The 140,983-nt window shown below is 46.5% G+C and overlaps 18 protein-coding genes across 18 annotated transcripts; 10 read left to right on the plus strand and 8 right to left on the minus strand.

Annotated features, from left to right (window-relative positions):
* Window positions 1-2,915: 2,915 nt before the first annotated feature.
* Window positions 2,916-3,696, plus strand: PtA15_3A508 (uncharacterized protein; the record flags this gene model as incomplete). Its single annotated transcript, XM_053167484.1, has 2 exons — window positions 2,916-3,187; window positions 3,387-3,696. The coding sequence occupies 2 exons, from the start codon at window positions 2,916-2,918 to the stop codon at window positions 3,694-3,696; spliced, it is 582 nt and encodes a 193-aa protein (XP_053018696.1).
* Window positions 3,697-7,675: 3,979 nt separating this feature from the next.
* PtA15_3A509 (uncharacterized protein) lies at window positions 7,676-11,584 on the minus strand (the record flags this gene model as incomplete). The annotated part of the gene is made up of 7 exons (XM_053167485.1): window positions 7,676-7,809; window positions 7,926-8,036; window positions 8,112-8,201; window positions 8,315-8,410; window positions 8,494-8,586; window positions 8,662-9,612; window positions 9,697-11,584. The coding sequence occupies 7 exons, from the start codon at window positions 11,582-11,584 to the stop codon at window positions 7,676-7,678; spliced, it is 3,363 nt and encodes a 1,120-aa protein (XP_053018697.1).
* A 15,392-nt stretch (window positions 11,585-26,976) lies between these two features.
* On the plus strand, window positions 26,977-29,497 carry PtA15_3A510 (uncharacterized protein; the record flags this gene model as incomplete). The annotated part of the gene is made up of 11 exons (XM_053167487.1): window positions 26,977-27,279; window positions 27,369-27,437; window positions 27,520-27,634; window positions 27,706-27,733; window positions 27,818-28,322; window positions 28,404-28,637; window positions 28,705-28,728; window positions 28,795-28,871; window positions 28,966-29,124; window positions 29,258-29,328; window positions 29,424-29,497. The coding sequence occupies 11 exons, from the start codon at window positions 26,977-26,979 to the stop codon at window positions 29,495-29,497; spliced, it is 1,659 nt and encodes a 552-aa protein (XP_053018698.1).
* Window positions 29,498-33,915: 4,418 nt separating this feature from the next.
* PtA15_3A511 (uncharacterized protein) lies at window positions 33,916-37,240 on the plus strand (the record flags this gene model as incomplete). The annotated part of the gene is made up of 14 exons (XM_053167488.1): window positions 33,916-33,940; window positions 34,023-34,165; window positions 34,279-34,416; window positions 34,488-34,660; window positions 34,743-34,836; window positions 34,934-35,068; window positions 35,137-35,338; window positions 35,408-35,655; window positions 35,728-36,082; window positions 36,168-36,282; window positions 36,384-36,540; window positions 36,638-36,779; window positions 36,841-37,114; window positions 37,234-37,240. 14 exons carry the CDS (start codon window positions 33,916-33,918, stop codon window positions 37,238-37,240), a joined length of 2,208 nt encoding a protein of 735 aa, XP_053018699.1.
* A 1,038-nt stretch (window positions 37,241-38,278) lies between these two features.
* On the plus strand, window positions 38,279-40,035 carry PtA15_3A512 (uncharacterized protein; the record flags this gene model as incomplete). The annotated part of the gene is made up of 3 exons (XM_053167489.1): window positions 38,279-38,420; window positions 38,482-38,523; window positions 38,624-40,035. The coding sequence occupies 3 exons, from the start codon at window positions 38,279-38,281 to the stop codon at window positions 40,033-40,035; spliced, it is 1,596 nt and encodes a 531-aa protein (XP_053018700.1).
* A 1,837-nt stretch (window positions 40,036-41,872) lies between these two features.
* PtA15_3A513 (uncharacterized protein) lies at window positions 41,873-43,384 on the plus strand (the record flags this gene model as incomplete). Its single annotated transcript, XM_053167490.1, has 6 exons — window positions 41,873-41,941; window positions 42,020-42,121; window positions 42,212-42,236; window positions 42,348-42,632; window positions 42,728-43,196; window positions 43,297-43,384. The coding sequence occupies 6 exons, from the start codon at window positions 41,873-41,875 to the stop codon at window positions 43,382-43,384; spliced, it is 1,038 nt and encodes a 345-aa protein (XP_053018701.1).
* A 6,861-nt stretch (window positions 43,385-50,245) lies between these two features.
* On the minus strand, window positions 50,246-50,677 carry PtA15_3A514 (uncharacterized protein; the record flags this gene model as incomplete). Its single annotated transcript, XM_053167491.1, has 1 exon — window positions 50,246-50,677. One exon carries the CDS (start codon window positions 50,675-50,677, stop codon window positions 50,246-50,248), a length of 432 nt encoding a protein of 143 aa, XP_053018702.1.
* Window positions 50,678-55,817: 5,140 nt separating this feature from the next.
* PtA15_3A515 (uncharacterized protein) lies at window positions 55,818-56,773 on the plus strand (the record flags this gene model as incomplete). The annotated part of the gene is made up of 4 exons (XM_053167492.1): window positions 55,818-55,875; window positions 55,952-55,970; window positions 56,053-56,642; window positions 56,733-56,773. 4 exons carry the CDS (start codon window positions 55,818-55,820, stop codon window positions 56,771-56,773), a joined length of 708 nt encoding a protein of 235 aa, XP_053018703.1.
* A 6,673-nt stretch (window positions 56,774-63,446) lies between these two features.
* Window positions 63,447-63,957, minus strand: PtA15_3A516 (uncharacterized protein; the record flags this gene model as incomplete). The annotated part of the gene is made up of 3 exons (XM_053167493.1): window positions 63,447-63,524; window positions 63,607-63,722; window positions 63,813-63,957. The coding sequence occupies 3 exons, from the start codon at window positions 63,955-63,957 to the stop codon at window positions 63,447-63,449; spliced, it is 339 nt and encodes a 112-aa protein (XP_053018704.1).
* A 2,694-nt stretch (window positions 63,958-66,651) lies between these two features.
* Window positions 66,652-67,674, minus strand: PtA15_3A517 (uncharacterized protein; the record flags this gene model as incomplete). Its single annotated transcript, XM_053167494.1, has 2 exons — window positions 66,652-67,521; window positions 67,612-67,674. 2 exons carry the CDS (start codon window positions 67,672-67,674, stop codon window positions 66,652-66,654), a joined length of 933 nt encoding a protein of 310 aa, XP_053018705.1.
* Window positions 67,675-67,942: 268 nt separating this feature from the next.
* Window positions 67,943-68,738, plus strand: PtA15_3A518 (uncharacterized protein; the record flags this gene model as incomplete). Its single annotated transcript, XM_053167495.1, has 2 exons — window positions 67,943-68,227; window positions 68,316-68,738. 2 exons carry the CDS (start codon window positions 67,943-67,945, stop codon window positions 68,736-68,738), a joined length of 708 nt encoding a protein of 235 aa, XP_053018706.1.
* Window positions 68,739-68,908: 170 nt separating this feature from the next.
* On the minus strand, window positions 68,909-70,537 carry PtA15_3A519 (uncharacterized protein; the record flags this gene model as incomplete). The annotated part of the gene is made up of 5 exons (XM_053167496.1): window positions 68,909-69,637; window positions 69,711-69,847; window positions 70,000-70,070; window positions 70,140-70,288; window positions 70,376-70,537. The coding sequence occupies 5 exons, from the start codon at window positions 70,535-70,537 to the stop codon at window positions 68,909-68,911; spliced, it is 1,248 nt and encodes a 415-aa protein (XP_053018707.1).
* Window positions 70,538-77,559: 7,022 nt separating this feature from the next.
* On the minus strand, window positions 77,560-79,311 carry PtA15_3A520 (uncharacterized protein; the record flags this gene model as incomplete). The annotated part of the gene is made up of 7 exons (XM_053167498.1): window positions 77,560-77,608; window positions 77,685-77,694; window positions 77,883-78,420; window positions 78,504-78,677; window positions 78,805-78,865; window positions 78,921-79,069; window positions 79,150-79,311. The coding sequence occupies 7 exons, from the start codon at window positions 79,309-79,311 to the stop codon at window positions 77,560-77,562; spliced, it is 1,143 nt and encodes a 380-aa protein (XP_053018708.1).
* A 3,141-nt stretch (window positions 79,312-82,452) lies between these two features.
* On the plus strand, window positions 82,453-89,103 carry PtA15_3A521 (uncharacterized protein; the record flags this gene model as incomplete). The annotated part of the gene is made up of 8 exons (XM_053167499.1): window positions 82,453-82,572; window positions 82,759-82,977; window positions 83,095-87,556; window positions 87,640-87,757; window positions 87,826-87,899; window positions 88,054-88,606; window positions 88,688-88,948; window positions 89,031-89,103. The coding sequence occupies 8 exons, from the start codon at window positions 82,453-82,455 to the stop codon at window positions 89,101-89,103; spliced, it is 5,880 nt and encodes a 1,959-aa protein (XP_053018709.1).
* Window positions 89,104-89,892: 789 nt separating this feature from the next.
* On the minus strand, window positions 89,893-92,073 carry PtA15_3A522 (uncharacterized protein; the record flags this gene model as incomplete). Its single annotated transcript, XM_053167500.1, has 1 exon — window positions 89,893-92,073. One exon carries the CDS (start codon window positions 92,071-92,073, stop codon window positions 89,893-89,895), a length of 2,181 nt encoding a protein of 726 aa, XP_053018710.1.
* Window positions 92,074-93,161: 1,088 nt separating this feature from the next.
* On the plus strand, window positions 93,162-95,990 carry PtA15_3A523 (uncharacterized protein; the record flags this gene model as incomplete). Its single annotated transcript, XM_053167501.1, has 1 exon — window positions 93,162-95,990. The coding sequence occupies one exon, from the start codon at window positions 93,162-93,164 to the stop codon at window positions 95,988-95,990; it is 2,829 nt and encodes a 942-aa protein (XP_053018711.1).
* Window positions 95,991-135,207: 39,217 nt separating this feature from the next.
* PtA15_3A524 (uncharacterized protein) lies at window positions 135,208-136,768 on the minus strand (the record flags this gene model as incomplete). Its single annotated transcript, XM_053167502.1, has 7 exons — window positions 135,208-135,252; window positions 135,345-135,562; window positions 135,657-135,927; window positions 136,033-136,143; window positions 136,214-136,428; window positions 136,494-136,623; window positions 136,724-136,768. 7 exons carry the CDS (start codon window positions 136,766-136,768, stop codon window positions 135,208-135,210), a joined length of 1,035 nt encoding a protein of 344 aa, XP_053018712.1.
* A 62-nt stretch (window positions 136,769-136,830) lies between these two features.
* Window positions 136,831-139,196, plus strand: PtA15_3A525 (uncharacterized protein; the record flags this gene model as incomplete). Its single annotated transcript, XM_053167503.1, has 4 exons — window positions 136,831-137,102; window positions 137,174-138,786; window positions 138,864-139,063; window positions 139,149-139,196. The coding sequence occupies 4 exons, from the start codon at window positions 136,831-136,833 to the stop codon at window positions 139,194-139,196; spliced, it is 2,133 nt and encodes a 710-aa protein (XP_053018713.1).
* Window positions 139,197-140,983: the final 1,787 nt, after the last annotated feature.

Consider the following 140,983-nt stretch of genomic DNA (forward strand, 5'->3'; position numbering starts at 1 on the left):
GTTTTGGATTGCCGACAGAGAGGGAAGCGGATAGAATACCTCATTGGATGGAAGGGTTACGGACCGGAGGCCAACTCGTGGGAACCAGCCACAAACCTTCAAAATTGTCAAGAATTACTCGGCGATTTCAACAAAAAATTCCCCGACGCGGCGCGAAGGCACAAGAGGTTGAGGAGGATGTGATGAGGGTTGGCTTTTTCCCCAAGGGGTTTTTTAATGCCGCCCGGGGACGAGGACGCAGAGCCGGGGGCTTGGGCGTTAAGGGCGGGGTAGTGTTATGAGCTGCGTTCACGCGCCGTGCGCCGCCCTGGGAGGACATGTCATTCACTTGTACTTACATGTCACGCGCCTCTACCGCTTAGAGGCGCCGAGGGGAGAGACTTAGAGTTTCCCCATCTAGCAATTTACAATCTAGCTAGGAGGACCCGCGCACCAGAACCAGAACCCCCTCCCCTCTCACAGGACGACTCTAACAAGGCTTCAAATTGTATGCTGAGAGAAATGAGTAGTAAACACAAAAATCACACGTTGTAAGACTCAAAAGGTGTCGTTAGACCCTTTTGCTGAATGGCGAAAGGTATGGGTGAGGTGCAAGCTCTGCCTTTCTGTATATCAGAAAACAAGACCACCAAGGTAAGCTTGGCAATTTATTTTGTGATAGGATATGTTCGAAGATGAGATATATAAGAGGATTGTTGTCGATGTCCGAGGTTGATGGGGTTACTGATGTATGTGATAGGTGACGGCGACTTGATGTCTCGAGTGGGGCTTGAACCTAGGTCCTTGGCCTGGGGGTATATAAGTTCAGAAAGGGAGGAGTGATGAGGGTGAGAGGGAGCTAAGCTCAACCAGGAGTGGAACCGGGGACTGGTTACTGGTGAAAGGTGTGTGACTGAGCGGTGATATGAATTTCAAATAAAGTGTGAAAGGTATGTGAAACTGAGTGGTGATGTGAGCTGATAACTGTGATATGGATAGATAATATGAGTGATAAGTGAGTAGAGAATATAGACCGCTGGATGGCATGAGGATCTGAGGGGTAATGTCCCCTGATGGGATGAGGAGAAAACAACTGGCAGGCAGAGGCCTCCTTATATAGACAATTATGATGAGGGAATTTAGCTCCAGGGGAACAGCTTTGAGGGAATTTGGCTGGTGAGAAAGTACAACTGAGGGAATTTAGCTAGACTATTTACAATGCGTCCCTTTGATATGCAAACAGGATCATATATATTCATACAAGGATTTTCCAAGATCAAAGATATGCAAATGGGAAACAAACATATGCAAGGGGAAATAGGAGGTGAGGCCTGATAAAAGGAAGGAAGAAAAGTAATTCATGTGCCGTATGCATTATGCCAAGTATGGTAGCCAAGAGTTGAGTCTGTGTGTGAACCCACTCGGACTGGTGCGTGAAAGGGGTGATTTGCGTATCTTCTGATCCGGTAGAGATATGAGGGTGGTTTCAGTGGGTGACTAGGGGCTATTTTGGTCCTAGATTCCATTTCTGCTTTCCAGTTGGCTGTATCTTGAGGCGTTTTGTGAGTACACATAAAAGTTTGAATTTTCCTCCTACAAACACAGGAATAATGACCACAACGTTTCTGTGGAAATGTCTCTCAGCCTCAGGCAAAGATTGGCACTTTAGTCCTAACAATCTCCTTTGGAGACGCTTTGCGCCTCCTTGAAGAGGCTTAGTTAAGTTTGACCTGTACTTGACACTGCCTGGCAGGTGTTTGGCGGGTGTGGGGGGTACCCACCAAATGGGTGCCAGGTACCTGCAGCAAGTACCCGGTTGTTTTTTGCCCTCCAGCGGTGCAGCTGCCTTGGCCTCTAGTTACCATAACAATTTACACATTGTCTTGTGTAGGAGACCATCTTTAAATGTCCCAACAACCACTGGGATGTTGAGATAGTGTATTAGCATTTCCCTATGTAGTATGCTTCTAACCTATACACCCACAACTTAGCCTATATTATACATGTATATAGTCTAGTTGTTCTTCTTACTGTTATCCTTCCTCACTGAATGATGATTTTACTTTGACTTACTGTGCTCGGACTTTGTCCTCGACACCTTGTCAAATCTCTCTTAGTCTTGTGTCACCTCAGTTACCCTCAACATGGGAATTACAGCCCACATTGATTTGATCAGAAAACTCAATGAGCTCAAAATTCAGATTTTAAACAGGGAGTTTTTATGAAAAATGGTTTATAGCACTAAGTTCTGAGGTCCTTCAAAGTGTAGGAAATAAATTTAAAAATTTGAAAAAGACTTGCAGACACACCCAGACAAATCATCTGAAAACCCTCTGTAAATGTGGAAAACCATGTGTTTTCTGGAGCAGTTTTGACATTGCGGGGTTGTCAACCCACCTTATTTTGCAGAAAACTCACATTTTTTTAGTTAGGCCCATAAATCCAAGTATATTAAAGTCAGTGAAACATAGAATGAAAGATCAAGGGTTCCCCCTAAAAATACACAAAATCACAAAAAAAAATCAAGGTTTTCCCCTTTACAACAGCTGAAATCCACAAACAAAATCTGCAAAAATTACAAAAAACTCTGACAAAAGAATAAACCACACTCAGCCCGCTAGCATCAGCAAGCTGATGCACCCGGGCCCACCTTCCATCCCTGTCTAGCAGGGTTAAAAAAAGGTGGGTGGATGGCCCCCAGCGCGCCGCATTGAAGGCATTATGCAAAGGGGGGCCAACAAATATTGCCCCTCAGACTGCGCAAGTGCAACAGCGGAGGGTGTTGAGACTGACCACCGGCTGGAATTACAGCGCGGGGGACAGCCTGGGGATTAAAAGCATGAAGAGTGCCTCCATTTTATAGGCAACCTGTGAATACACCGACTCCCCCCCCCCCCCCCCCCTTCAGACCCTCTTCGCCCTCGCCAACCTGCAGCATGCCAATGTCAACTCGGCCAGGTCACCCATCGTCCAGACACCCACTCAGCCAGCTCGACCAACCGGTGCCGCCCAGTTTGGGCACAGAAACCAACTTGAGCTCGTTGCTAGATAGGGCAAGTTGGGAAAGCAACACGCCCACCCTCGAGACCTCACCCACCGTGTCCTACTCCACCACGCCCTCCCTGGGCCGCCAGCAGTATTTGGGCCTACCGTTCCAGCAGCCACAAAAGAGTCTGGCTGCCAACCCGCGACCGCAAAAGTCACAACAGTAACTTGATATTGAGCGTTCCCTACAAGCGCAAAGAAAAAATACTACCGCGGTTTTACTCAAGCCTATTTAACCTGAAGCAGGGTAAGCAATGGTGAACACCACCAAGCCGGTAATTCTGTTGGAAAAATCTTAATAATTGGAATTCTCCTTGCCTGGTTTCGTATTCCAGGGTTTTTGTTCACCTCACAAATTTTAGGGCTTTATTACACATCATTCGATTGATATTAGATGAAGTACAAACTGGACTTGGTCAAAAAGGAAAGCTGCAAGTTCCGTTAATGATGATGATTCAGGAACGGGCAATTGGAAAATACTTTTGCTCGTTCTCATCAGCGCAGCTCTCGAAAGCGTCTGAGGTTTTTGGATGGCCAATGAATGAACTCAAGCAGCGTCTTGTTCTCTCCATTTGTTCAGGTCATCTTCCCGCTAAACTCGAACTCGACAATGCCATCCTACGCGCTCATCAGCCCACTCCCCGCTCCTGTCTCCTTGCTAATATCACCTGATCCGCTATAAATATTCAGGATGGCTCATTGACCGCTCCCTCTTAAGCTTCTTAGCGCTGACGTCCTCGTCTGTGATGTCAATGTACATAACATCCCCTCTCTCCCCTTACTCACAACCTGTTGATCGCGCATGAAAATAACATCCACTCGGATTGACATCAAGATTCAGACAGGTCATGATTTTCTCTCCAGCTTTCTGGATTGTATCCAATAGGTAAATCTGTGGTACTCAAAATTTATCTTGATTCTTTTGACTTCCAGATATTATCAGGTTGTGAACAGAACACAGAACACTTCTTCAACTGTAAGTGACCTTCTTAAGCGGACTCGCGCTGTTGTTGGATGATGAAACCAGCTCTGTTCCGAAACTAACCTCGTGTATGAAAACAAACCCTTTTACCGCAGCTTTGGCAGGCGATGTCTCAGCCTTCAACCCTGACAGTCAGGTGCAGCGCAAATACTCCCTGAACCCTGAACGCCTCAGTGAGAAAGGAATCCCAATTCGTCGGGCTCTCGAGCTCTCTAACCAGTCCGCACAGCGACTTGTGTCTATAAAAGAAAGCCTTCGCTACTCAAGGAGCTGTCTAACTCAGCTTTGTTTGCTCACTTGATCTCAAGTCCTCCAGTTCACAATCTCTTGTCCAGTTCTCTCAATTCACAAACTTTCTTGCATAATCTCACCGCCGCTCTTGGCCACTGCCTGTCATAATCTTATCCTTTAGTTCATAATTATCCTAGCATTTTCCTACGTGCTCTAACACTCGGCCGTTCTCCAAACCTCCAACTTGGCTCTCTTTTCACCTTCTTTCATTCTGAAACCTATCAATCTCGACTGCCCTACTGTTGTCTTGATCTTTTGCTATATTTCCATTTCCATTACAGCTACCCTTGCTCTTTTGGAGCCTTAGGTAAGAGAAACAGACTGTCTTTCATTTCATCTAAAGCTCATCGACTTATGTTCGCGTTCTAAGATGAAATAAACCTCTGGGTTCTCCTGATTCCCACAGATATTACCAATTTGATTTCCAGATATATTACTGCCTCCCATTGAAATTAACCAACAAATTTTTCTTTATTCTTTAGTTTGAAAGTCATATAGTCCGCAAGGTTTGAGTGCAGTGAGCTTCTTACAGAAGGCCGGAAAATTGATTGGTCCTGTTTTTTTGTTAAAAAAGTTGTTGGCTCAGATATATATCTATGTTTTCATCAATATACATGTGAAAAATAATCAATGTCAGATCCACCGTGAAATTCAAATATAGCTGGGTTGACACACTTGCATGATGCATTCAAGTTTAGCTGAATGAATCAAAGGTCTACATATCAGACCGTCTGCTATGCCTACCTTAAATGTCTTGTTGGTCCACCCATAGACAGTCCCAAATTTAAGGGCTGTCTGGTCACTGACAGTAAATCCAGCTGCTGACTGTTATCTCATCGACCTATGATGACTCAATGGAGGACCTTTGAAACCTTCCCAGATGGATGGTCATGAGCTGTATCAACAATGAGCATTTACTGAGTGACTTCCTGTGAAGACCTGAGGGCCTCCCAGTAGTTATCTGGAGCCCCAAAAGCTAGATTTCCCCAAAAATATTGGGTCTATATCCACAACTGCAAGTGTCTCAGATGTGAAGGGAATTCATACACTTTACCTTTATTGTTAAAGTAAAGATATTGTAGATTTTTTTGGGTAAATACTATGACCAATAGTTCCAGGATCAGTAAAGAACAGGGGGTATCAAATATGAGAAATCCACAATTAGAAACCAGTCAATCAGCCAAAAATGAAATTGTTCACCAGTGGATCCCAAAATGGGGTAGAAGAAGGACCAAATGGTGTGTTTTCTCAAACCAGTCAATTACATAATGGTGGATTTGGTCATATTTTAGACCCCCTAATATTTCTCTACTATAAAACACTCCCCCAATTTTTTGTGTTTTTCACGGGTACAGTATCAAGTAAAGTAATTTATGTTTTACTATTGGGGAGAGCTTGCCAAAGACTGTTTATCACCACAGTCAGCCATTTACACTCTGTTTTAACCCTTTTTATCTTGATCACCATGTGTTAAAGGAAACTTCTACTCGTTTTTATGCCTGTTTATTGAAATGAATGGATTCAAAACATGTCAAATAGGGCTCTTTACTATGCAGGCCCATTGCTAAGGTCTCTTTACTGTAACCATTCAATGAAAGTATGGTATTAAAACAGGTTTAATTTACTGGAATGGCCATTGTTGGCTGTATAGTTCAGGTCTCATCTGGTGGATGAAGTCAATGGGCAAGTGAGACAATCTGCTGGGAGGATTTATTGATTAGAGTTGAAGAATTAAGTTGTGAATATTCCTTCCTTTCTGACAAAACTCTAAACAAAGATTAAGAATATTTGTGGTTTTGGTAATAAAGAGTGACAGGGAGATTAAAAAATGGCCTCACAGAAAAAGATGTAAAAAGGAGGAATATAACTGAGTGGGGATACATCATGCAGGGAGGGAAAGCATTGGTGGGGCATCACAAATAAATCCCATAAAGAAGAATAGATGGAGAGCTGGAGTCTTGGCCACTGTTCATTGGAGATTGGTGTATGTTGTCACCCATTGACAAGAGGAGAGCTGGCCTCCAGCCTTGATTCCTTGGGGTAAAGACCACCCATCTTGCAGAGTAAGGTAAGCAGCTGCAGGTGGAAAGGTCCTGTCTGATGCTCCCATCAGGACCTCCTGATGGCACCAGAAAGTTTTCCATTGTTTTCTTTGCCCACACATCACTAGGCAAAGCTTTCTAGACTTTCTCCTGTTTCAAAAATCCTCAGTTATTTACAAATAAATTTCCCTCTTGAGCACAAGAATGCTGATGCTGGGCGCTCAGCTGGAGGGTTCCTTTATAATTTCCAGGAGGGTTTTCAAGTTTGGGTCTTATCTGAAAGAGCAGGCTGAAGGATGTGGCAAAACTTCACTGGAGCTTAAGCTGAAGGTTTGCAGCGGCGAAGCCGCCTTGGCCTCTAGTTTATAACAAAAAATAGCTCTCAGAACACCAAAACCTGGGGATCCTCAAATCACATCTACAAATTGATGGGAAAGATCAATGGCTTCATTAGTCCCTCCACCCCTTCAGCCTTCTTTTATTGCTTGATTGGACTTGACTGCACCATTTTCAATTCATTTCTCTCAATATGTATTTTGTCTTTTTTCTGATCAATAGCTTGCCACAGAAGGCTTGTTCCTTTACCAAATGGTCCTGAAACTCATGCATATTCTGCTGAGATGATCTGCATGTTAGATCTCATATGCTAGTATTTAGCAATGCTTATATCTAGTATTATCATTTCTATGACTTTACCAGCCATCTCTCTTCTCTCTTTCCTTATATGAAACTAGAAATATTTTCTCCCGTCAAACCCCTGCTTGTGTCACTTGGTAGCCCTCTTAACTTCAGTCCCTGGTGCTCCTCAACATAGTGGTCTGTCAGAGCAAAGACGGGGGGGGGGGCTGACAGGTTGAGACTGATAGTCACAGATAACAAACTTATGATAGTTGAGAGTTGAGTACAAATGAAATGGCTTTGATTCAGTCAGGAAGCAACGGAGTGAGACTAGGTACAAGATTTGTTACATACCGTGTGTAACCATCTGGACAAAGTTTGACTGTATATACCAAGTTTACTATAACATGTACAACGATAGACAAAAATAAAAATCCTCAGCATATAGCATAATACATATGTCCGGGTAACATCAACGATAAAATAGCAAAGGGGTTTCGAAAAAAAATATTACAAGGTTATATGGAGTGACTGGTGCTATCTGATTAATATTTTGAAACGAGCTGGTACCAACTTACTTAAAGTAATTGATTGGACGAAGGAAACAGGCAAATGAATGACGAGATAAAAAATGATTGAGACCCTAGAGTTGTGTATAAAAAAACGGCCTTTCTAATCCACATAATCTGAGTCTTGAATAATTTGGATGTCAGCGATTTCAGTTTTCGCCTTCCTGGTTTAGTAATCCAATTAACTGTGATTTCATTCGGGACAGCATGTCTTGGTGGGTCTGGATAAGTGCAATCGATTCTTTGAGCATCCTTTCCGCTCGGTCCCTATCCTCAGTGTGACCTGAATTCAAATTCAGGGAATCAGTATCCGTCATACCATCCAAAACCGCCCCCCCCCCCCCCCTCCCCCCCCCCCCAAAAAAAAAAAAAAAAAAAGAAGAAAAGTTTTCGACTGACAATCGCACAGTTTTTCCCTTGACATGGTTTCTCGGAGCTGAAGGCCTTGAATGATCAAGTTATCGACTTCAGCCGTATCAAGGCTTTTCAGAGTTGGACAACCGGAGACGGCTATACCGATCATGAGGTCAGTATCTAGAGTTGTAATTTGGGAGGAGGGGGCTATCGAACAAACGCAGGACTCACCTGACTGGCCTTTCACCGCACGGATATCTGGCTTATATTCGGGCACTGTCAAGCTGTCAGCTATCGGCTTCGTCATTCCTGAAGTGGGTTCTGCGTGAGATTCGAAAGACGGGTTTGATAAGTTCCTCGGCAGAATCGGGTTAAATCATTGCAGTTACAGCTAGGTCAAGCTGGTGGGTTACGCATTCTGTAAAGCTACTGACCAAATGGTTCATTGAGCACTAGTATCTGTGTTCGCGTCGACTTCGACCCTGGTTTGTCTTCTCCTTCGATTAAACTTTGGCGACTGAAGGTTTCGCCTATACATATCAAAGAAATCAAACAGATGAACAACTACACTATGCTTTTGTTATTGGGAAATGGGCTAATTGAGAATACTGACCAACAATGTCCGGGGTAGGTTGTTCGGGATGTGGATGATCATCGCCGCTACTAAAGGTCACCTGCGTCTCAGTAGTGACTTCGGCGATATTGGCTTGTGGGCACAGTTCATGATTGTTAGCACGTCTTTGTCTCCCAACAGCTCAGTCCAGACAAAGTATTCACTCACGCAACACCTCGAATTCGATGATAGGACTATGTGAGACAACTTCTTGCGGGCGTTTGCTAACAGTAATCTCATCCAGTGAGTCCAAAGTCTCTTGTTTGAGATGTCTAACCTGGTCGTCTGTCATAGGGAAATTCTTCTCATGAGCTTCGTAGCGATCAACTATGTGTTGGGCAGAGCTGTTGGATTTCCTGAGCTGAGAATGGGAGCGCCATTCGAGAAGTCTTCTCGAATTAGCAGATGTCGGCTCGAGAGCATCGTCTGTTGCCAGCTCTTCCGGGGATTGGAGTTCAGGGGGGGTGACATCTTGACCGGCCATGGGGGTTCCTATCGGGGATGGGTAGGAGGGCTCTGGAGAGCTGGGTTCTGAGACGCAAGTGGTTTGGGTCGAAGCTGCCATTGGAGGTGGCGATTCAGAGAAGTTCACAGTGAAATGCTCGTTTAACAAGCCGTCAGTAAGCATATTCCAGTTTTCCAACACCCATTTTAAAGCCTGGATCGGCCGTTCATCCGAGGCCGGGTTCCTTTGGGTCCTGCTTGCAAAGAGCGCCGGGCCGAAAATCTTCGCTATCCCGGTAGAGCTGAATTTGCATTGCGGGAACAGAGGGATTTGCGATAGGAAGGCGACAACGTAGATGAGGAGGCTAAACGACCGGGGAGGCATCAGTCGCATGATACATTGTGCAGCCGCTATCGTGCTCTTGAGGTGTCCCGGGTTTGTTGACTTGCGTTGCCTTACACAAAATGACCAAAGAATGTGAAAGAGCTCTCTAGACATGAGGGGTTCAGGCAAGGCCCTCAAATAACGCTTGAACAAGCTGCAAAGAACGTGAATATCCTCCGAGGCAAGGTCTACCCCGTCTCTATTCAATGGCGCATGTTCGAACGCATCAGCAAGGGCGTCAATTTTCTCTGCCTTCCCGGCAATCCGCATAAAACCAGGTGTTTCCATCCCTACATACGTCGATTGAATAATTATCAGAAGAGTCAGCTTTTCTTTTGTCGCGCAGCTCGAGCGCGTAAGGAAAAGGGACCTACCACGAGCATAGATCTCCTCAACCAGCGAGAATATTACAATTGGTATGAGATGCTTGTGACCTCCAATGACCGTCACGCAGCTGAAAGTATCACCGTCTTCCAAGGAAGACCCAAATACGCCGCCCTTGACAGGGCGCGTCGGGGCGCCGGCCCATAAACCGAACGTAGCTCTCCTATCTTCAGCGAGGTATTCGGCTCGCGGATTCGATTTACTTCGGGATAGAGGCTCCGGAGTGGATGTCCCTTTCTTGTTTTTCCATCCCAGACGTCCCAATATTCCGTTACCAATCGACCTCCGGTTCGGATGAGTACTATCTTGAGGCACTTGCTTGGTTGATTCACTTTCGAGAAAAGTATACATGCACTGGTGGAGTAGTTTGTCAACATGCGTGAGCAACCGAAGTTCATCATATCCTATCAGCCGCTCGAGGTATTGGATCAATTCCTCAGGGGACTCCTGGCGTATGGGGATTTGGGGTTGTTGGCTTGCGTGCGTGTGTTCATCAATCATCGTTGGATTGAATTTGAAGCCCGCTGGTGCCTCAGTCGGAAAGTTGCTCGGGTTTATAAGAGACTCTGGTCGCACTCGAACCTCTTGAGATGCAATCGGAGTGGTTGATTGGCGGCGAGATGGATGAGGACGTTCCGGGGACGATGCCTTCTGCTTGATATGTCTTCTACCTGTTGGGACTGCCAAGGAAGTAGTCGCGACACGGGTCAAGGAATGGGCTGCTCTTCCAGGATTTGGTCGAGCGTCGGTAGGAGCCAACGGAGCTTGGTGACTGCCAATGTGGGTATCAACTATCGACCAACGCTTCTGGGGCTGTGATTGGGCGGAACCAAAGGATGAAAGCTCTGAGGGCAGCGGTCCTGATGCAGAGAACAGATCACTACCGCGAGGTCGAGAGTTAGGAGTTGATCGAGATGTGTGAGCGGATTCCGGGAGACTGGTGGTAAAGGAGTGGCTGGTAATCTTCAGAGGGGTGGGAACAGGGCGCGGAATAGAGCTATGACGCCGCTCGTTCCGAGGGCCTCTTTCAGCCGAAGGTGGTGGCCGGCTGTCGTGATTCTGGGATGTACTCCGGCCGGGAAGATGAGCCTTTCGGGGGACATCTTGATAGTTTGAAGCCGATGTTGGCCTTGAAAGCAGGTGCTCTTCCAGCTGCTGCTGGCCAGAGTTGTCAGTAGATATTTGATCTGTGTGTGCTCGGCGATGTCGTTGTTGTTGCTGCTGCTGCTGCTGCTGCTGCTGCCGTTGCCGCTGCTCATGCTGCCGATGAAGCTGAACTTCTAGCTGCTGTGGCTGTTGGGCCGATCGCTCTCGTCGCATGGAAAAAGAGGCATTGGAGAGAGTCCGGAATCGGCGTCGCGCAGGAGGGGGTGTGGAACGGCCTTTGGATAGTAGACCCGAGGAGTCTTTGGAATGATTGGATTGCGAAAAGGGGGATATTAATACCCGCGTGCCTGACTTGGGTAGATAGCTGATGGATGAGCTCTGACTAGCCATGGAGTCTGGTCGAGTGTTGGCTGGGATGCCAAAGCCCGGCTGGAAGACGCCTGGGGAAGTTGCGGAGTTGGTGTTGGTGGTGTGAGTCGAGCTGGTGAGGATCGAGTTGATGGTCTGAGCCGAGTTGGCACGTAACCGGCCCGAGTAACGGGCTGTTGATGGTTCCTCCGCGTTGTGCTGACGCAAAGTTTCGAGCTCACTGTTGAAATGGCTTTCGGCGTGGCGAGCCTTATGACGAGCCTCGCCATCTATCGAAGCAAAGGAGGAATCGCTTGTCAGCTGGTCTCCTGATCGAGCGCCATAGGGTGCACTGTGGGAGCTCAGACTGGTAGCCTTGGAGAGTTTCGGAGATTTGGCGAGGGCGGTGATGTGAGAAAACATGATGAAGCCGACAGCACAGGTTGGCGAGTGGGCCAGACACTGACAACCCAGACGAGTAGTAGATCAAGAAGATGGTAGCAAAGATATCAAACCTGGAGGGGAGAGCAATAATGAAACTGGTGTACGGCAACGCGAGGACAAAGGCTTCGAGATACAATCGGAAGAGGGATAAGACCAAGGAAACTTGAGATTAGGAGCAATGACTCGCGGGGCATGAGCGGCAGCAAGGAGTCTCGCGCATTCACCCGACACACAAAATTTCCCATCAGGCATGGGAACAAAACTGCAAGCAAACAGATCACGGATTAGGCCTAGGTCATCCGGAACAAAAGGGTTCAAAGGGGTCCTGGTTATCGTACGGTTTAGAATGACTTGTCGTGTAAGCTTGCTGATGACAGCCTGGCAACTGGAGGGTGAGTAAGTCCGAGTGAGTGCTTCCTGGCGCTTCCGTGATCCAATTCCAAGCTCAAACCCGTGGGGAAGCAGGTGGACTACTGCAACACACATGTATTTATCCTTATTTATCAGCTGAAGTAGAGAATCCTACCACCCAAGCGAAGGGAATGGGCAGAAATACAGATTAAACAGATATTCAAATGTGTATACATCAGTTGGGCAATTGTCGCTCAAAATGCGATCCGTTGCATCATATAACACCTTTTTTCCATCCGCCGCTGCAATTGGTTGATTGGTTGAACGCAATCATGCCCTCGTCCCCAGAGGATCACGGTGTATGTACATTCACACATTAGTGGTCACGTCACGCACCTCGCGAAAAGTCATTGATGCAATACATTTCACTTGTTTTGCCCATGTCGCCAAAACGTCCTGTTGTCAAGGGCGTATGCTGGCAGCTGACCCAGGCATCGGAAGAGACCTGATGAGGATAGTGCACCTTGTCCTTACCCTAGCAGTAGCACATATCGCACCAGGTGAGGTGTATGATTGGGCTTTCTCAGCAACACGCGCATTTCCATAGAAAAACATCCTCTATCATTGCACAAAGCCAGCGAAGCTTCAACAAGCGGCAGCCCAATGCTCCTATGTCTGTTGAGCAAAAAAAGAGACAAGGACGTCCCATGGACAACAAGCAGTTCTTTGACACACCAATTAGAGCCGGAGGCAGGGTGGTTCTGACTCCTTGAGTTAGGTTGCTGGGTTGCTGTAGACATGTTTGCCTTGGTAGACCTCAAGGAAGCAGGACCCAGGAAACCAAAAATGTTTGACTGACCACTTTTCCCCTGATGAAGGTGCATACTCACCTAGGATACATGAATATTTGCTGATAGTTTGTGGTCCAGCAATGGAGGAATTCCCATTGCAATCTGGAGGGCTCTGAGAGTCCCAAAGCCTAGATTTCCCTGCGAAATTTGGCTTGGATCTAGGTCTGGAAGGGGTTCCCAGATTGACAAGAAGTCCTCCAATGGCTGATGTGATCAAGGGTGTTGTTTTTGGCGCCCTGCTTACTGCTATAACCAAGAAAAGCCTGCTGAAACATAACTAGTTGAATGTTGGAACTTGCTTTAGTTTTCTCTGAGTTGAGAATCATTGGTAAGGCATCATCCTGTAGCTAGGAACATGAATGAAAACATACAACATCAGATTTTGATGAAAATATCATTCTTGGAGTCAAAGCATCTCCTGTGTTTGTAACTTTTTGCCACAAACCTGGCTCCAGATTTCTGGTTAAAGAACCTAAATTTCAATTGCTATGAAACTAAGACCAGATCTAAATAGACAAAGTTTAATGGTAACAAAACAAGATATTGTCAAAATGACAAGGTTTTAAGAAATATAGGCATACCCAAAGAGAGTTTGAGACAGGAAAAGAGAAACACAGGACTGAAGGTAAAATAACAAAGAATTAGTTTGATAAAAACAAATGGTGGAAAGACTGCCAAAGAAGAGATAATTGATGGGTTCACTTCTCACCAAGTGGAGAACAGGACCAAACACCCATTCTAGATATTAATTCAATCAAAAAGAGGATAAAAAATTAGGCAATATCTTGATCAATACAAGTTCACAGATTGAACTGGGTTGTTTGATGAGGTGAGTCAGAAGATAGGAACTTAGGAAGAAAAGGAAGGGGAAGGTTGTTTATTAGTGGATCAGAGGATAATGATGACTGAGGAGCAGATGCACAGACCTCCTGATTGAAATTCAGAATCTAGGAAAAACTAGGTTATGATTACACAGGCACTGTGAGTCTGAGTCTCTTGTGTGACAACAGGACACAAGGAAAAGGAGGGGGAATCGTCTGGATTGCTTGGGATAAAGAAATACAAACAATGAGATAGAGAGAAAGAGAGAGAAAGATAGAAGATCAGGCCTAGACTTTAAGTCTTTTAAATATGGACTTGGAAAAACAACTCCCAACTTTTGGGAAAAGAACTCCCATATGTTGGTGCGACCATTTCTTGACTAGCACTTGACATTGACCTAGACCCTTTTTTTGGGTACGGGTTTTTTGGGAGTCGTCGACCTAAATTATTTTGAATTTGTGAGTTGTCCCAACTAATTTTTATTATTATTTTTATTATTTATGAAAAACCATAACTTCTTCCTCCCATCTACCGCATGCATAAAAATTTGAGAGGACAGAGAAATACACATAAAAAGACAATACTGAAGGTTTTAGCAGTATTGTCCCATCAGGAAATGAGATATAAGGGATGTGTCCCAAAAGTAGTAGGAAAATAACTGCTGACTGTGTAACTTTTGCGTCACACACCCAAAATGTCCAAAAATATCAGGGATATCTTAAGACTGCATAAACTCTGTGATATAATGACTGCTAACTGTGTAACTTTTGTGTTACACACCCAAACAGTCAAAAGTTTTCAGGGATATTTCAAGACTGCATCTCCTCTGCGCTATAAAGTTTGTGGCATTAGTGTGCCATCAGAACATGAGATATGAGGGGTGCAGGTCCACAATAGACATTCTCCCTACCAGCGCACAATTTGTACCTCATGGGCACAATTTGTACCTCATGGGCACAATTTGTACCTCATGGGCACAATATGTACCTCATGTTTGATGACACAAAATCTCAGAGCTGTCAGAAATAATAAGGACAAGAAAATAAAAACAGTCTTTATTCAAAAAATACTAGAGAGAAATAAACACAATATTTATTCAAAAAAGACTAGAACAATCACCAATACATGAAAACTACAAAAGGAAATATTAGTAATATTTGCCACTCTTATCAGGAAAGAGGAGCTTTCTTCCACCTGTTTGGGCAAAACAATGGGAGTATCTTGCCTCCCAACCAAGTGCCTCTGGGTTGGCATTTAACTTCCAGCTCTTTTGTAGGGAAGGAGCAGGGAAGACTTCAGGGGAGGATAGTTTTAAGGCCACAAAGTGATCAAGTTGCCAGCTGAAATTCAAGAAGATTGGGGGGTTTTTGTTAGGAGGGCAGAAGGAGGGAAGGAAAGTTTGAGACCACTCTTCAGTGAAATGAAAAACTGGCCTTTGGAAAGTTTTGGCCATTGCTTTGCCAGAAGAGGGCATTGCCATCCAATGAGCCATGCACTGCAAAAAAAACTTGGTCAACTGCTTTCAGTTGACATGCAGGATACTCAAGCCAAGCTGCCATTGTAACTCCACCTGAATGCACAAGTGTCTTTTTTGGCACAGTCACTGTGCAAGGTGCACAGTGACTGTGCATTAAAGCTTGGGTTGAGTCAAACCTTGAGTAAGGCTGGTGTAACACCACAAGCTTCCTCAGAGTTACCACATGTCAACTGCTCACAGTTGACACAGTTTTTTTTGCAGTGATGCCGCAACCTTTGGTACTGGAAAAGTTTATTCTGGCCAGAGTTGATTCAATTTTGTGGAAATGTCACATCTTCACGTACCACTTGCTTTGGTTGTTGATTTTGTTGGATAGAGCGTCTTGGGCTGCACCCCAAGCACCCTTACCATTCCCCAAGCACCATGCCACCGTGCGGAATCCACAATGGACATCAGAATCAACGTCAAGTATCCGCTTGACCAAGGTTCTGATGATGAATGGGAGTTGATTGAGCCAATTGGGTTGGTTGACTGGTTCCTTGGATGGTGGTGAGGGGACTGTAGCTGTTGGCAGTGGAGGGACTGGAGCTGTTGGCGGTGAAGGGACTCGGGTGGCTCGCAAGGCTTGCGGAGGGGGTACCTGGCTGGATTTTGGCGGAGGGGCGGGGGCAGATGACGTTGATTGAGCAGGAGGGGAAGGGGAAGTTGGAGCTTGCTTCTTCCCAGCAGCGCGGGACAGACGTTGTTGTGGAGGGGCGGCGGCAGACAAGGCTGATTTCACAGGAGGGGAAGGGGAAGGTGGATCTGGCTTCTTAGGGGCGACGCGGATTGGTTTGAAGTGCTTTGTCGGGACTTGGGCTTTTGGTGGCGGAAGAGGAGGAAGCGCAGGTGAGGAGGGTGATGGCGATGGAGATGGCAACGGAGAAGGAGACGGAGCAACGTTCTTGGTGGTATTTGACTTTTGGGCCAGGAGTTTCCTCTTCTTGGGCGCTGGTTCCTTCTTCTTCTTCTTCTCCTCTTCTTTCTTCCTTCATTTGTCTCATTTCTTCCTTCTCCACTTTTCTGGTTTCTGTTTCTTGGACTTCATTGTTGCTCCTTCTTCACTCTTCCTTTTATTTTCAATGTGTTTGAAGGCAGAGGGGTCCCTTTTTGTTGATTTTGGTTTGTTTAGCGCGCCTTTTGGACGTCCATGGGTGGCCTGAGCTTGTGTTGATTCCTGGATAGTCACGACGGTTCCAGAGCCTTCCAATAGGCTGTTGATAGCCTGTAAATGGACCGCCATCTGCAGGAGCCTTTTGCGGATCCAGTTGACTTGCTCTATTTGGGTGAGATCAGCCCGGGTGTCAAGTGCGTGAAGATCCTGTGGGGAATGAAAAGACTCCAGTCAGTAAGGGAATGAGGCAGGGGAGGTTGAAAATCGGAGGGAGGGGTGGCAATGGCCGGACAAATGGGAGTTGGCTGTAGTTGTTCATCAAATTGAGGCCGTGTGCTTTGATGATTTGGGAGTTGGCGGGAGTTTTTATCCTAATTGGCATGCCGCAATGGCGGAATATGGGAGTCTTTCCATTCCCTGGAGCGCGCGGGGGAAAACAGGAGTTGTTGGAGAAAAATGGGAGTTGTCCACGGAAAAACAGGAGTTGTCAAGGGAAAAACGGGAGTTGTCCACAAAAACCGGCCATACAAGGCCCCCCCACATGACAAAAAGAGAAAACAAAAGCCCAAATCTTACCTTCATGTGCCACTGAACATGAAAATCCTCGGGGATTATCCTATCGCCATCCATTGTGTGCTGCCAGAGTGTATGTTTACAAGGAATTCCCATGCGGTTTTTGTAACACCCGTTGCACCTGTGCCAATTCTCCAGGTTGACACTTGCTCTCAGATTATCCTGCGCCTTCCGGAGAGCAAAGTGGGTGATCCGGCCGTGACAGAGCAAGAAATCTTCCCTATTGATAAAAGGCTTCTAATCTTCTCCTTGTGATGCGCCGGGGGATTTTGTGGGATTGAGCTTCAAGCGCATTCTTGATTAACTTGATGATGGCAGCAAAAGAAACTTTGTGGCCCAGCAACAGTGCAAGAGCTACGCTACAAAAAGCGGCAGCGTAGCAAAAGCGTAGCGGTTTTAGCCTTGCTTCGCTAAGCTTTTTGTAGCGGACTTGGCGCTTCGCTATTCGCTACATTTTTTAAGGGGAAAAAATTAAAGAAAATAGCACGCTTTTTTTAGCGCAGAGTAGCGGCAATTCGCTACGCTTCTCGCTATAGTAGCGGAAAAAACGCTACTGTAGCGATTTTGCTGCGCTACCATAGCACCAGTCAAACATCAATACTGCACATCATAAAATGATGGAGGATTGATGTTTGTGTACTATTTCTGGCATTTTCCACCAAAAGGCAGAGATGCCCGCTACACTTTTGACACAGAAGCGACCCGGTTCGCTACGCTTTTGGCGCTAAAAAGCGCTATTAGCGCCAAAAAGCGTCAATTTTTCCGCTGCGCTATACTGTAGCGAAGCGGCAAAAAAAGCACTTCGCTACGCGCAGGCCAAAACTGCAGTAGCGGTTCTGGCGCTTCGCTACCGCTCAAAGTAGCGATTTCCGCTAGCGCTAACGCTATTCTGGATCCAGAGTAGCGTGTTTCCGCTTCGCTACGCAAAAGCGCCGCTTTTTGTAGCGAAGCGTAGCTCTTGCAGTGTTGGGCCCAGGAGATAAGATTTAATGAAAGCATGCAATGATTTGATTTGAGACGTTGTCCAATGGTTGAAATGTGGTATATCCTTTGTCCAAGCGTTAGCATACTTTTCACACACTGGAAGCCATGTTTCCATCCTATAATCTCCAAAACCTTCACCGTATTTCGCGCAAAACTGACTGAAGCTTGAGCTGAAATCACCTGGACTAGTCATCTTCATCAAGTTGCTCCAGTGTTGAAGCATTTCAAACTCCTTAGCCTTGTCCTTGATGTTTTTCGCGCCATTGGAGACCAAGTTCTTCTGTATGTGCCCAGTGCACAGCATGTGGGTCAAATTCGGAAAATTGGACTGGAGAGAGGAGATGAGAGCTTCTTCTTGGTCAGTCAGAACAACAGCAGGAAGGGGAATCTTGTTGGAAGTGAAAACTGTCAGGAGGGATTTGAGGGCCCAGTTGTAATAATCTTGTGTCTCTTTGGCAAGGAAGAAGAATGCCAAACTGAAAGTCTTGTTGGCTCCGGTGACACCAGTGATGTGGAGGAGAGGCATCAAATACTTATTTGTCTTGTATGTACAGTCAAGGAAAAGGATTGCATGGTACTGATGGAGAAGCTTAACAGAGAGGGAATGACAGAAAAAAAGGCCCTTGAGCTTGCCAGATTTGTCAACCTTTGTCATTGTTGTGAAATCCTTTCCAGCCAGAGTTTCATTCAGGTGAATGATGGGACTGATTCCTTGCAACATCTCTTGCGCAGCCCACTTTTGTGCCAAGTAAATCATATCAATTGTGGCCAAGATTGTCTTGTCAGGGTGCAGCTTCTTGAGGCATTCAAGTTGTCAGGCTCGGTGATGCCAAGAGCACAAGTGCTCTTCTAGCTACGCTGGCGACAGAGCACGGTACAGTAGCGCGCGCAGCAAAAGCGCGGTAAAAAGTGCGAAATAGCTAAAGAAGCTATTTCTAATGAACCCAAAAAAGGGGTTAACGGAGGGGCCAGGGGCGCCTGGGGTGTTTTAGTGCCCTCCGCAGTTCTTACAGGGCCTGCGCACGAGATGTGCAGGAGTTTTTGTGACCTGTGACGTTTGGGGCCCTCAGGAAGGGGGTGATTGCGCGATGACTCGCTCCCAGGGGATATAAAGGGATAGAAATCCCGGTAGAAAGGAAAAAAACGCAGACTTACTTGTAAAAAGAAGTCTGCGACAAAAAAAACACAATCGATCCGAAAAAAACCGAAGTCAAGGCGATGTCAGGCTGGCAAACTGGTCGAAAAGACGAGTGGCGAGACTAGCGAGGTGTCGAGCTGGTTATAATAGGTATCTGAGGGGCCTTCCTTCGCCTGAAGGCCCTCAATTATATATTCGAGCTACAACCGGTAGGGTTGTAGCTCTTATTGTAAATACTTCCTCGGTTTCTCGGCCGGAGGAAGTAGTGCTTCTTTCAAGGGTGACGGGAGTGAAGGGGGATTCTACTAGTCCCTTCGCTCCCGTTCACTTTATTTGTTATTCGATCCTTTTGCTATTCCTCGGCTCAAGGAATAGCGTGGTTTGTATTCCATCATTGGCCGGGGGAGGAGGAGTAGTATAATTCTGTTTCTCTCCTCCCCGACCGAAATGCTTCTATTTCTCGTAGAGACTACTCTCTGTTTAGTAGTCTCTTGAGAGTGTCTGACGACCCGTTCTCTTGGCTTGAGAACGGGTTTGAACTAATATTTTTTCTCCTGCTGATTCTTTGGCCGGAGCTTTATTTTCCTTACTCGTCTAAGGAATCTTTTTTATTATTATGTGTGCGGCACTCCGCGCCGCAGCTAGGTCTTTTTACAAGAAAGAAGTCTGTTTTGTACGCGGCGCTCTGTGCCGCTATTATTACATACAATTTTTGTAATGCTACAATAGTTAGCCGGGCTCTAACTTATTATAGTAGCCCGGCTGACACAAGTATTTGTGCCGGTTGCAATCCAGCCTTTCCAAGTCTTTTCATTTCTTCGTAGAGGGTGTCGCTGAGCTTAAAGTGAACAGTGTGGGAAACGGCGGCGGTGGGGCGGTGATTATGAGTTGAGTTGGAGACTGAGAATTTCCAGTGGCCCTTCTTCTTCTGGTGGTATACGGCCGCAGCAAATGGACAGCCAATCAATTGAGATGATATATTTTCACAAGTATTGCCTTTACGTTTTTTTTTTTTTGCAGGATTGCCCCCTCTGGATCATTTCAATGTGGATTTTATGTCAGTATGGGATATTCCAATAGTAACAGAAGAATGAAAAAGAAGTGAGAAATAACAGACCTGAAACATTTAAAATTGACACTCTTTCCAGGAACAGAGTGTTTCACCAATATCCCATAGCCATGCGCACAAGCAAATTCTTTGATGGGCCCCTTAACCGCTTCAACGTTGTCAAAAATTCCAGCTGGCGGTGCAGGAATGTTGTCTTAGATTGTCCTTTCTCCTTCTTCATTTACTGAGTCATCATCATCCGGTTGATTCTTGTTCTCAAGTTCCATTTCTTCAAGCTCCTTCTCAGTTCTCTCTTCAGCAATTTTCTCAAATATTTTTTTGATTTCTTCTGGGTTTTTTTGAGTTGGAATAATTTCAGAGTTTGGATCATTGTTGATATTATATTTGTCTAATTCTAACATTACTATAAAATCTTCTATGGTTTTATCTTCTCTAGCTAGCTCTACATACTTCTCAAGTATCTTCTGCTTGTCTGGATTCTGATCTAAGCTATAATCTTCAATTTATTCTTCATTTTCTTCATGTATTTGGTTTTCGAGATTTCTTTTGGCAATTTCTTGAGTAATTTGAAGGAGGAGGGGGTCTAGAGTGATGTCTTTAAGGGATTCAGTGGTCTGAATGCAGGCTTTGACAGCAGCAATGGCCTGGGAGTTGGCGGCTGCTGTTTGGGAGTCGGTGGATCCTGCTATTTGGGAGGCGGCAGGGTCACGTAGGCAGGGGCTAGGGCAGGCGTTTGGAAGTCAGCGGCTGTAGGAGGTTGAGATTTGGCAGGGTCACGTGAGTAGGCAGCGTAGGCGGGGGCTAGGGCAGGCTTTTGGGAGTTGGTGGCTGCAGGAGCTTGGGAGTCGGCGGGGTCACAGGAGTTGGCAGCGTAGGCAGGGGCTAGAACTGCTCCTTGGGGGTCTAGAATGGCCGCTCCTGGGGAGTTGGTGGCTGCGTGGGAGTCAACGGCTGTAAGAGACTCTGGGGCTGCAATGGCAAGGGAGTCAGCGTCAATGCCAGACCCGTTTGCGGGACCTTCAGCGGCGGCTTGATTGGCAGCTGGATTGAGGGCGGAAACAAGGGTGTTGGGGGCTCAGTGCCTCCTGTTGTGCATTTTGGATGGGAGGTAGTCGGCAGGGGAGGGGGCTTACCTGGCATTTTGACAGCCACCAGACCCTTGCCAGCAGCTACAGATTTATTGCCAGCAGCTGGGGTTTCCTTGGCGTGCTCCCAGCGACTGGGGGCTCGGTGTGCTCGCCAGGAAATGGGGGCTTGGCGTGCTTGATGGCGGCGACAGGGGGCTTGGCGTGCTCAATGGCGGCAACAGGGGCCAGAGAGTCCTGGGCGGCAGCGGGGGCGGCTGAGTTAATCATGGTCACAGACGGCGTGCGGTTTGATCGATTGGGTGGCGGTTGGGGTGTGTGATGTGTGTGATGGGTGGGGAGTTGTCACGACCCCCTGGGGTTTCCCATTGGCCCCCCCGGCCGACTCCCAAATTAACGCATGGGGGCGCTTGTTTTGGGTGAACGACTCCCAAACCCTCCCAGGAAGAATAATAAAAATAGGGGGTTAATAAACGTACCCGGTTTTTCCCCGTCTGTACCCGGTTTTTGTGTACCCCCTTTTCCGCGTACGTACCCAGTTTTTTCTACTCATTTCTACGCGACCCAAATAATATCAAAATTCATCTAAAATTATGAACATACATGCAATCAGAACTTCAAAAAAAACATTTTTTAATCAATTAATTATTTTTTGCATATTAGTCATGAGGAGGTCGATCGCAGAAGCTCCAACAGTGCACGCAATTTAAATCACACTTCAGAAAGTGATGAAGACTCTGACGTTTCTGTGAAGACAAAAACAGCATGGCTACAACGGTGTCAGCAAATTTGTGATGAAAAAGCAAGACAAGAGATTCAAACTGGTGAAACTGTTTGCCCGAATTGTATTGGTGAATCTTCTCAATCTCGTCCAAACCAAGGACGGCATTTTACTTTGTCCAAAAACGTATTGGGTCGTCTGAAGCCAAGCTGGGAATGGAATTCAAACTTCAAGCCGTCGAATGAAATTCGTGGGGATATTGATTCATCTAACACCTTGTCGACGAAGAGGCGACGGGGTATTGCGGCAAGCTCGGCAAAAATTGATGAACAACCAGAAGTTGTAAATCTAGTCCAAGAAGTAACAATGGCTGAAGCACTGAGCAGCCCAAAGGAGAAACTGCTGTGGATTGAGGACATGACAAATGAGCATGTGTCACAGCTAGCTCATATAACTGGTGATTTGGTCCCGCCTCCGGAAAGTGAGAAGATCATTGGTGGGATGTGGGTATTGTGTTGAAAACTTAACAAGGCTAATGAAGTTATCCACTACAAGGCTTGTTGGGTTGGGTTTGGGAATCATCAAGAACCAAATAAACATTACTTTCTCACTTATGCCTCAGTTGGTCGAGTTGAGACGTTCAAGATTCTTCTCTCAATTGTGGTCACATTCAAATGGAAGGTGTATCAATTTGATGTGGAAACAGCTTTCTTGCATGGGGAAATGGACGCCAATGTGTATGTTTTTCAGGTTTTGGGGTTTGAGGTCAAAGGCAAAGAAAATTGGGTGTGGAAGCTGAACAAATTGTTGTACAGTATGAAGCAAGCTCCTTGTATGTGGAAAAATTACCTTACCAACACTTTGAAGTCCTTGGGTCTCACACCGTTGATTATGGATGATGCACTGTTCTACAATGCCAACCGCACGTTGTTTTTGCATATATATGTGGATGATGGCCTGATTGTAGGTCAAAGCACATCCCTAATAACTTCTTTTCTTTCTGAACTGTTGAAGGCTTACAAAATCAAAGTAAAAGAAAATCCAAGTCAGAATCTTGGGTTCACTCTGGAGTGGAAAGCTTACTCGGTTACTTTGCATCATCAGGCGTACGCTGAGAAGATCTTGAAGGCGTTTAATATGGAAGGTGCAAACGCGATGAAGACTCCATTGCCAACTAATGCGCTTCATCAAGTTGAACTGGAATCCACGCCGTTTGAAGCTGCTGTGATGCAGAAGGCAATGGGGTAAATCAATTATCTGGCGATGCATACTTGGCCAGACATTGTGTTTGCTACTAATCTTCTGTTGCGCTATTCGTCAAAACCTACTCAGCATCATTGGTCTCTGGCGAAACATCTTCTTTGGTACATCAAAGGCACAAAGAATCTTGGTATTGAAATAAAAGCTGGCAGAGCACCTTGTGAATTGATTGGATATGTGGATGCAGATTTTGCAATGTCTACGTCGGATAAAAAATTGACTACAGGTTTTGTTGTTATGTTTCAAGGAAATTTAATTTGCTGGAAATCAAAGAAGCAAACAATTGTGGTGCAATCAAAGACTGAGGCCGAGTTCATTGTGATCAACGTGTGTGATAAGCAAATCCGATGGATGAAGAATTTACTTGTTGATATGAAGGTTCCGGTTGGAGTTCCGGTCATCAAGAACGACAATTCTGGGGCTGTAATCATTAGCAAGGAACTTTGATTATCAGATAATTCAAAGCACATTGAAATTTGCTATCAGTATTTGAGAGATGTGGTTGCTAAGAATCAGTTGATTATTGAAGATATCTCAACAAATGACATGATTGCCGACATTTTGACTATATTGCTAGGTTTCATCAAGGTGTCTGTGGCGATAAAGCAACTACAACTAGTCTCATCAAATTAAGGAGGAGTGTTGAGTATAATTCAGGGCTAGTGCATGTTGAATATGCATTGTTGTGTTCGCGCGGGAACGTACAGGCACTTCTAAGTTTCATCTCTAAAAATTTTTCTTCACTTTTTTTGGTACCGCTCTCAAGTCGTTGGGATCATGGGCAATCAATACTTCAAGGCATCAAGTCAAGCAACATCAGAAGAAAATCACAAGGTAAAAGATCAACTATCAATAAAGTAAACGTGACAATTAACTTACACCTATCATCGATATTCAATCATCTAGTCAAGTCACCAAAAGGTCAACTCGTTCAGGAGGAGCTACTCAGCAACATACTCTAGGTTCACATTGTGTTTGTGTATTATCTTAGTGTTTTTGATTAGAGTAACTACTAAAACTTGTTTTCTCTTTAGTGTGTTCTGTTCTAATCTTGTTTTTATTTGAAATGTTGTTACGTTGTTCAGTTTCCAGTATAGATAGCATCTTTACTCAGTGTGTTATTTTTTTGTTTCTTTTCCTTATTGATTGTGTGATTCTCAACTTATCATCTTTTGTTATCATTTGCTTATCTTGTGTAGTCTGCTTAACTACTACTACTGGCTGAATACAAATCAAAGATTCTAAACAAAGAGTGATTTGTGTATCCTCACATCCTCTGCAGGGCATTTGAAATCGTCCGGTTGGTTGCTAATGTGCCGTTATTGGACGTTCTCAGTTGTAGTAAGATTTGTGCGGGCTTGAGATTTGATTTCAAAAGTTTGCGGATCTCTTCAATTTGTTCAGGAAGAAGTGCTCTGTGAGCAGTTTGCAACAAGGCTCCAGGTGACGGATCATGGTTATGTGTCGCATCACAAATTTGAAGGGTCCATTTTTTGTCCAAAATTTTTCTGCTAGTTGGGATTGAACCATAGAGTTTGAAGGGACACTCAATCTTGCTTGTGCTGAATCGTGCACCTTGGTTCCGCAATATGTTCCAGATCAATCACAGTGAATATATAAGTTTTTTCCGGGAGCCGAGTTTGCTTTAGCCACTGCATATCCATGGTGTCTGGACCATGTTTGACAGAAATTGAACAAGTTGTTGACAGATAAAAATTGAGCCTCCGGAGGGGGATCAAGTGGTTCTACATACCAGAGGCAATAATTCAGAAAGTTTTGAAAACAAATGAGTCAATTCAAACATCAAATCTTACCACCGCTCAAATAATTGAAGCTGCTTGGATCAGTGATCAAAAGAGGACCTTTGCTGGGCTTTTTGGGATTGGAGTCAAAAGAGGATCTTTGCTGGGACTTTCGGGTTTGGATGCAACATCTGCAGGGGTACCAAAGTTGGAAATGAGTGGTGAGGGTGGTTGGTGTGAACAACAGTGAAACTGATACAATATGTGTATTTGTATCTGTATTGGTGATACATAGTTTTGAAAAGTGTGTATTGTATCTGATATCAGATACATCACAAATACATGTATTTCAATACGATACAGCATGTATTTCCCCTGATACATGCAGTATTGTATTGTATTGGGCACCCAAATACACAGTTTTGGAAAACCATGTATTGTATCTGATAACCAATACATCCAAAATACATCTATTTCGATACAATACACACACAATACTGATACTTGTAAAGTATCAGTTTCACCGTTGGTGCGAAGGATCTCAAGGATTTTCTTCTGGAACGTTCTGGGTTGGGGTAACAAGATCCTGATGCAAGTGTGCAGGGGCCAATCCCGTCAGTAGCGGTGTTGGTAGCGGTGCCTGAGGGGCGGTCTGAGGGTTTGTTGGAGTTGGTTGTTGGGTATGAGGGGCCATTACGTTCTGTTGTGATGTCTGAAAGAATGCAAACATTTGTTGCATTTGATTCCACATCTCAGGTGTGACGGTCACGCCATTTGTCTGCTGATGATTTGACATGGCGTGTTCTGGGGAAGGTTGTAGGTTTGGACAGTTGCGTGGTTGGTTTGTGGATGGTTTGCGCGGTGGTGAGTGTGGAAGGGGTACTTGGGTGTTGGGGAGCACAATGCGGATTGGAGTGTGTGAGGGGTGTACTCCAAATTATTAGTAGTGCACCTCATGCACTCCAATCTTCATATGACTGGGGGTCCAAAAGAAGGAGTGCATGGTCATGCACTCCAACAATTTTGGAGTACATGATTCTCCACTCCAAGATATTTCTATTTTGAAGTGGAATGTTATGTACTCCAAATTAATTGGAGTGCGTGACCATGCACTCCAAGATCCTTGGAGTGCGCTTTGTGTACTACTTTTTGGAGTGCATGTGGTCATTTTTGGTAGTGCGTGCAGCATGACCCTTTTTTTAAGTGTAATTTGGCCTATGGTATTGCATACTATGAATCTGAGTAACAACTTGTGAGACAACAAAAACACATAACTGAATCAAACACCACTACAAATGTGCTAGTGCTATAAGGGCAGAAGGAAACTGAACTTTCAAAGGGGAAAGGGAGGACAGTGTGAGGAGGTATAATGTTCTGATTGGCACCAAAAGGAAGAGAAATTTCAGGTATTTTGTACCACAGGCGTGAAGTAATTGTCAGGGGAAGACACCGGAAAGGGGGGCAGGAAAAATCTCCCCCTAAAAGGGCAAAAGCCCTCACGCCAAAATTTTGTGATTACCTGCAAGTCCCTCCTTCAGAGGTCGCGCTTCGCGCGGTGGCGCTTCGCGCCAGCCCAGGTTACCAGGGCCCTCCGAAGCGAGGGACTTGTGATAAGTCAGATGCTTGCTAACTTAACTAAGCCCCTCTTTATGTGGAGGGGGGACGCTGTCCCGCAGTTCGCTCCCCCGAGGAGGAGGGACTTATAGGATGCTTGCAGGGTGCGAGTTCGGAGACGCTTCGCGCCTCCTCGGAGAGGCTTTGTTAAGCTCGGGTACAATTCAAATCGAAAACTCTTAGAAGTTGCAGGAAGATGTACGGGTATCAGGGACATCTTTAGTCCCAAACCTCCAAATGAATATGTATCCCAAACCTGCGTATGAAATGTTTCCAATCACCGTGGAGTGGATGGCCGGGCATGTCAGCGGAGCACCCATCTTCACCACATTCAGGACTACATGATGGTGAAACGGTGTTTCATATGTTTAGGAAAGCTTCCCCTACCATGTCAAGCGTAGACCTCAAAAAGCAAGTCCTAGTACACGCCGCTATCGGTATCCCAGAACAATAGCAATTCCCCGCCCAGGGCCACCAGGCACTTATTATTTCTCAACTTACACCGGTTAATTCAAGAACTACTACTTCCTAATGATGCTCTCCGCGACATGCACAAACTGGCGGAACACGTACAGGATAGCTGTACTCGGGGCGATAGCATACCAATGTCTCGGTTCCACAGGTCCTTCTGATCAAGCACCCTCAACTCCCCATCTTGTCCGTCGCCTATTCACTCCGGATGCCTCGTCGCAAAGCTCAACCGGTTTAGCCCCCAATGGGGCCGTTGCACCTAACCCTTGTGCACCCATGGAGTTATCCCCACAGACTTGGGTAGACCTTGGAATAGACGATTACATCGCCAGTTATCCGAATGCTGACCAGCTGACCATTCAGGTGGGGCTTCTCAATCCTTGGGTGCCTTTATTGTCTTGAAATATATCTGATGATCTATGCATCTTGCTTTGGGTGTGGGCCTTTTTTAGCAATTCGCCGCTGAGCTCAACATGCCCAACTTTTTTTGTGGTATCGGGATGCAATGCTCGGCAGGCCAGGTTGAGTACTTTTTCTCACCTTCTGAGTCACCATTCCAAAATAGCGCTCGATCAGCTAAACATCTATTTTTATTTTTACCAGCTTTGTCATCCAGCTGCTGGTGTGAACTGGCTTATCCTCTACGCCATTCAAGAATGGAATGCATACATGAACAGCTTTTACACCGCGATTGAGGACGCGGTCTCCCTCATGAGGGGTAAGTCTGCCACACTTCTCATGTCTCACTGCCAGCCCTAATGAATTCTGCTTGTTAATGGTCTATCTCAGATGCTTCTGCCGACATCGCCTCTGACTTGTACGTTCTCCAGAGAAAGTGTCAATATTCGAAGATGATTGAAAGATACCAAAGCTAACTATTCCAATTGTATCTTGAAAAAAGCATTCCTCGCGTTAAACCGGAGTCCGATCTTTTCGGATGGTCGGTCGCCAGCGTTGTAGTTGGAGTCTTGGGTACCTTTACAGCCTTGATCGTGCCTGCGGTGCTGCCCGCAAATGCGATGCAGATGGTAGTCGATGCGACTGCAATAGGAGCCGGTGCAGGCTTGCTGGGAGGATTAGAACTCCCGCAGGTCGGACGAGCCAAAGAAAATGAGAAGTTCCTCGCCGAGTTGCAAGCAGCACATGCCCAAGCTGACGGTGAACAGCCTGCAAACGTTTGGTCTAGTCATGACTCGAAGGTCCTCAGTGATTTCTACAACGACAGACGTAAAACTCCAGCACAATCCGACCACCACTCCCCCAATCCGACTCCCCATTCTTCACCCCCTTCTTCGCCTCGCCCAGCCGGTCCAGCTCCCGATCAAAGCCCGGCTCGTGATCTTCAGAAGCGAAGTCTCACCCCTGATGAAATGCCCAAGAAGAGACACCCAGCTCCCTACGCTTTTGTAAGCATCTCAATTTCGATTTTTTGACTTCCCCCAGCCAGGGGCACGTTTCAAAATTATTAACCCTCGCGCCCCATACAGACTCGATGGTCCCGGATGGCATCCCACTTGACTGTGCTTCAAAATGACCTACAAGGTATCGTCGCAGCTACCGTTGAAGTGGCCACTCTCCAGCCCCTTCTCGCTCAAGGAGGAATCGCCGAGATCCTACGCGAAGGCTCCTTCTTGTACAAGAATCCTACACAAACCTTTATGGCTGATAGTGTTAAAGATTTGGCCCAAATCAGCGCATTATCTGAGTTCTTCAAATCTATTGTAAGTCTCGTATTTGTGCCTCGAATTCAACTCACTGTTAATCGCGAGACATTCCTTAATCTTGCAGAAAATGTTTGTTACCATTGGAAGCGTAAGTGCCTTTTTTTGGTTTGGTTGCCCATCAACAGGCTTATTATGTGAGTATTTCTTGAGATAGGATGACTGTAGATTCAAAGGTCCAAATGGGGCCAAGAACCATGAGCAAGACTTATCCTCATGCACTAAAGATGGCCTGTAAGTAACCTAATATTTTGTTTATTTGTTTTAAAATTCCCCAGAAGGATGACGCTATGCATGAAAAATGATTGCTGATTTTTTTTTCTCAAAGCATGATGAACATTGTTCGGGCGGAAGGCGATAAAGTAGTTAACAAGACCCCTAACGCTCGACTTCTCCAATCCAAGTATGGGTATTCGGTCCAATATCTTGCTAACTTGGCCTGGGATTGTCAGAAGAAATATGGTGTCCAGAAGGAGGGCGAGTCGAAGTGAGTGGAAGGATCATCATGAATGATAATACTTTTGAAGTAATCATGTTATGATAAGAGGGAAAGATATTGCATGGATCAAATCTCCAGCTTCAAGAACTCTTTCCTGAACCAATTTTTTTTTGTTTCCCAGCTTCCCACCACCAACAAGCATGCATTCCGACTGTATATTCTCCATCCCCGTGTGTGATTGTACCCTTCCCGGTGAGTCTTTATCCCGCCACCTTGTTTTGCTCTTTTTCATTCTTCAACCCTGGAAGATTGTTATTGACGCCATACCATTGATAACTGGACTTCAGAGGTCAAACGCTTGCGCAAGAAGAAGAAAGGTACTGTCAAAGCCTGTCGAATTGGAGCCGGCCTTGCGATCTGAAGCGCCCAATCCCAAGACTCAAAGACACAACAAACACCATGTCTATTCCTCAATCACTCGTTCATCAGATCTTTCTTACCTCATGTTTTCTTGGTGGCTTCCTGTGATTCCTTTCATTCCTCCCTTTTAGCTTTCTAGTATATCATTAAAATCACAGTTTTGATATTTTTGGATCTCAACGTTCAAATAATACCCGTAGTCTTTTGTTTCGTATAACTTGAATGAAAAGCATTCATCATCCACAAATTATCCTTTTGTTATTTGAACAGTATGGAATTATATCTTGTGATTTACATACTGACTGCCTCCATGATACATACGATTCTGAGCAAAACGTGTGATGCGTGAATCTTGAACAATTGAAAAATGCACCGAGACATCATCATTTCATGGGCGTGAGCCAGAACTCAAACTTAACCAAGTCCCTTGCTGCTGCGGGCGTGTGACTTGCAAAGCAAGCCTCCGACAGCCCTCGGCAGGAGGGACTTGCGCCCTATCACCCCTTTTTGCAGGGGCTAGATTCTAAATTTGGGTGGAAGGAATTTTCAGATGTGTATAATTACTTGCTTCCACAATTTTCTCTTGATTAAATTTGCTGCCTAGTTAGGCTCGCTCCCAAACCGTCCATGTCCTAGCTTAACTAAGCCTCTCGAACGGAGGGTCCGGGGGACCCCGCCCGGAGGGCTCTCCGTAGGAGAGGCTTATGAATAATGTCTGCAGGCTGGCAGACAAAGGAAGGATTTTCAATCCTAAAAACACGAAAACAAAATTTAAAATTCACCAAAATATGTACAAGAAAAACTGAATAGACAGTTTTCTTGGCAGTACTGATGGGCACCCTCCCCCAAGTTTTTGAGGCATGAACTCCAAAACTGATTGAAGGAATCCGTTTTGGAGGTCAAAGGAATCCTGGAGGATATTCCATTGCACTGAAGATCCAATTTTGGATTTTCTGATAATATGCACAATTGAATATCCTATCTGCATCAATTGGGTGGCTACAGGTGTAGGATCTGCAGATATCTGCAGGCTTGTGAATCCAATATCCACAAGGCATGATGGTTGTAATTCCTTGGTTTACATTCCTTTGTGTTTTTTTATTTTTAAAACATTAGTACAGCAAAAATGATAAGGATTGGGGAGATGAGACCAGCGCCATTTGAAAGCTGAGATTGAGAAGTGTAATTTGGCTCTGGGGCAGGTCCACAGGAGCTGAGGGGGAGGCTGGGTGATGCTAAGTATTTTTCCTCCAGCCATTGGTGATTTCTTTCTCAGCCAAAATTTTGACTTTGTGCACAAGTCCCTCCCTGCGGGAGGGGCCGCTTCGCGGCCAGCCACAGCGAGCCTCCCACCAGGGGGGACTTGTGTCAAGTTAGGTCCATGTTGAACCAACGCATTTTTGCTGGAACCCATGGGGCAGTAAAAAGGTTTTATATTATTCACTCCTCAAACATTGTTTTCACAAAGGCTGATCCTACCATCACGCTTCATTCTTTGTCCAATGCTCCCAGATACCAGCGTGACTAGAGCTCTTGCCAAATATGAAGGCGGCAAGTAATACAAGCTTACACCAGGGGAGATATGTTCCCACTCCCCAGGGAGTGCCTTACCGTAACTTTTTTCCATAACTGTGCTGGAGGCCTTTGGTAAAGAAATATTGAATAGGCATGAACAAGACTGGAAGTCAGCTTGAAATCAGTTGGAAATCATCCTGAAATAAACCATAACTTGCCAAGGAATAATCCAGAACTCATCTGGAATTCATCCAGAACTCATCCAAAATATAGGCCTTTCTTGGCTCCATGACCAGTGTGTCCTTTTCATGGGGATGTGAATGGCGCAGTATGTCCTATTGTCCCCCTCATGTACTCGCGTACATCAGGGGGACAATTGGTGTCTCAACACAAAGTTTCACTTTTCATGTGGCTGTGAAAGGCCCATCCTGTGATATTTCCACCTCAATGTACGCGCGTACATTAGGGTGACTATTAGCAAAGTGCAAAAAAGTTCACTTGCATGTGCACATGTGGATTTTGAAAAGCAAAAAAAAACAAAAAATCACACAATCATTTTTGTGAAGAGGCCAGGATATGTGGCCAAACTGGGGTGGCACTGCAATCCAACCTTGACTTACCTCAGACTTTCACCCCAATACAATAGTTTATCACCATTTTTTTAGCCAAATTCAAATTAATTACAGCATTTCCAAGAAAATGGGTTTCACTAATTTTACTGCAACATGACCACATTCAGAAATTCTAAACCCAATAATACCAGGTTGACTTTTACTTTAATTTTGTACATGAGGGCATATAATGTGAATTACAAGAAACTCTTTTTTTTTACAGGAATTACATTCAAGAATGGCAATTTTGCTTTCCTATCCTTTGACATCATCAAACAGGAGAAATTGATGAGTTGGACTTGGGTGAAATATCATTTCATCATATTTTTTCCTCTAGTTGTACCTAGAAAACAAAAGAATTCTACACAACATTGTGTTGACTCCCAAATCAATTCTGACTGACTTTTGACTCACTTCTGCATCCACTTCAATTCATTTAGGGATGAGTTACTGATGCACATCAGGCTCACATCTGACCAAAACTCACATCAAATTCAGCTCTGGCACTCCCTGGGGAGTGGGAACATATCTCCCCTGGTGTTAAGCCTTGTCTACAAAGGAGGCTTACGTTTAAAGTGGGGGTTGTGGCCTGAGAAGACTGGGTTTTTTGCGCTATTTTGTTGTATTTTGGTTTCAAGATCCTGTAGCACCTACAACTGAGCATCTCAACAAAGAATCAAACTGAGGGAAGTGGAGCCTACCTTCTTGCCTATATGTCAAAAGTGACATTGTTGAGTTTTCTACATGTGTTTCAAGAAATCCATTTTAAGGGCTTTGAGGGGTGTGAAAGGGGTGTGATAGTGTTTTGCCCCAGCAACCAATCTGTAATTCCTGTGACAGATGATTGGCTGCTGGCCAGCTTTACAAATGGTTTCAAACACAACGGAAGCTTTTTTTTAAGATTTCAACAGTTCAGAACATGTAGGAAGTCCTGAGGATTCCAATGGTGCCCTCTGCTTCTCAAATTTCAGACTTTTTGGGGGTCATCTGGGGGGTTTTATGGTCTTTCCAGCCATTTGGGTGGTACTGCTCACCGTGCAAGTCCCTCCCTGGCAGGAGGGTGCTCGCCAAGCTTAACTAAGCCACTCCAAGGAGGCGCAAAGCGTCTCCAAAGGAGAGGCTTATGACTAAAGTCACATTCTTTGCCTGAGGCTGACGGGCTTTTATGCAGAAAATCAAAACTTTTGTATTTACATCCATATTTCCTCTATCTCTCAAATTTCAATTTAAATCCCCATGTAGCAGGTTGTAGCCCCCAATCTGAGCTGTGTTGTACATATTTTTCCTAATTAAATCCCTCAAAAACTGGCCACTCATCCAAAGGTCAAGGTCAGACACACTCTCACAGGTTTTTTCAGTATTAAATTGAGAATGGCAGGTCTCTTGAATGCATAGGCTGGAGTCCCACAGGGTTTTGACATATGACATCTAACCTTATTTCCATGAATTTAGGCCAGACTGACTATCTGGCTTACATCAGGCTGGATAGGCTCTCAGATGGAATTTTCACATCAATTTATTTTTCAGGGGATGTTGATAGGTGTTGGTTTGAATAGATGAGATTATGTAGAAATGAAAGAGGATCCTAATGGTACCGGAGGCTGTGAAGAAATCAGAGGGATACGTGGTGATATGTGGGTTAGAAGGCATTTTTTAACATTTGGCTGGGCAGCCTCAAGCCAAATGTTGGACATTAGGAACAAGCTAGCTTAACAAAGCCACTCAAATGGATGTCCGGGGGGCCCACGCGGAGATCTCTCCGTTAGAGAGGCTTACTTGCTATCCCTCAATTTTGGAAGGAGCAGAAGGGATATTCAATGCAAAAAGTGAAAATACAGCCCTATAAATTGTAATAAAAAAAATACAAGAAAACTGAATAAACAGGATTGTAGCCTTGATAAATGCGCAAATTTTGACACCTGTTCCAGCCTCTCAATCCAAAGACTGAAATCACTACTCCTAGTGGCAAAAGTGTCCAGGAATCTAGGTCAAGGCAGCAAAACAAAATTCCAAACCATGTCTTTAGTTTGGAAGATCCATGTGTGGATCCGCATTTGGCCAGAGGGAAGCACAGTGGTGATCTTCTTATGTACATAGTCGGGTGGTACCTTTTCTTCCTTCCCCGGGGTTTTTACAGGAGGTTGTGTAAGTTCGGGTGCTCGCACCCCGCGAGCACCGGAGGGACTTGTGCTGGCGGGAGGGTGCTCGCGGGGTTGCGTTAAGTTCGCAAGTATGCAATACAGATAGGACGGATAATGGGAATACTTTGCAGACCCTGGTTCAAGGCCCAAACATGGGAGAAGGGAGCACGCAAAACGGTAAGCCGACTGTCGGGTTTTTTACTCAAGAAACGATTGTTTTACATACTGAATGAAAATCGTTACTATCGTCTTGACCCAGATACTCGAGGAGGTTTCATGCCAGTAGAGTCGGCAGAAGAAGGCTTGTTCACTAATGGAGCCTCGAAACCCCGCCCAGATCTGACACCAAGGCCCATTGTTGCGCTTGAGGAATCCGTTGTCAATCGAATTGCGGCTGGCGAGGTAGGGAGCTTTCGTTTCTCTGTCTCAAATTGAAAGCGACATCGATTGCGTTACTTCAGCTGTGGTCAGCATGTATCGCTGAGGGCATGCTATCCTTCTTTTAATTCTGTCAGATTATTATTAGGCCCGCCAATGCTATCAAAGAATTGCTCGAAAACTGTATCGACGCTGGGGCGACCAGTGTAAAAATCAATGTCAAGGATGGCGGTGCAAAGATGCTGCAGATTCAAGACAACGGGTCTGGCATCAGAGCGAGTCCAGGTGTTTTTCATGAGACTAATTTCCACTTCAACTTGCTGATTTAGTTTTGCCCATTCCACAGAAAGTCGACTTGGCCATTCTTTGCGAAAGGTTCACGACCTCCAAGATTCGCAAGTTCGATGACTTGAGCTCCCTGCGTACTTACGGATTTCGAGGCGAGGCCTTAGCTTCAATCTCACATATTGCTCATCTCACAATCGCAACGAAAACGCGTTCGGAAGGAGTAGGTTGGAAGTGAGTAGCTGGGTATCAACATCTACTCGACACTGGTCACCTAGCTCAATTCAACCACAAACCCATCTTCAATTTCACCCAGGGCCCAATACTCCGATGGAAAGCTCGTGCCATTGAAAGCCGGCGGATCACCAGCCCCACAACCTTGTGCGGGAAACGATGGTACTGTGATCACGGTCTGCACATCTTCTTCGCACAATTCATAGTCGCACGTGACAATCAAAACCGAAGTTGGTGCAACCCGGGTTCTTATTCTGATGAATTGCCATTCAGGTTGAAGATATGTTCTACAATGTACCTCAACGCAGAAAAGCATTACAAAGTGCATCAGATGAATACCGGAAAATTCTGGATGTAGTGACTAGGTATGCCATACACAACCAGGGTGTTGCTATTTCTTGCAAAAAAGTATTTCCTCCTACTGCTTCTCTGGTCAATTGCTATAATATTGACACGACATTCTTTGAATCCCATAGGCTGGCTCTGCTTCCCCCGACGTCAACACTACAGCAAGTGCTACCATCCTGGAAACGATCGGTCGACTATTTTCCGAAACTCTCAAGAAAGAGTTGATGCATCTGGAATTTACAGACAAGAAGCTTGGCTTTAAGGTGGTTGGTTATTTCTCGACTGCGAATTACAATGCGAAAAAAGCAACTACGATGATATTTATCAACAGTGAGTCCCGAGTATTGCCGTGCTGCCTCACCCCAAGGAGCATAACAATGCTAACTTGCTTTGCTGCAGACCGTCTGGTAGACTGTAGTCCATTGCGAAAGTCGCTTGAAATTACGTATCTATCAATCCTCCCAAAAGGCAGTTTCCCTTTTATATACATCTCCTTGGAAATTGCGCCCGATCGAGTAGATCCCAATGTCCACCCTAACAAGAAGGAAGTCCATTTTCTGGATCAGGATGAAATCGTTGAAAGAATCTGTGACAAACTGAACGTTTTCCTAGCCGGATCAAACTCCAGTCGATCCTACCACGTTCAGGTAAGGCCTTCTCTTTCAGACTTCAGGACATCGGACTACAATTGATTAATGTTTCTGTTATATTCACAAAAGACGCTCTTACCCATGGCTACTGCCGATCCGAATAATTCACAAGCTGATCCTAGTCAACCCAAGACTTGCAAGTCCACGAAAACGTTACCTCAAAAGATGGTTCGCACCGATCATCGTAGCCGAACACTTCACTCAATGTTACGCCGGGCTACTGGCGCGAGTGGGGATGATTTGACTCCGGGAGACTCCAATCCGAACGAGGACCAACTCGGTTCACAGACCCCTGCACTCACTAGTAACTCCAGCTCTCAAGCTCCCCAGCCCACAAGTCATACGGTTAAAATCGAAGAGAGTGTCTGTCTTCTCAAAAGCGTGCAGGATCTAAGACAGGAGATCAAGTCGAAGAGTGACAATGGTTTGCAGGTTTATGTCCTTCTGCGAACAATCATGATGATGGACTTGAATGCTGATGTCAGGGATTTGATTGTCTTGCTTTGTAGATCTAGAAAATTTGATTAGGCATCACACTTTCGTCGGCGTTGTCGATACTCAGAAAGGTTATTCATGTATCCAACACGAGACTCGCCTTTATCTCATCTACCACTTTTCTCTCTGGTGAGTCCAGCGATCGCCAAGTGACTTCTTTTGCATGCTCGCCTTAGCTCCTGTTTACATGAATTGAACTTGTCCAACGGTCGATGGCGGAAACTATGAAGCGAGGAGTTATTTTATCAATTAGGTGTCCGACAATTCGGATCATTCGACCGGATCCAACTCAAGCCGACTGTGCCTGTGAAAACATTGGTCACATTGGCTGTTGAAAGTGAACCAAGCGAGTACCTTGATAAGATTGGCAGGACTCGCGCCGTACAAGTAAGTGAGCATCTGTGAGAGCCGGGTCTCATTCCCCGAAAATTGTCTTCTTACCGCTGAAACACCACTGCTGAATACGAACTCTTCGAGTCTATAGAAAATATGCGAAATGCTGTATTCCAAAGCAGAAATGTTGGACGAATATTTCTCGTTCCAGATTGATTGTGCCAGTGGCAATCTGGTTACTCTTCCGGTCATCTTGCCTGAACATGTACCGAATATGGAGAAGTTGCCATTGTGTATGTCAAACCAGTTCATCAGCTGAGTTGCACAGTCCGCCTGACAGTCGCGCGACCTTAGTCCTTGTTCGGGCCGCCGTGGAATGCGACTGGACGGATGAATTGAGCTGTTTCTCGAGCTTCTTGCGCGAGTTGGCGTTTTTTTACACGCCTAGTGGGTTACCTTTGGGATCGATGAGCGAGGCGCAGATTGAGAGCATTGATGAGGACGAAAAGGAGCAACTCAAACAGGTACTCTTTCCCGCCATGAAGAGGTACCTTGCGCCACCGTCCGATCTCAGAGACGACTTGAAGCAAGTTACTTCCCTGCCTGAACTGTACAAGGTCTTTGAAAGGTCGGTGATCATATGTGTCGCTTCCTTTACCTCTGCACTGACTTTCTCTCGCATTCAAACTTGCTAAGCTCTCCAAATAACTGACAATTCATGATTCCCTCTCTCAAATGAATTCGCAGGTGCTGATCAACTCGCGTCTTTGTAAACAAATATCATAATTGACATCATCCTAGTTGAAGCGCCAGTCTGGTCCATATTTTTGACAACTCGGGGCTTTTGCATTGTTTTTATATAAAAAAAAGGATTGAATCCCTCCTCCAAAGAGACCAGATCAGGCAAATCCTCCCGCCGTAGTAGCCCAAGCACACCTTGGTTGCACCTGTGGTGCATGGATGACAGAAGGCCTCAGAGGATGAGTGCTTTGAGGAGGCCATCGAACTCATACATGCCTGCATCAGAGCCACAGTGGCATTCAGCGTGGAGAATTCAGGGTCAATCCTCGGCAAGCAGAATCCACCCGATAAGTTGGGCTTTAAGCCAGCTTTTCACTAGGAAATCCTCTCGATGAGTCGGCTTCAATGTAATCAGTTCTTCCTCAACGAGCGGGATCCTCCCGGCATTGGGAGGTTTTCCTTCCGACCAATTAGTTTTGTAGCCAGCTAGCCAGATTAAGCCCTACGAATGAGTTGGCTTTCTAAATTCTAGACAACCAGCTTGCCGTGAGGAAACCCACCTGATGAGTTGGCTTTGGCTTCATGATCGACTTGCCGGGAAGATAAAACCAGCTCGGCGGGAGGGTTTCCTCCCAACAATACGAGCTGGTTGTCGGTATGTGCAAGCTGCTTGCTGGACGGGATCCTTGCGAGCTTATAGAATAATAAGGGGTTTCAATATTATTTGACGGACGAATAGCTAGATACAGTCTATCACAGATTATCAAGCTCCCCTGAAAGCACCGGCCCGGCCGTTCTCTCAGACATGGTTTCAGGAAGCACGACACGCTAAATGTATTTTAACTAATTCAAATGGGTTAGGCCGGTCTGCTTCTCCCAGCTTCTCCCTTCACTCATCCAAGTCAATTCCTCAATACCCATTGAGATCTGAGTCACATTCTCAAGGTTGGATTTTACCAAAGGCATGGCGCGGCTCGCAATTTGGCTCAACATGATTTCTTGCTACCTGAAGTGGGTGACCGCCGCTCCTCCTGTTGGACTTGAAGAACTAATGCGCACGACTCCGAGCGATTCCATCAACCCCGGGGATGATCATTCAGATGTTTTCAAAAATCTTGATTCGGCTTTCGAGGCACTAAGCAGGTTTGAGGGGGTGTTCGATTGGCCATATGATCCCCATTCCGATGGATCTGGTGAGCCCCATCTTGTTAGACCGGCAGCCACGGATGGCTGATGAGTCTGCTAACCTGGTAGATCACTTTATGCCGATGGAGTTCAGGCCATCTGAGGAGAAAGGTTAGCTGGAGGGCTGCTCGGTCAGCTTGGAAAATTAGTTTGTCAATGACGCGCTGCTCACAAACTGGCCCGCTCTTTCGATTTGGAACCATAAATCTAGATGAAAATCGTGCTAATAACGATCCCGGAGCCTATTACAGAAAAGGAGTGCAATCGGAAAACGGATTGATCCAGCCCCCAGAGAAAACCGTGGCGCATCCCAAGAGCTCTAAAGACGCTCGGGAAAGCGAGCCATCTGGGAGAAATCAGCTATTAGGATCGAAGAGAGCTGCCGAAGAAATCCAACCACTTACCCACCTGCAAGCACTGCATGCCCCTTTTCTGAGTACCGAAACCCTTTGGCCGCATGATGGGCAACCAGTCGCATCGAGTGAAACATTGCAAGTTTCTCAACCTCATCAACCACTTACCCACCAAACCAACACTCCCATGCAAATCGAGGCCCCTTTTGAGACCTCCCAGACCGAAGCCGAACCCTATGTTGGCAAACAAGTAGTACCCACCAAAAGGTTGAGAGCTGATCAACAGTTTGAAACGCCTTTCGCCCAAGTGACCCAGACACCTGCGATATCTGGTACGCATTCGAAAGGCTCTATCTCCCAGTCAGACCCAACAAATCAGCAAGACATAACACATGGAGGCAACGAGATACCAAAGAAAGTTACGAAGGCATGCAATGCACGGTACTTTGGAAGAGATGGACCTACAATGCTTGATCTTGAACGTCGGGTGAATAAAGCCCTTAAACACCAGAGCCCTTCCGCAAAAGAGGAGTTCAAGTTGTTCACAAAAAAGATCGATGAAAAACACAGGGAGCTAAACGATTTGTACAGAAATTCTAGAAAAAAATCTTCATCGGAGACGGTTACAAGAACTCAAGGTGGTTCGCAAATGTGCGTACGCAAGCTGGCAATTCCAGAGAATCATGGAGAACGTTCTCTTGTCAATATCGACATCCGAATACCTCTCCAATCAAAAAGCCGATTTCACAATTATGATTCGGTCTTCATCAGGGTCGATTCAGTCCTAAAAGCCCTGAATTCATATCACAACTTGGTGCTTCTGAATGGAATGGATATAAACATTTTGCGAAGAGAGGTCTCTAATCATGCAAGGCTACTACAATGGTTTTATGAACAGTTATTCACCAATACTGCCGATCACCCCCCGCTCATAGCCACAGCTAAAGCTGTACTGGAAGAAAATAGTGCGCAGAGGACCTTCAGTAAGGCCCACAATACTATATATCACCCCCACCACCCGGAACCTCAAGAGATTAGTGGGGAAAAGATATTCAATGAGGCCCAGAAGCGTTTATATAATTTCTTGATTGACCCAGAGAGAGTAAGCCGGTTGAATGCTGGCTTGGTTGCACTCGATCTTTTGGGCCATTGGTACCGAGCTGAATTCTCAAAACTCTCAGAAGATGCTTTCCCCGCTGCGGATTACAATGAGAAACTTGCTCAGGCAGTTGCTCCATATAAACCCGGACTGCGGAGTTGCCTCAAATGATCTTCCCACTTTGTGCCTTGGCCTTTCTGGACCATCACAATTCTTAATTTCCTGTGTAGATTGACTGATTGGTAAATTAGTACACTTTCATTGAAGTAGATTACGTTCCATCCAACCCACAGTCATTTTTCAACCCTAACCACACTCAGGAACAATTTTAGAAAGGTTCACTGGAGGAATTCCCGTCAATTCTGGCCGGAGCCTCCCAGATCTCAATTTACACACCCAAATTTTGACAAAAAGGGAAATTTTTTCCTAACCCTACATCTCATTAATTTCATGTGCACTGGTTGAGTTTTTGATAGGTGTCTTAATTTAGGATTTAGAGGGGCATCTAGAGCTCTCTAAATGACAGCGGCCGGGAAGTCATCCCCTGGCAAAATCTTGGTTTTATAGGGGATTTGCTCAAAATACTAGAACACTTTGCAAGCAACAATGAGAAGTTATGTTAACAGTAACAGTAATGTAGCAAAAATGTAATGGAATTGGTTCAGTTGTCATTATTGAGTGTGCAATGAAGGGGAACAAGAGAGTTCATAGACTTGAGACTGTAGAGTTGGAATTTGGAGCCACTTTTTTAAGTCTTATTGTATAGTTAAATTTGTTCAAATTTCTAAGCTTGAAAGCTTATCATGTGCTGCAACATGTAAAATATGCTTCTGTTTTTGCAGGATAATATATTTTCTGTTGAATGTAAATTTGAACACTCCTATTTTCACAAATACCTTCCCATTCTTAAAATCATTCTCCTAATTTCATAATTGTGACATATGCAACAAAATTTTTATTCTCCTCTTGAAGAAGCTTGGATCCCTCTGCATTTTTATTCTTTTTTTCATGTACAAATGATAGATAAATCATATAGATATTTTTCAATTTGCATGTGAGGTATAATTTGTTTCAAAGTAACCCACACTTGGCTTTTTTCTGTCCTGTTTCTAGTGCAACATGGCTCTTGGCCAGCAGTGGTTAAAAGTAAATTCATCCATGCCCTTGGCTTCAGCAGGGCCACAATTGGATAATGGGGTGAGCTTTGGGCCATGTAGGTGTTAAATCTGAGCTCCCAGTCCAATTAGCTCCACTTCTTCCTAGCTTTCTTCAAGAAGAAATTAAGGTGAAGTGTAGCCTTAAGAGTTGGGTTTGGACTTGAGTCAACATGATATCATACATTTGTCAAAAGTAAAATCCAAAAGACCAAATTTTGCGGCAAGACATGGGATCTGCTGGAATATTTTTTGGTATCATGTGAATGTGGCCACAAGATTTAAAACTTTAGAACTCTAATTCCAGAAGACAGGGGAAGACTTCCCGGTGAATCTGCAGGGGCTACAAAGTCAGATGTGCAGCCTCTGGGACTAGATTTCCCCTAAAAAAATCTGCATTATAGTCTGTAGATCTGGCTCTGTAGGGGGCTACAGAACCAAAGGGAAGTCCTCCAGTAGCATGCTATCTTTTGTTCCTCTATGATATAGTACCTAAATACCAATGTTTGTAGATGGTTTCAATCTGATTTAAATATGTTTTTCTGATAAAATGCAAACTTTACCAAACATATTACACAAGTCCCTGAGCACTCGCTTGCCGGGCAGGGGTGCGGGGCTGCCAATTGGGACTTTTACTGAGGCTCTGTTTAAGCTCGAAACTTGAAGTCAAAAATGCAGGGTACCCGTGATGTCCCCGAGCCCCGAAGCTGCATGTATTTTACCCGCCCTTTGGGCGGCAACAACTCCATCCCCCGCCCTCATCACGATCCACAGCAACCGCTTGCTACCTCGAGCCTACAAACCGAACCACCGTCTCATCTTACCCTCTATCTAGCCAATCCCCCTCAACAGAAATGGCAACCATCGCATTCCCCTCCCGAAACCCTCAGGCTCCGAAGGAAGCAGCCTTCCGACAAGATTTGGTTGGTTCTTTGTTCCCGTCTCGACCGAACTTCATCCGTCCCCTACTAATCGGCCCTCTGGGAAACTTGGCTCCGTAGAACGTTCGTCTAATCTGCCCTGATTGTAAATGTGCAAGATTGGTCGAGGAGTTTTCGTCTGGTGATCTTGTCTGTGGTAGCTGTGGTTTAGTCGTTGGTGATGTGGGATACTTTTGCTGCTCTCTTTCCGGTTGAAATCACACCACACCTCGTTACTTACTGCTCCTGTATTTTTCGTTTTTTGTTGCTCAGCGAATCGTCGACACTCGCTCTGAATGTTTGCTACCTACCCATTCCATAGATTACATCATCATTCTAACGTTTTCATCAGGATTGTTATGAATCGAATCTCGGTAGCTGACTTGATTTAGCATTTTATCTATTCCAGGGAGAACATTCGCAGGTGATGAAGGTGACGACCCCTCTCGTGTCGGAGGACCAAGCAACCCACTCTTGAACGGCGTAGAGACCTTCGAAACCGTCATCTCCTTCAAGGATGGCAACACCGGCGTGGCTCGTGATCTCAATCGTGCTGCCACCCGCGCTGCGGTCAAGAGTGGAGAGAAAAGCATTGCCGCCGCTTTCATTTCGATTCAAGACATGTGTGACACCATCAGTCTCCCACGGACTGTGACCGACATTGCGAAGCAACTGTACAGAAGGGCGGATGAAGGTAAACTCCAACCATACTAACCTCCTCCCGGGCATAACAGTGTTTGTGCGAACCAGGCTTAAGATTCTGCTATCCGTTTCCCGGATACTGAACAGAGAAACTGCTCAGGGGCAAACAAGCCGATGCAGTCATTGCCGCTTGCATCTTCATCGCATGCCGTCAATCGAAGGTCGGACGATCGTTCAAAGAAGTCGTCGCGCTTACCCGAGTGCCCAAGAAGCAAATTGGGCAATGTTTCAAGGCTCTTTCCGCTGCGTTCGAGACCTCCGCGGTCGGGGGTGGTGGCGCCTTGAATACAGCCACAGGCGAAAGCAGTGGTGCCGGCGCGGAAGATCTCACGGCGCGTTTCTGCAGTCACCTAGGGCTTCCGTTCTACGTCCAAAGCGGCGCCAAGAGAATCGCAATCCTACAGCGAGACCTCGGTATACTTGCTGGCCGAAGTCCCATCAGTGTCGCAAGCGCTTGTATTTACTTTGCTAGTCATCTCTATGGATGCCCGAAGAGTGCGAAGGATATCGCTGGTGTTGCTGGCGTCAGCGAAACCACGATCAAAATTGCATACAGGCAAGTTCACCAACTCTTCTCGCATCCATGCCTAGCTACCTCATGATGATTGATGCGAAACTTGATCACTCATCGTGCCAATTGCTTGAACGTTATCTAGGCTTTTGCATCCCAAGCACAAGGAGATTTGTGGTATCGAAGCCACTACCAATGAAGCCGCATCAATCGATCGATTACCTAAACCTTGAATCGCAGGCTTGGATTATGTGTGACAACCGTTCGATGGAATCTCCACGCATCCATCAAGTCGCCCCTACTGGGAGGACATGTAGACGTTTTCTTTTCTTTTAACACCACTTCGCAGACTTTTGCATTGTTCTAACAATTGTATCTACATAATACTTGGCCGCTTCTTCAACCACCCAGTGCAATGTCTACCCTACCATTGCCAATATTTTACACTGTATCTTCGACAAGGATGACTAATTATCATGTAGCTTTCTCGTGTACCATCCTCAAGTCTAAGATGATGGCAGGGTTGAAGCTCAAGATGGTGAGATCCTAATTGTGTGCCAAGGGTCCAAAGTTCAAACTTGGTGATGGACAAGGGGTCACATGATTGCAGATGCTGTGCAGGTGTCAAAATCTTAATTCACCTCATAGGAGTTTTCTAGATAGATATTTACAAAGCTTTGGAGCCAACTTTGGCCTTGATCAATGACATTTTATCAAGTCATGGCATTGGCTATGAGGGTGAAAGATAGGGTCCCCAGAATGATTACAAGAATTGAAAATTTGAAAAATGTGAGAATTGCCTAATTTATGACAAATTTCTCAGAACCTTTATTACTGTTCAAAACAAGGGAAGAAAAGTGGATAAGAGAGCATAGTATGGCATGTAACAAGAATGATCAAAAAAGGATCCTCCTCAAAACCATTGTCAATATTTTTTGGCTGGATGGGTTATCCACCAATTTCAATTGGAACTTAGAGACTGTAGGCCAAATCACCAGCAATTTGACCCTACTTATTCAATCCCATAAAAATCATTGAAAATTGTTTCTAGATTTTTCATTTTTTAACAGACATAATTTGTGCACTGCAAACTCCATGCATTGTGCAGTGCATGAAATTCCAAACCATTTGTGCACTGCAGGTGAAGGAAGCAAATGTTTCAGGTTTTTTAGGAATCAATAGAAGGACCTTTTATTGCAGATGCCTGGGATGCCAGTGATAAGAGAGGAAAAGAAATTTCACTGGCATCACAGGAAGGAGTCTTTGAGAGAAGAAGAGAAACACAATATAAACCTGTTACCTATCTAATGTTCATATGCTAATGGTGGGACTTAATCCTATGCCACAACAGAAATCAGTTTGGAATTTTCTCTTCTGTTGCTCTCTCCTTCCGCAATGAGTGTTGCACAAAGAGCGCCACCTGTACGGCAACAAGCTTTGGTGCTTTCCTGATACCCTCTCATGCTTACTCTTTGAATACACTGTGTCTTTGAATACACTGTGACAAAGTTTGTGCTCTGGAAGGCATCCTCCAAGAACAAGCTGACATTGGTGTTCATTTCATTGAGTGTGACAAGGGTTTTCCGGACCATTACACTACAAGAAAAAGTCAAGCAAGTGCCACCAGTTGACATGCAGCATACTCTAGTTGAACAAAGCCACTTAAACAGAGGGTCCAGGGTACCAGTGTGGAGTGCTTTCTGTAGGAGAGGCTTATGAGTTATCTCTCAATTTAAGCAGGAGTAGAAAGTGTCTTCTACACAAAAAGGAAAAAATGATAAAAAAACTTGAATAGACAGAATTGTATACTTTGTCCTTGTGAAGACTTTGTGGTGCTCACCAGTCTTGTAGCAGGAAAAATGATTCCTGGAGTAACAAGCCAATGTAGCATAATTTGGAAAACTTGCACATTGTTCATTTTTGAAATCAATATTAAATTTCAATGGTTAGTGATCAAGAAAATCTGAGTAGTCCAAATTTTAGAAGCAGTGATGTAGCATAAGGTACAGTTGGGACAGACCTTTGGAGATGCTGGGGGAGTAGCTATAAAAAATTAAAAAACCTCCCAGCCAAACAAACTTTCTGCTCCCATGTAAAATCTGTGATAATACACAAGTCCTTCCCTTTGGGTGGGGCAGCTTTGTTCCCAGCCACCAGGGGGGGGGGCTTGTGTCAAGTTAGCAACATACTTCTGTGTAAATTCAATTCTAGCCTAGCTCTGCTCAAGCAAACAACCGGTTTTTTTAGCTTGGCCAAAGGCAACCTATTACAAAGGTTAATTTCTATCACCAGATTCCTTAACCGGTGGCACTTGCTTGACTTTTTCTTGTAGTGTAATGGTCCGGAAAACCCTTGTCACACTCAATGAGATGAACACCAATATCAGCTTGTTCTTGGAGGATGCCTGCCAGAGCACAAAATTTGTCCCAGTGTATTCAAAGATTAAGCATGAGAGGGTATCAGGAAAGCACTGAAGCTTGTTGCCGTACAGGTGGCACTCTTTATGCAACACTCATTGCGGAAGGAGAGAGCAACAGAAGAGAAAATTCCAAACTGATTTCTGTTGTGGCATAGGATTAAGTCCCACCATTAGCATATGAACATTAGATAGGTAACAGCACCAGGGAAAATGTGATGACAGCTGGTGGCAGGTGACATTGAGTAAAACATGTTAAGACACCTGAGCTACTGCAAAGACTAGCACATCGAATTGAATCAATTTGAGTATTCGTATTCGTATTCAATTCGATTCGAATAATGCTGGGTCCTATTTTGGCTCGAATATTAGAGTGAATTCAAATATTTGCTCATATTGCCACCCGGGGCCTTTTTGGCCCCGGAGGAGCATACATAGGCCCTCTGCTGATCCCGGGGGCCCCCAGAGACCGCCGGGGCTGCAGATATGACCAGTGGACCACTGACACTGACTATACCAGTGACTACAACCAGCGACAACCGCCGACCATGGTGACAGCCAACGATCCCCCACCACAAACCAAAACAATTTTGCAATCTGATCCACTGCCGTCATCCAAAAACCTTCTGAAGAGACGTAAATCGCTTGGTGTCAACCAATCGGAGACGGCAATATTGTTTTTTGGACCTCCTGATTCTGAAGGAAAACGGACATGCTTGTTCAAGGAGTGCGGCAATACACTAGTGGCAAACAAAACAAATAAGGCCAATTTCGTCAACCACATAGCTCGTAAGCATCCTGGAGAATGGAAGCTTGCACTTGAAGCTGCCGAAAATGCCGAAGAAGGCATTGAAACTCCGCAAAGCTCTGGTACCCCCGCCCCGGCCGCTCCCCAAACGTCTAAAGCTAAAGGACCTCTCCAACAGCTGATGCTCAAGTCTTGACAGGCTAATTTTGAAACCAATCTTATCGACTGGATCATTTCCGACCAACTCCCTTACGCGAAAGTCAAAAGTCCCAATTTCATCAAGATGATCCAAGGACTAGACCCGGGGATCTCGATCATGAGTGAACATACAGTATCTCGCCGAATAAAGGCCCTGTATGCGGATAGTAAGCCCGTTGTGTTTACCTTCTTGAAAAATGAATCCGACCGATTCTCTTTCACAACCGATATCTGGTCCTCAGCTGGCGGAACCCCTTATATTTCACTTACTTGTCATTTTATATCGAAAGCTTGGAAATCAACTTCAGCAACAATCGGCTTCAAACCCTTCCAAGAAAAGCACACGGGCATCAATATCCACGACAAGATCCTTGAGATCTTTGAAGATTTTTTTTGTCATCACGAACTCGGCTCGACTTCCAAAAAGCAAAAATTGATCCACATTGATGATTCTTCTGATGAGGAATCCAGCTCATCCAATACCCCCAATGATGATGAAAATAGTAAATCTAAAGAATCTATTGAGAATAACGAAATGGATCTCTCGTATCTGGGCAAGCGAATACTATCAATCACCCTGGACAACGCTTCAAACAACGACAAATTTATTGAGACCGCCCTCACCACCAAAATGCTGATCTCCCCAGAAGCTCATATCAGATGTTTTGGACATATCCTCAACCTTGCGGCGAACGAAGTTCTCAATGTCATTGAGAATTCCTTAACAAAACTTCGAGCGTTTGTTTTACATGTCCAACATTCCGATCAGGTCTTCAGTGCATTTCAGCAACTCTGTAAGGATAATGATGTTAAACCATCTAGACCGGTCATCAACATTGCCACACGCTGGAATTCCACCTTCGATATGCTTGATTCCGCTCTTGTTCAACGACCAGCGATCAACGACCTTATCTCTTCATACATGAAATCTAACCGAGCTAGTCAAAAGGCAAAAAAGAAGAAATCTGGATCAAAGAAGAAAGGGAAAAATAGCTCGGGCACATCTCAGATTATCAATGCGGTGCAGGGGGCAAATGAAAGGAAAACTTGTGAGATTGTCAGAAATCCTTGCAGATTTTAGTTGTATTTGTTGTCACTCAGCTCGGTTTTGCATTGCTAACATAAGACATTTTTCATATAACAGGAAGTGATAACCAATGACGAATGGAATCTATTTGAATGGTTTCACACATTCTTGGAGAAGTTCCAACAGGTGTTGATCGACACCCAAGGCAAATTCTACGCAACTCTCACAATCGTTATCCCGTGGTACAAGGCGCTTATGGATCACTGCAACAAAACCATCAACAAGTTCACCAAATCTCGTCGACCATCGAGATCAGTGATGATTGAAGCAGCTAATGCTGCTCTCGAGAAACTCCAAGGCTACTACTCGGTCCACACCCACCACTCTGTCCTTGCAGTTGTTTTGGATCCCCGATTCAAGCTTGCTCTTTTCGAAGAACAATCGATCAACCCCAATGACGAGAGACCCGATATAAATGTTGATACTGAGACCCAGATTCAGTTCTGAGATGAAGCGATGTCGATTTTACGATTGGCTTTCAAAGATTACTCAACAAAGTATTCATTCAAGAAGAAATCCACCTCTGAATCCGAGTCAGTTTCCAAGAAGGTCAACAATAAAATCCAGTTCCACCCGTTACAAAAATATAAGAAGATATCCAAGCCAAGTTCAAACAACGAAATCAAGACCTACCTGAAAATGCCCAAGCCAGATTTTGATAAAGACATCATTGAATGGTGGAAGGAGAATCAGTATGTACTTCCAACACTTTCAATGATGGCAAAGGACTACCTTGCGATTCCGGCCAGTTCAGCGGCAAGTGAACGGGTCTTCTCTCAGTCAGGTAATCTAGTTGCGGTAAAAAGATTTAATCTCACAGGTGACTCAGTTGAATCTAACATGTGCATGAGGTCTTGGCTCCTGGGAAATTTAGTTGATACTAGAGGCCAAGGCGGCTCCGCCGCTGCGGGGATCAAAGTTGTCCCCTCTCATGCAATAAGTTCATGCCATTCAGTGTTCCAGTATTACACACAATAATTTTATATTCTACATCAAATGTGTAGTCATTCCATGTAAAAATTTTGGATACCAAAATCCAACAAAGTATTGCTCACAGTATTAAATTGCTTACTTCAAAGTCTTACTCACCCCACATTTCCAACTAAGTTGATTTTTCTTTTTGACCAATTTCAAGATAAATTGAAATTTTCAGGTGCAAATGCAGGCCAATAATGTTCCAACAGGTCAACTCAAATTGTGGAGTGCTGCCATGGTTGGACAGGTCACAGCCAGCAACAAAGCTTGCAGCCCAATTTCATTGCACTCAGATTGAAATGCACCTTCTTGTCATCCAGTCCTCATGGTTTGAATTCCAGTGAACCCAAATCTCACACCCAGGGGCTCTATCCATTTCATAAATTTTGCACTTCAACATGGTGAGAGCTCAACAGGTTATGTTTTCTTCTACCAAACCATATGTTTATATTACTTGAGGGAATCCTATTTCCTTACTTTGGGTTAGTTTTCTGTGTGTTATTCAAAAACTTCAAAAACACAGTCAGAGGAAAAGTAAAAAGGAAGTAGGGTAGATAATGGTCAACAAAAAATTGAGATGGAACCATTGAGGGTTAATGATTGTGGGAGGGTGGTAGAGTCTGAACTCAATAATCATCAGATACATCCTGTCATGTTTCCTCCTCTTGAGTTCAATAGGAAACCAGACCAGTCCTCTAACTTATTTTGAGGTTGTTTTGATAGTTATCTTCTTGATTGTAATGAGCCCCATTTGAAAAGTGAAACCAAACCCTGACAAACTGAAATTTAATCAGCTATCTTTTTCAAGTCACTGTCTATCCAACTGAATGTAACGTAGAAAGAGAATAATCTGTTCAAGTACAAAAAACGGACGGGCATACATATGCATATTTACCATCTCTCTCCTGGCGAATGTCAACCCTTGTGATAAAGTGGAGCTTGGATTCAATACAGGGGACAAATCTAGCCTCGAGAGTCTCTGTAAGATCTTGTTTTTTAGCATCATGGGTAGATAATATTCTTCAGTTTTTCCAGTGATAAAAACAAGGAAAGTATTGTTGGGTGCTTACCAACGGTAGCGTTGCAGCGGTCTTTGCTGAACGTGACAGCATGAAACTTGATTTTATTATTGACCAAGATGACTTGACTGGACCCTAGTCGTCAGCTTCCCAGGTTGCTGAGAACGTCCAGGAAAAGAAAGATAGGGCTGAGGCGAGAGCAAAAGGAAGGGAGGGATGGGCTCTGCATCACACAGTTTTCCAGCGAGTCCAAAAGGAGGGTTTATTGGTCAACGGTGCAGAGGCCGAGCGGGACGGCAAGGCGCAGGAAGTTGCCAAAGATGTGCCAGTCGCCCGGGCTTGACTTGCTTGCAAAGGGGAAGCCCGGCTAAACAACACAGGACCCCAGGCTGAGCGTCGGGCAAGGCAAGATGAGGAGAGGACGTACGCTGTAGCCGCGTTCGCTCCATTCGACCGCGTCCTGGAGCCGATCCAGAAAGGCCTTGAGCAGCTGGAGCACCTCTATCCCTTCCTCGCGATAGAGCCAGGAGTCGAGGAGGGCCTTCAGGAAGGCGGATCCGACGATGGCGCGGGTCTGTCTGAGGCCGAGGGGGAGCTCGAGGTGCAGGAGGGGTCGCCGGGAGGGCGGGTGGGGGCGCTGCTTGGCTGGTATTAGGCGCGCGGGACGGTCATCGCCGCCTGTCGGATCGGCCGGGGGTTCTGGTTGTTCAGCAGCAGCGTGGTCAAGTTGTTCAGCAGCAGCGTGGTCAGGTACACAAACATCTCCAGGTCGTCCGGGTTGATCTCTGCCGCGGAGGCCAGTCGCGAGTTGAGCTCATGCAACGAGCGCCCCGTGTGCTGTACCGGCGGGCCTCGCCCGAATGGCACGAAGAAGGCCAGCTTGCTGTCCTGCGTCCACAGGTTCAGGAGCGCCCGGACCAGTTCCGTCTTCTGTGTATTATCCTCGCCGGCCATCAATTTGGAGTCGGAGCACATGAGGATGTGGAACTGGTTGGACTCAATCACAGCACTCGTGAAGACGTGACGTAGGGGGGAGGCAACGGCAGGGTAGAGTTCTTTGAGCTTGACGTTCCAGTTGGCCATGTTGGCAGGGTTGTCCTTGTTGGCGGGCGTTCCATCGGGCTTGTTGGTGTTGCTGGAGAGCTGAGCTTGTGGCAGGCCTTGATGAAGGCGACCTGTAAGGGCACGAAGCTGTTCCTGGAGAGACACTTCTCAAGCAGGGTGGTGTCAACAAAGTGGCGGTCGAGCTTGCAGAGCGCGGCGAGGGCCTCGGACATGAGCGGGATCTCGACGACGAAGGGTTGAGGGTTGGGGCATTGTGTCCGTTGGTGAGGCCGCGGTCGTCTCAGTGGGAACGGTGGTGGCGGGTGGTGTATGGTTGTGGCTGGAGGGGAGGTGGTTGTTGGGTGGTATCTCTGGGAGTATCACAGCAGATTGGATTGACTATAAAGTCGGGTCGGATTGGAGGTGTTATTTCCTCAGGCGACTCGAAGGCTGTAATTCCAGCTGGAGAGTCGTCTCACCCCCGTCCGCTGTTGCATTTGCGCAGTTTGGCGGGGGATATTCGTGGGCCCCCCTTGTGCTTTAGGGCTGGGGGCCTTCCTCCCAACACTTTTTAACCCTGCTAGACAGGGATGGGTGTTGGGCCACGGTGCGTCAGCTTGCTGCGCTAGGTGGCTGGGTGCAGGTTTTTTTGCCACATGTTGTGCATATTTTTTTTTGTATTTGAGCAGCATGTGCCGCTTTCTCTTGTAATTAGTCTGTTTGTGGGTGTATGCGGTCTTTTGGCTCCCTGTTTTGTAAGAGGGAAAACCTTTGACCTTGTTTTTGTATTTTGGCAAATTGTAGGGGAAACCCTTGAATTTTTTTTCTACAAACCTGAGACTTTAATATACTTGGATTGCTTATAATTCAATTAAAACTGAGCAGTAGTTTTACCTTTTTTTCTCTATTTGCTTTTAAAAATTAATAGTACAGTATAGATAAACATGAAATAGCTATTACTTGAGTGAAAAAAAGAAATATATTGCTTTCTTGTGTTGACAAAATAACCAAAAATACCGTTTTTGGTGTTTTTGGTACAATTTGAGTCAAATATCTCCGAATACTCCAGTATTCGACGAATCAGTATTCAACAGTCCCAAAAAACACGTCGAATACCACCGTGCTAGTCTTTGAGCTACTGTGGCAAGACTCCACTATCAAAACAATGGCCCCTTTGTGGTCATTGGGGAGTACCACTCAATGGGTTTTGGAGTATGATTGGAGACTGAACAAGAGTCTTCTTCACATCACCTGACCTCAGGTGACCTCTATTTTTCCCTGGTGCAGGTTTATATTGTGTTTCTCTTCTTCTCTCAAAGACTCCTTTCTGTGATGCTAGTGAACTTTCTTTTACTCTCTTATCACTGGCATCCCAGGCATCTGCAATAAAAGGCCTTTCTATTGATTCCTAAAAAAACCTGAAACATGTGCTTCCTTCACCTGCAGTAGGGGGGTTCAAAATTGATCCAGGAAGCTGTCCAGGTTCAAAAATCCAGGAAAAAAATTGGACCTGGAAGCTCTCCTGTGGACCTGGGGGCCTTATTAGCAAGAGGCTCCAGGAGGGTTGTTCCAGGTCCAGGAATCAGGCCAAAATGACAGGAAACAACTTGCATCAACATGTTTTTGCACCCCCAACCCCTCCCGGCTGTATCCTCAACTGTGCCCCCCAAATAAACATACATACATATCCCGCATTGGCCACCTCCACATCCACCATCCAATCCACCATCAACAGTGAAACAGGTGCTATAAAATGCAATATCACACATTTAGCAGTATTGCATCGTTGGGGATTGCTCATCTGCTGTATTGGATTGAAAAGTCAATGCATGGCATCACTCTATCAATACAGCGGGTGAGAAAAGCTTGCATAGCATTGTAGAGACGATGCAATACGATTCAAGTTGAATCGTATTGCACAACCAATATATGCGCAGATAGACCGATAAAGATTGGTATTGCATCTATTGGCATTGCGTCGGTTAAACCAATTCACATCCAAGGAACAGCCTGTATTGCAATGCTCAAGCAATGCATATCACATCAGCCTTCCAAGACAACACAATTCAATGCAAAGTATTGGAGGCTGCAAGGGTCCCAAGGCCTTCAGCAATGACTCTTGCCTCCAGGGCCCAGCCTGTGTAGCACCCTCCGCAGAGCCGCCGGTGCTGCTCATCATGGCCAACTTAGTTAAGGCTTGGTAGCTTGTTGAGGACCTTGACACCAACCAAGCGGGCCCAGACAACCGACAGGTTCTCTAGCAAGTACAGCTTATTGAGCTTTTTGTCCATTGCCATTGACGTTGTTGTCCAAGGCTTCCTCCTTGTCGTCGGGACTCCAGTCTGACAACAATGAATCTTCTCGGATGTTTGGAATGGGGCCTGCTTGTGGTTGAAAGCTGTGACAGGGTGTGCCTAGGTAATAGAACTATAGATTTAGATTGCCAAAAATAGAACCAGAACTAATAACAAGTGTTAGAACAAATTGGAACAACAACAAGAAATAAGGAATAGTCATACCAGTCAAGAAGATTTTATATGTAATAAAATAGAGAGCTAGACAAGGATTTAGAAAGAGGACTGTAGGATCGCTAAACATGGAAAGAATTAGTATATTATGAATCGGTCCAAAAAGATTGTGTTCTTTTTCTCACCGAATGATCAGGATTCTGGGACATGAGAATCAGAAGGAAGTTGATCAAAAGTATGCTGATGAAGTCGACAAGAGTTGATTGAGCTGTTGAGGAATCGGAAGCAAAGAATGTTGAAGATTATGAGGAGTTGAGATCAACCGAATTTTGAAGAGGGAAGAGAACAAAAGAAATACAAACGGGTGAGAAAGTGACGACGGAAAGGGAAAGGAGTAGAGAGCAGTTGAGCGTTTTTTGGAAGAATAACTAGAGTTGTTATTAGCTTAAGATTAATAGACTTGAGGATGACATTCAAGTCTATCAGGATTGACAGGGTACTCGGAGATGTGAGTAAGAGTGTGAAGAATGTGTTTTGTCGATAGTGAGCAGGAAGGGAGGGAGGAGCGAGTCGAAGAAGGAAGGGAATCCCAAACAATCAAGCTGACGATCATTGCATGACTGAATGATGTCATCTATGATGTCATACTCTAGAATCGGAACAGCGGAGAGCGGAGAATGAGGCGGAGCGTGCAGCGCCACTGGAGCGCACCAGATCGGTAAAAAGGCGCGGAGCAAGGGTGAAGCGAGCAGCGCTACTAGAGCGCACCAGAATTCCAACACTAGGTGATATATGGAGCACCCTTGGGCCCCCAATTGTGGGAGGGGGACTTCCTTAAGCCCATTGGATGCCAGATGTGGGGCGCAGGAATCCAAGTCCAGGAGCATTTGGACAACTTTGGGCATTCAAAATTCAATTGCCAGAAACACATTTTTGGCAGGGGATTTTTTTTCCTGGAATTTGGGACCTGCGCAACCTCCTGGAGACCTGGGTTTCAATTTTGAACCCCCCCTAGTGCAAAAATGGCTTGGAATTTCATGCATTGCACAATGCACAATGGTCACCTTCTGGAACAGCAAGCTACTCACAACAACCCTGTGGTAGTCTTCGGAGCACACAGGGAGAAAATGAGAGTAGAAAGGTTGAGAATATCAACAAGCTTTTGTGAACTAGTAGTAGGTTCACTACACTGTAATCAGCAGAAACCCCAGACCCCAGAAAATCCCTGAGGTATAAGTTTTTCTGTGTTTCAATTTTTTTATGACTGTAAAATAGAGGATCTGGTAGCCCTGGTTTGCCATATTTGCCTTATGACTCAATTTCTCGCACATATTTGGGTGATGACTCAATTTCTCACAGTTCAGAGGTGTAAAATTGTCAAATCCCAAGGATCCCACCCATGAACCTTAGAATTTCTAATCAAACAGTATTGAACAGCTTTTGGCCTTTTCTTGACTTTATGTGTTTATTTCTGAACTTGATACAAAGTTGGCACATAACTGTCTGGCTATTATGGTACAAACAAAACACAAAAAAGAAGAAATGGACACTCTTGATCATCAAGAATTTTAGGGTTAGGATGGCATTTCTCTTCAGTCTTGCTTGTACTTGGATCATCATTTTTCCACTAATTTGCTGCTGATTCAGTGCACTGAATTTCACCATTTCTTTTCTGGTGAGATCAGAGGTCCCGAAAAATGATGTGCTGACCGCTTTGCTGCACTGTTTGCAGCAAAGCCATTTCACCTTTGCCCTCCCTTGGATTAGGATAAAATCAGGTTCAACCCAGCTATTTATTCATTCAGTTCTCAAGTAATGATCATACTGCCCTGCAATGCATAATGGGAATGCTCTTCCCTTTGTAGAAATATCCTTCCCCCAGATATTATTTTCACAATCAGCCTAACATTTCAACCACTGTGCTACACATAGAAAAGATATTTCATAGGGAATGTGTTGCACAGCTATTTCATATCTGCTTCTGCCTTTCTCCAAGCTCAGCGCTGGTCTTTTATTATTTTCTGTGTCCCCTGAACTCAGTAAGGGGGCTAGATGATCAGATTGAAAACAACAAGAAGAGGATCATTTCACTATCCAAGTATATTAAAGCCTCAGTTTCGTGGAAAAAAAAATCAAGGGTTTCCCCTACAAATGACCAAAATACAAAAAAAAAATCAAAGGTTTCCCCTTTTACAAAACAAGCATCCACAGGCTGAGATTCAGCTCACAAATTAAGCAAAACACCAAAAAAAAAGACTAGAATACAACATGATAAAACAAGCCTGCACCCCGCCACCTAACATCAGCAAGCTGATGTATCATGGCCCAACACCCATCCCTGTCTAGCAGGGTTAAAAAGTGGTGAGAGGAAGACCCCCAGCCCGTAAGCACAGGGGGGTCCACGAGTATCCCCCGCCGGACTGCGCAAATGCAACAGCGGACGGGGGTGAGACGACCCCCCGGCTGGAAACCAGCCCGAGGAGTTGCCTGAGGAAATAACGTTGACTCAGGATCAGTATTTATAGACGCAGCCGCACCATCGCCTCAAGTTTGCACTCCTCGAGAACCCTTCTGCGGCGCTATCAACTGATCTACCGCTCCACGACTGGTTGTCTTGGAAATCACTCACAGCTACCAAACAAGCCCTCACATATCCCTATGCTCAGCCACCGCATCAAGATCAACCAGACCACCACCGCTCCAGATGTTGCATGGCGTTAACAGTGGTGTCAACACCATGCCCCTTTGACGCCACCACCACAGCCTCAGGTATGTCTGACTTTCACAGTACGTAGTGCTTTGAGAAGACCCTAACACTGACTCTGCGTGTAATACTATGTTTCAGGTTCAACCACACAATCCAGGTACGAGGCATTCCAAGGCTGATTCTTTGCTCATCCACTGACCTGGAGACTTGACCTTTTCACCTCCCCGCCTCATTAATAGTCCGTCCCCGGTCCGGGTTGGAGGAAGAGGCGGTGGTCAAGTAGGACCAACAGAGCTTGTAGATTGTCCTGATCAAATGGATCACCTCCCTCGTCGCCGTCTTTGTGCCAAGCTTGATTCATTGTACCTCCGCCCGACGCCAGCTCACCGCGATCTCCCGGCTGCTCTTCAACAATGGTACCTTCGCCCAAAGCCAGCTCACTCCAGCCCGCTCGCCCGATCTTTGCAAGAGCCATCCACTACTGACCATCGTCACGCGCAGGGGAGAGCGGACGAAGACGAGCCAAGTGAAATCAAGGGGAACCTGGCCTTCTGGTCCTCCAGGTCCGCCGCCTGGACCTCCAAAACCGCCGCGACTCCCGCCACCACCTTTGTCAAACTCATCGCCAAAGTCGACATCCTTGCCCTCCCGCCCATCGTCTCCATCGACTTCGTCCAGCGCTTCTTTGCCTACCATGTCGCCGCTGCCCTTGTCCTCCTCTTCCAGCACAACATGCATCCCCTCCCCGACTCAATTCTTGCCAGAACTTGCAGGCTCAAGCTCTGCTTGGACACGCCTAGAGACCTTGCTAGCTACCTTCCTCAAAGCTGTCAGTGCCCAATGCTTGTATCAAGAAAAATAATGCCTCACCCTGCTCTCGATCACCGTTGAGTCCCATTGGCTGATCCTCTTTTGCCAGCCCATTTTCATCTCAGGCTTGGTTTGGTTGATTGGCTCTAGAGGAGGAGACGACGTTGACAATGGGGGATGGCAAATGGAGCTCGGAACATGCGCCGATGCTGCTGCATTAAGCCTTGACCGCCAAGCATGAAGGCGCAGCAGCAGCCTCCTTCTCCTTGTTGGAGGGGGATGGGGAGGAGAAAAAGATCTTCAACCAGGTTGCCAAGATCTTCTTCCGCCCCCAAAGCTGCACCCGCCTCCTCGCTGTCCTACTCGGCCTTCTATCCTAGACGACCGGGCGCTGATCCCGGGCCTGGGCGAGCTGTTTTGGAGCGTGGCCAAGGGCTCTTATGCGCTCAAACGACTAGCCAAGACTTGGCTATTCGTTTGAGCGCATAAGAGCTAAGAAGAAGATGTGAAACGAAATTTTGAGCCCGACAAAGAACAGGAAAATAAGGGGCGCCCCAAGCCCCGCAAACAGCACGTGCGCGTGGCTGTGCCCACCACCCAACAGACGCTCCCGCCGCACCACAAGAAACGGCCCACCACGCTCCGCTGCCACTCTCAGTCTCTCGCCCCCCATCCGCTACTGGTTCTGGTGGGGTTTCGCGGAAGCCGTTGGTGATCTGTAAGGATGACTTTTCTTTGGTTTTGAGAACTTTTGTCATTGTTTCCATGTGTATTTTTATCTGACATGCAATTCTAAGGTGAACTCTTTGCATTGAACCCTGGAGAAGACCCTCTTATGATTTGATAGGTGAAAAAGAAAACATCAAGGATAAGTTTACTAAAGACAAAATGATCCACTTATCTAAACAATGAGATAGTTCAATTTGATTTAATTGATAATCTGGTCAAACATCAACTAATTCTTGTAAATTTTGGGTAAACTAAGATCAAACTAAAATAATTGAGTGAGCATATTTACTTGGTTTTTTGAGCTAAATAAGAAGATTGTCACTGCAAAATGGCAATTGATTAAAATCCAAAGGGTGGACGTCTGAAGAGCAACATCTTAATCTTCTCTATGTTTGTACATTTATATGGGGAAATCCCTTTTGTTACTTGGGGCTTTTGAAAAGGGCAAACCCATGATGAGTTTTTTGTGATTTTGATACTTTTGTAGGAGGGATCCTTGAAGTTTTATTCTATGATTTACAGGATTTCAATCTACTTATTTGGAACTCATGCAACTTTTTGGGGCAGTTGGGGAAATCATGCAATGCACTACATGATTTCTCCAATTTCCCAAAAATTCATTTGCCTGATGGTATATTAGAAATTTTGTAAGGGGGGGTGGAAGGGATAAATCTGCCATGTGGCAAATGTTTTGAGGGATAGGAGCAGGAAAAGTCATGACTCATCTGGCCCTAGAATGTGCAGCGGCGCAGCCGCCTTGGCCTCTAGTGTTCTACATACAACATGAGTAAAATATCAAACAAACTATCAATTCTGGGTCATAATTACAAGAGACCAGTGCTCATATTATTTATGTCAAACTAGAGTCCAAAGCGGCTACGCCGCAGCACTTCCAGGGCATAGAATCCTGCAATATGAATGAATAAAGTGCAGTCATTTCCAGTCAAAGTGTTTCAAAAAAGCACTATATACAGATGCCAAATAGTTTTATTCATGAACCTCTGAAAACAATCCAATTCCTAAAAGTTGCCATTGGCACCTCACTGAAAAAATAACTGGGTCAACTTGAGATTCAGGAACTTGAAAGAGGAGTGTGGTGTTACTCCAACATTCCTCAAAGGTTTTACTAAAGCAAGCTTCAATTCCCAGACTGTGCACATTGCACCTTGAATGTGACTAAAAGTTAATTATTTAACTACAAGTGGGGTTACAATGGCAGCTTGGTTGGAGCACCCTGAATTTCAACTGCAAACAGTGGACCCAGTCTTTCTTGCAGTGCCCGTCACCCTTAAGCAGGTATCTTTCAGCCCTTGCAGGTGCGTGCTGACAGGTGGGGTGTTCAATTTGAGTAAAAATTTAAGCAGGTAGCTTTGTACCTGCCATGGCAAGGGCAGACAGTTACCTGTTGAAGGTTGAAAAGTACAAACCAATGGGTGCCAATGGCCATCCATAAATCAGAGTATCAAACTTAACAGAAAAAACATGTGATGGTATTGAAGAGAGGACAAAATGCACAAAAAAATGAGTTTGGTTTCACCAAAGTGTTTATTAATAAGTATAGAGATAGGATCAAGCCAAAACTGATAATGAGATTCTCACAATCAAGCTGAAAGATTTATTTCAATGTTTCCATATTGCCAACCTGGGTAAGCATGTATTGTTGGCCATCAAGAGAAACCCATAGCATACCTCCTACTTTCCAAACTGGTTCAGTACATCCTCACATGCTGATTTTGAAGGTCTATAATCACATGTTTCCATAAATTCCTGAGTAAACAGGCATTTTTGGTTTCCTCCCTTGATTAAGAAGCTGAATAATGATTGTATTGTGAGTCAACTGTCCCTAAAAATTCATCTGTGAACATCAAACGCAGATATTTTTTACAGGGCTAGCTCATTGGGTGAAACTCACAGATCTTTTTTCCCCACTTGGGTCACAAGATCTGGCTGGGGCTCAATTCTTCTATGGACACACCCCAAAGCTGATTCAAAAGCAAGCAGACCATCTTGCACAAATTCTTGCTAGATGAGCTTTTGTTCCTGGTGGGCATGATTTTTGATGTCAAGATGGAGGTTTTTGACAATTGAATAGTGGTGGATGGAGACATTGGATGGGGGGGGATAGATGAGATGGATTGGTTGGAGTGCAAGTTTTTGTTATGGCTTGACACATATTAAGAAGCTCAACTTAGCACACGGGGCACGGTTTGGTCTGATTCAGGAGGAGCAAGCAAGAGGTCTCCTGAAGGCAATCCAGCAGCCGTGTTTGCTTAAAAGACTTAATCGGCGGCGCCAAAGTCTCGGCTAGGTTGTTTAAGGTTGCAAGGATTGTCTCGGCCGTGGCTGAGGAAAGCTGTCCGGAGAAAACCTTGACGACGAGGAGTGCTGGGGTGGGCAAGAGTTTGTATTGGGTGGACACAAGCGGGGAATGGGTGGATCTGATTTAGGTGGAGCAGGGAAGATGACTGCTGAGAAGAATCCGGCCGACGTGCTTGCATAGAGAGAAGACTTGATCAGCGGCACCGCGGTCTCGGCCAAGTTGTTTAAGCTCACAATGATTTTCTTGGCCGGCTTGCCAGCAAAAAAATAGAGGAACTTGAGGCAGGCTTGCCCAATAAGTCCAGAGGATAATAGTCAGCCTGAAACAAATCAAACCATTTGCAAAATGCACTTCAGAATGGCAGGCTGGGCAACGATGGTTGGGGTTTATTATGTACCTGGAAAGGGTTTAATCAGACTTACAAGCTGGGCGACGTAAGTTAGGGCTGATTACCTGGACATGTATCCTGCACGCAGACGCACGGTTTAAAAGATGTCTCGAGTCACAAGCCGGGCGGCTTCCTTGGATGGAGTTAGCCAGTTTCAATATCGGGACAGAGAAATGGATCGTCTGGGGCGGCGAGATTCCAGCGCGGAGGGATCTCTTTGTGCCCCCCTGCGAGGAATCTCCAAGTAGCCCATGAGTTCCAGTCTATTCGCCACTGACCATCAATTTGTCGCGGTTGCAGACTCCATCGGAGAGGTGGTGAAAGGCATCCTTAGATGAGAATGTCAGCAAGACTGCCAAAGCGCTCAACTGTTTGGTCAGCTGTAACTTCTCAACTGGCCGAGCTGGCCTTTGTTGGCTCCTTGTACATTGCCATGGCAGTGCTTGTGTTGGTGTTGGTAGGCTTCAGAGGTAGTGGCTGTACGTACAAGCAAGCCAACAATTTTAATTGCTGTATGTACCGTTCCTGGCAACGGTTGCACATTGGTGTGACAAAAATCTTTGTGGCTTTCAGCCCGAAGCGCTGTGAAATCTTGACCTCTTGAATATATAAGGGGGCATCTCCTGCACCATTTTTTTTGCCCCAGGTGATCCACCCTGCTCTTGCATTTGCAGAGCACTGGAGGTGATCCTCCCCCTCCCCGGTTGCACTTGCAATTGGCTGAGGGGTTTCCAGCCCCGACTTTTGCCCCACGCACTTGCGCCAGGCTGAGCAGGTTAACGCCGGTCTCTTTTCACCTGTGGCATGTCACAGGCTGGGAGTTCGTTAAATCCTTTGCTTTTTTGTACTTGTTTATTGTTTCAGTTTGTATTTTTTTTTTTTTTTTGTGATTACTTGTATATATAGGGGAAACCCTTGAATTTTCTTTTGGCAAAACTGTGGTTTTAATAAACTCAGATGTGAATCCATTTTTATTCTCCTTGTGTTTAAGTTTTTTTTTCTTTTGATGACAAAGCCATGATTGTGCTCTAACTTTCCTAAGACCTCCCCTTCTTGTGCAGAGAAGATGGGCAAGAGAGGTTTTGGTTTCCAATATTGTGTAAAATTTTCTCCTCTCCAAAAATATAGGGGCTTAATTAAGTTAGGATTGCTTTGTTTCTCATATTCTCTTGGGAAAGGTTTGGGGAATGATCCTGTAATTTTCATACTCTTAGGCAAGATTATAAATCTATCCAGAGATTATCCTGGAAACTTCAGGGAAATGAATATGTCTTCCCTTGATCTATGAGAATTAGTGAATGTGGAATTTCAATCTGGAAATGTACAGGTGCATATACAAAATGTTATGTAAAAGATGGTGAAAAACAATAGCTGAAACCGTGCTTCTGAAAGTATGGGGAGCTAGAAATATCAATGGTAAATAGATACTTGCTGCTGCGGGCTCAAAATTTTTTGTGAATGTTAACAATCCAGACCAAAATCATCTGGAGTTGAGCTTGTTACACTATGAAAAAAAAATTGAGAAACTGCTGTCAGTTGACATGCAAGAACCAGGTTCATACTTTGACCTATACCCAAGTTCATCAAGGTTCATATTTTGGCCCTTACCAAGGTTTTTCCAGGTTCATGCCAGAATCTACAGATGTAGTGCATGCACACATGAAAGGGGTATGTTCACATGAAAGTGTTATTTTCACTTGAAATGGGTATTTTCAGTTGAAACAGGTAAATTCACATGAAAGGGGTATTTTCATATGAAAGGGGTATTTTCATATGAAAGGGGTATTTTCATATGAAAGGGGTATTTTCATATGAAAGGGGTATTTTCACATGAAAGGGGTATTTACACATGAAAGGAGTATCATCAAAAGGGTATGCACACATGAAAGGTATATGTGTGGATGAAAGGGAAATGTGAAAAGGTTTATTAAAACATCAAAGGGATATGTCCACATGATGAAAGGGGTATTCATGCATGAAAGGGGTATTTACACATGAAAAGGATATGTACAGTGGGTCATCTAATGTTTTTGGCACCACATTTTTGAATGCAGAAGCTCAGGTCACAGCTGTTAAGTCATGAGATCGGCTACAGGGGTGGAAAATAAGTTCCTAAGAATGATTATGAAATAAAAAAAAAGTAAAAATAAAAAAACGGACTTACTTCGCGCACTGCAAAAAGCTCTTTGCGCACTGTGCAGTGCGCGAAGTTTGCAAACACTTCGCGCACTGCGCGTGAAGGGCGCAACTTTTTCAAATTATTTTTTGACCAATCAATAGACAAGCTTATTATTGTCCTCTGTGAATTTATTTGGAGTTTTTGGAAGCTTCCTTGTATGCTTAAAAATCCCACCAATAAAAAAAACAAGTACAGCCATTTGGGAACCTGGAATTCATATTCCCACAGGCCCAAAAATCCAAATAATTTAGTGAATCATATTAAATATGTATTTGAAAGTTTTAGAACTTTTTGGCCGCTTTGTACAAGGACAAGGCTTTCAAAAACCAGTAACTTTTTCTCAAGATATGCCAAAATGCGCCAGCAAGTGGTGAACTTTCCTAATTTTTGAAAGCCTTATTCTTGCACAAAGTGGCCAAAAAATTCTAAAAAGTTTGGATTTATATGTATCTTGATTCACTAAATTATTTGGAATTTTTGACTGGTGGGAATATGGATTCCAGGTCCCCAAGTGACTGTACTTGTTCATTTTAATGGTGGAATTTTTAAGCATACAGAGAAGCTTCAAAAAACTCCAAAGAAATTCACAGAGGAAAATAATAAGCTTTTCTATTGATTGGTCAAAAAATTATTTGAAAAAGTTGCGCCCTTCACGCGCAGTGCGCAAAGTGTTTGCAAACTTCGCGCACTGCACAGTGCGCGAAGAGCTTTTCGCAGTGCGCGAAGTAAGTCTGTTTTTTTATTTCATAATCATTCTTAGGAACTTATTTTCCACCCCTGTAGCCGATCTCATGACTTAACGGCTGTGGCCTGAGCTTCTGCATTCAAAAATGTGGTGCCAAAAACATTAGATGACCCACTGTACACATCAAAGGGGTGTGTAAACATGAAATGGTTATGCACACATGATGAAAGGAGTATTTACACATGAAAGGGATATGTGCACATGCAAGGGGTATGTGCACATGAAAGGGGTATTTGAAAGGGAACTTGCACAGGTCTCAACTCAGTGTTTTGAAACTTGTACTGAGTTTTTTGTACCTCAGACTCAGTATTGCAGAGATTAGGCAAGTATTCCAGGGTAGAAATATTTTGGGATTCATGAACTTGAGTATTCTGGATGTCAACTGGCAGCAGTTTCTTGAGTTTTTTTTTCATAGTGTTAGTGTAACAGATCTGGCTCAGTGTTAAATTTTCTTGTGATAATTCAGTTCCGACTCCCAGGGCTTTTACATTTATCAGCCTGTTCTGGAGTTATGTATTTATGACCATCTGCATCGGTGACCTAACAAGCGCTTTGAAAACAATTAGCCCTAGGATTGGATCCAAAGCAAATTTCTCTGGCGCTGCTTTGGTCGTGTACTCACAGCAGGTGCGCTTAATATTTCGTTAGGACAGCATTTCTTTTCCATAAACCTATTCCAGCAGATCCCTCCTGGTCCAAAGCCTCCTTTTTCAATTGGTTTTACGAAGGGGCTTGCAACTTCATTAAAAAGATATAAAGTAGCAGGTAAGCTTAGATTAGCACTTGACTCATTTTTATCTCGCTGACAATTAACATCTAAACACTTACATTCCTTATAATCCTTCCCGTCAATCTGACCTCCAAGCAAACAGGTAAGGGCTTCCCCCGCCGAACAACTTCGTTTTTGGTGTGCGGCAGCTGCTGCATACGACACTACGACCCACAGTGATACGACATTCTTGTAGAATAGCATGATGACACGAAAAAAATTAATGATGATGGCAAATGATAGAATCTGAAAAAATGAAATTTGGACGAGTGTATGCGAGAAAGAAGGTGTAGTTTCTAGTGTTGACAGCGATGTCTAGAAGTTAAGGAGGGATGGAGGGTATTGAACTCAGTGAAAAAGCGAAGCGGTGCCTTTTATTCCCGAAATTTTTACATCGTTTGATGGTCACATTGCCGAAAGTTAGGGGAAGTGACGGATACACCCAAGTGGGAGTATAACAACCGATTCCGTTCGAACGGAAGACAAATGCGCTGAAATAGCAACCGACACCAGAGTCCATGGTGATAAACAGGGAAAGTGAGTAACTCGAAGTGAGTAACTCGTTGACTTGAGCCTTATGAGTGAGGCCGAGATCGATAGGCAAGCTTGGTTCCTGGCTATTTGCTGAGTCAAGTCGAAGTAACTGATACAACGAAACTACCGAAGAGCACAGACAAGTATTTACCACCTGGCGACCGATGTCACACTCCCTGCGTTTTGAAAAATTCGGAATGGTTTGGTGCTGTGACCACTGCAAGAGGAGAGTACAGTCGCCCATGGGCTTTTCTCTGACAATACCGGGACAGTCGGACTCGTGTCATCTTGATTGTGAATTGCCTTGAAAGTGGTGGACGGTTTTGTGACCCAATCATTTTGGAAATTCGAGCATAATCATTCTCAAATAGCAGAATGAGGATCGATCATGGTGAAAGAAGCAGTGGTTTTTTAATGGGCACTCCCCTACCCCAATAGTGGTAGTGTTTGGTTGCGGCCATTGGTGATACACATCTTTGACAGATTACAGTGCGCTTTTTATCATATTTCCGCTCAAGATAAAATCTTGTGTTTGAAACATAAGCGCCTTCCTAACATCCTCCTCACAAGTTTTCAGCTTTCCCCAGGAGACTTTCATCATTAAAAATGCCAAGATACTTCGTTGGAATCACTGTCCGGAATTTGTATTAAGTTGAGGAAAAGGTAGCAGCTCTATTTCACATCTACAGCTACACTCTATCGGGTCCGTAATGAAACATGCCCACTTTGCAAAGATTGGAACATGTATTCATGTATAAAAGAAAATTCATAGCAAAGTGTATACAACCAACGAGATATTGGGACCTTCAATTCATAATCAGTTTTCGAAAATTTTAAAAGGTGTTTATATAGATCTACAAATATTTTAGCTGAATTTCAGGAGACTGAGGGAAGAATGGCTCTGAGAAAGAGAGGATATGTGCGAGTTTTAACCTGTTTTCAAGTTGAGCTGAGGTTTGTGGCCACGGTCCGGAGCGGAGGAGCAGTTTTTTTAGTCGCCAACACTAGTGACAGGAGCTTATTGCCGTCCCCCGGCAGCTTTGGCGGGAGTGCTACGAATGCCTACAGCTGCCACCAGCAAAGCTGCACTCACATGCTGCGACCGCACATCTCTTTCTGGTCGAGCACCTTTAGCCCATTCGCGAGCACAGTTGAAATTTGCATCGCAAGAAGTTTTGAGCATGGCTTCAAGAGAACTATCGATGATCCCCTGTATGTCTTTCTTCAACGCTTGATTATTGGTAGCTTTGTACAGATAGACCAAATTTCGTACGTAAATGGCCTTAAAACCTTTCTGGTCACGCTTGCATGGATCACCTTTTGATTCACAAATCTCTGCGAGAACACCGTTGCGGCCCGGGGCAAAAACCTTCAAAGAATGATAAAAGAATGTTGATGACATGTCGAGGTACTTTTGATCTCCTGTTGCCCTATGCATCCATGCCAGGGAACCAAGCCACTGCCCATAGTTATAGGTCCATTCTAAGGTAGTGTAATCGCAGGACGTTTCTGAGGCCTGCATTCCATCCTGTAACGTTCCAGTCTTGACATCTGCTAGGCGTGAGCGGCCAATCACCCATTCAAGAATGGCTTTTGCAAATTCCAAGGTCTTCTTGTCTTTCGTTATCAAGTAGCTTCGAGCTGCCACTGAAATATACTCTGTGTTACTCTCATGATTTCCGACATACAGTAAATCTTGGATGAGAGATGAGCTTAACAAGACCTAACAGTCCCTCCTGGCCGTGAAGGAACCCCTTCGAAGAAGAATCTCTGCAGCCTAGCTCGGAGATGTCCCGGGCGGACGTTTTAGGTTCTGGCTCGGTGCACCGGGGAGAGCAAACAATTGACCCGGCACGGCTTTCCCACCGAGTGGCAGAGCATTGAAATGTCTGTTCTCTAGCACATCTACTCCAAATGCTTGGTATTACCGCTCAACAGATGTACGAAAATGTTACATGGGGACTCGATTTGTATGCATGGGGCGTGGAGGCAAGCCAAGATCATATAACGCAATTCTGAAGGAATACACATTTATTTACTTTGATTGTTGATGTGCTTTACCTGCAGAGCGCTTTGTGCGCTGCGTGTTTAAAATTTGGCTTGGGAGAACACATGGAAACGACGGGGCTGTAAGGGATCCAGTTTGTTTGCTAGCACCTTACTGCAGTTATACTTCAGGGATACCTGCACAAAGAAATGCACATTAAAGTGACTTTTTTGATCAATCTTGTCCAGTTACATACACATATATAAAAAATCTGGCGACGGCGGGAAAGATAAGAAATAAGAAAACACACAAGGAGTGATTCTTCGTTTTCGGCATAGTTATAGCTCAAGGAAGACAACAGGGAATCTTGAATCTAGCTAAGTCCTCTGCCGCGGTTGTGCTTGCGTTGCCTTTCGTTTTTTGAAAAACACGGGTGGTTCGACTACTGGTGCCTTGACTTCATCAACGTTGGGTTTGACGTCTTCTTCTTGAGTGACATTACTGGCCAAGGGATGGGGAGCTGATGGTGAGGGGTCCTCTGCTTTGATATGGCCGATATCGTCAGATTGAAGCCCATCGAGTCGAATGGGTTGTAATGATCCATGGATTCCTGACCCATCTTCACATTTTTGAGCTCTCGAACGACGGTCGACCTTGACTTTGACTTCCATATTCTCAAGCGTCTCCGTCTCTGTTTCCAAGTTTCGTTCAGTGAATAATTTCCGAATCGGCTTGTTGTCCGGATCACGATCATTGGTCAACTGAGAGGCAATCTTTTCGCGATTGATCGTCTTGGAACTCGATGCTCCTCTATTGACGGACTGAATCTTGACCACAGCTTCCCATTTACCCATCAGACCTTCTTTGGATCGCGCTTCTTCTTCTTCTGTAGCTCTCGCAGCCTCTTCCAACTCTGTCTCCACAACAAATCCCAGACTGCGAGCATCGCTATAGTTCTGAACATTTTCGGCTCCTTTCCAATCTGCCTTTTCATATTTCGTACGCTTGCGTGGTTCGCCTGCTTCCTCCGATTCGTCTTGCGCTTCTTTTCCCGTCTGCGTATCAGCCAAGTCCTTCTGTTGATGTGATAATCGTGCGGCTTTTTCTATTTTGGAAACCTGGCTAGCTTCATCGGCTCGTTCTTTCTGGGCTCGGTCTTCTTTCTTATAAATGTCCCGGATGTATCTTTCTAGGTTCCCCTTGTGTCGCAATCCATTTTCGTGCTGAGCTCTCGAGGGTTTGTCATCCTACATTATTTGTGACGAGGGAAATCATCATCGGTTTTGAGAACAATGTACGGCGGTTAGGCAAAGAGTGGATGTGCGAATGTCACTTACTCGAATAAAGATGTCGCAGTACTTGCAGAAATAAGACTGCTTTGAAACCCAATATTCAGTCATCGTGGGCGCAGGGCCGGTGTAAAAGGAGCAGGTGGTACGATGCAATGCAGCTCGAACTCAACAAGTCCCTCCTGGCGATTCGAATGCAGCTGATGCTGGTCTGACCGTCTCCAGTGCATGTCACACCTGCACCTGTGACATCTCGCAAGCTGTCAACAGCGCCGCAAAGTTTTCCAACAAAACCGACCGTTCTACATAAACACATCATCAAACAACGCAAGAGTCCCAAACGAACTCAAACGACGCAGGCCAAGAGGACTCGCCTACCATGTCACGACTAGTTCAATTCACCAGCAACCAACTCCGGATAAAATCGAGCGCTGGTAGAACTCTGTTCAACGTCCTACTGAGCCATCCAAACGAGTTCAATCGGACCTCAACTATCAATCAAATACGGACCAAAGTTTCATCGCGTCAGACTGGCGGTGGCAAATCAAAAGCTGGAAAGCCAAGCGAGAATCGATCCGCTCAGACCAAAGGGTATCTCAAGAAATCGAAGGATGCAAACAGTAACACAGACGGGAAATCGGACCGTTATGAGGTGATCAGACAGGTTTGTAATGGACATCGTTCATCGCTCCAAATCAGCCTTGAGCTATCTTTTTTAATCGTCATCAAACTAACGGATAGTAACTTTACAGATGATGTACGAGCAGGACCCTAAAATGGACGACTCAGCCCGTTTGGCTCGATTGCAAAAGGCCGTACCCGAATTCGAGATACACGAAACGATTGACAGAGCATGGAAACTAAACGAAAGACACCAAAGAGAAAAGCAAGCAGAAGAACTTGAAAAACAGTATCAATCGATGAATAACGCATTAGAAGAACTTCGATTGACCGATTTGAAGCTGTATTTGAAGGTCATCAAAGACGAAAATGGATCAACTCACCGGTTACAAAACATCGTTCAAACCAGTCAGAAAGATCAAATCAATCTGAACTCGACGGGCAAATTGACTGGGCTATTTCCTAGGCAACTCAAGCTGCCGGTGGAATCTCTACCAAACCCCGACAAGGTGTGGGATCATGATTGGAAGAATCCGACAGATCCATCATGTTAATTTTCACAATCACCATCGTTTTAATTTTTACAATCAATCATTCGGCATGCTCCAATTCTTTATTTATGAAGCAATCAAAAACTAGTTCAAAAGGAGTGTGATAGGACCGACTACGACAGAAGGAGCTTTGGGCTTTGACAAATATATACAACATTTTTGTTTTGTAAAACTTAATAAGATCCTTTAAGGGGCTTGGTGGCTGAATAAGGAAGAATCCATCCTGCCTTTTTGGGCCTGTTACCTCCGTGAATACCCACAGCTGCTACCAGCAAAGCGGTGCTCACATGTTGAGAGCGGACATATTTCACAGGCTGCGTGTCGAGAGTCCAGTTCCCACCGCAGTTATAATACCTATCACAAGAGCGGGCTACCATGGCCTTAACCGAAGTATCGATCATCCCTCGAATCTCGCCTTTCACTTTCTGATTATTGGTTGCGAGATATAACTGAGCAATACCTCGTACGTAGATAGACTTAAAGCCCTGTTGGTCACGGTTGCAAGTTCTTGTTGGCTCGCACGGCTCGGTGATGATACCAGAAGTGTTGTAGGCAGCAAAAGTTCGGCGGGAATAATCGAAGAAGGGGGTTGCCAAGTCGAGATATTCTTGCTCTCCGGTGGCCTTATACATCCTAGAGAGAGCGCCTAGAAGCTGGCCGTAGTTGTAACTCCATTGTTGGTCCTTCAACTTCGAGCAATTGTCGACTCCAACACCGTCAAACAATACGCCGGTCCGCTGGTTTCCAAGGCCAGATGATAAAACCCAATTAAGAATGACCTTCGCCTGATTCAATGTTCTGGAATCCTTGTTGATCAGATAATTTCGTGCGCCTTGAGAAATGAATTCCAGCTGAGTGATCAAGGACTTGAATTTGCCTTTGGGGGATTTTCGGTCTCGGTACTAGAAGCCCAAGTTAAGGTGAGACTGGTTAGTATTTCATTCACAGCTTCACGTTGCAAGCCAAGACAATTACCCAGTAGATCCCACCACCACACTTGTTGTCCATTTGAGAACCGGCTTCGCGATAAGTCTTCTCGGCAAGCTCTATCCACGTGGCTTTTCCTCCTGGTATCGTGGCCGCAGCTCCGTAGAATTCTGCAGCTGCCGCCGCTAGAGAACGGTCAAGTGTCAAGGTTCAGTAGGAGTTTCATTAATGTAAATTAGAATTTGTTTTGGCTTGTTTACCTGCCTAAAAGAAAGAAAGAGTATGCTTTAGCTTCCAAGTAATTGGTTATTAGAAAGAGGAAGTTAGACAAATCCACATACTTGACTTGGCCATAGTATGTCATCATTCCACGCTCCATCCGTCTGTTCACCAGGCCCAAGGAAATCACTACATCCATGGAGGCAAATGATCAGCTTGAGAATACAATGATAAATATGACATGGAAAAGAGACTTACTGTGCATCATCGCGGGACTGATGGAAAAGAGCTTCGGTAACCATGCTCAAAAACTGGGTATCTCCGGTCCATTTGGCATAATCAAAATTCAAATCCCAGACCATGCCCGATTCGTGCCAAGGCATTTGTGCCTCATTGAAAATACCTTGCTAAATAGTGTCGGAAAACACAAGTCAGTTAGCTCATCTTTCGCAGGTTTGACTGCACCGTAAAGAGGTGACATGATTTTGGCATACCGAGTTGGGGGTGTAGTAAGACATGAGATTCTTCATCGCCATCTCTGCCGCTGCTCTTAGCTGCTCGTAGTTGTTGGTATTGAGATAAGGTCCGTTGGAAGATGCCTCGACTAAGGAGATCGAGAACAGGCCGGCCCTAATGAGCCCATTTAAAAAATACATCCTGCCTTTTGTCACTGGTATGAATACAACACTTCACGACGGCAGCACGAAAAGAAGATAAAAAAAGCTCAAGTCGAAGTACTTTCACCGGAAAGAGTCGACTCGCAACTACTGAGGAGAAAGGTGGGAAAGAAGGAACTTGAGGAGTAATCAAAAAGGCCCGGAAAAATTGAGAGAGATGAACTTTAAACACGGAGAAAGTCAGGAGAATTGGTGTATGTATGCGCTTGGAGTGGCAGGAAATGGGCGTACGAGTCAAGGCTATATACACCTCGACTTGATTAGCTGAAAAGATACATATTGGGAAGGATGGATTTGAAGCAACGGCATTCACAGGCTGAAACTTCGGATCCGGTATTGTTGATTGTTACATGTTACCACTGTTGCTCTGGATTATCGGTGACTACTTCTGGGCATTCGATGAGATCACTAGTGGAATATGATGCACAACTCGTCAGGAAGAGATCACACTCTCACTCGCAAGACAAGCTTAATGGGTACATAACACCTGATTCTGTCTGCAGTGCACTGACATGATATCATCAAGCTATGCTACGAGGCGTCGGCATCCGCTGTTTGAGTGAAATCTCCTCACTTGCATGCAATCGACAACAAGCAATTTTTTTCTTGCTGGTTGTGCAAGACGACGAAAACTTTTTCAAAGGAGCAGGCCAAAACGACTAATACAGGTTTACCGTTCTGGGATCTCCCCGAATGGTACAGAGACAATACCAGACATTTGTGTGATAAAAGATTGTCTCGTTTGTCGCACATTCATGCAAACAGTGTCCGGACATCTGTTTGCGATTCAAATCAGATCTTTTGTACAAACCTAAGCAGCTATGGGGTTTTTGAGCGCTATTTCGAGCACTCCCGTCTATCTAACGAAAATCAATGGAACAGAAAACTATGAAAATTTCGGTAGATGGCCGTTCAAGAGCCAGTGAAATCAACTAACCCAACTTTCATCCCATACAAAGGTGTTTGAACCATCTCCCTGCAGCAGTTTTCATTTGCATTGCAGAGAAATGGAGGGCAGGGTGACATAACATCAGACTACAAGGCTCAAGTTGATGCTCTCAAAGAAAACAGCTGTTTTCACTGACGGAAAATGGGCCTGCATGGCTCCAAATTTTCAAGCTTTGAAGGTAAAGTTGATTTCCAGACAAAAACGTTTAAGGAATTTTTTCCAAAAAGATAGTCAAAAGGAAACAAACGCCTTGTGAGTAGGTGCAAATCATAATTTTATAGCTTCCAATAGATACGAAATCATTAAGTAAAAAAGCACAAGTTGAGAGGAATTTTAAGTGTTACTAAAGCGTCATGTACTGATAGACTGATAGCCATAGAATTACATCCGCAGCAGTTTGTTATGCACAGCAAACCAGTTCACACAAATTTGTCCGTTGACTGAAAAAGAAAAACAAACCTGTAAGAATTCACAAACTGAGAGAATTTTATTTCTAAGTCAGGTTATATGTACAATGAAGAAAGCAAGAAGTGCCTTTTAGAAGAGCGAGATGAAGTGAGTTGTGCTCTTACCTGAGAGCAGGAACGCTGGCGCAAAAGAGTAAAGAAAAAGAAACAAGTGAAGAAAGAAAGCTAAATCGCTTAAGAAAGATCTGACAAGGAAAAGCGGTCTAAGTTTTTGAACAAGAAAGAAAAAGAAGAAGTAGGACGGGGATAGCGAGAAGCGCGGCGAGGACTTTGATAGCGGGATGATGATGAAATAGCTAAACTGGACAGCAGCGGCAGAACGATGAGAAAAGGAAGTTTTATGAGAAACTGTTGATTGAAAGATGTGTAAGAGAGATGATGGTGAGCTGAGAAAGACAAAGAGGATGGAAGAGCCAAGTTAGCCATCGGTCTCAACAAGACCTCCTTTTATAGTCTTTTTAGCTCAATCTCGTAGAAAAACTCTTACGGTAAGGCGACGGCTAGCCCAGTCAGAATGGTCCTGTACCGTCTAGGGGTTCATGTCTCATGGAGACATCCTGGTTGAAACCAGGGTAGTAGGAAGTGGCAGTTCGAACATCGTTGTCTGTAGACACGGTAACAAGCCAGGTTAGTTTTTTATGCCGCTCATTGGAGTGAGGTGGCTTGCTCAGGGTCTGGTTACTCACCAGAGGTAACGAGAGCCTCAGCGTCATCAGGCGAACTCTGACAGGCTGCCTTGCTCCCAGCAGCGATGCTGGGAGCAGCAGTGAGCAAGGCGCTGTTGGTCACAGTTGAGATGGCTCGCAGAATCTTGCTTCGTCCGACGGGCTTGGTGAGAAAGTCCGAGATGTTTTCTTGAGAAGCGACGTAGCGGAGCTGATCATTTCCCGTACAAAGTGAAGGCGGAGATCCATGTGTTTCGTGCGAAAACCGTTTTGGCTGGTTTGACTGAGAGCGAGGTCGATCGCTCCTCTGTTGTCCACTAGAACGGTAGCGAGACGTTGAACTTCATCTGGAAGTACCTCTTTGATTAGGTTGATGAGCCAGGCGATCTCCTTGCATGCGTCGGACAGAGCCTTGTACTCAGCCTCCGTGGATGAGAGTGATACTGTCTGTTGCTTGCAAGATTTCCACGAGATAAGATGCTGATTGTGAGTGATCATGTACCCGGTATGTGATCGTCGAGTGTCTGGACAGTTGGCCCAGTCTGCATCAATGGAAGCGACGAGGGGTGCTGGTTGATTGTTGAGAAACGAGAGTCCGATGTGCTTAGTGCCTGATAGATATCGAAAAACCTGCATTGCCGATTTGTAGTGTGATAAACCCGGAGACTCGAGGAACTGCGATAGTTTACTGACTGCATAGGAGATGTCAGGGCGGGTCAGGATACTCAAGTAGTTGAGCGAGCCGATGAGAGCCCGGTAGTTCACGTTCATTGATTTGAGTTTGTTGATGTCGGTTTGATTAGCCTTTCCAAGGTGAGTTTTTGGGTCGAGAGGACACGAAGATTTGGGGAGTTCTGACGCGCCGAATTCAACTAGCTTGCGTTCTATGTACTGCAATTGGTTGAGGATGATTCCGCCCGGTACCCTGTCAAGCTTCATGCCTAAGAGAAAGGTCGCCTCCCCTAGGTATTTGATTTGGAATTTGCTGGCCATTTGTTTGCGAAAGGATTCGGGATCTTTGCTGACGATTACGAGATCATCAACATGTGCAAAAATCCAGGTGGGAGATTCTGATGTCTTCCAGAATACACAAGGGTCGGCGACGGAGATAGAGAATCCAATGCGGACCAAGAATGAGCTTAATCTGTTGTACCAGGCTAGTGAGGCCTGTTTGAGCCCGTAGATTGCCTTTTTTAGCTCGAGGACAATGTTCTGGTCTGATTTGTAGCCAGGAGGTGGCAACATGTAGACTTCTTCTTTGAGATCGCATGTGAGAAAGGCTGATTTGACGTCGAGTTGATGAATAAGAAGATTGTTGACGACGGCGAATGAGAGAAGCATCCGGAGTGAAGCAGGTTTACCGGTAGGAGCGTACTTGAGTTCAAAATTGAGTCCGTAAGTTTGACGGAAGCCTTGAGCACAGATACGAGCTTTGTATTCTGTGACCTGATTGTCTGCCCCAAGCTTCTTGCGGTAGGCCCACGTCGAAGGGATAGCATGAATGCCAGGCTGCCTTGTCCTCTCGATCCAAACACCGTGAGATTTCATGTTTTCGATCTCCTTTGCCTCAGCAGCGAACCAAGAGGCGCTGTCGTCACAGGTCATAGCTTGATGGTGATTGCGAGGTTCAACAGTCGCTGCGGTGAAAGCGGCCGGCGCTCGACGAGGGAAGTTCCGAATGTTGCTTTGATCAATGCTGCTGTTGATTAGAGTTGGATGGCAAGGACCAATGACTTTGATCCTTTTGATAGCGAGTGGTTTGTCAGAATGAGGCTCGTTGCGGTCGGACTCTGATGATTGTGAGTCCTGCACATCTTGCTCATCCAGGTCCATTGGTTGTGGAATTCGAGAGGCCTCTTCCTGCTCATGAGTAGCGAATTCCAGGTCTTCGTCTTCAAATGGAAGCGGCTCTTCGTCAGTGATGGTTGGAAAGGGTGAGTTGGAAAACGGGCCGTAGCTTGAATGAAGCGCGGATAAAGACGGGAATACGGATTCGTCGAATAATGCATGTCGAGTCTCAATGATTTTCTTATCGTCTAGACGGATGATTCTGTAGGATGAATAGTCGTTTGAGTATCCAACGAGTATTCCTTCCCATGCTATTGGGTCAAACTTGCTACCTCGGAAGTTTTTCGGCTTGACCATCCAGGCTTTGCAGCCGAACGGCCTGAAGAATGATAAGGTTGGAATTTTCTTGAACATTTGTTCAACCGGCGAGATTCTGGATTTACTGAGGGAGGCAAGGCAGTTGGTTGTCAACATAGCCGTTTTGACTGCCTCCCCCCACCATTCTTTTGCGAGGTTGGATTGGACCATGAGGCATTGAGTCATATTGATTATTGTTCTGTTGGCTCTTTCAGCAACGCCGTTGTGCTGAGGGGTGTAAGGCGGCGCGACGTTGTGCTGAATTCCACACTCTTTGAGGTACGTTGAGAGTTGCTTGTTGCAGAACTCGCCTCCACCGTCGGTGATAAGTTTCTTGAGCGGGTATCTGGTTTGTTTTTCAAAGAACACTTGAAAATCGATGATTGCTTCGGCGGCATGTTTCTTCTCTTTGAGGAGGGTTACGCTGATAAAGCCAGTGTGTTGATCAACCAGGGTCAGGAAGTATTTGGCGCCGGCGTTCGTTGAAGGAGTAATCGGTCCAACTAAGTCACCGTGGACAACTTCAAGAGGGTGTTGAGTTTTATCAAAGTGCCCTTTGAAGGGAAGCTTTGTGATCTTGCCTTTCATGCAGGTATTGCAAGTGACCGAATTTTCTAGGTCCACACCGGGCAGAGCGTTCTTGATTCGAGCTATGCTGGAGTGACCAAGGCGGTTGTGCCAGGTTTCGAAAGGAGTGGTTTTACCGGAGTGAGAGCTGGCGGCTAGTGCAGTTATGATAGTGGAGACTGGTCCAATGAAGTGACCAAACTCGAGCACATTGTTGGCACGCTTGCACATGAAGATGATAGAGCCGTCAATCGTGACTTCCTGAGCAGATCCGGCCGTTTGTTTGATTGAGATGTTGTTGTTCATCAGTTTGACCATTGAGATGAGGTTTCTAGCCAGTCCTGGAACAAAAAGCGAGTCCGGAAGCTTCAGGGTTTTTCCGGTAGCCTGGTAGATAGTGGCGGTTCCACGCCTGACCGCGACTAGCTCGGCCTCTCCTTTTCCAGTGCTGATGGGGATGCTACACGTTTCAACGTCAGAAAAGAAATCCATGTCATTAAACATGTGGTGTGACGCCCCGGAGTCTAGGACTGGCCAAAGCTTCTGAGAGGTTGTTAGAAGACCAACGACGGTTCAGTTGGCAAAAGCTGGTCTCTCATAGGAGGATGAGGACGGTTGGGTAGGTGCAGTGTTGTTGGCGGTTGCTTTGGGATTGCGAACTGGTCTCTTTTCAGGGTGCAAGGCCCAGCAGTTTTCTTCTGTGTGATTGGCTTCGGGATTGTGCACGCGGTTCTTGCATCTGGGAGGCGGTCTAGTTCGGCCGTTGCTCAAAAGTGCAGTCGCTTGTTTTTCTGCATGATTAGGTTTGTGATGGGTGGCGTCGTCGTGGTTGGCAATGTCGCGGAGCGTTTCAAGCAGAAGATCCGAGTTCTCCATGAGTTCAATGTTGGATATAAGGGGGTCGGTTATCCCTTTTCTTTTCTCAGCAATCTTTGCGATGATTGTACCGCAGATGGTTTTCTCCGGGAGGTCAAAGCTTATGGCGTCAAACTGAGCCAAGCAGGATTCAACTTGTTCAATGAAGATAGTCAAGTCCCCGTCGTAGCGAAGGTAGTTCCACCTGGCTATGGCTCGCTGATTGTTGTGAGTGGTTCCTCGGCCATACATGCGCTTGATTTTGGTCCAGAGTTTGTATCCGTTTGTGTTTGCAGTTCCTCTGACAATTCCGTTGTAAATGCGGTCACTGAGCTTGGTTCCAATGATGTACGCAGATTCTCGGAGTTGCTCCCTGATGCGAGCAGCGGGGTCAAGACCTGGGTCATTCGCGAGAACAGAGTTGAGTTTCTTGTGTGCAAGGTATCCTTCCATGCGCTTGATCCAGAGGGGATAGTTACTGGTTCCTAAGAGCATGGGCAGGTTGTTGAGTTCATCTTTGGTGCTGGTTGTCGCCATTTCTAATTCCTGCTCCGTTGGTTGTGATTTTGGGTGATTCGTGTGAGCTGTATGTCGAGACTGTAAATCTGTAAGAATTCACAAACTGAGAGAATTTTATTTCTAAGTCAGGTTATATGTACAATGAAGAAAGCAAGAAGTGCCTTTTAGAAGAGCGAGATGAAGTGAGTTGTGCTCTTACCTGAGAGCAGGAACGCTGGCGCAAAAGAGTAAAGAAAAAGAAACAAGTGAAGAAAGAAAGCTAAATCGCTTAAGAAAGATCTGACAAGGAAAAGCGGTCTAAGTTTTTGAACAAGAAAGAAAAAGAAGAAGTAGGACGGGGATAGCGAGAAGCGCGGCGAGGACTTTGATAGCGGGATGATGATGAAATAGCTAAACTGGACAGCAGCGGCAGAACGATGAGAAAAGGAAGTTTTATGAGAAACTGTTGATTGAAAGATGTGTAAGAGAGATGATGGTGAGCTGAGAAAGACAAAGAGGATGGAAGAGCCAAGTTAGCCATCGGTCTCAACAAGACCTCCTTTTATAGTCTTTTTAGCTCAATCTCGTAGAAAAACTCTTACGGTAAGGCGACGGCTAGCCCAGTCAGAATGGTCCTGTACCGTCTAGGGGTTCATGTCTCATGGAGACATCCTGGTTGAAACCAGGGTAGTAGGAAGTGGCAGTTCGAACATCGTTGTCTGTAGACACGGTAACAAGCCAGGTTAGTTTTTTATGCCGCTCATTGGAGTGAGGTGGCTTGCTCAGGGTCTGGTTACTCACCAGAGGTAACGAGAGCCTCAGCGTCATCAGGCGAACTCTGACAAAACCTGGACTCTAAAGGAGACCAACAAAACATCCGAGAAACAACGAAAGAAACAAAGGCCTGATTTGAGATGTGAGATATGAAGGAATGGTGTCAGAGGATGTTGGGTGGAGGGGGTCTTGATCTTGGAGCGGACCAATAAATAACTTATTTGAACACTACCACCTAGCCTCAACATGAGCATGGTGGGTGCGTATGTTGGAGTCGAGGCCGCTACCACCATGGATACCTACAGCCGCTACCAATAGAGCAGTGCTGACATGTTGAGCGCGTACAAATTTAATCGGAGCAGTTTCTGTTGTCCAATTTCCAGCGCAGTTCCAGTCCGAATCACAAGAGCGGACCATGGCGTTGACGGTGGTATCGATGATTTTCTCAATTGCTTGCTTCATCGCCTGATCATTGGTCTCCCGGTGCAGGTATGCGAGATTTCGTGCGTAGATCGCCTTGAAGCCCTGTTGGTCACGATTACATGATGCATCAGGCTCACAGAGCTCTGCAATGATTCCCGAAGTATTGGAAGCGGCAAAGGTTCGTTGTGCGTAGTCGAAGTAGGGGCCGGCCATATCGAGATACTTTTGATCACCAGTTGCTCTATGCATCCAAGCGAGAGAGCCTAACCATTGTCCATAGTTATAGCTCCATTGGAACGTCGTAAAATCGGTGCAGTTCTTCACCGAGACCCCGTCCATTAATAATCCAGTGTGAGGATTCGCCAGGCCTGAGGATACCACCCAATCAATCATGCATTTCGCCTGTTCGAGGGTGTCGGGATCTTTATTGATCATGTAGTTTCGCGCGCCTTGTGAAATGAACTCGGAGTGGGTGATCAATGCTTTGTAGGATCCTCGGGGAACAGATCTGTCTCGGTACTAAAGCGATAGAAACAAAGCTTACATCAGTGCTGAAATTATGCATCACACTCGCATATAGAAAACACGGAACAAATGTGTACCCAGTAGACTCCGCCTCCGCACTTGTCGTCCTTCTGAGCGTAGACTTGTCGATAGGTCTTGTCGGCAAGATTAATCCAAGTCTCATTGCTGTTAGGTAGTGTAGAATCCGGACCATAAAATTCGGCAGCAGCGACAGCTGAATGCAGAGGGGGGTGAGCATGTCGAATCAGTGCCTCTCTTCATCAGTATCAAGACGTCAAGCGCCTCATCTCACCTGCCTAGGCAAGTGAAAAAATGTTTGTTTCAGCGTTCAATTGCGGACTTGTCTGAGGAAACAAAAAATATCTGAAGATTTCTTACCTGGCTGGGCCACAGAATGTCATCGTTCCATTGCTCGGTGGCCCCAGGGGCGATAAAATCACTAGACAAGCATAAGTCAGGTCATCGCTCGCATTTCAGATAGAGAAACGACTTACTGCAAATCATCATTCGATTGGTGGAACAAGGCTTGGGCCACAATGTCCAAGTACTTGTCGTCTCCGGTCCACCTGGCATAGTCAAAGTGCAAGCCCCAGATCATTCCGGATTCGTGCCATGGTGTAACAGTTTCGTCAAAGGTTCCTCTCTGAAATGAAAAGTTGATGAGTTTGATGCAATTAGGTATTTTGGCCGGGAACACCAATAAGTTGGGGTGCATTGACATACGGGGTTAGGGGTGAAGTAGGACATCAGATTTTTCATTGCCGCACACGCTGCCTCCGTCAACTCTTGAATGTTGCGCGTATCCAAGGACGGGGCCTTAAGAGACGCAGCCTTTGCAGAAACAGAGATTAAGGCGAGTCCGACGATTCCATGGAGGTAACGCATTGTCCTTTGATATCGATGGAGCCAAGCTTCCTGCTTTTATTTTGTTCAACTATGAATGTAAGAAAAAAGTTAGATCTTTGACTAGAGAAGGTAGGCCACGGCTTGCGTCAATTATTTATTCAAATCGACCAGAGAAGAGAACGACTATCAAGGAGGGAGATTGAGATGTGAAAGACTGATGGAGGTGAACACTGTCCGATCAGGAATCTTTCGCCTATTATGTTGCAGAGAAGATGAGAGCGAGCCGGAGCAAACGATGTGGGCCAAAATGAGCACTTGGCTGGCGTATGTACGGGTAAAATTGACAATTGGGCCGGGGAGATAACTCCCATGCAGTTTCCCAGGGACATGTGAAGCGTGAGAATCTGCCATTTACAACACACCCGCCACCAAAAGTGTGTATCCGCCATCTGGTTTGATGTGGTCTCCGCGTCTGCGTCATATTCGACGAGGGTGGTTGGTCATGTGGGTAGTAGCACGGCTTCAACAGCTTGTTATTCCAAAAATCAGGATCACAGCGGTGTCTGTGAAGGGCCGTTTGGTAGCCCACTGTGACAGTAGCTAGGGTTTGCTCGACAAAATTGACCTCTTTAGGCCGCCAGGGCTTCAGAAGGTTGTGGGCCAAGGTGGCAGGGTCAATTGCTACTCGGGGACTGACTCGTGACCTAGGGTGATCTAAACTAGCTTTTGCGATGATTGCTTTGCGGGGTAAGCACAAAGCGCCAAAGGGAGGTCGACTGAGGAAACAGGAAGTCTTCCGATCTAGAGACATGCGAGGAGATTCAAAGCGCTATAGGTTCCTACTACGAAAGACACAAACCAATGCTGCCATATAGGAACTAGAGCTCATTCAAAGCCCTTGGCGGTATGTTCAACTCACGAGTCGAGGTCAACGGAGTGCAGCAAGAGGTTGATGAGCGTGAAGAACGATCATCCGGAAGTGGGATTCGAATGATGTTGAGCGCGGCGAACCAGAGGAAAATGTTCTGGCTGGGTGCAACAAGGGTTTGAGCCGTATATCACTCAGGCGACCTGAGGGTTTAATAGCCACAAAGTTACCCAGAGCTTCATTTCTCGTTACAAGCCATTCCCATCGTTTAAGCGCACAGCCAAGTCCCCAGATCATGTAATCGAACTGGATGATTCATTTCCTCACGCGAAACGCAGTGAAAGGACATGAATCGTCCATACAGTCCTCAAAAGGCATCTGCATCCTGGCCGTGAGGACGCGTTGGTGCTGTCCTCGGATACCACGGAATCTGCCACCGGGTCATTCGAAGTTCACCCGATAACTGTGACGATGGGTCTACCGGGGCAGCCAAGTCTCCCTTGAACTGATAAGGAAGGAGAAAGGACCGGCTGGATCGATACCACCTCTTACTCACCTGATTCAGAAAGTCCGCAAGTGGGAGTGTTTACTGTGGCCGGGTGGGGAGCACCGAGAGTGGCGAAGGAAAGAGCCGGTGAAAAAGGAGCTGTGCCGAGCCCGACACGAGCCGAAGTGAAAGGAAGGTCGAAGGAGCAACATTATTGGTAAAGTCGGAGTTGGTAAGGATCTCTCCTGAATGAGTTAAGGCCTCTTTTTATCTCAAAGCTTTCTCCAAATGACTAGCCCGAGATGCGCATCTGCTAAAAGGATGAGGATTACCCGGGGTAGATATGTAAGCTGCACCGTAGTGATATTTGATGCACAACTCCCCCTTATGTGTTGAGATTTGCCTGATCATTTGGAATTCTTTCTTAGCCGAGTCATTTAATCCAGTTTTATTCACTGGTTTGTGCATTCGCAGCAGATGCAGGTAGACTCCATAGCCACACAAGGGATAGCCACTGGCCGCTGGTTCCGTTGTGTGCCTGTCCAGAAGGAGATATGACCTTTGGGACTGGAGATGTGTCCGGAGCTTTCCACTCCACAACCATCGCACGCAGCCCACTTTTTGAGAGCGGGCTCATGGGGTGCTGGCTGTCGAGGCTACATATCTGTTTAGGATCACCTCCACAGCATTGTTTTTCCTCGAAGCGTGGCTTTGGTTTGTGGCACTGCATTTCGAACTGGAACTGCGCATCCGACGCACCAGGAAGTACCAAGCCTGCGAGACCTCCTATCGCTGTAAGCGCCGAAGGGAGATCTTTTCTAACGCGTACTTACAGTAAAAACCAATATTAAGCAAAGGAAGCTCGCTTGAGGTTGTAGATAGCAACTTTCTGATAAGGATCGTTTCTATTTACAAAAAACCTTGCTCGAGTGTAGAATCCTTCGGCTCACAGAGCACCCCCATGTGTCGATATTTGGCGTTCGTCTGAACTCTTTGATGCCCAACTACCCAGTACACCGCAGAAAAGCCCATGTTTGAGTATTTCTAGCAGTTTGGGGAGGCTGTATCGGCAATGGACGCGGAAGAATGGCTGGGAGCCCATGGATAGCATGGATTGCAATGGGCGCTCGGGTCGCAAGTGGTCACAGCAGTGTATGGCGGGTTGCTGCTGGTTAATGTTTTGTTGGACTCTGCAGCCCATCCGTTTGCGTGTCCAGAGTTAGGAACCCGGTATTGAGATATTTTATGCCTGCTCGACTGATGCTAGTACCCCGTCTGGCGCCGGTGGCTGCCTTCTTCCGCCTCCTCCCAGCAACACAAGTGTGAGCGGCACGCAACACACGACTGTATGGTTTCTTTGCAAACCCCTTCTTTGCTTCTTCGCTCTCCCTGCTTGCGCCCTCGATCCCAAACTGACCACGAGCAATTCGTCTAGATTCCGTATTGAACCATTCTGTTTGGGATCCTCGATTGCCCAGACTCCGAGAGACAGGGTCCATTAATATCACCCTGGGTCAGGGAACACGGGTTATCCAGTAAACATATTTACGTCACACGCGAAGCCGTAAGCCCAAAACACCTTCATCCTATAAAACAAGCAGCTGGTCCTCAGCCAGCGAACGCGGCGAGGTTAGGAGTGATTGTACTGTAACCCAGTTGCTGGGCTACCCTCCGGCCGCACCAGACACCAGCGCATGTATTCAGCTCCGGGATGCCTGCCTGCTGTGAACTCAGCCGCAAACCAACACAAGAAGCAGAGAAGCTGATGAACAAAAACCCCATATCATAATAACCAGCACTTGGGCCCGCTTCGATCGGCAGAAACATGGAGCTATCCATCCAACGGGACTATCGATCATACCCAGCACCCATCAGCACAACCACCCACATCCGAAGGCCTGCTAATATCAGCAATACTAATAACATCAACAACCCCAGCACAGCAGCTAGCAGGCTCACTCGGCCGCGTTCAGCCTCCTCAGCCCCTTCCTCCTCATCTTCTTCCTCAACCGACTCAGACTCCGATTCTCATTCCACCCCCCAGCACTCCCATCGCCATCACCACCACCACGGCCGCCATCACCGCCGCTCTCGTGCACACTCACTCGCCTCGTCTTCCGCCTACTCCAAGCACTCAAACTCCCCCGATGACTCCTTCGAGCAACTCATCTATTCCGCCAACCCGTTAGCCCATCTCAGGCTAACCGAGTTCAACTCTCAATCGGTTATCAGGCATGGATTGGATGACCCGTCAGAAAACCCTGACTATCTAGACTCGGTCTCCAAGCCTTATCAATCTTACTGGGATCAATCGCCCTACAAAAATATCACGCCCTCCGATCTTGTTCAAGTAATTTACTTCACATCTCTATTTTTTTTCAAACGCGCCTCAGTCGTCGATCAATAAATACATACATTCATTCACTAATTTGATTCCTGCATTCATCGTCCCTCTCTTTCATACCAGATCCCACACTGGAGCCAACCTCCAAAGCTTCGGACCGCATGCGCTGCCCTATTCCTGTGCCTCCGTTTAGGTTTCGATCCTCCTGATATCGTCAAGGCTTCCCCTGCTCCCAAGCTAGAAGCTTGGACCGATCCCAGGCAGCTACCAAAGGAGAACGTCCTAGATACGATCAGCAAGCGACTCCAGACCCAGTTTGAGTCCCTAGCTCCCGCCCATGCACGCGTCAAGTTTAAGCCTTACGGAGATGTCTACGCAGAAGAGTTCAAGAAAACCTTGCTCGGCCTTCGCAAATATTCGAGACATGAACGCTGTCTGATCTATTACAACGGTCATGGTGTTCCTAAACCAACCCCCACCGGCGAGCTCTGGGTCTTCAACAAAGCTTATACTCAGTATATCCCCATCCGCCTGTTCGATATCCTTACTTGGGTCGGAGCTCCGGCCGTCTTCATATGGGATTGCAATAACGCCGGCCAGATCCTCTGTCACCTCACGTCGGCTGCTATAGAGAAGGACGAAGAACATGCCAACCATGAGCGCCAAAGGCTCAACCCCAACGCCCTCAATCAAGCCCTGGCCTCAGCGGATGCCAATCCACAGCATCCGCAATCCTCCGACCCAGCCTATCCGCTCCCTGCTTCGAGCAGCCAGCTCCCGCCGACCACCAATGCCTCAAACTCTCCGTGTGTGTCAAAGAAGCCCTCAGCAAACATCCTTCAGGAGACAGGGAATGTCCCATCACCAAGATATGTGCCGTTCACGTCGGAAACAATTCAGCTTGCTGCATGTCAGCCTGACGAGATGCTACCACGTGATCCCAATTTACCAGCAGATCTTTTTACGTCTTGTTTGACGTCCCCGATCGAAATGGCGCTGAGGTTCTATGTGCTCCGGAATAATTCCCAACGCTCCAGCTGGACTTCCACTGCTGAATTTTTTGAGGACCTGAGCAAACTTGACAAAGTTCCGGGCCGGATGGAGATGCGCCGGACACCACTGGGTGAACTCACTTGGATCTTCACCTCGATCGCCGATGCCATCGCGTGGAACCATCTCGATCGCCAAAACTTCACCAAAATCTTTCGCGGTGATCTGGTGCTTGCTGGTACCTTCCGAGGATTTCTGTTGGCTGAAAGAGTCATGAAAGCCTATGGCTGTACCCCCATGTCAACTCCAAAGCTACCCGCAACTCACCAATCTGAATTATGGCACACGTGGGATCTTGAAGTTGACATGTGTTTATCACAACTGACTGCAATTTGGAAGTCGGAAGCAGCCCGAGCAGACTTTGAGAAGAACAGGCATCATTACCCCCCAAACGCACTGACCCCTCAAATTCTCGCCTACAAGCCGTCGACATTCTTTTCTCAGCAGCTTACTGCATTCGAAGTCTGGCTCAAATTTGTCGTTGCTGAAAATCAGGATGAGAATGGCGAGAGGGATAAGGATCTTTTGAAGAGAAGGGAATCCCTTCAGTGGAGCTGTAACGACTGGTCTGGTGTGAATATCAACCAAGTTGAGATGACTGATTTTTCCTGCTCAAATCCAAACTCACAGACTAGTCCCCAGGATAGACGCTCTTCGGCCAGAGTCAACGGCAAAACTCCTCATTTGGCTGGCAAGTCTGGCCCGCACGTTTCATCGGCTTACGGCTCCTCCCAAACCGCCCAGACTCCTGAGCAACCAGCTGAAAGACCAATCCGATATAAACTGCCGACTGACATCAAGCGGTTTCCTCTCAACTCGCGCAAGGGAGATGACCTCTACCCACCATCACCACCCCAGCTACCAATCGTGCTCCAAGTCCTTTTATCTCCCCTTCACCGACTGCGAGCCCTAATTTTACTATGCAGATTGATGGATTTGGGGCCCTGGGCTGTTCACCTCTCTCTATCGATCGGCATTTTTCAATACGTTTTGAAGCTTCTGCAAGCTCCAGCCGCTGACTTGAAGCCGGTACTAATTTTCATATGGGCGAGGATCTTGACCGTTTATCCGGAGGGAAGGCAAGATTTGATGAAATGTGCTTCGCGACCCCTCGCTCGTCCAGAAGGACCAATTGAATATTTTATCAAGATCATGGCTCCGAACAGTATGGAACTGCCAATCGTCAATGTTGTTGACCACAAGGCGATGTGCGCTTTTATCCTTTCGATCACCTGCAAGAATTCGCGAGCCAACTCACATGCCATGATGCAATTCGGCGTTTTGGAGATCATCACCCATCGAATCAAGGAGCTAGTACCATGGCAGAGACAGTGGTATTTAATCCTTCTGGCACACATGTGGGAGGAGTCGGACGCTGTCAAAGGACGTGCGATCAAGATGGGAATCAATACAATACTCAGTGACTTGCTGACAGACAAAGTCCCCGAGGTCAGGACGGCGGCACTGTATGCATTTGGAACTCTGATTGGTGTCTCGACAAACCCAAAGCGAGTCGCCATTGAAGACCAGTTCCCCCCCACACCCGGCCGAACAGAGGATTCTGCTCCGAGACCGAACGGCACGTTCTCGAGTCGATCTCAGAATACATCGGCTGCGATGGTTTACCAGACCAACAAGCTGAGCAGTCTGAGCTCCAGCAATCCGGAACTCACCCTGCTGGGATATCAAGAGCAAGTTTCTATTGAGGTTGGTAGCGCAATGGCTTGTTGTCATTGTTCAACCGATGGATCACCCATGTTCCGGCAAGAGTTGGTTGTTGTACTGAGCGCACTAGTCGATCAGCATCTCGGCCACTTTATTGTGGCAGCTTTCGAGTTCATCAAGCAACAGGAGCGGGAAAAGTCAACCACGATCAGTAAGCTCATTCAAAAATATCAAACCGAGCGGCAACAAAAATCATTGGGGAAACGCTCGCCATTGGGACCTGATGAAAGCGATAAAGCTGAAAACATGATGACTGATCGGACTGCAAAGCTGGAAAAGTTGATCAACAAGTTGAAAGCAGATGAAGAAGTTCATCCCAAGGAGTCCTTACGAGCGTATTTATGGATGGAGTATACTAGTATCTACATCGTTTTACTCGATTTGAGCTTGGATCCTTCTGAGCAGGTTGCAAGGCCAGCCAAGGTAGTAGTCGATTACATTCATTCTAGGTTGCTAGACAGCGTATTAGGACAATTGCTAGAAATGGGGGTCGTGAACCAAGAAGAAGCCCTTCGGGCTGGCGTAGATGGCACGGAGCAACCGTCGGAGAGGTCGCTTGGAAGGCTTGGCAATCATAGCCATTCAAATCTCATCGCGTCTTCTTTTGCTTTGACCAGTTCTACTAACCCAGTCAGCCGAGAGTCGAAACGCCCAGCAAATAGCAATCACAGTGTGGCTAATCGCTCTTCTACCTCTGTGTTTCACTCACTGAGCACAGTCAACAACCTCGTCCCCAATTTCGTTAGGACATCAGGTTGGAAAACACCCTTTAATACCCTCAGTCGGTCGCCTGAGCAGGCGATCTTCAATCCAAACGAGCCGGTGGCTTCGACGTCATCACAGTCACCGCAAGATTCCGGCAAGACTGCTAGTGCTTTACGCAAGTCAGCCTCGCTGAACCCGATCATTCAGGTTGGACCCGACAGTCCCCAGTCAAGCCAACCATACAAAATGAACAACGGTTTCCCTCATGCCTCGTCTAACTCCTCGTCTCAGACTCAGTGCAGCACGGTGGGAGATCGACGCCTCCAGGGGCTCTCGACTAACCAGCCAATCGAGTCAATCATCGCTCACACCCGCGCCTCTGATCATATCCGTCGGCAAGCTAATCGCTCTTATCCTCTCCAACCCGCCTTCCCTTCGCCAACCAGTCCGACCAATCGATCCGGCACAAATGACGCTAGCTCTTCAACCGCCCCATCCGTAGTCAACCCTTCCCAACAGGACGAAGAAGACGAAGATCATTATCTCTACTACCTGGGCTTACACAACCTCGAGAAACTTCAAGCTGAACTGAACAATCGACAAGAGCCGAGCGAGCGACAATCAATGCTCCCGTTGCTGTCCGATTATTACCGATTGAGCTCGCACATTTTTCTGAAGCCGAAGATGACCAGCTCCGTGGGTGACTCGGAATCGGAATCGTCGGACTCGGATAACAATGAGGAACATGAGAATGATCAGCCGCGACAAACAACTGAACCAACGGAGTTTACCAATCAGCGCCCGTATGATTATCAGGTTATTCAGCCTCTCGTCACTAACCGTGCGAGGGAACAGGACGAGGACCACACTCATCCTCCCCCCTATTATCCAGTCCCACAGCATCAGTCGCCCCCACTGCAGCATCCTTCTCAACAGCAGCGTCCACCTCATCAACAGCAGCATATATCTCAACAGCAACATCTGCATCAACAGCAGCATTTCGAGAGACTCGACGGCGGCAGTCTTGAGAATATTAAAGACACATGGAGGAAACAACGAAACCTGAAAATCATCCTCGATAGTCCTACTCTGAAATCTCATCCTGGTTAGTCATCCTCCTCACTTTCCTCTTGCCGTTTGCACGTCGGAAAAAAACAAAAAACTTACTTAATTGTTATTCCGTCTCAGCTCCGAACGAGTGGGATCATCTGGTTTGCTCCTTCGATCATCCCATGCCGATCAATAACATCTTGATGCATCAGTTCGAAGATCAATTGATTTCTTCGGATTCAAGTGGTCACATCACGTCAGTCCTTGCTTCTTTTTCTTGACCAACAACATCACGATTGACCGACGTGTTTGCTTCTTTTTCAGAGTATACGATTGGCGATCGAAATCGATTCTCAACCGGTTTCAGCCGTCTCATGATCGGCTTGGGCGTATTACTAGTATGCAGTTGATCAATCAGGATAGTGTGGCGTTGTTACTGGCCAGTACTCGTAAGTTTTCTTTTGAGCTCATTTCTATCCCCCCAATTGGACCATATCATGTAGGCCGAACAACTGACCCGGCGGTTGTTGTCCCTTTTCGCGGAATGATTAGCGGACGGAAATGTGAGGATATTCCGAGACTACGAGGACCCAGGGAAGTTGGAAGTGGTGACTGCGTTCAAGGGGTTGCCGAACAACGAGCCGAGCAGTCTAGGAGAATCGGGTAGTGTGACGGATTGGCAACAAAGCACGGGCCTATTGATTGTCGGCGGAAATTCACGGGACATCAAAGTGTGGAACTCTCGGCGGGAGAGATGTGTGGAGGACATCAAGACGCGGTCGAACAGTTGCTTGACGAGTGTGAGCTCGGACCACCACTCGGGCTGGCTAATCGCCGCCGGGTTTGGCGACGGCTCGGTGCGGATCTTCGACCGACGCAAGCCCTCGAAAAACTCGATGGTCAAAGTCTTCAGAGCCGTCCATTCCTCCTGGTGCTCTAAAATCAAGTTCCAGGCAGGACATCGCAGAGAACTCTTCTCCGGCGACTCCACCGGCTTGGTCTCTCACTGGGACGTCCGCTTGGATTCTCCCCTACGGACCTTCCTGGCCCATGATGAAGGCATGCCCGCCCTCGATCTCCACGACCATTCCCCGATATTAGCCACGTTAGTCTTCTCTTTCTTCCTCAGACTTCACAAACAATCATGCAATCCCTAACATTTCGTTTTTTGGCTTGAAAAAAATAGGGGCTCGATGAATGGATGTGTTAAGATATGGGACTTGGATGAGGATGACCATGAGGCCGCTGACGAACAGGTGCCCCGGCTCCTTTTCAGTCTCGGAAGCTTGTACGACTATCCAGATCTGCCCCCGTCGAATACGAGCACGTCGACCCCCTCCCCCTTGTTCGGTGACTATGGCCAAAAAGGGAAGGCTCCAGTCACCAGCCATCCTTCGCGCGATGCGTTGTCCAGTATCTCGCCGATCACCGGCTTGTGTCTTCATCCGTGAGCCCCCCTCCCTCCCTCGATACTTATCTCACCCATCTTATTGACCTTTGTCTTTTTTTTTCTTGGGTGCTTTCGATAGATATCGCACGATAATCTCTATTGCCGATGGGAACGGGAAACTCAAGGTGTTCTCCACCGACACAAAAGTGTGATGCGTCTTTCGTATTCTTGGGTCGATTAATTTCTCCTTTTTTCATCACGTCTTTGTATTCTATATATATACCTAGCCTGAGTCTTGTGGCCTGTTGTGGCCTCTTTAATCTGCGCATATATCTTTGAGATCGTCACCGCTATAACGTACACCCACATGTTATATATACCGCCTCCTAAAAATGATTACCATTTTCTATATTTTTTTGTTGTCTCATCCCCGTGTTTTCGTTTTTTTAATTGTTTCTATCTTAGCTTGCTCTTGTGAGGTGTATTTGTATCTCTGCTTAATTTACTCGTCATGCCTATCCTCCACGTGCACATAAAACATGAAATAAATCCTTTTTGGATGCCCTTTGTGCATTCATGTGAGGGACAGCGCCCGTCAAAAGAACTTCGCGCACAGCGGAAATTCAAAAGGGGACAGATTTTTTTCGTCGAGTTTCTTTCTCATCAATCAATGCAGGGATGGATGAACTGTTCAACAAGGCGAGAGGAAATCTATGCTTGCTCAACGCTTTATGGGATCTATGCTTGCTTAACACTTTTTGGGCAAAGGAAAGGAAGGAGAATGTGCAACTGCCCTAGAAAAATAAATAGAAATGAGTCCCCGGTGGATGATTGAAATGCAAAAGATTAACAACTTTGATTCAATTTAAATGAAAACTTGCTGATTTTCTCAAGTTGGTAGGTAATCTAGTCTGGTGAATGGTCAAGAAACAATGTGACAATTAGCAAGCTGATGTCATTGTAAGCGGGCCACAAATCAATCCATCATACATACCTATCCTTCAGGTTTGTTGACTTCTTCGTATCGTAATCGTAGGGAAGTATTTTTGATGAAGGGACGAATAGCCGTAATAGAAGACGTTATTGAAGAGTTCTTTGACCTTCGTGTGGACACCCTGCTCGGTCAGATCCTCCGGCTTTCGGAAAATTCCAGGCCTCTGAGTGTCCATCCAATCGCCCAAATAAATCCATAGGAGCGCATGATACTTGATGGCAGCATCGGGCTTTGCCAGCTTTTTCTTGAGTTTTTTGATTGCTTCTTCCAACTCTGGATGATCACCGTGCTTGTAGGACTCTGTCAGTGAGTTGAAGAAGGTTTGGGCCGCGGCGAGTTCAGTGCGTAGGGACATCTTCTTCTCTTCCCCTCTTGGGACAATCGAACTTATCATCTCGACATAAAATAGATAGAGCGGGAAGACGAGCCGAGCGCCATCGTAATAGTTAAGGTAGGGATTTTCCAAGAAGTCTATCCCACTTTCCTGAAACCAGCGTCGATACCAATGCTCCTCATGATCCCTAAACTCGCGTAGTTTGATTGCCAATTTATCCCTTCTGGCATTTGGATCGTACACGATTAGGTCCCCGCGGCGGTTCTTATAACGCTGGAGAAAGTTGTGATAGGACGTTGAGAATTGATCCTCATGGATGACCAGTAGGCATTTTGGGAGCTTTCTGGCCCCTTCCTGCAGTGGATCGTTTTCCCTCTGTTCGAAGGGGTCCGAAGGTTCATTAGGGGCAAAGAGAGTCGAATCAAACACTAGTCTTCCCGGCTGAGCCAATGTTATTTCCTGCGGAAGTGATGTCAGTTGGCCTTCTGGTTCCCGAACGACCGAGTCCGCGTGGGCCGTGGTTGAGGAAAACAAGCTGATCAGGGCGTCCTGTAGGTTCCTCTGGGGGACAGGACGACGAGTCTGAGCTTTGACAATTCTCCCTGTTTGCATGAGCTCATAAAAAGGTCTTCGCTTCCGTCCGGAGGTTGTGCCCGGGGAGAGCGAGGAGGTATAATCCGACGCGGCGGGCTCGTGAGAAGGATCAGTGTCTGCGATCGTAGGGCTATGAGAAGGTGCCTGTGGACTATGAGAAGTTGCCTGTGAAGCCCTTGCCGCTGCGAAGCCATCTGGATCTGCTGTTTCATCTGTGAGAAGCTGTTCGAAGAAATCATTGTGCTCTGTGCCCCCAAACTCGGGTTGATATACATTTTCGGAGGCAAACGACATGTCCAGCCCATGAGCCTGAGAGTGCGCGGGACGTGTTCCAGCAGCAGTTGGGGCAGGGTGATGATCTTGTAGGGGATAGTTGTGGCTAGTCGATGGCCCGGCTGGAAGGCCGTAAGGGTGTAAATGGTTGGCCGAGATATAGTTCGAGACGAAGGGCGCGTCTGAAGGACCAGCGCCTGCGATTGCATGGCTATGGGAAGGTACCTGTGAAGCCCATGCTGCCACGAGGCTATCCGGGCGTGGTGTTCCGTCTCTGAGAAGGTGTTCCAGGTAATCGTTGCCGTGTGTGCGCCCGAAATCGGGTCGAGATAGCTCGTCGGGGGCAAACGACATGTCCAGCCCATGAGCCTGAGAGTGAGCGGGACGTGTTCCAGCAGCAGTTGGAGCAGGATAATCTGGTGAAGGATAGATGTGGCTAGTCGATGGCCAGGCTGGAAGGCCGTAAGGGTGTAAATGGTTGGCCGAGATATAGTTCGAGACGAAGGGCGCGTCTGAAGGACCAGGGCCTGCGATTGCATGGCTATGAGAAGGTACCTGTGAAGCCCATGCTGCCAGGAGGCTATCCGGGCGCGGTGTTCCGTCTCTGAGAAGGTGTTCCAGGTGGTCGTTGCCGCGTGTGCGCCCGAAATCGGGTTGCGATAGCTCGCCGGGGGCAAACGACATGTCCAGCCCATGAGCCTGGGAATAGCTATTGGCTGGTGGCCCGGCTGGAAGGTCGATGGGGTGGAAATCATCGCCCAAGAATGACTGATGGTGATCAGCGTGTTCAGTCGCCGTGGCCGCCGATGAAGCAGGGGGGCCGAAGATGGCGTCGAGCTCGGACCTGCGTGGTTCCCAACCAAAGTGCGTCGGCCACGGTTCCGGGCCTGGAAATGGAAAATGCATCGGCTTGCACCCGCCGAAGAGGAGGATTATCAGGAGAAGACCGGGCAACCGGATGCCTCTGCCGGAGCGATTCAGGGCCATTGTCGATCCAGTTAACTATATACCTCGCCGTGTTCCGCGAACCAAATTGGAGACTATGAGGTGCAAAGACTGCCCGGCTGAGGTTTCTCCAGAGCTTATCAGGCCGCGTAAAAAACTTCTCATTGGGCCATCGGCGGGCTTCAGCTGTTGTAAATGACGGACTCCCGACTTGCAGAACAAGTTTCAGGAGCTCAATTCAGGGCAGGAAAAGTACCAGCCGAATAATGCGTCGGATGATGACCCCGCAGCTTTCGCGCCGGATCAGATGAAGCAGATGCTACACTCAATGGGTTCAAATCTCGGTGCTGTCGCGCTGAAGGTTGAACCCGACGATGCTGGTCGTGAGGTGCTATATCTAGATGGGCTAGGCCAGCAAAAACTTTGCCATCGAAGACATTGATATTGATCCAGCTGTCAAGTTTCATTCACTTCCGTTTGTTGCTACAGCCGGTGGGTGCAGGACCCCGGTAAGCCCGGCCCTAATAGGGGGGTGTCGAAAGAGGTACAATGCCAATTCTATTGGACTTCCGCTTGTTGATTTCTTGACACACCAGTACTATCAAGCTGCCTGCTCCTCGGCAACAAGTCCCAGCTCCTGGAGGGGGGCAGGGCGGGCAGTTCCGAGAGTTCTGAGGGGCTGCTTTGCAAATTGCGACAGGAATTTGTGTGTTCAACAGAGAGGCTGCACCTGGCTAGACCTGGCTGCACCTGGCTGCACAAGCAGTATGGTTTCTTGATTCTGCCCCTCAAGCCGTGCCAGTGACACCCGGACACCGGCTCCAACTTCACCCGACCCTCGCCTTCTCTGCCGTCCAGCTGATGCGCATCGACGGTGTCGCAGCTCATCCGGGTGGAACACCTTCTCGATCGTATGTATACTCCGATTCAGGGGAAGACTCTCTCGTTCCTTTTTACAGCAACTGAAGCGCTGTATGCAACACACCTTTTTGTGTGAACGTCCAATGACAAGATTTTTAGGCAAATATCAGGTTTGGAGAAGCTTGGGTTGGCGGGACGGTGCTCCACTTGTCGCCATCTATTTTCTCGGAACACGAACAGGCTGAAGAAGCCAGGAAAGAGCATCGACAATGGCTCTGAATTACTTCGGCAGAGGCATTCTGTTGCTATGTCTTCTCGTGGTAATCATCCTCGTCAGCGGGTGCAAGCCGATGTACTTCCGACACTCGGAACCAGCCGCGGAGTGGTTTCCTTCGGACCCAGCCGTGCTCGATCACGATCGTATCTTCCCTTCCGGTGGTCCATCGGTGGCCAGGGCGGCTGGACAAGCTGATCATCACTATCAACCATTCTCGGCCAATAATATCCACCCTATCGGCCTTCCAGCTGGGCCATCAGCGAGCCACGACTTCCCCCTACCCTACAATCACCCTGCCCACTCCCAGGCGCATGGGCTGGACATGTCGTTTGTCTTCGACGAACTATCTCGACCCGAGTTCGGGGGCACAATGAACATCGCTCGTCTTCTAGAGCTTCTCAGAGATGGGACACAAGGCTCGGAGTATATCTCGGCTGATCCTTTACACCCCGTCGGTCTTCCAACCGGGGCACCAGCTAGCTACATCTATCAAACTGCTGATGAGGAACATCCCACTGACTTCCCGGCTCAGGGGCTGGCCATGCCGTATGACCCCCACGGCTTTGGTCCACCCGGCTTCGACCAGCATGGGCCGGCCATGCCGTATGGCCCCCACGGCTTTGGTCCACCCGGCTTCGACCAGCATGGGCCGGCCATGCCGTTTGTCTCCCACCAACTATTTCAACCCGAGTTCGGGGGCACACAGGACCTCGATTACCTTGCTCAGTTTCTCGCAGACGGAATCCCAGGCCCGAGTCGCCTCGTGACGCCAAGAACTTTACAGGCGCCTTCTCATAGTTATACAATCGCAGACACTGATCTTTCTCGCCTACCCGTTGCCTCGGATTATATCTCGGCCAATCGTTTACACCCTGTCGGCCTTCCAGCCGTGCCGGCAGCTAGCCACAACCACCTCCTACCAGATTATCATCATGTCCAAACTGCCGATGAAGAACGTCCCGGGCCTCACCCCCAGGCTCATGGGCTGGACCTGTCGTTTGCCTCCGAAAAAGCATTTCGACCCGAGTTTGGGGGCAAAGAGGACATCGATTACCTTGACCAGTTTCTCAGCGACGGAATACCAGGCCCGGATAGCCTCGTGGCGCCAAGGACTTCAGAATCACATGTGCCTTCTCACGTGCCCGTCGCATCGGATCATATCTCGGCCAATCATTTACTCCCTGTCGGCCTTCCAGCCGTGCCGTCAGCTAGTCACAACCACCTAACAGATTATCATCATGTCCAAACTGCCAATAAAAAACTTCTCCCTCACTCCCAGGTTCATAGGCTGGACATGCCGTTTGGCTCCGGAAAAGTACTTCGACCCGAGTTTGGGGGCAAAGAGGACATCGATTACCTTCAACAGTTTCTCAGAGATGGAACAGCAGACCCAGATGGCCTCGCGGCGGCAAGGGCTTCACATACACCGGCTCATAGTCCACAGACACCTTCTCATAGTCCACAGACACCTTTTTATAGTCCACAGGCACCTTCTCATAGTCCCCAGGCACCTTCTCATAGTCCACAGACACCTTTTTATAGTCCACAGGCACCTTCTCGTAGTCCACAGGCACCTTCTCATAGTCCACAGGCACCTTCTCATAGTCCACAGGCACCTTCTCATAGTCCACAGGCACCTCCTCATAGTCCTACGATCTCAGGCACTCGTCCTTCTCACGAGCCCGCCGTGTCGGATTATACCTCCTCGCCCTCCCCGGGCGCAAGCTCCGGCCCACCCAGCTTGTACACACCAAGCCGTAGTCCTACGATCTCAGCCACTAGTTCTTCTTACGAGCCCACCGTGTCGGATTATACATCCTCGCCCTCCCCGGGCACAACCTCCCGACACAAGCGAAAACCTTCTTATAAGTCGATGCACACAGGGAGAATTGTCAAACCTCGGAATCGTCGTCCTGTCCCCCATAGGAAGCTAAATGACGTTCTGACCAGCTCACTCACCCCACTCACGGCTCAAGCGGACTCGGTCGTTCGGGAATCAGAAGACCAACGGCTAGTGCTCCCTCCAATGTCACTTCGTGAGGAAATGATGTCACCTCGGCAGGGAATAACGTCACTTCGGCTGGGAAGACTAGAGTTTGATTGGCGTCTCTTTGCACCTAATACGCCGTCGGACCCCATCCAATTCAGGGAAAACGAGTCACTGCAGGGAGGCGCCAGACGGCTCCCAAACGGCAAACTCGTCATCCTAGAGAGCAAATTCTTAGAATACTATCCCGATTGTCTCCGGCGTTCTAAGCACCGCCCCAGCGACGGACGCGTGTACGATGGAAATGAAAGACAGCGTAGATTGGCGCTCAAACTACCCGAGTTTGAGGGTCATGAGAAGCATTGGTATCAACGCTGGTTCCATGTAACTGGGAAAGACTTCTCACAAAATCCCCACCTTGACGATTTCGATTGGGCCCGGCGCATCTTCCCCATCTATCTATTTTATGTTGAGATGATCAGTTCGATTGTCCCACGGGAAAAGGAAGAGCCGAATATGTCCCTAGCCACTGAACTCGAGCAGGCCCAAACATCCTTCAACACATTGACAGAGGACTACAAGCGCGGTAATAAACCAAGCATGGACAAACAAATCAGACTAATCAAGAAGCAGATAAAGAGGAAGAAAGTCATCAGGCTTCATCCGCTCCTCTGGCGTTATGTGAGGGTTTGGATGCTCACTTGCAGGCGTGGAGTTTTTCAGAAAGCGGATGAAATTGACAAGGATATCCACAGTAAGATCAAAGAATTCTTCAACAATGTCTTCTATTTTGGCTATTCATCTCTTCATCAAAGCTACTTTTCTACGGAGTAAAAATTGAGCAAACCGGGAAAAAAGGTATGATGTATTGATCTGTGGCCTAATTGTAATAATATCACACTAATTTTTCTTGATGCATTTAACAGATCTTGGAATTTCAATTGCATTGCTCTCCGTCTTTCCTTCTTCTCTCACATGTTACACTCCTTGCCAAACTCCTTGTCACTCGTTTTATCCAAGCCTTCTCTATTCATTCATAATCTGCACACTTTTCCGTCTCATCTCTTCCGCAGCGGCTGCTGCTTGGGTATCTATAGCGTCATTGTTATTCATTATACATCTTGTTTTTGATCCAACAACTTATATTCTATATAAATGAGCCAGATGCACAGAAATCATGAGTCCTGACCATAACTGCATCCATGGAGGACACTTAAGCCTCCCCTGAGACTCAGTTTGACAGGCCTCTTTGAGTTAATAACTGGCCATTTTTAAGACCCGTCTGCTGCTGGCTAAGCAAACCTTCTTCCCCCTCTTCACTTCCTAAATTGCCTTTGGCATTGATTTATTTAACAGGCTATATTACATTATCATACCATCCTGATAAAATGTGCATTTTTATTATTCATTCAATCAAAGCCGTTGATGTTATGCATTTCATTTTACAACATTATTCTAATTGGGTACATGCAACAAAAGGGAGAAACAATACTAGGGAATGAAAGGGAGAAAAAATACTAGGGATCTTGTGGATCCCAGTGGGATTCATCAGCTTTGTTGTCTTCAATTCCATTGATGTCATTCATGCTGTTACAGTTTTACTCAAGTAAGTGGAATTGTGCTCAGCCAAAGTCAGGCAGTTTTTTTTTTGATGTGGTTGAATTTATTTTGAAAATAAGTACAATTAGCACACCATTGCCTGGATTCATTGTTCTGCAAATTTGACATTAAGAATCCTTCCCATTGCCGAATGTGGGATTTAGAAGAATTCATCCATTCCTGTGGACCAGACAATGCTCTATTTGGTGGCATAATGACAGATAATAAGAAAAAAATGGAGGCAAGCAGAACTGGGATCCTGTCAGCGGGTGTGTTGCCAAGACCAACATCTTCTAGAGGCACAAGCTGCAAAATACAGGTAATCACCGCTCTAATAGGCGGTCCACTTGGGCTGTTGCTCTCACCTGGTAATTGCTGCGAGTTACCGCGTAACGGTCCCCTGCAGCAAGTGCGGGAAGAGAGGTAGTAAAGGAGATTCCTTTACTGACCTCAACCAGGGAAGAGAAGGAAGTCTAATGGTTTCTATTCCGGGCAGACATCAGAAAGTGAGGTTTCAGGCGCAAGCCTCACAGCTCCTTTCTGACGGGCGGGTGGGTGGTGTCTGAAAAAGTGCTTGCAACTCTGCAGCGAGTGGCACTTGTGATCTATGGTGGGGGGAAGGAGTCTGTAGCGGAGTGCTCCATGGCTCCTCTCCTTTTGGGGTTCATATAATAATATGGACCTCCGCACCATGCGCATAGCGCAAAGCTTCGGCCCGATCACTCAGGTGCCACATGCTTAGCCGCCTCCATGGACAGGGGGGAACTTGTTGGTTCCCTTCTTGATCCCCTGCAATGAAAGAATAACAGACAAAAAATACGGAGGGGCCTAGAATCACTAGGGGTGGTTCTGGTGCCCTCAGTAGAGTTTCAGGGCCTGCAGAGCAGGGGTATTAGAGTGTCTGAGTAGCAGGGGCCTGGATCTCAGGTTTGATTTGCTAAGAAAACCCCGGTAGACATCACAGAGAATGCGCGAAAGGTACTCACTGGAGGTTAGAGATGGCAAAGGGGTACTCGTTGGCAGGTACCCGCCGGCGGGTGCCGGGTGCGGGTGTCCAGAATTCTGATGGGAAGGACGGCGGGTACCCGTCCAGTACCCGCCGGTCAGCCGGTCATCGAAGAGGATACCTCTCAATGACCGACTGAACCGGTCATCGAAGAGGATAAAAGCTCTTGATGACCGTTCAGCCGGTCATCGAAGAGCCTACAACCTCTTGATGACCGGTCAGCCGGCCATCGAAGAGCCTACAACCTCTCAATGACCGGCTGACCGGTCATCGAAAGGGATCACTGCAAAAAAAACTTGGACAACTGCTTGCAGTTGACATGCAGGATACTCAAGCCAAGCTGCCATTGTAACTCCACATGAATGCATAAGTGTCTTTGTTGGCACAGTCACTGTGCAAGGTGCACAGTGACTGTGCATTGAAGCTTGGGTTGAGTCAAACCTTGAGTAAGGCTGGTGTAACACCACAAGCTTCCTCAGAGTTACCACATGTCAACTGCTCACAGTTGACACAGTTTTTTTTGCAGTGGATACAACCTCTCAATGACCGACTGAACCGGTCATCAAAGAGGATAAAAGCTCTCGATGACCGTTCAGCCAATCATTGAAGAGCCTACAACCTCTTGATGACCGGTTGGCCGGTCATCAAGGAGGCTACACTCTTGATGACCGGTTGGCTGGTAATTGAGGAGACTACACTCTTGATGACCGGCTGACTAGGGATGAAAACGGGTTGGGTTCGGGTCAGAAAACAGTGCCCAAACCCAACCCGCAAATAATTGCGGGTCGGGGCGGGTCGGGTCACATTTTGGTTAACACTGCCCGAACCCGACCCTGCTTTTGATCAATTCGGGTTCGGGTCGGGCCGGGTCGGGTCTCGGGTCAGATAACGGGTCAATCCATAATATGCATTTCTGTAAAATCTTATCTACTCAATAGCTTCTTGTATGTTTTTTTAATGGAAAATAAAGCGCCTATTCATAAAAAAAGAAAGGAAACATCATTTGGAGTCAAACTCAGAATCATCAGATTGCTCTTGGTCACACAGGCCTTCGTCGGATGCAATCCAGTCTTGCCCACAGACAAGGGCTTCAAGCGTTTCGGGGTTCAGTTGGTTTCTAGAAGGGCTGAGCACTCCACCCCCAGTTGAAAAAGCTGACTCGGATGCAATCAAAGTCATTGGGGCTACTAAGAAGTACTTGGCCAGTTTTGAAAGTGTTGGGAATCGGACTGAGTTGAACTTCCACCAATCAAGGATATCGAACAATGGAGTATCAACTGGGAGAGTTTCTTCTTGCAAGTAGAGATCAAGTTCTGCTGTCGCTGTTACTGATTGAACAGTCTTTGTCATTTTACCGGCAAGGTACTCCTTGAATCGGCTTTTCTCTAGATCATCAAAGGTTTTCTTTTGAGAATCCAACCTTGTACGGTCATTGGTGTTTGATAGGACATTGCAAGACGCTGGAGATGCTGCTAAAGCTTTAGATGCTTGTTTCAAGCTTGGAGCTAGCTCGTTGAACAAGTTGTACAGGATTTTTGATATGTGATTGATCTTTATTTGAACTTCTGTTTTGTCGAAGTCAGATTTGCATTGTTCGAGGAGAAGGACCTCAATGAGAGATAGTTTATAGCGTGGGTCAAAGACAAGAAAAACTGCAGCCGACTCTTCAGGGTTGTTCCAGTATTTATTGTACTTCACTTGCATTGGTTTAACTAGATTGTACATTTGTTTTGGACCAGAATTGAGACTTTTGTTGAGCTTCCTGTTGATTCTAACTATGTTAACATAGAGCATGTGGGCTGTTGGATAACGAGTCTTGCATAGCTTCAATGTGGCTGAAGCAGAATAGTTGAGACCAAAGGATTCAACATCAGTAAGAATGAAATGCATAGGGATGAAGAAAAGGAATGGATCTACCAGTGTTGAATATAGAAAGAAATTCTTTCATCATTGAGATCTCCTCCCACTCGCTGCGATAAGGACAGTTGTTATAATTTGCATCTTGCAACACCAGATTTTCAAACGCTTCTCGGTACGGTATGGACAAGTTGAGCATGTGAAAGGTTGAGTTCCAGCGTGTGGGAACGTCAAGTATTGGTTGCGCTAGTTTTCCAATGTTGGTCAACTCAAGAGCTTCTTGGAATTGTCGCTTTTGTGAAGGGGTGCTTCTGATATATTGGACACTGTTTCGGATCTTGGTGATGGCTGTTGAAAGTTTTTGCAAACCATCTTTCACAATCAAGTTGATTATGTGTGCGGCACATCACACATGGAAGAACTTCCCTTCCATCAGCGGCGGGGATCGGCTTTTGTCTTGAAGTAATTGGTTGACTCAAGCAACAGCAACATCATTGGCAGCGGCGTTATTGACAGTAACAAAAGAGACTTTATCAATAGTCTTCCATTCAACAATGGCCGAGAAGAGCTGCTCCGCAATGACTAATCCCGTGTGGGGTGGTGGAAGCTCCTTGAAAGAGATGGTTTGTTTTTTAAGAGTCCAGTTGGACAAGAGGAAGTGGGCCGAGATCACCATGAACGGGATTTGGTTTGAAGTTGTCCAGAGGTCTGTTGTTAAAGCAATTTGATCGGCTTTGGCAATCTCAAGGGCAATATGTGCTTTTGTTGAGTGATACATCTCAATGATGTCTTTCTTGACAGTTATGCGACTATACAGCTTGAATTGAGGTTGTAACGAAGCAACAAATTGCTTGAACAGCTTACTTTCAACCGACTTGAATGACCGTTTGTCCGTAATAACCATCTTTACAAGGAGTTCGTGCGACTTCTGTTGAGAAAAAAACCAGTTGGTTGGAGTGGAAATCTTTGAAACTTTCAGCAAAGTCTGCTTGCTTCGGGAATGATAACCGCTGCATCATTCGAGGTGTCTCCACAAGTGTTTTGTTCCGTACAAGCTTTTTGCAGACAGCGTAGTTTGGTAATATCAACAATGCGCTTTTTTGTCTTTGACTGTGTCAACGTTCAAACAAAAGAAACAACATAAATATATAATATATCAGATGAATGAAAAAGTAACAACAAACCTTCACCACTAGGCTTAAAGTGATTCCAAATCTTGCTGGTTGTTTTTCGCTTTTTTTGGCCTTGAGTCAAAGTGGTTTCCCCGGCCGACGTGGTTTGGGTGGAATCGATTGTGGAGGCTGTAGGCTTCTCTTGAGTTGCAGATCTACGGTTTTCTTTTTCATTTGGTTGACTGGTCACCTGGATATCGTCTTGGTCGTCGGTTTTGGATCCAGAATCATCTGACTTGTCCTCTTCTTCTTGTCCTTGATTGATTGGCGGATCATTGGACTCGGAATCATTGTCCAGAGATAGCGTCAACCTGCTTCTTGCGCTTGAGGGGCCTTTCCGGTGCTTTTTGCAATTGGGCGCGCGTCCTGGGCATGGTGAGTTGTCCGGTACTGGTAAGCCACTGCCTTTTCTGAGTGAATTCAGTGCTGATGCCCCTGTGGACTAGAGTGTTGGCCTCCCGCGGGGGTTAATCAAATTCGCAGCACCGCAGTATTTTTGTCGCGCCCGCGGCCTGCACCCGCCGGCGGCAGCAATGGGTAGTTACGTTACGTTACGTTACGTTATTCACGTAATTTGGGTAACGTAACTACCCTTGTTACCCGCAGCTGCCCGTCACGTTATTTGTAACGGGGTCTTTGCATGCCTCGCGCGTAATGTAACAGGATCTTTTTTTGAGGTTGTTACTGCGCGTTATCCACCAGATAACGCGTAACGGTCCAAAATTGGCCGTTATTGGGCGTTATATGGCGCTCCGCAGGCGCCAGTAACGTAACAAACACCAATATTTTTCTGTCACGTTCCAGCGGTACCGTAACGCACTGCCGTTACAAATAACGGTAACAATAACGGCTGAAAAATTGTTACATTACCGTTACGTTACTGTTATTGGCAACGTAACTACCCACCGTTGCCGGCGGGCACCTGCCAAATGTCGCGGGTCTGTAATCGGGTCGGCGGGTCGACCCGACAGCCAAAAGGGCTGCCTGAACCCCACCCAAAAATCTAGCGGGTCTGTGGCGGGCCGGGTCGAAAACTGGTTTTTGAGGCAAAAGCTGACCCAAACCCGTGCCCAGACCCAACACGGGTCGGGTACCCGCCGGGTCGACCCGACCCACTTTCATCCCTACGGCTGACCGGTCATCAAAGAGGCTACACTCTTGATGACCGGCTGACCGGTCATCAAAGAGGCTACACTCTTGATGACTGGCTGACCGGTCATCAAAAGGGATACAACCTCTCAATGACCGGCTGACCGCAGGTCATCAAAAAGGATAAAGGCTCTCAATGACCGATCAGCCAGCCATCAAAGAGGATAAAACCTCTCAATGACCGGTCAGTTGGTCATCGAAGGCAATACAACCTCTCAATGACCAGTCAGCCGGCCATCAAAGGTGATACTCGGGTACCTGTGCCTGGCACCCGGGTACCTCCCCCTCTGCACCCGGGTACCTCCAATGGTGGGTGCCAGGTGTGGGTGCGGGTGTGAGGAATTTGTGAAAAAACAGGGGGGTACCCGCACCCGCCACAGGTACCCGGGTGCCATATGCCATCTCTACTGGAGGTTGAAGAGTGTGAATACTCTTTGAAATGCAGAAGTGGGATTTCAAGATTGTTTTCTGGGGTAGGCTTGTAGGGGCTTTGAGTAAGAAGAACCTACAGAAGCAAGATCTTTGAGGAAGGTGGAGCAAAACAGAACAGTTAAGAGGAGCTAGTTGTCAACATGGAGTCAAAGAGAGGTTTTGGATAACTGGGGTTTATGCTGAGTGTGTCAATAAAAAAGATGATTTCTCAGAGCTTCTATTTGCACTATTTATCTAGTTCAGTTAGCTCTGAGTAGGTAGCTAGCTGAAAGATCCAGATCAGGTACTCAAGATCTCTTGACACCAATCACAGTGGACCAGCTGAGTAGGGCCAAGTGTTGATGTGAACAGCAAACTGCAGAGTCTTTTTGATACCCTCATTGATTCTTGAATCCCCCCTGTCAGTAGTCAAGGACTTGCCTTTCAATCTACATCCCTCCTGGAAAAATCTTAAAATCCTAAAATCCCTCTCCCGTTGCTTGCCATTGTTGGGGGAGTTTAAAACATGACCTCCTTTTTCTAGAATGGCTAAAGCTGGTGCTGTCACATTCCATACCTGCCCCCATCCAATCCCCACTATCCATCCAATACTAACACCATCCGGAAACTGTTATACTGCTCAATAAGAGACATGGCTATTTGATCCATTGGCTCTAAACCAAAGATAAATTCACCATTATCTTTGGTTTGGATACAATGGGAGGGAGTAGATGGATGGAGCTGGGAGGAGCTGTGTCAGAACTGTGAAAAACAAGGTTACCACATGCTTCTGACCAGTTTTGCCCAAGTTTTTTTTTTTTTTTTTTTCATATCCCCCCTAATCCTTAATCCCTAATCCCTAACCACTAACTGTTAGAATTTCACTTTTTCTTGCTCTTCCCCTTCTCTTGTTTCACTTCCATGTCACTAAGTCCCCATTTTAGTTATGCATGTCTCTATTGTTTCTTATTCATTATGTCCTCTGAGCCTGACCACAACTCAAGCATATTGTAAGTAGACTACTTAAGAGAGGTCTGATTTTATTGAAATCAACATCAGTCCTGACTCAACTGAATCCTAAAGTGGCACTTTAGCCCCATCTCAAGACTCTCTGCTTAGGTATTTTAGCCCCTAAGAGTGAGTAAAAATGGTCTCTTCTTCAGAATTTGCATCTGCTTTTGGCTAAGCCAACTTACCATTTTTTTTTTGCTCCACCCACTCCGCTCACCTCTGGCTTTAGTTTCTTCACTAACCACTAAACCCTAAAAGCCTGCCACCTAACTGCCTAATGGGGGATGGGGGGTGGGGGGATTGATCTGGCAACCTGCCTGTTAGCTGGTTTGCAGCAGAGCTACAAACCACTAGGCTATGGAACATTTTCTCCAAAGAGCTGTTTGGGAGATTTTATTACCCAGGCCAGCTCTTCTCAGCTCCATCCTGCTCCGCCCTCCCATTGGCTCCAAACCAAAGATAATGGAAAATTTATCTTTGGTTTAAAACCAACTAGAGGCCAAGGCGGCTTCGCCGCTGCAGGGCCCAAAACCCTGTTTCAACTTCCCAAGGGCCCACCCACCATTTCTCCCTTGGCATAGTCATTCCCTTCCAGGCGCCCCCAAATTAGGCTTAAGATTATCTCATACACATTCATAAATTTTGATTGGAGGACTTCTGGTTGGCTAAAATTCTTAATCTAGAGGGAATAGCTAAATCTGACTGCCTTGTTGAAACTTATCAAGATCAAGTTTTCACCAGCAGACAAGTTTTAGCGCCTTCCTCTCATGATATTCATTAGGAAATGGTAAGTCTGACAAGAATGAGTTCAGTAAATAAATATTCAAAATTGTGAATAGATTTCCAAAAAGAAAAGAGCCCGCCCCCTCCAAAAAATCTTGCTTTATATTGTGAATAATCCACAAACAATAATTTATCATAAAAAAGGTGAGACCAGCTTGTCACATATTTACATATATAATTCACTTGATGTTACAGTGGGAAATCTCAGAAGGTCCTCCATTAAGCAACTACAATTTCCGACTCAGGGTGGTCCTTCAGCCCTACATCAACTCCAAAACGTACTTCAATCAAAAATTTCAGGGATCCTCCATGGAGCCATACAAATCAACATTTAATTTGGTATTTAGAATGTTACATACATCCTGTGAAGAAATAATCCTAAGTCAGTCCAGTTGAAGTCTAAGTCAGTCCGGTTGATTTTGAGCTCCAGAAATCATTAATTCACCTAGCAAGGGTGAAAGCGCTGCGCTTCAAAAAGCGCAGCGCAGCGTGAAGCGCAGCGGTTTTGGTGGCCGCTGCGCTGCGCTGAAAGTAGCGGCCCCGCCCGCTGCGCTACCGCTTTTTGGGTCTGGCAAGAAGCGGGGACCCGCTACTTTCAGCGATAGCGCAGCGGAACCATCGCTGCGCTACCGCTTTTTGACCTGGCCGCGTAGCGCTCCCCCGCTGCCAGCCAAAAAAGCGCAGCGCAGGGCAAAGCGCAGCTGTTTTGGTGGCCGCTGCGCGGCCCTGAAAGGAGCGGCCACGTTCGCTGCGCTGCCGCTTTTTGGGTCGGGGAAAAAGCGGGCCCCCGCTATTTTCAGCGGTAGCGCAGCGGGACTGGCGCTGCGCTACCGCTTTTTGGGCTGACCGCGCAGCGGTTCCCCGCTGCGCTGCGCTAAAAGACCGCTTTTTTGTAGCGCAGCGCAGCGTTTCAGCCTTGCACCTAGGTACCAAGCTTGATGCCAACTCTTCCACTCTGCCAACTCCCTGGAATAAAATCCCCAGTCAATAGTCTTTTCTCATTTGTACCTGAATTACTTACCTCCACAGTAATTTTTTTGCTATCTGCAATGTCACCAGTGAAAACATTTCCTATTGCACAAATCTTTCTTTCAAAAAAATCAAAAGCCCTCTAATTATGTGAGCCCTCTGCCCTAACAGAGATCAAGCACCCAACCCTTGCACAAGCTGCAGGGAACATGAAGGTCGTGGGATACGTTGGCCAGAAATCAATCTGGTAAGTTAGAATAAATCCATAAAACAAAAAAACAAAAAGTTGAAACGGTCCAACGTACTTGGCAAAGACAATACATTCAAATTACTATTCTGTTTGATGCCATGTTGGACAAATCAACGAGATTAGCAGTGTATGCAATATTTATGGCCACAATGACACAATTATTACAGGGGCCAACTGACTTTTGTGTTGATACATACAAAGAACAATTGTGGGGGTGGTCTACTTCCTGCGAGACTTTTGGACTTTGAGAAAGTCGTCTAGGATAGAAGGGTTGATTTTTTTGCGTTTGATCAAGGGGAGAGAAGAAGATTGACTGGAGACATGAGCGTGGGGAGTGGCTGACTGAAGCGTGGATGGAGGATGAAGATTTGGGGGTTTAACGGTGGATAGGGGGGACAGGGCAGGAGGCAGAGAGGTGGGAAGTGTTTGGCGAAAGCCAAGGACTCCAAGCAGGCTCCATATTTCTTGGAATAAGCGCAATCGGATCGGTTGATTTGGAAAAAGAACGGCCCGCCGGCTGGGATGTTGTCATGCTTATGCTGGCTCAGCAGCTTATTCAATCGCTCGGGTGGCTCCAAGGTCCGCGAGAACAGCTCGAGCTCGTCTTCTGATTGCGCAGGCCGGAAGGGGGACTGCGTGTGATGGGCCGCCTGCGGTCTGTTCAAGATGAGCGGTGTTGCATCTGTACACGATGTGCCGGTGAGGTCTGATGGACCAGTGCGTGCAGCACCTGATGATTAGTAGAACAAGAGATAGTCACGCCAACCGCGAAATCCGCCAAACTCACCTATGGATAACAGGTTTGATACCGACTCAGGTGTTTCGCGGAGCGGTCAGTCACACAATGCAAGCCCCTCAAACTAATTGACCTGAGCTCTCTAAACGGCTCGTCGGAGGGAAGTTCGCTGGGCCGGTCTGAGGACTCTTGCAGAGCGGTTGAGAGCGAGCGAGCAAGATGGGCGATGCCGAGGTCAGTGACAGAGGTATGGTCAAGGACGATGGATCTGACTGAATTGCCAATGAGATTGTGCATGTCCAGGGCGCACTGGTGCTCGGGTCCAGTGCAAGAGGAAGGAATGAGGGCGGTGCACGCGTCGAGGTAGCGGCAACAGTTGCGGGGCAATTGTGAGGGATATTCTGAATGGCGAGGCGGCTGAGGCTTGCAAAAACCTGTACGGAGGGCAGTGTTTATCACCGTCTACGGCTCAGACAACAGTCGATATGGTGATTGCCATAGTGAAGCCAAAAATTTTCAAGGTACATACATGAGGTGGGCCGAGTACTTAAAGAGGTGGATGCTGGAGCTGTTTCCCCCCAGGGGATCCGGTTTCGTCCTACCCCCTCCCTGGAGGCCCCCTAAATCATTTGATTAGGCCCCTCCTTGATTTGAAATTTGACCAACACTTTTTTGCGTGTTGCTGCGGCACAGGCTGGAGGGTCATTCCAAGGTGCTTCTCATGAAGTGTTTGGGGAATATTTTCAACGGTTTTTTGGGTTTTGTGAGATCATTGACTTACAATGTGGTCTGAGGAGGTGTTTTGGAGGGTTTTTTGCTAAAGAACACACACCAAAACTTAGATCTGAGGCACCAGGATTGTGTGAATTCAATAAACTTGGATGAATTGGATCAACACAAGTAATCAATAACCAAAGACTTTGAATTTGAACTCAAAAAATAATTGGTTGAATGAATATGAACAATCCCAGGGGCATCTACATATGAATTCTCAAGCTAAAGTGCTCTGGCCTCTGCACTGGGTCAGGGCAGGTGTCCCTGTACAATTTAGGGCTACAAAGTGCGCGCCACCCCCCCCCCCCCCCCCCTTTTTCTTTTTTGGGAAAAAGGGCGCGCCTGGGTGCAAGGACCCCTGGCGCCAACAACCATACTGCAAATTCATAAAATCAAGTTCAAATTATGAATCCATGAGACCAGACAGAATAAGGATTGGGTCCATTCACTGACAATGTATCTATTTATGGCAATCAAGGAAAGCTGGAATTATTTGTAGTGCATTCAAGATTCAGAAAAGATCATTGAAGGTCTCTTTGGAAGGCTTTGGTTTGATGTGTATGGTTTTGGTGATGAGAAAAGTAAATGTGGGCACTACAAGAGAAAAATTCAACTGCTGTAAATTTTACTACAAGATACTCCAGCATGCTGGCTGTTGTACTTCCACCCAATTAAATAATGGCGTTTCTTTGCACCATCACTGTGCAAAATGGAAAGTGGTTATGCATTAAATCTTAGGTAAGCTTAAGGTAAACTATGAAAAGGTTTCAATTATATCATGCCAAAAATGCTTGTTATATCCATTGGATTTTCAGGAAAGAAATTTGACTTGCTTTGCCATTCTAGTGTGTGCATCCAAAGTCAAATTCTGGTGCATGCTGATGAATGTATGTACATCAACAGGTAGGTGACATGTACATAGTCCTCCACTACATGGACTGTCACATGTTATTGTAGTTACTATTTAGTTCATTCCACATACATGTAATGAACTATATTGATTCCTTGAGCACTCACTCCAACAATGAATGTATATTCAGACCTGGAAGCCCACCCACCCATCAAACACTAGTACTGCTCCTGCAGTCTGGCTGAAAACAATCAGGCAAGCCGGGTGCTCCAGCCAGATTTTCCAATATTAAACCTTGTGGAAGGGGTCAAAATTGGATCAAAGAGACAGATTGGAGGTCAAAATAAACTGAAAAAAACAACCAGAAAACTCAACAGGTTGATCATTCTGTTTTTTTAGGTATTTTTCATACGCAGATGATGAATGAAACAATGTTGACTTTGAATGCACACATAATGGGAGATCCAGGCCTGCAGATCCAGAGGAAAATGATAAGTATTTTGAGATTTTCTGCATTTCCCAGAAGTGTAACAAGCTTTATAATTACACATATTCTCTTTGACCTGCAATTTAAAGCAATGGGTCAGCATCAGAACATGAGAGATAAGGGTTGTAATAATACCTACTAGTGCACATCACTTACATCTCATGTTACAATTCCACACCATTCCTATAATTTTCAGGGCACAAATAATATTTACAATGGAAAATTCTCTCAAGTTTCTAGACTGCTGGGACATGTAACAGAAAGGTTATACAGTTAGCATGGATTTATCCATTAAGCCCCCCATGTGCACTGGTATGCTCTGTTCTTTGGAGAGGAAGATGAAGTCTGAGGTCTGGGGTTTGGGGTTTCTGGATCCTATATGGTTGATTGCAGGATGAGGAAGCAGTCCGGGATCTCCAGGCTCTCAAACCTTGAGAGTGCTGTCTGTGACATGTACATTTAATGTATGTACAGTGGGTGAGCTGATATTTTCACCCTCAAACCTTTCATTGCAGAACCTCAGGCAAGTGACCTAAAGTAGAGATGGCACCAGGTACCCCTTTGTGGGTACCTGGTGTCCGTCAGCAGGTACCTGTTGGAGGCTAGCAGGTACCTGCCAGCGGATATGGGTGCGGGTGCAGGTGTCCACCATTCTGTGGAATGGGTACCCACCATATACCCGCCCACATCACCAGAAGCTTGTTGCATCCCGCAGCCTGTCAAACTCATTTCACAGCACTGCAGTTGTGTGTGGTCTGACAGTACAACTGCGGCGCGCTCACTTACGCTTGACTCTTGGCCGCAGATATTGATGTCCAGAGACATCACTCACCCACTACCCACCCCCTCTTCAATGGCAAAAGGAAAAAGCGGCACAAAGGGAACATATCGCCAACATCCTTGGTAACCAGCTCCCCTCCCACATCCAAAAAACCTCCTGGCAAGAAACAAACCCGCCAAGTAATCAATGTGGATGCCGATTTGGAAGGCAAAAAAATTTTCAACACCACAACTCCTGGAAGCACTCAAAATCATGAGCTTTTGGATGAGGAAGAGCTAAGTAAGTCCACTCAATTAGTTAAAATTTTTTGATGACTTGAATAGAATTCTGACTTTAAAATTGGTATTCATCTTCCAGAAAAGGCGCAAAGAGTACATAAAATTGTATTTTGCTTGTATTTAAAACTATTGTATTTTTATTTCTTAGCTGTGGCAACAAAATCAATCAACCAATTTACAAGAATTCTCCAACTAATCTTTCAAAGCACATGACCAATTGCCTCACAAAAGAACATGAGTCAAAAGGGACTCAAAAATTAGCCGCACTTGGGGTATTGGGAACCGGTGATATTGACCCGGGGCCGCAAGAGGTGAATACAATGCCTGTCTTTCTCATTCTTCCCATCTCAGAAGATTACATCCATTATCTGTTAGGTTACCCAGCTGTGTGCTGTTTATTGTGCACAAGGAGGCCAACAGTTTTCTTCTATTAGCAAACAGTCGCATCAAGGAATCATACATCCAATTGTTCTCAAGAATCTACCCAAAAGGAAAGCTGCTTCTAATGGCATTGCTCAACTATATACATCTGTGCAAGAGTCACTCATTGAATTGTTCAAGGTAGAGCCTCTTTTCTTTTTTTGTCTCATTCATTTTTTTGCCTCATTTCCTTTTCCATTGTTTCAAACCAACTTTTCTTACTTTTTTAGAATCACAAAGATGCCATGTACTTGGGGCTTGACGCTTGGCAGTTCCCAAATGGCTTTGATATCTTAGGAACAGTCATTTGTTGTTTGGTTGAAGATGGCAAAGGCGACTTTAAATTGGAGGCCATGCCTCTGGACTTTGTCCAGTTGCAGAAAAGCCACACTGGTTTTTATCTGGCCAAAACTGTGAATCTTATTGTTGAAAAATTTGGATTGAAGGAAAAGGTAAGCTTGCACTTGTGCTCTTCCATCTCTGATTTGTTTCTCCCATTCAATTACTGGAGTATTTTGCAAGTTTAGATCTGCAGTATTGTCACAGACAGCGCTACAAACAATCAGAAAATGATCAAGGAGATCAAGGGCTACCAATGGCCTTTGCTCAAATTTTAAATTTGATTGCGCAGGTCATTTTGCAACCTTTTGGAAGCCACAAGAAGAAAAATTCCACCTCAAATGACTACAAATCCCTTGATTCTGATGACAAGGACTCAGATCAAGATGAGCTGGAGGATCCAGATGATCAGATTCAATTGTAATTTGGTTGCAAAATAATTTGAACTTGCCTAATTCTCAACTGATCCAACTAAAAATTGTTTTATAGGGTCTCTGATGATTCTGAAGATGGAGCAGATGACGGCAATGATCCATCATCTATCAATGATTTGGTGCTGGCAGCCGAGATGATCGGAGATCACAAGGTAGAACTCAAGGATGACAATATCAATGACCTAAGTGATGAAGATGAATATGATAAATACACATCCTACTCATGCAAGGCAACACTAGCCAAAGTAGAAACTCACATCCCTCCTCTTTTTAATAAACAGATATTGACAGACAATGATAACTAACATACAAAAAAAGTTTTGTGTGATTGCTAGGGCTCACTTTGTGGGCATCTGTTGCAATCTGGAGTGCTCAAGGCCGCATAACATTGGACGTGATGCCCGTACTAGGTGGAATTTAAATCTGGTGCAATTGACAAGCATTGTGCAATGCTCATCAGCAATGTGAGTCATTTAATGATGCTTATAATGCTCACCCAAAGCATTAACCAGCTTCTGTTTGAAATTTGAAGCCTTGAGTGGCAGAAAGATAGACAACACGGCCTTTCTTGAGATAAACACATCAACAGTGACAATATCAGCTTATCTTGCGACCTCATTGAGGTCCTCCAACCGTTCCACGATATTACTCTGCAAGTCTCAGCCCGTGGCACGGCTTGAATAGCGGACATTGCCATCTTCATTGATCAGATCACTGGTCATATCTGTGAGCCTGAGTCTCTATAGTGACAGCAGGACACAAGAAATGGGGGGGCAATAGTTGGATTTCTTGGGATAAAGAAATTACAACTATAAAAGAAAAAGAGAGAAAGAGAGAGAAAGAAACCAAGCAGGCTAAGATAGAAGAGAAGTACTAGGTTATTCTAGTGGGAATGCACGTCCACTGGCAATGCTACTCTTCAGAAGAGTGCTGCTAATCTGTGCTAGAAGTGCTACAGCTTCCTCTCAGGAGGGTATCTGGATTAGATAAGTTTAATCCAGCCACAGTTTTTTAGACTTCTCTCTGGACAGTCAAGGTTCTTAATGGGAAACCTGAGGGACAGCCCTGCAACCTAGATTTTGAGGCAAAGGCCAAGTGATTATAAGGGACAGCCCTGTGATCAAGATAGAGGCAAAGGCCTGTAGAATTGAAGGGACAGCCCTGTGATCAAGATAGAGGCAAAGGCCTGTAGAATTGGAGGGACAGCCCTGTGATCAAGGAGGAGGCAAAGCAAGAAGAAAAGGCAGATCAAGCAAGACACAGAGTTGTACCTCTGAGATAATCAAGGTTCAGTGAAAGAGGTTACTTACTGTCAATATCCTAGGCGCCTGTGACGGTAGGTATACTGGGAGTAGAGTAGGCTCTTTGGTGGTGATCCTGGGGTTATCTGGGTGGTGGTTCTGGTGTGCTGAAGTCTGTGTATCCTCCAGCTGCATGGGGGATCCTGACTTCGAAAATTTTCAAGGTTGGCTGACATAATCACATATGTACATGTGGTTGGAGAGCTCTGTTGCGCCTACAGGGCGCTGCTGCGCATGCTCATCACAAACAAGGAACTCTATGAAGGAGTTGAGCTGTTGGAAAGTGGCCAGTGGACACTAGGGTTGAAATTGCATGGGAAAACAGAATCTGAAGTCAAAACAAGGTTAAACCTTAAACTTAAAAAGATATAAGAGAGTTGAGGTAGAAATAATGACAAAGGCAGACATTAGGTCAGCTGCGCTGACTCTAAGGCTGACATTCCCTACCACCAAAAGTGGTTTGATTTTTCAAATTAAACCAAAAAACTGATGGGTTAGTTCACTCAGATTGGGGTCAAGAGTAATTTGGATAATTAGCTATTTCTAGATCAAAATCAATCAGGGGATCTGAAGTACCATCCTGCTACATAGTATTCACCCAGTGGGTGTTTCCTTCTTTAATTTAAATCAGCTCAATATTTGTTTTCAGGGGTCTCATTGATTTTATATCCTTTTTTTTTTACATGTCAAATCATAATGAGGATTGATTTAAACATTGATTTTCATGTTCCTTTCTTCAGGAAAGTCTCTGGAGAGGTTAGTAACTTGATTGAAGAACTGGCAGTTGAACTTTCTTAACAATTGGCTGCACAGGAATATTTTCTTTCTCTTCAGTCTCTTCAGTCTTTCTCATTTTTTGTTTCTTATTGCAAATGAAGCAAGGGATTGTTTTTACTCAGGTTAGGGGGACTCTGATTGGTTTCCATCAATGAATATAAACTAGAAATTATCTAATGATCACCTGAAAGAATACAGCAGCTTCTCTTAGTTTGCTCAAATATTGTATAATCATTATTGCCAAGTCAATAATTTGCATCATTGCAGACAACATATTCTCCCTTTTTTCGTTCAGGTTGTCAGCTTTTCCTAAAGATTTTGATTAATTGCTACAACTTTAATGGGATATGGCCTGCTAGTTCAATCATTGGTATCTCCATACTGATATCTGATTCCAATGCACCACCTTGCAGTTTCAGTCAGTAGAATGGTAAGTCAGCTGATTATCATACTGTCTAACATCTTATAGTCTCTCATAAAAAGCTCTGGGTTCTTGATCCAAACCTCATGGTTATATGGAAGTTCACCAGAGAATTTATCCCAATTAGTGTTCTTTGGGGTACTTTGTTACAGTCCTGTCTAGATCCATTGGTCCAGACTCCATGATCAATCAAAGGGAATTCACCTTGTGGAGGGATTTTCATCTCAATGGTTGAAAGATTGACTTCATTCATCTTCTGATGGTTCTCAGGATCAAGAACAGGAACAAGAGCATAATTATCTTGTGCAGTTGCTGTTCTTGTTGGAAATTCATGAGTGGATTATTATGGTTCAAATGAGGAGGTTAATCTCTATCAGTTGTTTCCAATAAAGATTCCAATTCAGAATTGACAGCATTTACAATGGAAGAGATGTCATTCAATATTCTCTTAGATTCTTTTGAATCTACTGTTTTCCTTTGCATGAAGTGAATTGATCTGGTTACTAAGGCATGAGACTCATTTACCAAAATAAGTTCTTGCAAACTTTCTAATTTCTCATCAATGTGTCTTTTCAATTTGGTCCAGTTCATCAAAACTCAAAATGGTTCTCTCTTTGGCAGTTTATCCTACATAGGAAATGATGTTATCAAGTAAAGATGGCATGAATTATTCTTTAAAAATGTCTAAAATGGAACTATTCAATACTTCTTTGAATTTGTTCACACAAGACTCCAGCAAGGTATCAGGAATTTTCCAACAGTGGTAGACAATTCTGATAGAAATTCAGAGAAAGGGACTTGTAATTTTTTCTTCTAATAACAAGGGAAAATCCTTAGACAAATCATTATTAAAATTATTCAAAAATTCTCTAGTTGAGGGGCTAGAGATGTTGTCAATATCCAAGCTAAGTACAATTGCAGAACATTCTTGAGGGGGTTAGGACTGTCGAATTGTGTAAGGGGGCTCCATAGACTGATAGTGGTGTTGATGTTGTTGGGGCTATCCTCCAAATGGTTGAGAGGGATGGTGCTGGATCATTGAGTTCCCACCTTGCTTTATGGAAGCTAGCAAGGGTCTCGCAAGCTGTTGCGGTGGCGGCGTCGGCGGCAGAGGGCTGCTTCCCTGGTTGTGGTGATGTGTATGACACTGGTAAGCCGGCGCTAAGGCTCGGTGTTGGAAAGCTGTAGGCTCGCGGGTCGGCGTAGCCATCTGAGGTAGGTAGGAGGGGTGTCGAGCTGAGGGCAAGCTCGTATTGGTCTGCACTATTGGCGCCGGTGCACTCAATGGTGTGTTGTTGGTCCAGTGGTATAAGGACCACTTGAGGCTGTCAAGCTTGTCCGGTGGAGCCCATCCTCAACATAGTCTGAGGGTCTTGTCCCACCCGACTAATTCCATCATCATATGTTTAGTTGTAGCGGCTTGGGAGAGAAGCAGCCTAAGAGATTTTTTGTTCTGAGCCTCTCGAGCCCTGACGGAGAGATTGAGCAGCTTGTTGAACAGGTTGACAAAGCTTGCAAGCTTGGATGACCTCCATCGGTTCGGAGGATATCTCCAGGCGTGGGGTCTGAGCAAATGGATGGAGGGCTAGAGATGGTGACGCATCCAGCAGTAAGACTTTGTGGCGTGCACCTTTTCTAGGCTGTTGGTCATGAAGGGACACAAGAACAGCACCTCTTGAGCTGTACCCAGGTAGCAGCTCATTAGATTCAAGATCTTCTGATCTACCGGACGCGGAAATGGCGCGGATCTGTTCTACTCCAGCACTGGGGACGTAGCCCTTGAGTTAATTAGCACTCGTGGAATACACATATCCGGCGAGAGAGGTTCCTCCTGCGGGAAACACGGAAAGTCTTTGTTGACTGGAGGCAATGCCGACTCTAAGCTGTAGAAGCCGCTCTTTGGCAGCGGGGCAGAGATGGTATTGGAGCTTTTGCTCGGCGGAGAGGTTTCGTCCATTCCGGCTGCTTAGTCGGCGATAGGTGCTTTACAGTGTTGTGCTGGTCTCTTAGACTGAATTTTCGAATCCTCAGGCTTCCAATCCGGGTAGACAAACGGGATAGCCTCCCTTTTCTTTTGACGGCAAGATCTGGGCACCTTCGAAGTGGCAATAGGAGGCCACTTGTCTTTATTGATAGAATTTCCTTCTTTTGGCCGCTCAAGGCTGCTTTGGTCGAGGAGCTCTAGCTCAGCGGAATCGGAAGAGATTCACGAAAGGTCTGAAGACGCTGGTGGGGATTCCACCACACTCTTCCTAGTTTATTAGGTTCTTCCTAGGGGATGATATTGAGGGTGAGCTCTTCTCCTTCCCTGACCGCGCCAGGTGTTGCTCCCTGTTCTTTGTGTCACTCTCATGAGATAATCTCCGACTTGAGGAGCCTCTCTGTTGAGTACCTGGGGAAATTCTAACTCTTCCCTGATCCTCTCCAACCTCTCCAAGTGGTTTGGTGCAGCACATTTTTAACTTGGTGCACTATATCTAAATAAGAGAGTGGAGTCCCAGTGGTATGCACCAGACAGTTGGAAATAAGAATGAGGGGCTGTCAGGATTCTATATCGCAGTGTGGAAGCTTCGGGGGTCTCACAGGCTGCTACGGCGGTAGACACATTATCATCTAAAGGCTTTAGTTAAGAGTTTTCATACGCTCCTGGGTACACGGAGGCGGGGGCTGGACATGGCTGTAGGCTTGGGCATGAAACGGGTAGTCTATCTCTTGAGCCCGGCGTTGAAAAGATGTATGCTGGGAGGTGGGAATAGCCATTAGCGGTAGGTCTTGGGTTGTCTCGGCTCGTCGTGGACAAGATCCGTTGCTCTGGAGATGGGCGCCGGCATTGGGCTCGGAATGGACGGTGGAAGGTTCCGAATGGGGGAAAGGAGCAGGAAGGACGGTGACACCGTCGACCGTAGGCGTTCTTGGTTCGCTAGGTTTGTAGTCATGAACGGACGCTGGGCGATCGCGTTCAGATTTGGCGCTGTGAGCAACGTCTCCAGATCAATAGGACGGTGGATAGGATTCTATCTGTTTGAGACCAACACCAAGGACGTTGCTCTCGAGTTGATGAGGGGCAGAGTGACATCCATGTCTAGCGGCAGGCTGGAGGAACAACATATCGAAGGAGATCGGCGGTAGCAAAGATCCTAAGCCTTCGAAGCTGCTATTCTGCTGCGGGGCTAAGGCGGTAGCGGAGCCTTTGCTGAACTGAGAGGTCCCTTGCATTCCAATAGTCTGATCGGTCTCTGCTGTTTTCTTTCGTCTAGAAGCTCTCTTTGGCTGAGTCGCGGAATGCGCTGGAGTCCACTCGGGATAACGGACGGGCACCGCTTTCTTTTTCTTTCGGCTACTCGGTTTCGGGTCCGTCGACGTAGCAATAGGAATCCAACTCTAAGTTATCGATCAAGGTTCTTCCTTTAGGCCGATGCGATGGTCGTTGGAGTTTTCAAGCATGGCGGAGTCTGGCGAGACAGGTCCTAGATCTTCGGAATCAGGCGGAGCAGCGGAGCGGAAGTCGTCGGGATTTTCTAGCTCAGCGGAGTCTGGCGGAAGAACTTCTAGTTCTGCGGAATCAGGCGGAGTAGAGGAGCGGAGGTATATCGATCAGCTCAGATGTTTTCTTCCTCTGCGCTGTCCTGCGGCGTTTGACAACTTTTTACGGTCTATATCGGCAATTACAGATAAGAAGCCGAGGAATCTTTCGAGCGTATTTAGATTTTTTTATCTCTTCTTGTTTCGAAGATATAGACGATGCAATGGGGAATAAGTCCGACAAAAGGGTAAATAGCGGTGCGGAGGAGTCGCAATTCTGCACTTTCACAAGTACACAGGGCGTAAATTTTTTTTTCAAGGGTTCAGTTAGGAAATTTATCAATATAGAATCAATTTTAGGATGTTTTTGAAGAATTTTGACATTAGTAGGATATGTAGAAAGATTTGTTTAGTGAATTTTCGAAATTTTTAAGAGTTTTTTGTTTGATTTAATCAGGATGATCAGTCCTTTGGCTTTTAAGCAGTCTAGAATTATGAAAAGGTGAGTAATTTTCCCGATGAGGCCCCCAATTGTGAGCCTGAGTCTCTATAGTGACAGCAGGACACAAGAAATGGGGGGGCAATAGTTGGATTTCTTGGGATAAAGAAATTACAACTATAAAAGAAAAAGAGAGAAAGAGAGAGAAAGAAACCAAGCAGGCTAAGATAGAAGAGAAGTACTAGGTTATTCTAGTGGGAATGCACGTCCACTGGCAATGCTACTCTTCAGAAGAGTGCTGCTAATCTGTGCTAGAAGTGCTACAGCTTCCTCTCAGGAGGGTATCTGGATTAGATAAGTTTAATCCAGCCACAGTTTTTTAGACTTCTCTCTGGACAGTCAAGGTTCTTAATGGGAAACCTGAGGGACAGCCCTGCAACCTAGATTTTGAGGCAAAGGCCAAGTGATTATAAGGGACAGCCCTGTGATCAAGATAGAGGCAAAGGCCTGTAGAATTGAAGGGACAGCCCTGTGATCAAGATAGAGGCAAAGGCCTGTAGAATTGGAGGGACAGCCCTGTGATCAAGGAGGAGGCAAAGCAAGAAGAAAAGGCAGATCAAGCAAGACACAGAGTTGTACCTCTGAGATAATCAAGGTTCAGTGAAAGAGGTTACTTACTGTCAATATCCTAGGCGCCTGTGACGGTAGGTATACTGGGAGTAGAGTAGGCTCTTTGGTGGTGATCCTGGGGTTATCTGGGTGGTGGTTCTGGTGTGCTGAAGTCTGTGTATCCTCCAGCTGCATGGGGGATCCTGACTTCGAAAATTTTCAAGGTTGGCTGACATAATCACATATGTACATGTGGTTGGAGAGCTCTGTTGCGCCTACAGGGCGCTGCTGCGCATGCTCATCACAAACAAGGAACTCTATGAAGGAGTTGAGCTGTTGGAAAGTGGCCAGTGGACACTAGGGTTGAAATTGCATGGGAAAACAGAATCTGAAGTCAAAACAAGGTTAAACCTTAAACTTAAAAAGATATAAGAGAGTTGAGGTAGAAATAATGACAAAGGCAGACATTAGGTCAGCTGCGCTGACTCTAAGGCTGACAATATCTCCACCGCCATCTGTCATAGGAAAGGAGAGTACCCGGCATTAAATTTTCACACTGTTCATTTTTTTTCTTTCATAATCATTCTTGGTGAATTATTCTCCACCCCTGTAGCCAACCCCACAGCTTCAGGTCACTTGCCTGAGGTTCTGCAATGAAAAGTTTGAGGGTGAAAATATCAGATCACCCACTCTACATGGAAGCCTGCACCACGGCTCATAACATCATGCCCCCTTTAATTCCCAAGTGCACACTCCTCTCCCGGGGGCAGGCCCTTTGAAAAAGGGCGTGCAGGGCTACACAACCACCCCCACGCCCTATTTTAGCCCTCGGCATGGGCCCAAAGGACGTGCATGCCCCTGCATGGGCGTGCAAAGCCTTGCATGGGCAAGCAACCACATTCCCATGTCTATGTACATAATTTACATAGTAAATTATATAATTTGTACATTATGTACATAGTACATTATATACTTTGTACATTATGTACATAGACCAGCCCCTCCGGGACAAAGAGGGCCGGGAGGGGCAAGCCCTCTGCCACTTCAGCCCTCCTTCCCATTTGAACGGCGGGGAGTGGGGGCCTGGGGGGGGGGGGGGGGGGGGAGGGGAGGGGAGAGGAGGCGGGACAAGGGGAGGGGAGGCGGGACAAGGGGAGGGGAGGCGGGAAAAGGGGAGTGGAGGCGGGACAAGGGGAGGGGAGGCGGGACAAGGGGAGGGGAGGCGGGACAAGGGGAGGGGAGGCGGGACAAGGGGAGGGGAGGCGGGACAAGGGGAGGGGAGGCGGGACAAGGGGAGGGGAGGCGGGACAAGGGGAGGGGAGGCGGGACAAGGGGAGGGGAGGCGGGACAAGGGGAGGGGAGGCGGGACAAGGGGAGGGGAGGCGGGACAAGGGGAGGGGAGGCGGGACAAGGGGAGGGGAGGCGGGACAAGGGGAGGGGAGGCGGGACAAGGGGAGGGGAGGCGGGACAAGGGGAGGGGAGGCGGGACAAGGGGAGGGGAGGCGGGACAAGGGGAGGGGAGGCGGGAAAAGGGGAGGGGAGGCAGGAAAAGGGGAGGGGAGGCGGGACAAGGGGAGGGGAGGAGGACTCCCAAGTCCCCACCTCCCTCGCCCTCCTTTCAATTGGCAAGCAAGCCAATAAAAGAGAGACACATAGAAATAGGCTCACATAAGCCAACCTGGATTCCAGGTTGGCTTATGTAAGCCCCCCCCCCCCCCCCCCAGTCAGACAGAGTCAGACTGGTGACCATCTTTGATTGGCTTGCTCTCCGATTGAAGGGAGGTAGAGGGAGGTGGGGACTTGGGAGTCCTCCCCCCCTCCCCTCCCCCCATCCTGCCTCCCCCCCCAGGCCCCCACTCCCCGCCAGTCAAAGGGGCAGAGAGCTTGCCCCTCTTGGCCCTCTTCAGCCGGGAGGGGCTGGTCTATGTACATAATTTACTATATACATTATGTACATAGACATGGGCGTGCAGGTACACACCCATGCAAGGCTTTGCACACCCTAGCACACCCCTGCAGGGCTGTGCACGCCCTTGCACACCCCTGCAGGGCTGTGCACACCCTTCAGGTCCCACACCAAGGGCTGAAATAGGGTGTGCGGGTGGGCGTGTGGCCCCGCACACCCTTTTTGAAGGGTGTGGGTGTGGGTGTGCCCCCGGGAGAGGGGTGTGCGTTTATCAACACCCTTAATTCCTAAGCCTCCCCATTTTCTGTTTAAACTGATGAGAAAATAAAGAAAAAAGTTCCTCCTCTTTGTCAGGATTCGGGTACAACCCCGAATCAGAGGAAGCGCAAGGCAGCTAAACCTAACCCTACCAGGGACCAAGGTGAGCCGGCGCGACCTCCAGGCGCATGCAATATGCATGCCGCCCTCAGGCGGATGGAATGTGCTAAAGCTTATTCCTCCGCTCCAAACCTTCTAGCCACGTCAGCAACCGACGAAGCGCCCAAGCGACCCAAACAAGACAAACAACCTTCAAGGTGAGTGCGTCTGTTGGGATAGCCCTAGCTAGGATTGTTGTAGCTGACTGAAGCCTCTGTATGCTCGTACAGCTCATTGATATCCGACGCCAGACCAGACCGAATCGGTTCAAGCCTCAGCAATAGGATCTCTAGTCCCAACTGTGGAGGTGAGTCCATCGCTGTTAAGCCCTAGCCATAAATGGCTCCAGACTGACCATTGCTCATGCGCACTGCGAAAGACAACGGCAGTTCCTCCCTATCAGCTCGTATTGGTGAATCTTGACCTGCAAGATCCCCGAGCCAAAGTAAGAAGAAATCCTTTCTCTACTGAGTGCGTCTCAAGGAGCGCAATAGCTAATGCAGCTTCCAGTCTTGTTAGCCTACAGAATCCGTGGATTCTCTTAGCTGCATAGCAGTCCTTGAAGATTTCTTCTTACCCTTTTATCTCTCAGTACCGAGCGGATCTGCTCTTAGGTACACATTGTTTTCTCACTTTCATTTCTCTGTCTCCAAGATTGTTGGATAGACCATAACTCATAAGAAATGATACACTCTTAGTTGTGTGAAATCTAACAGATTTACAGTCTCGATCGCTCGAATCAACGATCTCTATCGCAACTAGGAGCAGACCGCTATGGCAGGCACTCGACAAACTCCAGCCGCTTCTTCATCCAACGCCCCTTCCTCCGCTAACAACACTAGCACAAGCGAAGAACGGGATTTGTTTAAATGTCCAACGTTTGACGGCAATAACTTCCCGATCTGGCAGAGGAAGGTGAAGACTTATCTAGCGGTCAAAAGTCTAATGAAATGCATCAAGCAGCCGCTACCTGCGAATGCGACGCAAGAACAGAAGCAGGAGTATATTCGAGCTGCGGCTATTCTCAGTGGTCACGTTGAGGATGATATTTACAATCATATCATCACAGATGCGAACATACACGATGCATTCGCCATCTGGAAAGAACTCAAGAACGAGTATGCTTCCTCCTCGGTCCTTGCCATCTACCATGCCTGGCGAAAATGGGAGGATATCCAATACGACAATGATATCAATCAATACATAACTCGTCTTGAAGCCATGCTCGCCGAATTCGCCGCCATGGGCCTTGACGTGCCAGCTACCATACTCAGCTGCACCATTATTGCTCGAATCTCGAGAAAGCGGCCTTCGTTAATGGAAACTCTCATCAGCAACGCTGAACTTCTGGCCAACCCGAAGCACATCATTGCCAAGCTAAGGGATATAGCGCATCACGATGCAGTCACGGCAACCATGGATCGAGGCGAGACGAGCTTTGGAGGTGCGACTACTGCCTTAGCTACGCAGGCCTCCCAATTTGCAAATTGAGGCAACAACTCAAGAAAGCGCCGTCCGAACCCAAATGCTTGTCGTGATCACAAGCACAATCCATTGTCGGGGCACCTGGAGGAGGAGTGTTGGACCCTGCACCCTGGGTTGTACAAGAAGGCTCGCCAAAATCCTCCAACGGGTCTAGTGACGACGGCGACAACTGACGCAGGCTCGTCTGCAAACATCGTGCGACCTGCGTTCGGCTATCTGACTGGAGCAGAAGGTGACGGCGAGCTACTTCGGATGGTTCTTGATTCTGGAGCCAGCCACCACATGCTCAACTCCTATGATCTCTTCGACACGTCAACACCGGTCCGAGTCAGTATTGCCACGGGCAACAAGTGGGACCAGAAGGAGCTTTTTGCCGTTGCAAAGGGGAATGCGACTCTGCGCTTCACTAATGGAGCAACCATTGTGCTGAAGGATGCTCTTTACGTCCCGAATCTGACGCGAAGCCTTATATCCTTCGCGCAGCTGTTGGAGAATCAAGCCTCAATCACGCCTTCACCGAACGGATTCGAAGTCAAAATTGACAATCTAAGCTCCCTTACGGTTGATACCTCAAACTCCATCTTTGAAATAGTCGGTCTTTGTGATCTTCAAGAGCAGCCAATGGCGAATCTCACTGAGGTTAAATCCGACTCAAAGATGAGCGAGTTTGAACTCTGGCACCGTTGTATGGGGCATGCCAGCAGAAAGCGAATCGAAACGATGCTCGGCAAGGCTTTACCCGTCGAGGAGACCAAGGCATGCGATGCCTGCATGAAAGGAAAAATCACACGATTGCCTTTCAATAGCCACTTTAAGGCAGCTCCTGCTCCCCTCGATACCGTCCACGCCGATCTGGTGAGACCAATTTCTCCGGCCACTAACAGCGGCGCTCGTTACTTCCTGACCATAGTTGATCAATATTCCGGCTACATACATACGGAGGTCTTGAAGGAAAAGATTGGTGCGATGGCTGCTATTCTAGAATTCAAACAGTTCTTCGAGAATCAAACCGCAAAGTCAGTCAAGAGACTGATCACCAATGGTGGAGGCGAGTTTGTGAGCAAGAACCTTAGCGAGATTCTGAAAGAGGCTGGCATACAACATCACGTTTCGCCACCCTATACTCCCCAGCACAACGGATTCGCCGAAAGGGCCAACCGCACGGTCATCGAAATGACGCGAACTCAGATGATGCAGGCCAACATGGCCCCGGAATGGTGGGGCGAGGCAGTAAAAGCGGCTACTGCAACGACCAATAGCCTGCCCTCTCTGTCTAAAAGCCGAGCTTCGCTGATTGAACTTATGTTCAGATTGAAGCCAAATCTCAAGTTCTTCAGACCGTTTGGTTGCCGCGCCTGGATTGTTAAGCCTAAACAAAACAGAGGGCAAAAATTTGGTCCCATAGCGTGGGACGGGGTAATGCTAGGCTACGATAATGACTTCTCTGCCTACCGGATATATCAACCAGAAGATAGATCCATTGTCACCTCAAAGCAAGTCCATTTCAATGAATCAACCTTTCCGGAATGTGCAGCTCTGAGCAAAAGCCATAACGCCTACCGCATCAACAAGCTACCATCCTTCATCGCATCCGAACCTTTACCCTTTTCAGAGGAGCAAGAATTGGCGGAACAGCTGCAAGCCGAAGACCATGAGCAGGAGGAGGTCGACGACATCAATGGCATTCTGGACGGACTCGTTCCAGGCCCTCGTCTGGAAGAGCAAGATGGACTCACTGACGATGAAGAGTTTGCAAGTCCTCAACATGAGCATCCTCCCATTCCGACTCAGCAAGCCAGGACCATCAAAGTCATTGGCCCTAGACATCCCACGCAAATCTTGAGCGACATTGATCCAGCTAATATTCAAGACTACAGCCGCCGACAACTCTTCCATACTACAGTGTCAACCGATCCAGCTAATCATAAGCAAGCCATGCGCTCTGAAGAATCACTCAACTGGAAGGAGGCGGAATTGAAAGAGGCCGCCAACATGATTCAAAATGACGTCTGGTTGCAGCAACTTCGGGAGCCTGCCGACAACCCCATCCCAGCCACATGGGCTTTTTGAAAGAAACTCGGTCCGGACAATCAAGTCACGGAGTTTAAGGCGCGAATCTGTGCGCAGGGTTTTTGACAGACCCATGGTGTGAACTTTGAATCACGGTTTGCACCGACTGGCCGCCCATGTGCGCTTTGGCTGTTCATATCCTTTGCGGTGGACAATGACCTCGCAATACACCAACTCAATGTGCGGAGCGCATTTCTCACGTTCCCCCTTGAAGACAAGGTGACTTTATTGCCACCTCCAGGCCTTGATTTTCCACCGAATACTGTTCTGGAATTGAAGAAGGCTATCTACGGTCTTTGACAAGCGCCTTTGGTCTGGTACAATTGTCTGTCGAACTATCTGAAGACTATCGGCTTCACGATTTCAATTGCTGATCCCTGTGTCTTTTATCGGCGCGGAGTTCCCGGTCGAGAAGACACATATGTCTTTGCGCATGTTGACGATCTGGTCTTTGTCAGCAAGAATCCTCTGAAATTCAAGGAAGAGATGGAGGCGGAATTCAAGATCAAATACATGGGAGAAGCTGAATTCTTGCTGGGCATGAACATCAAGCGAACTGCCGACGGTATTCAAATCAATCAATCCCAATTCATAGATCGGAAGTTAGAAGAGTTTGGTTTTGATAAGCTACACCCAGCCACCTGTCCTCTCAACCCAAAAGCATATCTCAGGAAAGCAACCCTGCAAGAAATCGCTGACTTCTGCAAGACCGGAGTCAACTACCGCGCTCTCATTGGATCGCTCAACTAACTGAGCGTGCTGACTCGCCCAGACATTGCCTACGCGGTAAGCTCGTTGTCTCAGTACCTGGAATCGCCGGGGATGTTGCACTACCAAGCAGCTGTCCAGGTGTATCGGTACCTCTCTGGCACTCGGGACTTAGGCCTCACCTACGTCAAGAACAAGGACAACGCACTGAAGGCCTACGTTGACGCAGACTGGGGGAATTGCCCCAACACTTGTCGCTCTTATACTGGCTTCGCGATCATGTCGGGTACTCATCTGCTGGCCTGGAAGTTGTCCAAGCAATCTACCGTCTCTTTGTCAACGACAGAGGCCGAGTACAAAGCGCTCTCTGACCTCGGTCGTGAACTAGCTTGGCTCTCGAATTTAATCTCTGAAGTCAAAGTTTGACCAGAAGTACATCAAATTCAGGTCCTAGTTGATAACAAAGTGGCGATCGAACTGGCGAAAAGCGAAACTTCACAGAATAGCTTCAGAACCAAGCACATGTCGATTCGCCTACACTTTGTTCGAGAATTAGTCATCAGGAAGCTTATTCAGCTCAGTTACATTCGGTCCGAAGCCAACACGGCTGACTTTCTCACCAAGCCAGTTGGTCGAGTCATCATCTGCAGAGCGCTGGAACTCATCGGCATCAAATCATCATTGCAATCTGCTTCCAGCCTACCGGCTTGAAGCATGGCGGGATGTCAGGATTCGGGTACAACCCCAAATCAGAGGAAGCGCAAGGCAGCTAAACCTAACCCTACCAGGGACCAAGGTGAGCCGGCGCGACCTCCAGGCGCATGCAATATGCATGCCGCCCTCAGGCGGATGGAATGTGCTAAAGCTTATTCCTCCGCTCCAAACCTTCTAGCCACGTCAGCAACCAACGAAGCGCCCAAGCAACCCAAACAAGACAAACAACCTTCAAGGTGAGTGCGTCTGTTGGGATAGCCCTAGCTAGGATCGTTGTAGCTGACTGAAGCCTCTGTATGCTTGTACAGCTCATTGATATCCGACGCCAGACCAGACCGAATCGGTTCAAGCCTCAGCAATAGGATCTCTAGTCCCAACTGTGGAGGTGAGTCCATCGCTGTTAAGCCCTAGCCATAAATGGCTCCAGACTGACCGTTGCTCATGCGCACTGCAACAGACAACGGCAGTTCCTCCCTATCAGCTCGTATTGGTGAATCTTGACCTGCAAGATCCCCGAGCCAAAGTAAGAAGAAATCCTTTCTCTACTGAGTGCGTCTCAAGGAGCGCAATAGCTAATGCAGCTTCCAGTCTTGTTAGCCTACAGAATCCGTGGATTCTCTTAGCTGCATAGCAGTCCTTGAAGATTTCTTCTTACCCTTTTATCTCTCAGTACCGAGCGGATCTGCTCTTAGGTACACATTGTTTTCTCACTTTCATTTCTCTGTCTCCAAGATTGTTGGATAGACCATAACTCATAAGAAATGATACACTCTTAGTTGTGTGAAATCTAACACTCTTTTGGCACTACATTCTGTCCCCAGGCAGCATTAAAAAACCCAGTGGGAAAAAGCTTGCCCTCTCACTTTCTTCTTGGATTCCGTTGGTGTTTGACCGCCGCCTCCAGGAATTTGATGTTGAAGTCCACTAATAGATATCTGCAGTTTTTCAGGTTCTCTGCCGTCGGGAATAACAATTTGGACCGGGTATGGTTGGCACCCGGGTACCAGGTGGGTTTTTTTTCCCAAAGCAGGCACCAAGTACTGCACCCGGCACCACCTGACGGGTACCAGCGGTACTTGGGGCGGGTACCGGCGGTACTTTGTGCCTTTTTTCACATACTTGGTGTACGGGACTGGGGACACCAATTCCCCAAAGTCCAGCTTGCCAAGAGGTATGTCTCTTGGCGAGCTGGTCAAGTCCAGCTCGCCTAGATGAATACACACCTCTTGGCGGACTGGGCTTTGACCAGCTCACCAGGAAGAAAACCCTTGGCGAGCTGGTGTAAAAATTCAGCTCGCCAGGAAGTGTGTATTCCTCTTGGCGAGCTGGACTTTGACCAGCTCTCCAAGAGACACACCCCTTGGCGAGCTGGACTTTGACCAGCTCGCCAAGAGACACACCCCATGGCAAGATGGATTTCTTGCCCAGAGTTGTAGATTTCTCTTGCCAAGCTGGTCAAAGTCCAGCTCGCCGGGAGGGACGCATTCCTCTTGGCGAGCTGGTACAAATCCATCTAGCGGAGAGGTGTGAATTTCTCTTGGCGAGATGGTCAAATTCCGGCTTGCCGGGTGCAATGTATTAGGCACGGGATCCAGCCCCTGCCGCATTGGGAGGCACTTGAGCAGGTACCTCAAGCGGTACCCGGGTACCCCCCCCACTTTTCACAAAAAAACAGGCACCCGGCACCGCCCGGTGGGTGCGCGGTGGGTGCCGGGTACCTAGCAACGGTTCCAAATCGTTATTCCCTACTCCGCCGGCTCCCACAAGTTCTTTTCTGGTCCAAATCCCTTCCAACTGACAAAGTATTGAAGTGTCTGTCCTCTCTGCCAACAGTTGAGTAACTCTGCCACTTCCCATTCATCTCTGTCATCCACTATTACTGGCTCCGGAGTCCTTCTCCCCTGCTCCACCACTTCATTGGGTTTGTGCTTGCAGAGAACAGAGACGTGGAAAACCGGATGGAAACCCTGCATAGAGTCTAGAGAGCAGAAGGGTCAGTTTGTAAGTGTACTTAGAGATTTGGCTAGCTATTGGGAATGTTCCAAGCCAGCATGTAAGAGTTTCACTCATGTTTCACACTTACTCAAACTGAACTCATTAGACACATATTTACTTATTTTTATACATTATATTGTTGCCCAATATATCTTGTACTCCCATTCAAAGGACTTCTCTCTCTTTTTCCTCAAGCTGGACTTCACCATGGTTTCCTTTTCTCATTCATTCTTTTGAAATGACAATCTTTTCATAGAACTTCAGGAATTTGGCCCTCTGCTCCACTGATCCTCTCAGTGAAGTAATTCCAGTCCTTACACAGCGGTGTTCTAGTTTGGGGATGGGGCGGTGGTTGAGATATTGCATCTATCCATCCAAAGTTTGTCTCCACTCTTCCACTCTGGAGTGTCCCACACGGTCCTGTTAAATTGGCTCTTGAGAGAAAACAGGTTTGATTGCAGAAACTAGAACCAGAACTTTTTTGAGAAACAATAAAAGAAATTAGACACAGGGTTGATATTTTTTGATGTTTTGATGAGATAACAAAAGAAGCATACCGCGAGGAGTAGGAATGTTGAAGGGAATCAGAACACAGAGACTAAAGTAGACAAGGTCAAACAATGATATGTAGTAGACACTACAAAAAAGAAAGCTGAGGGTTAATGTCAAAAGCGAGGTTGAAGAGTGGGTGACTTGATGTTTTCTCACCAAATTGGAAAGAACCAATTGATGTATTGAAGCGAGAAGGTCGGTGCGACAAGTATGATGTTGGTCGAAGCTGAGGGGTAATCAGAGTGAGGTCGATACCGAGATTGGACAAGAAGGGAAATGAGGGATAGGAGATAGAGGAGTAGAGACGGAAAGAACCGTAGTTGGAGGGAGATTTTTAGGATCGGAATTGTTGAGGAGTGTTAGGGAGAGCTGGGCAGTTGAAAAGTGATCGAGTGGGCTGGTCGACAAGATCGATGAGACTGCTGAGGGAAGAGCTTGAGGAGGAGAAAGCGGCCTGCTTTTATGGTTGATGGTTGAGCGGCCGAGTTGTGGTTGAGGCTTTGTAGTTTCAGGGAGAAAGGTCTTGAGGAGTTTCATGAGTCGGAACGGATCGGAGAGAATTGGAGAGGAGTTGTTTGAGAAAGAGTGATACCGGAGATGAGAAGAGTTTGAGAAGAAGGAAAAGGGAGCAGAGAGCGGAAGAGGAGTGCGCGCCGCACGGGCTGAAGTTGCATTTAATTCCAACAGCTCTTCATTGCCTCTTGTGAGCCCGTGTCTCTTATGTGAAAACAGGACACAAGGAAAAGGATTAAGGGGGGAATGTCTGGATTTCTTGGGATAAAGAAATACAAACAAGGAGAGAGAGAGAAAGCAAGAGAAAGAGAAGATCAGGCCTAGACTTTAAGTCTTTATCAATTGATCTGGGCTATTCTCAACCTGGAAAATTTGGATGCCAGCTGTGCCAGGCCAAAAGAGTGAAACAGCCTCCACTCACAACAAGGAAACGTTGGTGGGATTCAGAAGTAGGGTTATTACTCTGCTCTGGTTTTATAGGTCTTAACCACAGACAACCTTTTGATCTTTTAAGATTGAAAGAGTTGAATAAATGAAGAAGCAGTCAAGAGCAACAGAGTTTCACTCTAAATAAGCAAGGTGTAAGAATTTGGATAACTTAAAGGTAGATTACTCGTAAGTTATAAATTCTAAATACAATATTTATTAATAACAAAAGAAAAAGATGTTATACCTTAAAGGCAGATATGTTCTGCTTAAAGATTTAAAGATAAAAAATAATATAAAGTATTTCGGCTAAGAGATGATTGATGATTTGTGTTAACTTAATGATAAAATAAGAAAAGAATAAATATTAGTTAGTCTTATTTTATCATTCAATAAACTGATTGATCAATCTACAGTAAAGATTTTTACTTTACTAATTTTTAGACAACCTTAAGATCACTTGTCTAGTGATTCAACGTTGTTCTTGCTGCGCCTGAACAATCGTTAACTTAATTGATTGTTAGTATTGTGTTCTTTCTTTTCAAAAGAACAATAACAAACATTCTTGTATTACTCACAATCTTTGGTGAAGTAATATGATCAATGAGTTTACAATTGAGCAATGCGTTGAGTGATGATGACAAACTGTTCTCGATTCGATGAGAAGATGAAGATGATCAGTTATGATCACTCCTGACCATGTAGAATCATTGACTCACCTCAAGTTCAAAGATCTACAGTCTTTCTCATCCGAGATAACATTGATCATCATGTTACTCTTTGGCACACAAGCAAATTGCTTGGCTTCCGGCTGTTCTACATCAGAACCTGCCGAACCAATTGTGAAAGAACCATTTCAGTTCTTTCTAACCTTGTGAGTATGTACACATCGTACAGCTCACCTGGGTATTTCCTCTTAAGAGTTTCCGCGCCAGAAGGCAAAATCCAACACAACTGGGAGCCTGGTAATCTCTTTGATGGTGATCCTGGGGTTATCTGGGGTGTGGTTCTGGTGTGCTGAAGTCTGCAGATCCTCCTCAGGCAAGGGGGATCCTGAATTCAAAAATTTTCAGAGTTTGCTTACATAATTACATATGTACAAGTGGTTGGCGTTCCTGGTAGTGCTGCCACATCACAACTGTGCATGCGCGCCATAGCTCAAGAACTCAGGGAAGGAGTAGAGTTAAAAAGAAGTGGTGAGTTGTAACTAGGGTTAAAATTGAATGAGGAAACAGAATCTGAAGTGAAAACAAAGATAACTTGTAAGATGAAAAAAAATATAAGGGGATTTAGGTGTAAAAGAGTAGAAAAGGCAGAATTTAGGCTAACTATGTTGGCTCTAATGCTGACACCTCTTGCGCTGCTTCTAGGCAGTATTTGAGCTCTGCCTGCACCTCTTATAGCTGGCGGAGGTGTTCCGCTACTTCTGGTTCACAGTGCTCCGCCAATGGGATCCCGCTCTACAAAGGGTTGAAACCATAATTTGCCTTGAAAGAGGAAACTCCCGTAGATGTATGGTCATTGTTGTTGTACACAAACTCCGCCATTGCTAGGAGCGGTGCCCAGTCATCTTTTTGGTACCACACAAAGTGGTGGAGGTACTGCTCCACCACTTTGTTTGCAATTTCTGATTGTCCGTTGGTCCTGGGGTGGTACACTGTTGAGGGGTGGAGGCAGATGCCTGAAGCACAATTTGCGGATGATTTGAGAGATGAATACACTGCCGTGGTCAGCAACAATAGTCTTGGGGGTGCCTTGGATTTTCCAAACGTGCTCCACCATCAGGTCCACCAGTTGCTCCTTGTTCATGGACTTCCTGCATGGGATAAAATGTGCCATCTTTGTCAGGCGGTACACAACCGTTAGTATACTGTTGTGGGAATGTGATTCAGGTAGATCAGTGGCTAAATTGTAGCTAATTTCTGTCCAGGGACCCGCTGGGATTGGAAGAGTTTCTAAGGTTCCAAATGGCGACTAGGTGGTGGGCTTGACCCGTTGGCAAGAGTCACATCCATCAACATACTGGTTGAGAAATTTCTTCATCCCATTCCACACAAAACTCCGCCAGACCAGGGCCAATGTGCAGGAGCATCCTGGTTCAAGGTGTAAATGGGTTGGGCCAACCCAAAACCAACCCAAGACCCGTTGGGTTTGCGCACGTTGTTAAAGAAAATGGCATGACCCAAACCCAACCCAACCCAACTTGTAAAATCATTTGGTTGGGTTTGGGCAGCCTATTTCCTAATTGGGTCAGCCTGCAGCCCAAATATGGCACCTACAACAGTCAGGTTGGGGGTTTTTGGCTCCTAATAGGTTGGGTTGACCCAATACCCAAACCAATCCAACCCAAAAAGGTATGACATTGGGTTGGGTTTGGGCAGCATATTTTAAAATCTGCCCCAACACAACCCAACCCAGGCTAAACGTTGGGTTGGGCTTGGGCACTGTTTTTCAACCCACCCCAACCTGTTTACACCCTGAGTTCTGGGTGGCCTGCAGCTTTGGTGTTGTGTCTGCTCTTCAGAATTTCTGTTGGCAAAGCCATGTCCGCCGTGGTCCTTTGTTGTAGATTATTCTGTCTGCCTCCGCGTATCTGTTGTTTTCCCCTGCCGGTGCGCGTAGCAATTCAATCCATCTGGTTAGTTTGTGTTGGAATTCCGGCTCCAACAACCTAGACAAGCAGCTTGCGCTGCTTGCTTTTGCATAACCTCAGCTTTATTCATCTTCTGTATGCGGTTTTCCCCGGATCGTCAATTCATGACGTCAGTTTATCCATCACGTCATCGACTCCGATCTCCTTCCTCCCATCGCATCATTCATCCATCTCCGTTCTCTTCTTCCGTCAACAAATTTGTACTCCACCTCCATCTCACACCTTTCATCACATCAACTTTCTTTCCTTCACTTGAATGTCATCCTCAAGTGAAGGCTACTTATCAACTTTGTACTAAATACTCCATCATCTTGATTGTCGATCTTAAAAAATCTAAACCTCAAAAATTCCTCCACTCCTTCCGTTGTCTCTTTCTCACCCAGCTCTATTTCGTTTTCCTCCGTTGTCCATTGACCTTGATCGGCGATATCCAATCTTTGACTCAATCGATTCGAACTCAACTTCAATCTTCTAACTCAATTCTGACTTGTACGGCTTCAATCCATCGCCGCAAGTCCTCCCCTTCTTGAACTCTGTCGCCATCATTTCTGAGTTCTTTGGTGAGAAAAAGAACATCAATCTCTTCTCGTTGCGCTTCCTGTTGCTGACTCTCATCGTCTTTAGCCTTGTTCATTTCCTTATAGCTTGTCTTTAAGCCTGACCTATTTACATACATTATTGTCTCAGCTGGTACGGTTTCTTTTCTTATTGTCACATGTTCTATTCTTTCTAACTTGTTTTCTATAGTTCTGGTTCTGTTATAAATCATATAATTCTTAGAATTCTAATAGTTTGGGGTCTAGCAGAGTCAAATTTCTGATCTTAGCAATCATTTCTGCATCCAACATGGCCTGGTCCTCCCCCTACGCCTCCGCCAACCCAGCTCCAAGTAAATCAATCTCAAACCAGTGTTCCGTGTCCTCCAAGCCAATTGTCTCATTCTTGAACCAGCTGTACTCCACCACTTCCTGTTATTGTCTGTTCTGGGGAGAGGAAGATGGAGTCTGGGGTCTGGGGTTCTGGGGGTTCTGGATCCAATATGGTAGATTGCAGGATGAGGAAGAGGCCTGGATCTCCAGCCTCTCAAACCTTGAGTATGGTCTGTGACATGTACATGTGAGTCTGCGCTGTGGATCCCGCGCTACGGCTCATAACACTTCTGCAAATGTCCTCTCTGTGATGTTGCTTGGTTTTAGCAGTTGTCCAAAAGTCAGCTTATCTCCAGGAGCTGGGGCTAGATTGGGTCTGCAGGAAAGGGCATCAGGTTTGGTGGATTGGCAGCCAGGGTGGAATATAATTTTGAAGTCAAATCACCCCAAGGTCTCTGTTAGGTTTTCAACCAGAGGGCCCAAAAAGGGGCAGAGAAGCAGCAAGGATATACTGGACAGTGAGAGGAGGATTTTCTCACTGGAACGGCTCAAGGGCGGAAAAAGAGGGAGAGAACCAATGAGTTGATTGCTTTGGACTAGGCTATGTTTAAATAGACTATGTACATGGCATCAACTTGTGGTTTGAGAGTAATAATGAATAAAACAATAATGAATTTGAAACTTCTCAACTCAGTGTAACATGTCAAAAGGTACATTGATATCCCCATGAGATGCGCACAATCTAGAGGATAAGCAGTAAGCAAGGAAAGTTAACAGTCTAATCTGAGCAGGGATCAAAGTCTACAAGATCAGTAAGAAAGAAGCATGACCATGAATAAAAGACAGACCACATAGAAAAGGGGGAACATAAGTGTTGGATAGCTTTGATCTGAAAACAAGCCCATAGAGGAGGATAAAGTAGATGGAGATGGTGTGAGGAGAAAGAGAAGGGGTTTTAGGGATGAGTGGAAAGACAGAAATCCAACAGTCTCCGCCCAGCGCGCATGTCTCCTGGTGAGTTCCTTTGTGGTAATGCAGCTATCTAGATACCGGTGGTCTGCGCAAAAAATTGCGGTCAGGCGGTGCGGGTTTCCTTCAAGGTACTGCCTCCACTTTTTGAAAGTGGCAACAATAGCCAATAACTCCGTGTCAAAGATTTTTTTGTTCTTTTCCGCCTGTACCAAAGATTGGGATAGGTACGCAATGGGGTGAAGGTCATTTTTCTTTTCAAAAATATGAGATAGCACTGCTCCAAGCACAAAGTTGGAGCAGTTGCATCCAAGGATGAATGGCTTATACTGGTCCACAATTTTGAGTATTGGAGCAGAGGTGAAGGCAATCTTGAGGGATTCAAAGGCAAAGTTGCATCTTGCATCCCACACAAAGGGATTCTTGGCCTTAGTCAGGCTGTGGAGTGGTCTAGTCGTTCCAGAAAAGTGATCAATAAAGCAGCGGTAGAAGTTTGTGAATCCAATAAACCGCTGCAGTTCCGTGATGTTCCGGGGCGGGGGTCAGTATGTCACTGCCTTCACTTTTCCAGGGTCCATTCTAATTCAGGTGGGCTCTGAGTTCTGAGAGCATCCGCTAACTTGGCCTTGGCCTGGTGGTGTTTTTCTTCCTTGTCATTGGCCTTCTTAGTAACATTGGTCAGTTGTTGTTGGAGTTTGGCGGCTTTGGAAGCTTCCATTGTGTAGTTAGGGCCAAGGGTTGGGTGTGATGTTGGAGCGGAATATTCAAGGTTTCTAAGAGCAGATATGGGATATTCAAGGTTTCTAAGAGCGGATTTGGGATATTCAAGGTTTTGGAGGAGGAGCAATCTGGTTTCCGCTGTTCTGTTTGGTTTGTTGTCTTCATCTCTGTGAATTAGATCCTGCAATATGTCATGGTCTGTTCTGTGGAGAGAAAGATGAAGTCTGAGGTTTCTGGATTCTATATGGTTGATTGCAGGATGAGGAAGCAGTCTGGGATGTCCAGGCTCTTGACCCTTGAGAGCGCCGTCTGTGACATGTACGTGTAATCTATGTACATGGAAGCCTGCACTGCAGAGCCCACGCCACAGCTCATAACATGGACTTTGTGTCCCATGTTCTGAGGTTAACATATTTACACAAATTCCAGGGCACAGATAATATGCACAATTCTCTGTAACATCAAATTTTTGTGCTTCTGGAACATGTAACAAAGCACTTATTCCATTAGTATGTACCACGATGTGTCACAATCAAATACCTTGACAACTGGGAGGGACTGCTCCCAGTTGACACTCTTGTATGTTGTTGTCAACCAGGAGGGACTGCTCTGGGTCAACATGGCTGCATATAGTTGTTTCCTAGGAGGGATTCCTCCTGGGGTTGACACAATTGTATGTGTCATGTTGAGCACGCATGCTTATCAAGCAGGAGGGATTCTGCCCGGTTGACAAGGGTGTCTGGTGTTGTTGACCAGGCTGGAGGGGCTGATGCTGGCAGATAAGCCCACTATGTAGGTTGGCAAGCAGTGGATCCCAGCTGAGCATTTGCCTCAGAGACCATGGATCCCAGCTGAGCAATTGCCTCAGAGCTCAGTCTTGTGTAGTGTACTGTGCATTAGAAAGATGTCAAGCAACTTCCAAATATTCCAGGATGTTCCTGCCTGGGATTCTTGTATGAACTTGGTTCTAATTGAGTATTAACTGGAGTATGTTGCATGTCAACTGGTAGTGGTTTCTTGAGTTTTTTTCTGTATGGTCTCAAAATCTCAGCATCTGTGGAATTTTGCCCGCATGGCTGTCAACCAATGATATTAAAAACATACCCAAGAAACCATTCAACACAGAGGTCAAAGGATCACCGCTTCTCCTCTTGGTCAGTTTCACGTTTCTTTAGGATTATGGTTTGTGGAGGAATGAGCGGGTGATGATGGCTTGAACAAGACAATCGACTCGATCACATGTTCCGAATCAATATGTCCGAGGGCTGATTCGATCTCAGAGCTATGATTACCGTGATTGATACGGCGGATCCAAGAGTCAGATGTGCAACCAACCGCAAAAAAAAAACAAATTCATTGAATCTCTGTTGAAAAAAGGTGACTGCACTGACCTGTGAAGACCTTTCAGTTTGTTCATGTCTGAAGAGTTATAGTTCACTAGTCCACGCCCTACTTCGATCAATTCATCGGATGTTTCATTTGCCGGGGGGCTTGAAGAAGTCGGGATAGGAAGACTGGCCAGTTTGGCTGACGGCTGCTCTTGATCGGAAGAGGAGCCTTGAGCTGAGGGCTGAATCAGAAAGCTTTTTGGGACGAGAATAGAGACAGCTTGGGCGACTGCGAAGGTACCGCAAACTCTGACAAGACCGGCAGGGAGCAGCCTCCCGCCATTGGCATCATCACTGATTGCCTCGTAGGCACCCCTGTCGATCACCACCTTGCCCCTGGGTGCCAGTCCATGGGCAACCCAAAACTTTCGACTGGTCAGTGGGGTAGGACGTGGAAGAAACACTGTGTAGATCAACTCGGAATGCACCCCGTCTTCGACTCGTGGAGGCACCAGCAAGGCTGGGGTTGACTCGGGTGAACTGATTGGCTTGGATTGCAACTCTGATATGACCGCTGCAATGCTCTGTGGTTTCGTGCCGTTGCAGATTATCGTGGCCACGCCGGCCGCAGTGGCGAGTTCCGCCGCGATGAGCTTGGTTTCCATCCCGCCTGTTCCCAGTGAGGATCCCAAGGTAGAGGTCGATACTAGATAGAGGTGGGACACCAAATTCAGCAACTTCCGCTTTCTTTGACTATTAGTTTTTCCAAATGACTCTTCCGACCAGAAATGCTTACTGACCCATCTTTCGTACCCCTTCGATGTCGTAGACGACCTTGACCATTTGAGCAGATGGGTTGGATCGAGGATTGGCCGTGAATAAGCAGTCGACATCGGTCATGAGGAACAGGAAGTCGGCGTGACACATAGCCCCAGTGACGGCTGAGAGGGTATCGTTATCTCCAAACTTGATTTCGGAAACTGAAATGGTATCGTTTTCGTTGATGATCGGGATCACACCACTATTCAACAAGGTACTCAATGTGGATGAGGCATTCAAGTATCTCGATCTCTTGTTGAATGATAGTTTTCGTTCATGGTCCAAGCGTAGATTGATTGATTAAGATATGTTACTGGGGTTTCCTCACGTGTTGGGAATACTGTTGAGTAGGCTCACATCTGCCAAATCTCCCCGTGTCAACAGAATCTGAGCAATTGGTTGGTTGAGACGACTGAACAGGCTATCCCAGAGTGCAATCAAATGTCCCTGTCCGATCGCAGCCAGCGCCTAGGTCAAGCATGACAGACATGTCAATTTTTCAGACATTTGTATAGATATTCTGAGTATTCCAACCCACCTGTTTCTCGTTCAGCGATTTTGGTTTCTTGCCCCACCTTCCCTCCAAGCCACCATCCAGTAACGACATTCGTCTCATTCCCATCCCGATAGCCCCTGACGAGACTAGCACGACCTTGTGTCCAATAGCTCTCAGATCCACGCATGTTTCTACCAAATTTGCTAGCAGGCCTAACCGTGGTTGAAGGTTTTGTTCAGAGAGGATAGACGAAGTTCCTATCGATCATACCAATTAGCTATCCAAACATATTTATTTCGCAGTCACAGCAAAATATACCCACCTAGTTTGATGACTATTGTCGAGCCTCCGACGGGTGTGATTCCATCTTTCGAAGAGGCTCCTGGGGGTGACTTGTTCATGACGGTGTTGATGCTATGGATGACAGTGTTTCTGTTGACCAAGATTGAAGACTGGATGTCCCACGGCGGGTGACATGCACTGTGCAGTCCCAGAAGTTTTCACCCGACAGTGGACACTTGGTCGACAGTCCTTGTGACATGTCAAACTGACGATGTGGGTTGAGCAGGAGCTGTTTGTCAATAATCGCCTCGCCATTGCTCGCTACACAATCCTCAAGAATCCAACACTTTCCATCCTCACCAACTTTCTAGGGCTCCATGGGACGAGAACCATCGCCCGGCAGGGACTCTTCATACGCTCGGTCCCGGCGATCACCACCAAGAGATTCCTCAAGGGACCGGCAGCGCGGGCGACGATCGCCCAGTCGACACCGCGATGATGACCGCCATCACAAGTCCCGCAAAAGAAGTCGGACCCGCTCACCTATCTCTTCTGACTCCGAAAGAGGTCGGCGTACCCGGCGGGATGAATCAGTCACCTCGGAGAAAAGCGAGCGCCATTCCAGCAAGCATCGACATCGATCTCACAAGTAAGTTCATCTATCATGAAACTTCCCAATGTACAGGAGCAATTGCATTAAGTATCCTCCTAATCCTGCAGGAGTAAACGTGAATCTTCCAAGGAGCGACGGGCACGCAAAACGGCAGAGAAAGCTGCGCGAAAACTTGAGCGTCGATCGGAACGAAAAAGTATGCGAGAAGAGGCCGATCGCCGGGCAGCTGCCGAGCTTTCCATGTATTCAGCGATCGACAATCCATTTCACGATGCGAATCTATCGACTCAGTTCGACTGGTCTAAGAAGCGGGAACGAGAAAGAAAGATGGGGCTTAGTGCTGAGGAAGCAAGCAGACGGGATGCTGAACGACGGGCAGAGGCTGCTGAAGAGCTTGAACGACTCGCGCGTCGTCGAGCGGAGAGAGAGAAGGAGCTCGAGCTCCGAGAGGCCGAAAGCAACCGGATGGCTCAGATGGCCGAAAGTGCACAGATGGCCGAATGGATTGCCAAGGAAGATGACTTCCAACTCGAACAGGCCCAGAAGCGAGCAGAGATTCGAGTACGGGAGAAGAGAGCCAAGCCGATCGATCTTCTTGCCCTCAACCTCAAGTGGGGTCACCGCGATTTCGAGGCCGAAGAGGATTTGAAGAAAAATACCCTCCAAGGGCTCATCAACGAAGCTAGTGAAGAAGAGGATGATGGGGCAGGCATGGAAGTCGATCTGGATGAACCCTACACAATCTTTGATAACCTGACCTTGGAGGAAACTCAAGGACTGGCTGAAGACATCAAGATGCACATCGCTCTAGAAAAATCGGAATCCAAGCTTGAGTTTTGGCGATGCTTACAATGTGTCTGTGATGATGCGCTCGCTCAACTGACGTCTGAACGAAACTTGGCACACGATGCTCTCCGGGCTGCAGCAGCGATCCGGGATCAGGTAACCCGGTTGCTGGAAGGAAAGAATTACGAGCAACTGATCGCGCTGGAGTCGAATATCAAGACCAAGCTTGCTGGAAATGAACCGGTCGATCCAGAATATTGGGAAGGCCTTCTTGCTCAGTTGAAAGTCTGGAAGGCCAAGGCGAAATTGAAGGCGATGCACGAGGTCGTACTTCGTAACCGATTGGAGTATCTCCGTCGTCGTCAACGTGACGAGGCCGTTAAAGTGCAAGCTGAGCTTGCTAGCAGTTTGCTGAATCAACCAAGTGCCAGTCTTGCGACTCATCCACATCATGATAGCCACGAAGCTGAAGAAGACGAGGCACAACTCGTGGTCGAAGAAGTGGCAGAGGAGTTCGAGACCGACATGGAGCCTCAGTTGATCCAACACCTCTCGCTTGAGGACCAGAAACTCGATATGATCTCACCCATTGAAGACTGGACTCAAATCATCAATGCCCGTCAGATGGTACTTAGCACTCGATTCGTGCCCAAGACTAAACATGGCTCAGATTCGAAAGACCAGGATATACTGGATCGGGACGCGCTGGCTGAAAAACTATATGCCCAAGAGGCTGAGAAAGGTCTGGGCGAAGAGGAAGAAATGTTCGAGCTGGAAGCTGAGATGGGCCGACAAAGTTATAACTGGGAAGACAAATATCGACCACGTAAACCAAGATACTTCAACAAGGTTCATACCGGCTACGAATGGAATAAATACAATCAGACCCACTATAATACAGATAACCCACCGCCAAAGGTCGTCCAAGGCTACAGTATGTCACTTTCCCATATTATCTCCGATTCTGATGACTTGCGGGCATTAATATTTTATTGAGCTTTTTGCTCCTAGAATTCAACATATTCTACCCGGATCTGATCGACAAAAGTCGAGCTCCAACTTATAAAATTATCAAAAATAAGGAGAATGAGGATGTGGCCACTCTGTTGTTTAAAGCTGGTCCACCTTATGAAGACATCGCCTTTACGATCGTCAACAAAGATTGGGAGCATAGTCACAAACGCGGCTTTAGGAGCTCTTTTGATCGAGGGGTGAGTGACTGTGACGTATTACCTGACTGGTTAACACCTATCTCACCCAATCGTGGCCTTTTTTTTCTCTCTCTTATCGTCACAGGTTCTTCAGCTGCATTTTACGCTCAAACGGATCCACTACCGAAAATAGTTTGGCGGGCCGGGTGTCGCATGTTGCTTCCAATCTGGGCTCAGCCACACGTCGCATCACGTAGTTATTCCTCTTCGTAGCCAAAGCATCTCGTGTATATGTTAACGCTGAACTTCTGCTTGTTCTCATTTCCTAATGTAAAAAAACACTTCTTTACTATTTGTAATGTCAGAACCTCCAAGGTTCAGATAGCCGTTCCATATCAGCAATTGAGCAATTTTAGTGTTTTTCATGACCGCGTCTTCAGCTTGAATTTCAACTGATCGTCAAGTGTGATGAAATACTTGATTCCACAGCATCTATTGGTTGCAACTGGCGACCGAAGTCCATTCTTCTCTAAAGGCTTATGGCTGCTCCATCTCATGGGCAACTTGGAACTTGAAGTTCTTTCCAGGTTAAATACTTGACCAGCAATTGGGAAAGATCGAGATAGTAAATCAATAACAAGCAGCAAGTAGAATAAAAATCAATCCGCGCATGTGACCAAGATTCAGAAACACCCGCAAAAAAGTTGATTGAACGAGACTGATGTTGTATGCATATTACCGAGTACGCCGATATGTAACTGTTTTGTCTCTTGGGCGTCTTACGTGTGCCCGGAGGCTTGGGGAGAGAACGAAGGCTTGCCAGCAGCTGACTGGTTCCACCTGAGCAGTTTTCCGCGGGCAGCCGCCACAGGCTACATCACAGCGGTCAGACCTGAGGCTGCTTGAAGTCCTTGCATTGCGTAACGTGGTATGTATTGTGTTCAAACCTTTGTTTCCCCGGATTCAGATGGTTTCTTGCGTGACTGGGGAAGCCACCAGGAGCCACGCCCCTGGTGAAGCCCATTGAGTAAACGCAACCCAGGTTCTAGAATACATTGGCATGGAATGGACAAAACATGAATATGTATGGTGGATATTTTAACTCAAATCACCAAATTCGGTTACCCACGTGTTAGAACGTACCTTCATTGGGGACGCGGCAGGAGGTTGCTTATGCAGAGCAAATTTTGCAAAACATTCGTCGGCAAATTGTTAACCCGGCAGCAGCGGCGAGGTAGAGAAAATGGAAAGTTGGTCGCCCTTTGATGCTGGAATGGCAGTCAATCTGCGACAGATTTCTCTGGACAGGTGCCCGAATCACAATACATAGGCAGCAATAGCCGATCTCTTATGCGCCCTCCACATAGCTCACTGCAGCCGATTCCGATCAGAAGTCCCATCCCTCATATTGTAACCGAGTGGATATTTATTCACCCTTATAATTTATGATGATAGTTACATAATATCGTTTTGGGGGCTGTTATGCCGAAGGCCGGTATGTTAACCTTGGACAACTCGCAACTGGAGCAGTTTTGTCAGATCAGGTGCATACATACACATACATACAGTCACATGTTGACGGAAATGTGGGAGTGCATGAGCGCACCCCGGGCGAAACTGAAAATGTGTATCCGGAAAAATGTTTTCCTTAGGCACTCTCTCGTCCCCGCCAGTCTGTCCCGAGTCACTCATTCCGAGTCGGCGGTGGATGATGTATCGAGCCTTGCTAGTCCAGTTCGAGGCGCCCAGACCAGGAGCCCCCGTGATTTTGCCAGATGCACAGCTCTCAGCACCTCTCGACCATCCGCTCCAGTGTTCATTGCCTTGTACCTCGTGCATAAAGCATCTTCATCCTCCTTTCATCCTCCCTATCTTCCTCATCTCCTAGATAGATTTACACGCGTCTAACAACCATTGAGCTTGATCTCATTCAACTCAGTTCATTTTGTCAGCCAGTGTTTTCTGTCAGATAACTTTCAA

This window comes from Puccinia triticina, chromosome 3A, assembly GCF_026914185.1.
Source record: "Puccinia triticina chromosome 3A, complete sequence".
NCBI lineage: Eukaryota > Fungi > Basidiomycota > Pucciniomycetes > Pucciniales > Pucciniaceae > Puccinia > Puccinia triticina.